At 54.9% G+C, this 136,122-nt stretch overlaps 8 protein-coding genes across 16 annotated transcripts in view; 2 read left to right on the top strand and 6 right to left on the bottom strand.

Annotated features, from left to right (window-relative positions):
* The window catches only part of Rarres2 (retinoic acid receptor responder 2), a 2,677-nt gene extending 750 nt beyond the window's left edge, over positions 1-1,927 (top strand). The window contains exons 2-6 of one of the 3 annotated variants that reach the window (XM_090333485.1): positions 210-346; positions 497-601; positions 1,248-1,343; positions 1,551-1,669; positions 1,818-1,927. In XM_090333485.1, coding sequence (XP_090189611.1) covers positions 210-346; positions 497-601; positions 1,248-1,343; positions 1,551-1,658 — 446 coding nt within the window. In that variant the 3' untranslated portion in view covers positions 1,659-1,669; positions 1,818-1,927. Of the gene's footprint in view, positions 1-145; positions 347-496; positions 602-1,247; positions 1,344-1,550; positions 1,670-1,817 lie in introns of all 3 variants that reach the window. The other 2 variants (XM_090333486.1, XM_090333487.1) reach the window with 2 other exon arrangements.
* Positions 1,928-2,107: 180 nt separating this feature from the next.
* Positions 2,108-13,609, bottom strand: Lrrc61 (leucine rich repeat containing 61). Its single transcript, XM_090333483.1, has 5 exons — positions 13,384-13,609; positions 11,870-11,955; positions 11,572-11,773; positions 11,329-11,421; positions 2,108-3,275 (listed from the first exon to the last, which is right to left on the bottom strand). Exon 5 carries the CDS (start codon positions 3,123-3,125, stop codon positions 2,346-2,348), a length of 780 nt encoding a protein of 259 aa, XP_090189609.1. The 5' UTR covers positions 3,126-3,275; positions 11,329-11,421; positions 11,572-11,773; positions 11,870-11,955; positions 13,384-13,609; the 3' UTR covers positions 2,108-2,345.
* LOC150063783 (zinc finger BED domain-containing protein 6-like) lies at positions 5,324-7,876 on the bottom strand. The gene has a single exon (XM_090333482.1). It carries the CDS (start codon positions 7,873-7,875, stop codon positions 6,340-6,342), a length of 1,536 nt encoding a protein of 511 aa, XP_090189608.1. The 5' UTR covers position 7,876; the 3' UTR covers positions 5,324-6,339.
* Positions 13,610-19,233: 5,624 nt separating the features above from the next.
* Positions 19,234-22,382, bottom strand: Atp6v0e2 (ATPase H+ transporting V0 subunit e2). The gene is made up of 3 exons (XM_090332440.1): positions 22,176-22,382; positions 21,161-21,208; positions 19,234-19,349 (listed from the first exon to the last, which is right to left on the bottom strand). The coding sequence occupies exons 1-3, from the start codon at positions 22,277-22,279 to the stop codon at positions 19,256-19,258; spliced, it is 246 nt and encodes an 81-aa protein (XP_090188566.1). The 5' UTR covers positions 22,280-22,382; the 3' UTR covers positions 19,234-19,255.
* Positions 22,383-28,750: 6,368 nt separating this feature from the next.
* Positions 28,751-34,446, bottom strand: Znf862 (zinc finger protein 862). 4 transcript variants are annotated; one of them, XM_090333514.1, is made up of 3 exons: positions 34,294-34,446; positions 33,175-33,227; positions 28,751-30,740 (listed from the first exon to the last, which is right to left on the bottom strand). In XM_090333514.1, the coding sequence occupies exon 3, from the start codon at positions 29,607-29,609 to the stop codon at positions 28,815-28,817; it is 795 nt and encodes a 264-aa protein (XP_090189640.1). In that variant the 5' UTR covers positions 29,610-30,740; positions 33,175-33,227; positions 34,294-34,446; the 3' UTR covers positions 28,751-28,814. The 4 variants fall into 4 exon arrangements, with proteins under 4 accessions (XP_090189640.1, XP_090189641.1, XP_090189643.1 ...); XM_090333515.1 differs by lacking the exon at positions 34,294-34,446 and having other exon boundaries at positions 28,751-30,507; positions 30,596-30,740; positions 33,175-33,323; XM_090333517.1 differs by lacking the exon at positions 34,294-34,446 and having other exon boundaries at positions 28,751-30,507; positions 30,643-30,740; positions 33,175-33,323.
* A 5,589-nt stretch (positions 34,447-40,035) lies between these two features.
* On the bottom strand, positions 40,036-92,674 carry LOC150063779 (SCO-spondin-like). The gene is made up of 103 exons (XM_090332262.1): positions 92,628-92,674; positions 92,245-92,427; positions 91,855-91,937; positions 91,548-91,727; positions 91,116-91,360; positions 90,932-91,031; positions 90,086-90,244; positions 89,921-90,000; positions 89,496-89,648; positions 89,054-89,225; positions 88,691-88,931; positions 88,285-88,429; positions 87,118-87,235; positions 86,358-86,533; positions 86,047-86,274; positions 85,774-85,939; positions 85,372-85,606; positions 84,722-84,914; positions 84,519-84,613; positions 84,044-84,300; positions 83,632-83,766; positions 82,411-82,607; positions 82,205-82,332; positions 82,012-82,121; positions 81,741-81,890; positions 81,532-81,625; positions 81,269-81,438; positions 80,901-81,134; positions 80,519-80,731; positions 79,606-79,842; positions 78,533-78,624; positions 78,221-78,452; positions 77,989-78,141; positions 77,687-77,827; positions 77,432-77,614; positions 77,185-77,335; positions 76,292-76,427; positions 76,148-76,202; positions 75,598-75,696; positions 75,210-75,407; positions 74,999-75,126; positions 74,246-74,393; positions 73,894-74,152; positions 73,640-73,712; positions 72,869-72,926; positions 71,287-71,436; positions 70,892-71,035; positions 69,162-69,332; positions 68,913-69,077; positions 68,241-68,420; positions 68,027-68,149; positions 67,815-67,944; positions 67,613-67,738; positions 67,374-67,465; positions 66,076-66,249; positions 65,688-65,852; positions 64,628-64,880; positions 63,352-63,398; positions 63,073-63,243; positions 62,638-62,769; positions 62,336-62,481; positions 60,744-60,838; positions 60,160-60,212; positions 59,795-60,001; positions 59,494-59,664; positions 59,330-59,409; positions 57,566-57,735; positions 57,102-57,148; positions 56,825-57,007; positions 56,532-56,702; positions 56,144-56,344; positions 55,843-55,939; positions 55,557-55,756; positions 55,152-55,312; positions 54,459-54,619; positions 54,047-54,270; positions 53,394-53,435; positions 53,133-53,288; positions 52,491-52,700; positions 52,123-52,290; positions 51,068-51,199; positions 50,603-50,849; positions 50,177-50,329; positions 50,048-50,094; positions 49,608-49,952; positions 49,146-49,313; positions 48,511-48,641; positions 48,207-48,331; positions 47,897-47,943; positions 47,162-47,440; positions 46,747-46,905; positions 46,492-46,608; positions 45,277-45,415; positions 44,953-45,155; positions 44,711-44,838; positions 44,484-44,626; positions 44,332-44,378; positions 43,496-43,713; positions 43,217-43,312; positions 43,009-43,078; positions 42,612-42,742; positions 40,887-41,037; positions 40,036-40,203 (listed from the first exon to the last, which is right to left on the bottom strand). Exons 1-103 carry the CDS (start codon positions 92,672-92,674, stop codon positions 40,181-40,183), a joined length of 15,495 nt encoding a protein of 5,164 aa, XP_090188388.1. The 3' UTR covers positions 40,036-40,180.
* A 152-nt stretch (positions 92,675-92,826) lies between these two features.
* Znf467 (zinc finger protein 467) lies at positions 92,827-102,437 on the top strand. 4 transcript variants are annotated; one of them, XM_090333501.1, is made up of 5 exons: positions 92,827-92,878; positions 96,812-96,882; positions 97,226-97,339; positions 98,048-98,161; positions 100,110-102,437. In XM_090333501.1, exons 2-5 carry the CDS (start codon positions 96,849-96,851, stop codon positions 101,615-101,617), a joined length of 1,770 nt encoding a protein of 589 aa, XP_090189627.1. In that variant the 5' UTR covers positions 92,827-92,878; positions 96,812-96,848; the 3' UTR covers positions 101,618-102,437. The 4 variants fall into 4 exon arrangements, with proteins under 4 accessions (XP_090189627.1, XP_090189625.1, XP_090189624.1 ...); XM_090333499.1 differs by lacking the exon at positions 92,827-92,878 and adding an exon at positions 94,901-94,965; XM_090333498.1 differs by lacking the exon at positions 92,827-92,878 and adding an exon at positions 95,443-95,508.
* A 13,538-nt stretch (positions 102,438-115,975) lies between these two features.
* Positions 115,976-131,133, bottom strand: Krabd3 (KRAB domain containing 3). Its single transcript, XM_090333519.1, has 17 exons — positions 130,995-131,133; positions 130,552-130,671; positions 129,773-129,922; positions 128,995-129,147; positions 127,656-127,787; positions 127,331-127,501; positions 126,519-126,680; positions 125,521-125,721; positions 124,933-125,109; positions 124,459-124,632; positions 122,448-122,600; positions 121,578-121,760; positions 120,668-120,868; positions 120,443-120,583; positions 119,931-120,029; positions 119,503-119,613; positions 115,976-117,460 (listed from the first exon to the last, which is right to left on the bottom strand). Exons 1-17 carry the CDS (start codon positions 131,131-131,133, stop codon positions 116,694-116,696), a joined length of 3,234 nt encoding a protein of 1,077 aa, XP_090189645.1. The 3' UTR covers positions 115,976-116,693.
* Positions 131,134-136,122: the final 4,989 nt, after the last annotated feature.

The raw sequence follows: 136,122 nt of genomic DNA, 5'->3' as shown, positions 1-136,122 counted from the left end.
GCCAGGAGGACACCCAGGGCTGTTCTCAGCAGGGCCATTTTCCTTGTTTCTCCACCTATGCCAAAGCACTGTGGGCATGGTCCCCAGAAGCCATGCTGGGATGGGGGTGGCCCAGGTAGCTGAGGACAACACACGCTCTCTGCAGGACAGAGTGACAGGCAAAACCATGTGGCAGCTGCTGATCCCACTGGTCCTGTGGCTGGGCACAGGACAGGCCCAGCTCTCTGAGATGCAGCTTTCGGAGACACAGCATAAGAGCCTGCAGGTGGCCATGGAGGAATTCCACAAGCACCCCCTTGTACAGTGGGCCTTTCAGAAGACCAGCATAAACAGCGTCATGGACATGGTGAGCGGCACGAGGAGGGCGGGGCCTCAGCTGGCCACCTCCAGGGCTGGGCTGTTTCAAAGTCGGGGGAGGGTGGAGCGGGGAGAGGGATGACAGCTAGGAATGTCGCATCCAGCCTGGCTACTGGCCTTTCTGCCTGTCTGTCCACAGCCCTTCCCTGCGGGCACCTTCGTGAAAATGGAATTTAACATCCAGCAGACAAACTGTCGCAAGAAGGACTGGAAGGAGTCCCACTGCAAAGTCCTGCCCAAGGGGGTGAGGAGGGGGCGTGGGCCGGAGCAGCCCTGAGGACTGGGTCCTCCCCATGAGAAGGTGCTCGGGCTGCATGCAGGGAGGCATGTTGTCTTCAGTGCGTCCTTCCCTGTCTGAGCTCCTCTCCTAGGCCACCGGTCACTCATGAAAGAAGTTCCTGGTATGGGGTTCACCCTGAATCCCCACCAGGCCATGGCTGATTCATTTAGAGTAAAGCTGCTGCTCTGGGGAGGGTTGAGCCCCAGGTTAGGGATGAAACCCCTTGGGTTCCAGTTTCTGTTCTGTGACCACCAGTTTCATGAGTTTTAGTTAGTATGGCAGTTCATACCTATAATCCCAACAACTGGGAGACTGAGGAAGATCACCAATGCCAGCAAGAGCTACACACACAGCAGTTCTGAGGAAGATCACCAATTCAATGCCAGCAAGAGCTACACACACGCACGTGCGCACACGCGCACACACACACACACACACAGCAGTTCTAGTCTGGAAACAATCCCCATTTGACTTTGAAAGTGGCCCAGCCCTAAGGTGGGATGTGCCTGAAGCCAGCTGGCCTATATGAACACTTGCCCAGCCCCCCAACAGCCAGCACACCTCCCTCACCCCTTTCCTCTGCTCTCTCCTGCCACACTGCCATGTCCAGAGGAAGCGCAAATGCCTGGCCTGCATCAAACTGGGTCCTGAGCATCACGTTCTGGGACGGATGGTCCACTGCCCTATTCAGTCGCAAGGGCATCAGGTCAGAAGGGGCAGAAAGGTTGGGGAGGACCCTAGAGGGATAGATAGAAGATGAGTCTGCAGGAGAGGCAGAGGAAGCTCGGTGGGAGGGGGAGAAGGTGAAGATGAGGCACGAAGGAGCACTCTGGATGTGACCCAGAGCATTTGGTAGAAGATACAGAGGTGAGCCCCCGCTCTGGGCACTGCCAAGAGCTGTTGATGCTGACAGGAGACCCAGAGGCACCACTGCAACAAGGTGGAACGGGCTGGTGAGGACTCCTACAGCATGTACCTCCCTGGACAATTTGCCTTCCTAAAGTCTGGGCCTTCCAAATGAGCCCCAAATTGGTAGGTGGCCTGGGGCAGGGCAGCCCCTGGGAAGCTGGACTTTTGCTGGCTGTGGGAGGCAGGGAAGGGTGGATCAAGAGTGGGCAAAAGCTACGACTGGACCAGAACAATCTCTCCCATGCAAATCTGGTTCTCTCTTCTCCACTAGAATTGTACCCCACTGAGGACAGCTGCATGCTGGACTGGATGGAAGGCCCTGCCCTCCCAGACTGAAGGTGCCAGCTTATTCTCGTCTAATAAACCTGCTGTCGGCACTTACCTACCTCCGTTGTGTTGTTCTTCTTTCTGTAGCTCAGCCTACTCAAGGCCAGCTGAAAGGGAGAGGGTGGTGTGAGGGGGTAGGGATGAGGGTGGCATGCAAGCCCCTTCCTGTTGGACCCCCAGAAGCAGCAATGGGGTGAATAGAGCCTCTGGGTTGACTTGAGTGACAGGCAGCAATGCAGATACACACAAAGCCATTTAATAAGAGCCACCGGGTAGCTGTGAATACAGGTTCAGGTGCATCTCTATGTACATGGGGGGGGCAGTGTTCTTGAGGCCCCCTCAAGGACAAAGGGGCTGTGCTTAGGACAGGGATAGACAGTCGAGTGCACAGGGCTGGCCTGGCACTAGAGAAGATCATGAAGACGAGTGCAGAGGCAGGTAAGTGCCAGACTTCCCTGGGCCTGGTGCGTACTCAGAAGACAAAGGAAGAGGTGGTGCCTGCAGGGCTGAGGGTCTGTTGGGCTCGAGCGAGGCAATCACCGGCCTGGCGGTCCAGCTCGAGGCACTCGTGCAGTGTGTCCTGGAACTGCCGGCAGGCCTCCTCCAGGATGGAGCTGCTCCGGGTGGGCCAGCTCTCCCAGTACCCAGGTTCCACCCAGGGCTGAGCCTCCAAGGATCTGGGGCCTGGGCTGGAGCTGGGGCACAGGGAGCTGTCCAGGTCTCGGCACAGCTGGTAAAACTCACTGCCACGCCCGCTCACGCGTTCCCCATCTATAGCCTTCAGGCCAGGTAGCATCTCTCGAACCACAGAATAGTAGGAGGGGCTGGTACACAGCGGGTTGCTGAGTCGTGTCAATGGGTCCTGGAGCCTCAGGTGCTGGAGGCCCTGGAGCCCGGCCAGACACTGCAGCTGTCCTGGTGTGGCCAGCAGGTTGCCTGCTACATTGAGACTCTGCAGGTTTTCGCAGGCGGCAAGTGGCTCCAGCCCCGTCAGCCGGTTGTTGGAGACATTGAGCACGGCCAGCTGGTGCAAGGAGGCCAGAGGACCCAGCTGAGAGAGGGCATTGCCCGATAAGTCCAGCCACTCCAGGGCCAGGCACTCCCCCAGGCAGCCCAGGTCCACCAGCCCTAAGTCTCGTAGCTTCAGCAACAGAATGGACTCCAAAGCAAACTCGCCCGTGCGTGACTTCAGCAGCTGGGGTGTGACGCGCAGCCCCTCGGCCTCTCCTGGTTTCTCACCAGGAGGCTCCATGATAAGGAGGTTGATAGGTGTCCAGGGGCCTGGCAGTGCCACCACAGGAACCTGGGGACCACTAGTGCTCAGATGGCTGCTCCTCCTTCAACTCCTCAGCCCAGGCCTGGGAGGCCTGTTTCTGATGCCCTGTCCTGAGGCTCAGGGACCCTAAGGAGAGACAAACAGTCAGGAAGGCCTCCCAGGGTATTTCTTGTGTCTCGTGCAATAGGACCCACTTTGTCCTGAGGCAACCATCACAGCCAGACAAGGCCTGAGCCTCCTTATTCTGACAGCAGACTAGGAGAAGAGATCACATGAACATGAGATTTAGGTCCTTCATAAGCAGTTCTGTCCACTTGTCCCATCTGGACCACGGGCAGAAATCTCATTATTTTCAGGGATACAGCCAGTTCCCATTCCACCCAGGCCCACCCCTGGCTACCCCACTCAGAGCTTTGGCTGTAGCAGGAGCTGGGCAGACAGCAGGAGGACAGAAGTGATTGTGCTGTACCAGACAGCACACTGCTGACTGCAACTATGACATCACTCTCCCGAGGCCAAGCAGGAGAGTCAAGGCAGCTGTGTGGGAGGCAGGGGACACTGATGCGATCCCGGACATGGAAGGGCACCAATGGCTGCAGGAGGCTCCTGAGCAGTGTCTGCTGGGACACAGGGGGAGGGGCACCGGTGATGCTGTCCACACAGCGTGGGTCAAGGTTCAAGCAGAGAGGAAAACAAGAGCAGACCTCTGCTCTAAGTGCAGCTTCCCAAACCTGCAGACTTTGGCCAGGTGGACGGGGAATCCCTGCAGAGATCCTCAGGGCCGTGGCTTCGGAGTATTGGTCCAGATCATTTTTTACTCCACCACTAAGGACAGTGGGCCCAGTGCAGTCCATCAGCCTGTTCTACCCACCTGGCAAGGAGTTGACCAGGCTAGAGATGGAGCTCACTATACACTCCCTATACATGCCGTCCTTGTCCTGTCCATCCCTCTCTGGCTCTCCTAGCCTGCCACACTCCAATGCATTATTTTACTTACACCTCCTATCTTTCAAAGGGATTGGCAGCACCTACTGAGTTGCACGGATATCCTCGATGCAAGCATGACCTGCTAGAGTGAGCAGGGGGATGAAGCCACTGTGAACCCAATCAGAACTGCAGGGACTAAGAGCCTCGGACCTAATCCAATGGAGCACAGAGTGGCACAGGAGGCCAGAATGAGGGCTCTAGCTAGGTGAGAAGCCCACTGGCAGACGTGATATGATAGAACAAGGCATGAGACCCCAAGGATAGGGGATGAGGATGTAGCATAGTGGCACAGCACCTGCCGAGCATTCACAAACACGAGTTTAATTCTTAGCACTGTGGGGCTGGGGGGAGGGAGTGAAGGTACAAGCATCTAGTTCCACAGCATTGGGCAGAGCTGTGTCACATTAGAATTAGGAGGCAAGATCTCTAGTCTCAAGAGACCCAGACACTGTCAGCAAGAGGTGGCCACTGGAGTAGGGCAGGATAATAAGGCCTCTTGAACTACCTGCAGGCCTTTCACCAGCAGGATCCACCAGCAAGAGTCTCATCATGAATGTGGTACAGAAGTCAAGGGCTGGACTCCTGCGGCTGCCCAAGTAAGCCTGGGAGGACACAAGAAAGGAGACAGAGAGGGAACCCTGGTGACTAAACTTAGCTACTGCTGGGTGCGATGGCATGCCTGTAATCCTAGCTACTCAGGAGGCTGAGATCTGAGGATCGTGGTTCAAAGCCAGCCTGAGCACAAAAACCGTGAAACTCTTTTTATCTCCAATAAACCACCAGAAAACTGGAAGTGGTGCTGTGGCTCAAGGGGTAGGGCAGCAGCTTTGAGCTGAATGGCTCAGGGACAGCACCCAGGCCCAGAGTTCAAGCCCCATGACCTACCCTCCCCGACCCCCCCCCCCCAAAAAAAAACCCTGATCTCAAGGCAACTTAAGGGATGTCAAATCCACAAAACTCTCTGCCCCCTTCTTGGCTCAGGGTTCTAGAAGGGAGTTGAGGACTGCAGCAGGAGGTTCAGATGCAGCCCCCTTCCCTGATAAACCTTACCTTCTATGGGGAGCTTGGAAGCATCTCCTCTTCCCACCCCACCTCCATCTACTTCCTTATCCTAGTGAAGCAGGGAACACCAAGCACTGAGCAGCGTTCAAATCACACCACTCTCATCATGGAACACATTCACAAACTGTTGTTTACAAACTGCCACTGTTTATTGTTCATCTAGAAAAGTCTGGCCACTAAATAATTCACAGGGTAGGATCTTGAGAAAGGACTAACATCAAAGCACTGACAGATTGTCCGAGTGACGGGATCAGCTTTGTCCTTCCTTGTATTTTCATTAATTTCCCAATTTCATAGGCCTCTATCTCCAACAGTGGACCTCCAAGGCTGCCACTTCAGGGAGAGGATGGCTTGTTAGGCTTCGAGCATGCACTTTGTACCTCCCAGACTGTAGCTGCCACTGTGCTCAGGGATCAGGCATTGGGCTATTCCCAACACCCTGGGCCCTGCTTTCCCTCCCGTCCAACCCCACTCCATCCCGGATCCCAGCATTCAGATTCAGGTCTTAAACAGTCCTACAGGAAATTCTGGGCTAGCCAAGAAGGGGTAGAGGTGGGAAGGTATGTGTGTGGGGGGGTAGGGGGTACATGTAATAGACCTAGTGATAAGTGTGGCATTTTAGCTTTTTGGGCTCACTAGGCAGTGTCATTCATCCGGGTTGCTCCTGGCCACACTAGGATTCCCAGACCTTGTGTGCACACATCCCCCCTGAGATGCTACCAGACTCAGGATTTCTACAGACTTTCATGTATGCCCTTGAGGGCAAAGTTAACACCCCTTCAACAGCCTGCCTTCTCTCTTCCTGGCTACATTTTGCCATGTATGTCCACACAAGAAAGCAGTATTCAAGGCCCTGAATGCCTATAATATTCCAACATAGCACTGTGGCATATAAAACTACATGCTGGAACCCACTGCATGCTGATAGATACAATTATATCTATGGGAGGGAATGGAAAATGACTTCAATTCAAAAATGAGTGCAGTAATCTATCAAGAATCACTCTCACTGAACTGGGGGCCAACTAATGAGGACACAGCCCTCTGCTCCTCAGATTCTGAGGGCAGCAGACTGGGTGCTCCTGCAAACTCTGAGGTATTTACGTGCATGTCTGAGTGCCCAGGAGGTCATGCTGATAGGCTACAGGGTCTGCTCCCTCTCAGGAAGGCCAGGACTGGAGGTGAGGGGTGGTGGAGTGTAGTGGGGGAAGCTCTCCAAGTTGGTCTTCAGAAAGAGGAGGTGCTCAACAGTCTCTACCTTGAGAGGAGGGTTTGATTCTGTGATTGTGGGGCTGTTCAGGGAGGCCAGAACCCTTTTAGAGAAGGTCCCAGTGGGTGGGCAGGACAGGTAGATGGTAGCCAGGTGGGCCAGGGCTGGCCAGGTCTCACGCTTCTTTTCCCAGTAAGCCAGCGGGTCCTCCTGGGCCCCGATGGTTTCGTTCTCCCGCAGGTACTTTCTGACGATGACACTAGCCAGGTGGTTCTCAGTGGAGAGGGAGGCCCCGTTCCTTTCAGAAGCTAACAACCCCACACTTTCCAGCCGCTCCAGCAGATTCTTCTCCCGCTGCACCAGTAGGAAAGAGCTTGAATCACCAACTCCCTGCACGGGCTCTCTTTGGCCTCTCCCTTTTGCCCCAAGGCTCCTGGATATCCTGCTCACACCCCTGGGACTTTTCAGTCTGCTGAAGGCTTGCCCGCCTTCAGATACCATAATCTCCTTCACCTTGTACACCAGGACTTGCTTCCAGTGGTCGATGTCAGCCCCCATGGGTAGAATGGCCTCCACCTTGCCCTTGAAGCGGGGATCCAACAAGGTGGCCAGCACAAACTCCTCACGATGGAAGAGCTCGTTGAGCTGACAGTCTGTGGAGAGTTGCAGGGACAGGCCCTCCGCTAGTCTCAAGGCCACAGCCACCTCCCCGCCACTCTGCTCTGTGAAGTGTCTGTGAACCTGTTCCAGGAAGATGTGGAGATAGCGCAGCTGGGGCAGCACCTGGCTTAAGGAAGCCTGTGCTGTGCTGGCCTCACGTAACACCATCTGGAAGGGCTGCAGGAGTTTAACAAGGCTGTCTGTCAGGCTCCAAAACATAGTAGACAGGGGGGTGCTGGCTTTGCCTGACTGCTGCTTCTCTGCATATGCCTGCAGGGCCTGCTTCTGCTCTGTGATCCATTCCATCAAGTGGTATGCGGAGACCCAGTGGTCTGAGAGCTCCTCAAAAGGCAGCTGCGATGGGAGGCCAAGCTGCGCCTGGATCTGGCCAAGGAGATGCCGAGCCTCTGGGGAGCCTTGGAAATGGCTGAAGATGGCCCTCGCTGTGCTCAGGATGATCTGGATACTATTATGGTGACCCAGAAAGCTGTTCACCAGGGAGTCAAGGCAGTGGGCGAAACAAGGTATGTGGATATAGCCCTCAGTCCTCACCATCTGCTCCAGGCTGGGCCAGCCACCAGCCACCAGAAAACCAGCCTTCAGGGAGCCTCTGTCAAGCCACAGGCTGATCTGCTCCAGCAGCTCCCGCTGTTGGTCCTCGCTCACTCGCTCCGCAGGCAGGCCTCGGACCCACAGCACAGCTTGCTTCCTCATGCCCTCTGATGTTACGGGTCTGCCGGGTGACCAGGTCGACACCCAGTGGGCAGAGATGGCCACATAGGTGACCGCTGAATCCTGGGCTGACATGAAGAAGGAGAAGTGGACATGGCCACCTTCAGCCCACTGCATCTCCTGAAGCACCTGCTCTCCCATGGCTTCATGAAGCAGAGGTAAGGCCTTGTCGGAGAAAAAGCCTGGAGAAGGGAGGCGGTAGCAAGGGTCCACCTGTGCCAGGAACCTCTTGAAGGGCTGGGAGGAAACAAAGGAGAGCGGCAGGGCTAAGCTACAGAGCAGCTCCGTGATACTGTGGTTCCAGGCTGGTGTGCAGGGCTGACTGGCAGCATGGGAGCCACCCTGGCTGTCTCTGACTGCTTCAAAGGAAGCAGGGAGGGATGGCAGGGCTGAGAGTGAGAACAGCTGCTCAGGATCACTCTGAGGGGCTTCCTTGTTACTGTCCTCGGAAGAGGCAATGTCTACATGCTTCTTTGCAAACAGGGAGGTCCCAGTGGGCATCAGCTGTGCCTGCTCTGCCCCTCTTGCCCATGTGCCTTGCTTCCTTTCCCACTCCAGTCCATGCTTACTGGCCAAGTGGTGGACAAGGCCTGAGACTCGGGACCACCCCGTGGTTTTGCCCTGTCTAACGCCAGTGTGACACAGGATGCAGAGGATACGGCAGGCTTTCTTCAGATCAACGATGAAGAACTGTCTGATGTCCAGGTTGGGTTTGGAATCCAGGGTGTGCAGAGGGCCTAAGGAGTGTGGGGTAGAATCTAAGCCCTGGCCCCCTGATTTTACAGCTCTGACGTGCTTCTCCAAGCGGGCAGACTCCTGGTGGCTCAGCTGGGACCCTACCTTCTCCCTCCTGCTAGGAAGCAAGTGCTTTTTCTTCAACTTCTTGAGGTGCTGTAGGTTTGAGACTAGATGGTTCCTGAGGGTGTCAGCTTGCCTCATCTCCTCTTGCTCCCTGGATTGGCTCACCTCTAATCTGTCCAATCTGTCCCTTCCAACCACCTGGGGAGCCTGGGGAACGGGCTGGCCCTGAGCTGATGCAGGGACACAGCCAATAGTGATCTTTCCTGCCTTCTCTCCTTCTCTCCATCTACATGCCTTGAGCCTGGATGCTGTTCCCCTCGCAGGCTGAACAGGGTGTTCCTGCCTAGGCACCTGTTTGTGGCCATGGGTCCCAGAGTCTCCTTTCAGCTTACTCTGCCCAGGGTTGTTTGGACACTTTGCATGGGAGGTGACAAGGTAAAAATCAGGCCTGTTCAGAGAGTGGGATTTTCTTTTCCTACTTTGGGCAGGTGAGTCAAGGGCACTTTTTGCCTGTTTCTCCAAGGAAATTTGGTTCAGGTCAGGCAAAGAGACAAATGTCTCCCTAGGTAGGGGGTAGGGGTTGCTTCTCTGCAGGGTTAAGTCCTTTTCATGCTTCTTTTGAGAGCCAAAGGGTCTAATTTTCTTCCTGTGGCAAACATCAGCCTTTTCCTCTAGGTCCACAAACTCAAGCTTGACCCCAATGTCTGGCAGACCCTCCCCAGCTGCCTGACCAAGCCGACAAAGAGTGTTGGTAGCTTTGGTGTTGCTGTCAGAATAGGGACAAGCTGGGGTGGTATCTGGGCTCTTGGGTCTAGTCCCAGGGGAGCTGGCATGCATACAGAGCTCTTGCCCAATTGATTCTGAGGGTGGCTGTTTCTTGGGAGTCTTTTTGACTTTTTCCATTCCCAACATGCTTGGAAACCTGGGGAAATGAGAAGATGGACCTGGGCTGCAAAGGCAAGATAAAAAGAGTGGCTTAAAAGTCACTTACTCTGGAACCCTAAGGGGAAAGGCCGGTCAGGAGAACAGGGGGAGAAACCCTAAGGTGGAACAAGGTGTTGAGAGATCAGCCTCAGGAAAAAAGTCCCCAGGCCCCCAAATCCTCCAGCGTCCTTACAGCCCTCAGTCACACTTCTACACACTAGTGGTTTCTGGGTCGTTCTTCACTATACTGTGTGATTTCTGACCTTCTTTCAGTGTCAGAGAATATAAGAGGCACTCGATTTTTCCTATGTCTCATGGACATAAAAGAGGCCAATGCCCTGTGTTCACTCGCTCACAATAAGCAGCCAGGCTGAGAGCACAAAGGACCCCCATTCAGGAGGTAGCCCTCCTAATGTGAGAAGCCTCAGAAGTTTCTGGGGGAGCAGTCAGCTTTTCTGGTGTGGGTGCTGGCCAGGACAGGGAAGTGTTCCCAGTCTCCACATCCTGGGCACCAGGAAGGCATCATACACATGGCTTGGTATTGGTAAATAAAGCAGCCTGTGCTATACTAAAACAGAAGTTTTGCTCATCCCTTCTGAAATGCTCTGGATAAAAGCCAGTCTCCTGTGAACAACCTTGTTTTGGGACAGCTCCCCAACACCCATAACTTCAAGTCTCTTTTATGTTCCTTCCTCTGTCACAGCCTTCACTCTTATTCCCTTCTCAACTCACTCCTTGGCTAGGCCTTGGTAGCTCATACCTGCAATCTTAACCAATCAGAAGGCTCGGATCTGAAGATCACAGCTCAAAGTCAACTTGGGCAGAAAAAAAAAATCACTCTTATTTCTACTAATCACCAAAAGCTGAAGTAGAGCTGTGGCAAAAGTGGTAAAATGCTAGCTAGCCCTGAGGACAAAAAGCTAAGGGACAGTGCCCAGGCCCTAAGTTCAAGCTCTAGTACCAGAACAAAACAACAACAACGAAATCTTACTTGGACCAGGAATGTGGTCTAGTGGTAGAGTGCTTTCCTAGCATGCATGAAGCCCTGGTTCGATTCCTCAGTACCACATATATAGAAAAATCTGGAAGTAGCACCTTGGCTCAAGTGGCAGAGTGCTAGCCTTGAGCAAGAAGTGTCCAAGGACAGTGCCAAGGCACCCAGTTCAAATCCTAGGACTGAGAAAACGGAGGCGGGGGCGGGGGGAACCCTTATTCTTCTGTGACTCTTATACAGGCCTATAATGCCCTCCTTGCCACTAATTCAAATGGGCTTCTCTTCAACATCCTTAGAAACTCCAGGTTGCTTTCCTGCTTTTGAACATTCCTTCCCTCAGCCCTAGGTCATACTTTCTTGGTTTGCTTTTTCTATGTACATGGTACTGAGGAATCGAACTCAGATCTTCATGCATGCTAGGTGAGCACTCTACCACTAGGCCACACTCCTGTAGCTCAAACTCAAGGCCTGTGCTCTTGTTCAGCTTACTTATACATGGTTGGCACTCTACAACCTGAGCCACATAAACATTAAAGATCCTAAGATGACAGTGTTGCTTCTAACTAACTAAGCTAACTGAGGTGGCTCTGAGACTGCTGGGAAGAAGCTCTTCCCAATCACAAGAATCTCAGGGTTAAGAGGTAGCAGTTTGGAATCTAATAGCTCAGAACTCACTCAGCCACCAAGACATCAAATGAATGACATGTTGTCACATGAGGTGACACAGAAGAAGAACTGGAGAAAGCAGAATCAGATGTAAGACTTAAAAAGAGAACTGCTCCCAGATGTTAGACCTGGCGGAAACTTACCTCAGCTCTTATTTCAAGACTGAAGCAACTGCAAGCCAACTTTCAGTCCAAGCTTCCAGGAGCAGAGGCCTCCAGGTACTCCAGGCTGTATCACTAACAATGAAGACACAGGACAAGAAATTAAAGACTGACCATGGTACAGAACATGGCATAAACAGTAATGCAGAAAAGGGAAAAACCTGTCTGTGGGAGCTTCAGCCTGAGCATACCCCAGAACCTTTATCTGAAGATATACCCGCTTACCTTAGGCACCAATCCTGTGGTGTTTCTCAATTACCTAACCCCAACAGGGCTCTAAATTCTGCAGACACTCCAGATGCCTTCAGTTGTTTAATACGGATTCATAAAACATCTTCTCAAGTCCAGTGCTCTACAAATTTAGGAGACAACTGTCTGTCTGGCTGGTACTTTTTGCCTAGCGAGCCAAGACTATGGGCTCAATCTTCTGCACAAAGGAGAAAAAAACAACAACTTGGAATTGAGGAATAAGCACAGAAAGGCTTCCCATAGGAGGCCTCACTTGACTTAAGGAGTTGTCTACCTTGCCTCAGGATACTTCTTGACAGCCCCGTTGGGTAGATCTTGCTCCAGTGGAGCACATCAGGACAACCTCAAATCGAGATGAATCTAACAAGGATATCCAAAAAAGAAAATCACCAACAAGTATTCTGATGTAACATATCACCACAGGTAACACAGGAGTGCAAGCACAAGCTAGTATGTAAGTCTTTCTAGGCCAAGGAGCCTTGGTGAGGAGCCTGCAGTGGTCATATGAGCAGCAGACTGGAAAGCAACTCCAGAGAAAGTGGCTAGAAGAATCACTTGGAAGGAAGCAGGAGGTAAAGGAGGACTGGAGCAGACCAAGATGGTGGCAGAGGCCACTGAAAAGCCAACCAGGGATACAATATAGTTAATTGGAATGTGGAAGAAGGGTAGAATGCAATTCCCTAGTGATCCTATTATACCTCAGAGGTCTATCTGGCCATACTGATCTTGAGGTTCTTAAGGAACAAGTCTTCAAGCATGTTTCTACAGAAAATAAACAGAGGCACCAGAAGTAGAGGACAGCTACACAGGAAATGCTTGCGAATATGAGAGAACAGATGATAAGCAAAGGTCAAAGGTGACATAGAAGCAAAGGGAAGAAACACAGAAAAACTAAAGAAGAAACTAATTTTCCTTGGGAAGCCAAGGCTAAAGAAACCAAGGGAAGAGAATTTTCAGAAGACTGGTCAACAAAGATAGTGGTGACTTCAGATGATGGCAGCTGGGCAGTATAGTGACAAGTGAGGGAGGGATTGAAAATTCCTCTAGACACCGAAACTATAGATGTGCAAGTCCCTTCTGTATAAACCAGTTAGGTCATGAGTGTAATATCTAATATCTATATTTCTGTATTATTTAGTACATGTAAATGTTTGTGAATTATTACATTACAGTGCTGAGAAAATAATAACAAGGAAAAAAAGTCTGTACAAGTTCGATTCAGTCCCTTGTCCTCTGAAAATGTGATATGATTCTTCTGATGACAGTCTCTGGTGGAGAGAGGGGAAGAAAAGCTTGGACGCGTCTCTAAACCGATCAGGTGTGTGCCACAGGAAGAGAGGTAGGTGAGGCAAAAGTCTGGGGACACTGGGGAAGAAACCTTACATTTTTCTTTCTTTTTTTTGGCGCCAGTCCTAGGGCATGAACTCAGGGCCTGTGCACTGACACTTTTTGCTCAAGGCTAGGGCTCTGCCTCTTGAGTCACAGCGCCACTTCAGGCTTTTTCTGTGGATGTGGCACCAAGGACTTGAACCAGGGCTTCGTGCCTGCTGGGTGAGCACCACTAGACTATGCTTCTGGCCCCCTCAAGCTTCTTATTTATTTTTTCCTCTCCAGGCTAGCGCTCTACCACTGGAGCCACAGCACCACCTTCTGGCCTGTTCTGTGTACAGGATACCCAGGACTGGAACCAGGGCTTCCTGCATGCTGGGCAGGCACTCTACCCCTCGGCCCCACTCTTGGGGCTTTTATTTATTTTTTTTGCTCATTCGTTGAGGATAACTCACAGACCTTCCTGCCCGCTGGCCTGGAGCCGTGATCCTCGGGTCTCACTCGTGGGTGTCTAGATGCACAGGCGGGGCCACAGGCGCCGGCTTTGTTTTATTTTTTCTTTCTCACGGAGGAGGATGGGCTTGAAAGCAGGCACCTCCTTCCCCTGGGCTGGAGAGGACACTGAGGCAGGCAGTCCCCGCGCACGCTCGGCAGGAACGCGGCCGTCCTCCCCGGTGCTCCCGCCGGGCCCGGCCCCGCTCGGTCGACGCGCCCCTCACCGCGGGCTGCCGGCCCAATCCCGGCTCTTGGCGGGGACGAAGCGGCGCCCCGGCCCCGCGCCGCGAGCTCCGGTCCCGGCTCGGCCCTGGACGGCCGCGCCCGCGCGCCCCGGGCCTCCGCCGAGCGCCGACGGCAGCGCCCCCGGGGCCGCGTCGGGCCGCGTCGGTACCGGCTCACTCCGAGCTCCCGGCGCGCGGGGAGGGAGGACGCGGGCCGGCCCGGGGCACTCCGCCTCCCAGGGGCTCCGGCCGGCCGGCGAGCAGCGCAACGCCTGGCTTACCTGAGGCCGCGTGGTGAGCCGAGCACCCGCCGAGCCGCGCACGAAACCCGGCGGGCCCGAGCGAGCAACGCCCGGCGTCCCGCAGCCCGCCGCGCGCGCCCCGCGCTCACCGCCCGCCGCGGCCGCCCGGGCCCCTCAGGACGCGCCGACCGGCGGGCAGCGGGGGCCGCTGAGGCGCGCCGTCCGTGGCGCGGGTCTCCGCGGGTTGGTACGCTCCTCCGGACGCCGGCGGCCTCGCGCACGCCCCCCCCGTTCCCCGGCGTTGGTACGTTCCTCCGGACGCCGGCGGCCTCGCGCACGCCCCCCCCCGTCCCCCGGGGTTGGTACGCTCCTCCGGACGCCGGCGGCCTCGCGCACGCCCCCCCCCGTCCCCCGGGGTTGGTACGTTCCTCCGGACGCCGGCGGCCTCGCGCACGCCCCCCCCCGTCCCCCGGGGTTGGTACGCTCCTCCGGACGCCGGCGGCCTCGCGCACGCCCCCCCCCCGTCCCCCGGGGTTGGTACGCTCCTCCGGACGCCGGCGGCCTCGCGCACGCCCCCCCCCGTCCCCCGGGATTGGTACGTTCCTCCGGACGCCGGCGGCCTCGCGCACTCCCCGCCCCCCCCCGTTCCCCGGGGTTGGTTCGTTCCTCCGGACGCCGGCGGCCTCCGCGCAGGCGCAGACGGCGCGTGCGGAGTGGGCGGGGCCAAGGCCCTCCCGCCGGAAGTCGCGGGCGCGCGGCGGCGGCCTGACTTGTTCTTGTGTGCGCGGAGCCTGGCGCTTGGGCTCGGCATCTGGGCTTGAGGAGCCTAAGTTAATTCTGAAGTTCCACCAACTTCAGTAAAAAGTTAATTTTAAGCAGGCCTCGCCACAAGGTCACTCTGACCTCGTTCTAAACCAGCAGGGAGAGCAGCTTCAAGGGTGATTGCCCACTGACTCACGGGTGAGGCTTCCCAGGGCAGAGAGGGTCCCCCAGATGGTGTTTGTCCAGGGCAGAGAGGGTCCCCCAGATGGTGGTTGTCCAGGGCAGAGAGGGTCCCCCAGATGGTGTTTGTCCAGGGCAGAGAGGGTCCCCCAGATGGTGTTTGCCCAGGGCAGGATGCCCCAGATGAGGCTTGCCCAGGGTGGAGAGTCCCCCAGATGGTGTTTGCCCAGGGCAGGATGCCCCAGGTGAGGCTTGCCCAGGGCAGAGAGGGTCCCCCAGATGGTGTTTGTCCAGGGCAGAGAGGGTCCCCCAGATGGTGTTTGCCCAGGGCAGGATGCCCCAGGTGAGGCTTGCCCAGGGTGGAGGGTCCCTCAGATGGTGTTTGCCCAGGGTAGGATGCCCCAGATGAGGCTTGCCCAGGGTGGAGGGTCCCCCAGATGGTGTTTGCCCAGGGCAGGATGCCCCAGGTGAGGCTTGCCCAGGGTGGAGGGTCCCTCAGATGGTGTTTGTCCAGGGTAGGATGCCCCAGATGAGGCTTGCCCAGGGTGGAGGGTCCCCCAGATGGTGTTTGCCCAGGGCAGGATGCCCCAGATGAGGCTTGCCCAGGGTGGAGGGTCCCTCAGATGGTGTTTGTCCAGGGTAGGATGCCCCAGATGAGGCTTGCCCAGGGTGGAGGGTCCCTCAGATGGTGTTTGCCCAGGGCAGGATGCCCCAGGTGAGGCTTGCCCAGGCAAAAGTTCCCATAGGTGAAGTTTGCCCAGGGCAGGATGACCCACAAGTGACGTTTGCCTAGGGCAGGATGTCCCTAACCAGTTTGAAGTACTCAGTCCCTTTGATTTAGCCAATAATTCTTTTTGAGTTCTTCCCCGCTTTATGATACACCAATTATGTTTTAGAGTTGTTCTGTGACCTTCCCGCAGTATGTAATGGATTGCTTCAAGATGCTATAATGTATGCAAAGTCCTTGCCTTCCCCAAAAAGTGCATAAAAAGTGCTGTAACTCTGGGTGTTTGCGGGAGCCCAGGCTCGAGCTTGCAGTAAAGACCCCTTTGCTTTTACATTGGTTCCGGTCTTTGGGTGAGGATTCTGAACCCGAGCATTACAGGCTCTGTCCCTGGGCTCCTCTCCTAAGGGCTAGTGACCTACCGCTTGAGCCACAGGTCCACCTCTGGCTTTTAAGAGGTCCACGGACTTCCCCGCCCAGCCTGGCCTTGAACCCCACGCGAAGATCGAATCTCAGCCTCCAGAGTAGCTGGGATTACAGGTGTGAGCCACCGGAGCCCGGCTCACAGGCTTCTGGCGCTCACGCCTGACTCCGGGCCAACAGTGGCAGGTCGTTCCCAGTGCCCAGTCCACTCTTGTCACTGCATGCAATAGCCTAGGTCTCATCAGCATGCAGACTGGAAGGCTTTCAGACACACCCACGATGTCTGAGACTAATGCTGGCTGCCCGGGGCTGTCCTCCCCAACCTCCAAGCCTTGCACCTGGCCCATGGACATGATCTCTGCAGACCACAATGTCTGTGGACCAAATGGATGGTGTTAACTGGGCAAGGGAGGGCTAGTCTCCTTGGTGCCAGGAGGAGACCACAACTTCGCTTCTCAGGCTACCTGCTGTTTTTCTGTCTTCCGAGTTAGGTAGTTTTCAGGTTTTTGTTTTGCTCTTTCTAGTGCTACTTTCCGAACCAAACCTATACTCCAGGCGAGCTTGGTCCTACAGATTGGGCAAATATTGGCACCACTGCAACCAGTGTATACATGTTTTCTTCTTTTAAGATTTTATTAACATTGATTTTTATATCATATTTCAAATGTCATGTTTAACAAGTATCAAGTGTAGACACTTTTGTCTTAACACTTTATGAAAGTTATTTTCAGTCTTATTTTGAGGCAGGACAGATCAAGGAAAATGAGGCATGGAAAACAGCTGCCAGAAATCCAGAGACAAACACTATTTTATGAGTAGCTTATATACAATTCCCTTTCATCTCTCTAGGGCTAGCTTCAGAGGGTCTGCCCCCCAGCCACACTGCCACTTCTGTCCTGCTCATTCACTGCCAGCCCATGGCAGTCTCATGTCATTTGTCACCAGCTGATCTGGAGTTTTGGGGGTTGGAGAAAATGAAGTAATTCTACAATCTTAGGTCACTCCTTCCCCTTGAGCCCTCTTTGTTTTCCTTTATATTCTACCCATCTGGCTTTCTTCTTGCCTTCCCATCATTCCCAGCCTTTCACACCACCGTGTAAACCCTGGCATTCCTTGGACATATATTCTGGGCCTCTCTCACAGCCCCCTGCACGACTCCCAACCCTCAGAAATCAAATTATTATTGTTATTATTATTTTCTGACTCCACTGCTCTGGCCCATGAGGCATGCACTGAATTATTTGAGATAGAAAAACAGTGGTCATGTTCCATGCCTCTTCCTCCTGCCAGGCCTGGTTTAGGCCAAATCCAGGACAATCACCAGGGACCCAGAGTTTTCTCCAGATCTGAGGAAAGTATGACAGTCAGTGACCATGTCCCAGAAGTGCAGCTCCCCAGTGTGTCAGCTGCCAGCCTCCTTTCCATTTTCCCAGATCCACACTGAAGAACTGGAAATCAGGTGGCAGACAGAAAACTTGGCAGAGGCTGGTGTTGAGTCACCAAATCACAGTCTTGCATCACCATTATTTATTAGGAATCAGGTTTTCAGTACAAGTCACACTCACCATATTCCACCCCGCAGAAGCGCTGCCAAGGTCGGGGAGAAAGGGACTGGGGGGTCCATGGAAGGCTCCAAGCTGAGCTGTGAAACTGGCAAGGCTAAGGCTGTGGAGCCTAGGTGAGACCTCATTTAACTGCAGCTGAAGACAATGCCTACTACAAGGGAAGTAGTGCCAAATAAATAGTCAATAAATAAGCAGGGCTAGCTTTTCCCCCTGTGCAGAGGCAATGTGGATGGGCTGCTGGCTAGGGACAGGAGGGGTGGGTGAGTGCTGACTTACCTCTGGGAGCTCATGCAAAAGTGCATATCCCCATTTACTTTCCTGGAGGGGTGAGGGCATGGGCTGGGTTCCTCAGACTCCCCCAGTCTATGTATAGGATTTGCACTTTTTTTTTTCCCTCACCCTCCGCAGCAAAGCTGGGTGGGTTTGGGGGCTGAGAGGAGGCCTGGCTAATGCCAATTTCAAAAGCCACAAGAGGCCCAGTACCGCGGTGCTATTGAAACATCACCTTTGTCTGTCTGTCCGTATCCCAGTTCTGGGTCACATAGATGCTACCGTGAAAGGCTCTGGCATCTACAATCCCCCCCCACCCCACAATGCAACACAAGGAGTGAAGGCCTTCTGGGACAGGAGGTCTCGCTCAGACTGACAGGCTCTGCGGAGGGGGTGGGAGCTTATTTACAGAAGGGGGCAGTCTTTTCAGGGGAGGAGGGTAGAACAGGACATTCTGAGGAGACACGCTTTCTGCACAAACTATCAAATGACTTAGATGCTACAAAGGACCTAGGTTTCAATTTGGACCCAAAACACTTGGTCAAGTTTTCAGCATAAGTGTTTCTCTATATCCAATATTTTCAGAAATGTCACGAAAATTTAAGAATATTCCAGGTCACAGCTGGAATACTGAGTTGGTAACTGGCCTCAGGCCCAGTTCCCTTCTCCACAAGGATGCCTTTCCCTCCTGGGACAGGGGCGTGTCCCGACTTCCACCCCATGTACAAAGACAGACCCCATGGCACCCGTGTCTCAGCCAGGAGCTGCTCGGGAGAGGCAGAAAGCTATGGAGCCGTGGGAGTTTCCAGGCAGGAAATCCCCTGCTCTAGTCTGCCTGAGCTCAGGGTTTTCCCCAAAGGCCCCAATGGACTAAAAGACATCTTCAAAACAGGTGGGACCTGGGGCTGTGATCCCAAGGTGCCGACAAGGGAGTACAGAGGGCCCAGGACAGCCGGGGCAGGTGGGGGTGAAGGGTTGACAAGGATGTTGAGCCAGAGCCATCCAGAGAGCAGGACACCTGAAAAGCAAATCACATTAAAAGTCACCACCTGGCTGTGGAGACCCCACCCTCCCTGGCTCTCTGGGGGCCCCATTGGCCCTGCCCCTGCCCTCACATGGTCTAGGCTTCTCTCTTGCTGCACAGGGGCTGCAGCCCCGCCCAACCTGAAGCAGATTCAGTGCTCATCACTGCGCACTGTGGCCTGGCAGTCCTGCAGCTGAGGTTGAGCATGTGCCCTGAAGGGACCCCTGAGGACAGGGACTAGCAGGCCTGGTCCTCTCCTCTGGTAGCTGCACAGTATAGGCAAGAGCACTTTGCTAAGCAAAGTCCTGAATCCAAAGAATTCTTCCTTGCTCCTGTCTCTCCTCCCCCTCTCCTTCCCCGCAGGGCCCTCAGCTCCCACACCTGCCATCTTCCAGGTACCTGGGGCCAGAAGCCATAGCTGGTCACTCCCACAGGAATCGCACGTACCAGATGGTCTCATTCTTCAGCTGGGGTCCAAACAGGGGGTTCAGCTGGGCCAGGATAGTGATGAGCCAGCTGCCAGAGGTAGCAGAGTGAGGAAGGCTGGAGTCCAAGGAACCTCCCACACATCAAGGGAGTCTTGGTCCCCCTTTTCCTTTCAGGGAGCATGTGGCAGGCCCGGGGAGGGGGGGGGCCTATGTCCTCAGGAATGAAGGGCTCGAGGAGCCAACCATCCTCGGCAGGCCCTGGGCGTTGGGTTTTGATTGGTTTGACTTGATTTTCTGTAGGTTTTGAAAGGTTACCAAATTAGGGGAGAGGTGAGTGGTCCTGGAGATTGTTTGGGATCTACTCCCGGTGTTGGTGCACACACTGATGCCCCTCCCCTCAATCTCCATATACCAGGAGCAGAGTGGGAGTCTTGGTCTAGGGGAGGTACAGCACGTGTCTGTGTTGACATGCACATGTGTACCTTTAATTAATTAATTAATGAAGAACCCAGGATCTTGTATTGGCCATAATTGCCTTTTTTTTTGGCCAGTCATGGGGCTTGAACTCAGGGCCTGAGCACTGTCATTGGGCTTTCTTGATGCTAGAGCTCTGCCACTTGAGCCACAACACTACTTCCAGTTTTTTCTCCACATGTGGTACTAAGGAATTGAACCCAGGTGTTTGTGTATGCTAGGCAACCACTAGGCCAAACTCATGTCCCTGCCCACCCCCCCCCACCCCGACCTGCCAATTGCCTTTTAAAGAATGTATAAACTTTCTAGGGGCTGGGAGTGGTAGAGCTCTAGCCTTGAGAAAGCCAAAGGATAGTGCTCAGGCCCTGAGTTCAAGCCCCAGAACTGGCCCACCCTCCCCCACCCCCCAAAAAAAGAATCTGTAAGCTTCTAGCTGGGTGCCAGTGTCTCACACCTGTAATCGTCACTGTTCAGGAGGTTGAAATCCAGAGGAGTATGCTTTTAAGCCAGCCGGGACAGAAAAGTCCTTGGAATTAGGGTTCAAGTGGTAGAGTGTCAAGCAAGAAAGCACAAAGCTCTGAGTTCAAACTCTGGTTCCATTCTGCCCTCCCCTAAATATAATGTTAACATTTAAAAGCTAAGAATCTTTTTACTTCATCTGTCCTACTTGTGTGAATTCTGATCACCCAGCTATATTTTGCTTAGCCTACCGAAATAACATAAAAGGCACAAGAAGATTGGACAGAGTACCAACGTCAAGCAACATGGTTAACAATCAGAGTCGGCCCCCAAACTAGAACTTGATTTGGCATCCAGGATGAAGCAAGACAGCACAGCAGTATTGGACAGGATGGAGGGATGTCTTCCTGTTTTGGTAAGGCAAGAATGGCTTGGGAATGACAAAGATATCGAGGACCAAGAGTTACTCCCTCACATCCTTATATCCCTTAGGATGTATGTCCAGGGTACCTTTCTCAAGATTCAAGACTGTTGTACCCACAATTTCTGATTGCCTTCTTCTGCCTTTTAGTCACCTGGGGGGCCCTTATTTAAAAAAAAAAATGAACAAGAAACAGATTCCCAGCTGCAGACCTAAACAAGGTGATGATCTGCTAGATCTACAAAGGATCCCTAAAGCTGTTTCTGAACAGTCTACTTACCAGGTGATGCCAGTGTCTAGTCAGACACGGATACCACTGAGCTGGCCCATCGTGTGCATTCACAGGTGAGTAAACACCCAGAGGCATCACAAAGCTCACACAGCTGGCAGGTGGGTGGCAGAGCCCCCTAAAAACACTCCTCGAGGCCTCTCCTCACGAGCTTCACAGATTTAGCCTTTGGAGATGTGTTCACTAGCAGGCAGGACAAGAGAGCAAGCAGGGCAAGGGGAGGGAAGGGAGGATTAGCGTGGGTGGCAGTACTTACAAGAGGTAGCAGCAGACTGCAGTGGCAATCAGCATGGTAATGATCACTCTGCCGAAGAAAGGGACGCTGGTCAGGACAGGTGGAGCCAGCATCCTTGGAAAGTGTGACTAGGGCTACAAAAGGAGCTCCTCATGGCCAGCCAGCTATGTTTCCACCCAAACATTTTTTTTTATGGTGGTACTAGGGCTTGAACCCAGGGACTGGGTGTTGTTCTTTAGCTTTTTTTTTTTTTGTGCTCGAACCACACGTCCACTTCCAGCTTTTTCCTGGTTCACTGGAGATGAGTCTCACCGTCTTTCCTGCCTGGACTGGCTTTGAACCACGATTCTCAGATCTCAGTCTCCTGAGTAGCTAGGATTACACCAATGCCTGGCAGGTGGGTTGTTAGAAAGAGAACAGAGTCTAGGTGGGTTCTTTGTGCCCACTCAGATATCAAAGACAGAGGCGTAAAACACAGTGGAAGAGACAACAGGTGACCTGAAAATGATTTACAGAGTGAAGCTACAGAATCCTTGAGCCCTGTGGGTTTTTAAGAGGACAACACCCACTTGCCCAGCTTCCAGCCAAAGCCTACAAGCTGCCACCTAAAGCACGAATAGATGGTGCTGGAGAGATTAGCACTCCCTTCTTTCAACATCGCTAAGCAGCTCGGACCAGCCCTACCTGGGCACAGGGTGGACAGAACTGAGGAAGGTGGGGAGGGCTGAGGGAAGAAAAATGACCATCCTTCCAGGCACTCCTCACAGCAGCCTGACACGGTGAGGCTTGTCAACGTGCCCATTTCACCTGCGAGGACACTGAGGCCTGGCACGGGCTCAAGATCACACTGCTGGCTAGGGCGGGAGGCCGTCCTCGCCCGCCCCCGCCCCCGCCCCGGCCCGGGGCCCGGGGTGGAAACCTCAGGAAAGGCCTCCTGCGGCGGGGCCGGCGGCCGGGCCTCGAGTCGGCGCGGGGATGGAGGGCGAGGCCGGCGGGCCACGGGGAAGGTGAGCGCCGGAGCCAGGGCCTCCCTTACCCGCGGTTAGGTCCTTTGGGCACGAACCAGGGCCCGGCGATGCCGATGAGGCCCCAGAACGTGGTGAAGATGATGACCGGGAGGGCAAAGGAATGGGCCGTCATAGCGGCGCGCGGGATGCCCGGGCGCAGCGCTGGCCGAGCCTCCGGTGCTGCACCCCGCGCCGGTCCCCGCTGAGCAGTGAGCTGGGCGCAGGCGCAGGCGCAGGGAACGCGCCCTGGCGCGGCGTCCGGCCCGGACAATCTGCGCACGCGCGCGCTTTGATCTAGCCCGGTGGGAAGGTAGGGAGTCCGGCCAGACGTCACTCAAGGGCAGGGGAGGCGGGCCTTCCGAGGATCCCATTCCTTGATTGGCTGAGTTGGGCTGCGGACCAAAGAAGTGAGCCGCTCTTCAGTCGTGCGGCTGCCAGGCTCCAGGGATTCGGTTTTGAGTCGCCGCCGCGGGCCGCGGGGTGTTTCCTTATCCTCAAAGCCCCCCGGCGCTCCGGAGCCCAGCCTGGCAGGGACTGGGCCGCCGCTGCGGCGCCCTCTCCTGGCGCCACGCTGCCGCAGAGCCAGCAGGGGCCGGGGACACAGACAGCTGCGGATTGGGTCCCCGCGCCAGGGCCGCAGCGCAGGTCTGGACGGGACCCAGGGCCAGGGCCGCAGCCCCTGTCCAGGCATCAGGGGGACCTCTGGGTCTGTGTTCTGTATAAACCCCTTCCTCGGAGGTCTGTGGCTGCAGGTGGTTATCTAGCAGCAGGTTCCTCCCCAAGGAACTGCCATCTTTTTGCCGTGACCTTGGTGATTGCACAGCCCGGGAAAGGAGGTGAAGAGCCACAGGATGCGTGGGAGACCGGGCCTGTGCCGGCTCACCCCTTCCAGCCTGCGTGTGTTCCTCTAAGCAGAGCAGTTACGATCCATCGTCTCCATTCGCCAGGACTTCCTTATTCTTCAATCTTAACTATAAAACATCACCCTAGTTTTATTATTTTTTTTTGAATTTCTAATCTACTTGGGTGAGTGATATGTGAAGAAGGCAAATAGTATATTTCTTTAGAAAGACTAAGTCAAAGCCTAACCTAAGGCATGGGTATTTACAGGGGAGGGGTGTCAAGAGGAAAAGTGTAGAAGAATAAGGGGGGGCATGAGTAGAATGCAGGCAAGGATGAACTGTATAATGCCATGGAACTGAGAAGAGTGAGGGAAGGGGCGATGGAAGAAGTGAAGATGTTGAAAGGATGACATAAAGATGCATTATATACATAAATTGCTTTGTGAAATTCAATATATAAGCTATCAATTAAGAAAAGTGGAGGAAGGCATGAGTAAGAACGTCAATAGGGGTCACATTGGTCAAGAAGCACTGTATTCATAACCTCTGATGAATGGCAACTCCATTAGGCAAATACCTAAAGAAAATTTAAAAAGAAAATTAAACTCCACAATGTTGGCCAAACTGGGCTGAAAACCTGCTCATGAGTGGGGAGTTTGGCCCAATGGTAGAGTGCCTCGTATGCATAAAGACCCGGGGTTGATTCCTCTGTACCACATACATAGAAAAAGCTTAAAGTGGTGCTGTGGCTCAAGTGATAGAGCTCTGACCTTGAGAGAGCCCAAGGACAGTGCTCAGGCCCTGAGTTTAAGCCCCAGGACTGGGAAAAACAAACAATCAAAACAACAACAACAACAACAAAAACCCTTCTGATTATAATAATCAATACCTGGGGGACCAGGACTTTGGCCTAGCGGTAGAGTGGTCACCTAGCTTGCATGAAGCTCTGAGTTCAATTCCTTGGTTACCACATACACAGAAAAAACCAGAAGCAGTGTTGTGGCTCAAGTGGTAGAGCGCTAGCCTAAAGAAAAAGAAGCTCAGGGACAGTGCCCTGACCTTGAGTTCAAGTCCCAGGACTGACAAAAAATAATAATCAATGCCTGTTTGAGAAATCAAAGGGTGGAGCGATAAGAAAGGACTCCCTAGAGACAGTGAGATTTGTTGAAGAGAATGATCAGGCCTTCCATCAACAGTGGGCACCACTGCGAGCACTGATGCAGACTAGAAATGCACAAACGGATTCTATAATTAGTCACAAAATCCCCACAAAGGCTCATCGCTCTGTAGCTCAGAAAAAAGACCTACTTGGTCCAGAAGGGTAAGGATCATTCCATGTCATCAGGAGAAGGTGAGAACATTGTCTTCGTTCAACATGCAATTCTGTATTGTTCCCACGTTTAGGGATTTTTTTTTTTTTTTTTTTTGGTCATGGGGCTTCCTTGATCCATCTGTGCTGTCCCCTCTGGCCTTTTCCACTCAGCTTCTGCTGTCCCCTGGTTCTTGCTTAAAGATTTATGGGACATACAGACACACATGTTGATATATAAGCTTTTATTCAGATATTCAAAGATTACCAGTTTGGTTTTTTTAAGTCTCATTTGCACATTGTTGAAACCTGAAGCAGTCCAGATATTCCTGGCCAGCCACCACTGGTTCCTTAACTACAAGGAGAAGGACATGTGTGAGGGAACAGGGGACCTCTCGATCCTGTCCTGGGTCACAAGTAGCACCCTAGGGATTTGTCCTTTGCAGACAAAGAAGCCAAGATGGCCTCATGGCAGTGTCAGGCAGGACAGGGGCTAGGCACTCTCACACTCTTGGGTTTTTTTGTTTTGTTTTGAGAATTGTGGTGCTTGAACTCTGGGCCTGGGCGCTGTCCCTGAGCTCTTCAGCTCAAGGCTACCGCCCTACCCCCTTGAGCCACAGAACTTCAGGTTTTCTAGTGTTTAATTGGAGACAAGAGTCTCACCATCTTTAGTGCCTAGGCTGGCTTTGAACTGCGATCCTCAGATCTCAGCCTCCTGCGTGGCTAGGATTACAAGCGGGAGCCACTGTTCCCGGCATGCCCTCATCTTTTAAGGCTCTAGAAATTGAAGTGTCAGGTACAATGCTGGTTATTGGAATGTCGGCCCCACTGGCATCAGTCATGGGGGAAGGGGGTAAGTGCCACATGCATGCTTAGAGCTGTGCTCAAGATTGCAGGTAGTGCAGGCCAGTAATCCCAGCATGTGGGAATTGGAGTTGGGAAGATCATGAGTTCCAGGCCAGCCTGGAGAAGCTCACAGTGTTTCTGTCTCACACGAACAAGGAAGTACTTTAGGTAGAGGAGTAGGTGGAGACAAAGGCCGGGACCCTGGCTCAAACAAAAGTGCTTCCTCTCCTCCTCTCATATTCTCCTCCAGCCTGCTTTCCTGACAGGCAAAAATAGGAATGTCTCCAAAGAAGTCCTGAGGGTCTGGAATGCTGCCCTGGGGTCTGAAACAGAACAAGGCTGGGGAATGAAGCTCTCAGTTAAAGGTGCTTACCACGTGTCCCCTCCAGGGTACCAAGCAAGACCATCCGCATCTTCCCTGTTCTTTGCCTGGAGCTGGCAAAGGGGCAGGAGAGCACGCCTGTGCCCCAGGAGGAGCCAGGGAGGGCCAAACACAGGGTTAAAAACTCATGTTCGGTCACCCTGCTTTGAGAATCAACTTTGTCTCCAATGAGGAAGTGTAGAGACCTCAGAGAGCCGATGTGGACAGCGGAGTGCTTGCCCACCTGGCAGGCGCCTTGGCTCTCAGGCCCGTCACAGCAGCCCGCTCCTGCCCGGCCTGCATGCCTGGTGCTGCTGAGGATGGGAGGATGGAGGATGCCATGAGGGGAGCCTGCTGGGACATCACCTCAGTCTCGGTCTGACCTGACAAACCCTTCAACCCCACAGAAACTTCCAGAGAGGGGGCCCTTGCTTCCCCTGAGCCATGTGCTCCTCAGCCCTCAGGCCCATCAGGTGTGGGGGAGGCATCTCCTTAGTACAGAGGTGGGGAGGGGCAAGGGCAGGCATGGGTGGGTGGGAGGCCGGGCACCTCCGAGGCTTCCAGTGTTGCTGGGATAAGTAGACAGGCCGCTGGGCAGCGGCTGGGCCTGGTTCTTGCAGCACAGAACAGGGGCCTGGCAGCACCAAACCCGAGACCAGGCTAGCTCTGAAGGACAAGTGCTTCACTCAGATGGAAGGGGAGATGGGCGGAAGTCAGGGGTGGGGGTAAGGAGCGTGGAACTGGGAATGGGCAGAGCTGGAGGCCTTTTGGTGCCTCAGGGACAGAGCAGCAGCCATGGAGGTAGTGAGGCGAAGCGCAGCCAGTGCAGGGGGCGGGGGGGCGGCGGTGCTTGCATGTCTCTGGGAGGGGACACAGGTGACAAGCAGCCCAGCGTTCTGGGAAAGTCCCCAGGGCAGCCTGCAGAAGGGGAGACAGCTGTCCTGAGGGTGGTACCTGGAGAGGGGCCTCTGTCCCCAACAGGGCTCAGGCAGCAAAAGTGACGCCTGTCCCACTAAAGATGAGTACTGAGGTTAGGGTGCCAGGACTCTGCCCGCCACCATCTTTGTCTCAAGGAGAAGCAGGCTCTGCCTTGCTAGTGCTATGGCGGACTGGGAGCCAGCAGGCACTTGGATCCTCTGCTGCTGTCTGAAGAGGGAAACTGAGGCACAGAAAAGGAAGGCTTTTCCACTGGCAGACCACTGCCTGCAGCAGAGCTGGGATGGATCCCCCAAGCCTCCCAACTCCAACCTTGGTCCTGCACACACCCTGGGAAGTGGCTTGGTGTGATGGCGGCCAAACACAAGGGCTGCCCCGGGCTCTTCCAGTGAAGGCGCTGTCTCCCTGTCCATTTCCTCGGGTGCTCTGTGCAAAGGGTTTTTGTCTGCTTTACTGAAGCGGTACCGTGGGAGGGAGGCAGGGAAACTCACCAGACCCATCTTCCACAATCGAAGCTCCCTGGCTTCTGCCACAGGGGCTGAGGTCCGTCTTCTGGAATGGCCACTCCTGGTGGAGTTTCCCCCAGCCAGGCCAGGGTCCCCAAAGTGACTTCCCCTCTGCAGGCCATCTCCTGAGAATGCTGCTATGGGTGAGGAAGGGTCCTGGGCTCTTTCCAGCCTCTACCAACTGCCCCCCCTCCCTGTGCAAGTGAAGGGGACTCACTCATGACAAGACTCTTTCTTGGAGCACCTTAAAGGTAGAGTTGAGATTAAAAAAAAAATCTTCCCAGGCTTATTTTGTGCTAATGGGTATCCCTGGGCTTAAAGAGGGCTCCTAAGCGATGGGTGATGTCTCCTGCCTTGTGCCTCACTGTCTCACTGCCCACTTCCTGGCCTTATGAGATATGCCTACCAAGACAGTCTAGAATCTGCACATAGCCTCTCCCCCTGACCACAGCGATGCGGCCATGTGGGGGTCCCCAAAGACTTCTTCAGGTCACCTCAGGACCCGTGGAGACCCTAGGCTGGCGGGGGACAAGTCTTGGAGGCTGAGTGTGACCTTCAGAACTCCCATGGCTCCCTGGGGCTGTGATGGGCACCTCCCGGGCCCCGGGTTTCTCCGAGTGGAGTGTTCCCACAGCCTCCTTCCTGAGCTCCGTGCCTGCACAGGAGGAGAGAGAATGACAAGTAGACAGAGCAGAGGACAAGCACCTCCCCACAGCCAGTGGTCCCCCTGCAGCCCCGATCTGTTCTGGCTTTACTTAGTCCCAGGAGACATCTGGCAATGTCCGGAGATGATCCGTCACAACTGGGAGTTGGCACTGGTATTCTAGAGGGTGACCAGAGGCCATTAGTGCCCAACAGGGGTCTTTCCACAAGGACTTATGGGGCCTGGATGGCCACAGGGCCTGCCTGGGAGGGGCATCAGATGATCTCCATGTGCTCCTCAGGGGTACCAGTCCTCTGTCCCTGTGGAGATGGTAGTGTGCCTGAGGCACACGTGGTGGCAGCTTTCCTTCTTCCCCCCACAGGCCCAGGCCCTGGCAGCAATGCCCTCAACCTGTGTTGGAGAGTGGACCCAACACCCCCTCAGCCCTCAGGGCAGAGGTTCTAGGGCCATCGGCTCAGTCAACCTGGAGACCTGCTGCCACAGCTGAGAACCATAGGTTAGGAAGGACAAGCTGAGTGGAGGCAGTGGAAGGGAGGGCCTGAGGAGACATGCAGTCTCTTACCCGCCTTAAGCTGAGAGGGTGTGAGAAGACATAAATGGCTCTGTCCCTGCTGAGCAGTCCAGCGACTGCAGAACTCTATCAGTGAGCTGCCCTTGGGTCTAACAATGCCAGCCCTGGCTCACATGCTCCATGGGGTTTCCTGGGCCTCTGCCTGTCCCCTCCCTTTCAGGTCACCCTGACTCATGCGCAGTGTGATGCTCCTGTCTGCTTGCCTCAATTTGGCAGTGGCCATCATGGCAGCACCACTGGCTCTGTGGCCAGGCTGCTCTGAGCATTCCAGGTGTCTTAACCTCAGATGAAAGCCACAGCCCTGGACCGTGACGTGTGCCACACGAGATGGGCAGCAGAGTGAGAACTGCCCCTGGAACTGGGGCCGCTAGGCTCCATACTCTGCCTGCTGCCTGATAGGGTATGCCTTCTCTCCAGCCACATGCTCCTCCAGGGGGCAACCGTGTCTTCAGGACATGTAGCTGGACACACTGAGGCAGCTCCCTAGGTCTCTGGCTCAGCATGGGACGGGGCGGCTGGTTTCCTGCTTTCTATCCCACATCAAGAGAACTGGACCCAAGAACTCACCTGCCCGGGAGCAGGCTGGCACCTGGGCGCAGGCGTGGACATGGCTGAAGCGCCGGCCTGATGAGGTCAGGTACTAATGCTGGATGGCAGCTGGGGGTCGTACTCTGTCACTGCCACCCTGGTCACAGCCGCCATCATGAGCGTGTTGAGTACCTCGCTGGAGAGCTTGGTCCTTTCATTCGTCCTGATCCTGCTCATGGCCCTGCAGCCCCGTTCACAGCAGGAGTTGGAGATGGGCACGCAGATCACGGCAGCTGTGAGCCTGCTCAGCAAGGGGAAGCGATGCTGCTGGGCCTGGGCGCTCTGACACAGCTCGGGGAACGGGAGGTTCTGAGCGGAGGCCTTCAGGCCCAGCCACTCCTCCTGCAGGGCTTCCTCGCTGTATCCGCTGTATCCGGTGGGCAGGGAGAGATCAAAATACCTGGCAAGGCTGAGGATGTCATCATTCCCAAATCGGGCCAAGTGAGCACCACCTGGCCACGCCATGGTGTCCAACACCTCCATGTGCTTGAGCGGCGGGGGGCCGTCTGTGCCCCACCTCTGCCGGAGGTACTCCAAGCCAGTCAGGATCGCCCTCTCCCTGTCTTCCTGGAACCGCTGCTCTGCCATTTCCATCCTGGCCAGCAAGATGCCATGGAGCTGCCCGTCGTGGAAACCGGCATTGAATTCTTGCTCCCTGGGCCCGGCCTGGTGCCGGAGGGTCTCCAGGGCTCCGTAGGCGTGCCCCAGCGTGGAGTCCACCTCGGTGACCAGCACCGCCTCCTTCTGGAACACCTCAGACAAGGATCTAAAGATGCTCAGGAAGTCCAGAAGGACATGGCGGAACTTGATGAAATGGAAGCCCTTCACCAGCTTCAGCATGCCCCTGGCCCTCTGCCCACTCCGGCCTCCTGCGTCAGCCACACTCTGGAGGTGCCGAGCCAGCGTGGGCCCCTCACAACAAGTGCATTCAGGGTGCGCCTCTTGCTGGCCACCCACCTGACCGCGTTCAGGTCCTTCAGACGGACGATTTCCTGCTCCAGGGGAGCCGCGCTGTCCTGCAGCTCCCTCAGCTCCCTCAGCCTCTTACTGAGGACTGATAGAACTTGAAGACGGTTCGCATGTGCCGGTCGCATTTCAGCATGGTTAAAAAAAAATGATGCCAGATGCAGTGGCTCACGCCTGTAATCCTAGGTACTCAGGAGGCTGAGATCTGAGCATCAAGGTTCAAAGCCAGACAGGGCACAAAAGGACCTGAGACTCTTCTCTCCAATTAACCTTTAGAAAATGGGAAGTGGGGCTTGGCTCAAGGGTAGGGTGGTAGTCTTGAGCTGAAGAGCTCAGGGACAATGCCCAGACCCAAAGTTCAAGCCCCACGACAGACAAAAAAAAAAATAGATGATGGGTAAATAAGTAGGGTTGACTTTGCTTCTCCCCTATGTATTTTCTTTTTTCCTCTACACATTTTAAAGGAGACATACACATATGCCAAAAAAAAACAAAATACAGGGAGCACAATGAGAATACATCAATACAATTCTGGAAAGTGAAAAGCAGATGAAAAAGTTGCAATAGGGAAGGTCCAAGAAAATCAAATCCTTTCCTTACCTGGGAGTGGGCAAAGTTGAGAACCTAATTTACACCTCTAACTCCTCAAAAGGCTCTGGATTTGGTAGCAGGGAACTGTGGCTTAAGTTGTAGACTAGCAGCACTGAGCAAAAAAGCCAAGCAAGAGTGTGTGGTTCTGAGTTCAGGCCAGATCCTGAGTTCAAGCCTGGTCCTGGCACCAAAACAAAACAACAAACAAAAAAGGAGTAAGGATGAGGGAAAAGCTGGTTTCCAACAAAGGGCTCCCCAGGGTTCTCTACCCAGAGGCTCTGAGGAGATGAGTCTCTCCTCCTCTTGTATGCAGAACCTTCATCTGGATGTTTGAGCTCCACTGGCAAACAATAACAAACTGGTACCAGGTGGCCAAGCAGAATTCTCACAGACACCATGGAAACCAAAGATGGTCTGAGGATTAAGAAAATGGAGGTAAGGCATGGAGAATCATCACTAATAACATCATAGAGGTAAGATACTGCAGCCATAAAAGTTACAAAGGAAATGGAAAAAGTCTGCAAATACTGTTTATCCCTTTCAACTATGTACCACAAATACTGACCTCTTAGTAAAAAATTGAAAAACAGATCAAATTATCAGTAAAAACATAAGTGCCACAACCAAAGAAAAATAATGTTTTTGGTAGACTATTTATTTAAAGCAGGTAAAATACTTTTTGTTTTTAAGCTTCAATAGTGAAGTTTAAAATTAAGCTAGCATCAGTGGCTCACATTGTAACCCTACCTATGAAGAGGGTGAGATCCACAATTCTAGAACAACTTAGGCAGAAAAATCCACTTATCTCCAAAAATATCAAAAAACAGAGCTGGAGGCTTGATTCAAATGGAAGACCACCAGCCAACTAAGCTTGAGACAATTACTGTTTTCTTTTTGTTGGTGGTGTTGGTGGGTTTGTTTTGGTTTGGTTTGGTTTTTGCCAGTCCTGGGCCTTGAACTCAAGGTCTGAGCACTCTCCTTGGGCTTTCTCAAAGCTAGAATTCTACTACTTGAGCCACAGCACCACTGGTTTTTTCCTATGTATGTGGTACTGAGGAATTGCATGCTAGGCAAGCACTCCACCACTAGGTCAAACTCCCAGCCCCAAAATTACTGTTAACAGTTGGTATGTAACCTAGTATTTTGTCTGTGAATATGCAAAATACACAGCTTTAAAAACAAAAATGGATGCTGGGTGTGGTGGCTCACGCCTGTCATCCTAGCTACTCAGGAGGCTGAGATCTGAGGATCAAAGTTCAAAGCCAGCCTAGGCACTAAAGTCCATGAGACTCTTATCTCCAATTAACCACTAGAAAACCAGAAGTGGGGCTGTGGATCAAGAAGTAGGGTAACAGCCTTGAGCTGAAGAGCTCAGGGACAACACCCAGGCCCAAAGTTCAAAACTGACCAAAAACAAAAAAAAAATGGAGTTACATTACAAAATGTATGCTTTAGTAACTTCTTTCTGTAATTACAGTCTTCTAAAACCCAATGTGATTGTTTTCCAAAAGCTACTGAAAAATGGGCTCCATGAAAAGGCATACACCAACAGGAATGGGCATACACAAGGACAGTCAAAAGAGCTGAGCGGGGAGGAGCGGAAGATAACCAAGATTATGTTGAAGGCAGGTTCCAGTATGAATGCTGGACCTGGGCAATCTGTTCCCTTGGTGCCAGTTACAGCAAGTGTAGCCAAGGCCAAGAAGGGCTCCTGTTCACACCTTTTCTTGAGCCAACAAGAGGGAATGAGTCTTCTGCCTTAGGTGCACAATGCATGCGGGGTGTGGCCAGGACTGAACTGGGATGACATGGAAGTATCTTCTCAGCAAGGGGTCTACCTGACAGCCCTTTCTTAACCAATATGACATGAGCCCTCAGCTTCAAGTGACTGCAACACAAAGAAAGTACAATCTGCTTGAATAAAAGGAATCTTTCCACATTAGCTAGGAGTATTTCTGGAAGTTTTCAGTACTAGCACCCACATTCCCTGTACATGATGCTTAGCCCTCCCTGTTTCGCCCCCCCCCCCCTGAAATCTTTGCTCCTGCTGCTCACTGGGTCAACTTTGCAGCAATTCCCTTTGAAACTTCGTTCAAAGTCACTCTTTATATTCCAGGCTGTTTGTTTCCTCCAGTTCCTTAGTTTAAGCACCAATCAGGAATATACTTCCAATTCCACTTCTTCCTTAACTGCGTAGGCCCCATCATTGCTTTCCTGAGCTGGGAAGTATGGGTAGCTTTTCTTTTCTTTCTTTCCACTGTCCCTGAGCTTCTTTTGTTCAAGGCCAGAACTCTGAGCCACAGTACCACTACCAGCTTTTTCATTTATGTGGGACTGAGGATTAGAACCCAGGGCTTCATGCATGCTAGGCAAGCACTCTACCACCTAGCCACCTTCCCAGACCAATACTTTATTTTCTTCACCAGTACCACTCCTCTCTCTTCTACCATGTTACACAAAGAATTTTATAGGCATTCAATTCCTTGTTTCATTGGAGATACATTTATTAAGTGTTTCTGTGTGCTTGAAGTTTGGCAATACAAAGAGAAACAAAGATTTAAAATCAAGAATAAACTCTATCACATAGTAACAGACAACTATGAAACATAAATACAATAGCAGAATAATAATGTTTAACATAAGCTTGGCATGCATTAGTTCATTTTAGGTTCTGTTGAGCTTTATTGTCTTGGGCTGGTAGGTTGGCAGGATGTTGGGTCTAGAAAGCACATCACTGTAGTTTTGGGAAGAAGAGGATGGAAAGAGGTGCTTAAAACAAGAAGCAACTAGTTTTGTGAGCCAGAGGCCTTCCTAGGGAAAATTACAGCACTAAAATATCGCCCCTTACCCTTTCTCTCTAGTGTGTGGACAACCAATTCCAGTCTGGTCCAAGTTATTGAACTGCAGAGCACAAACACTTAAGTGAACACCTTTTTAAAGAAGATATTCAATAAGCATTTGAAAATATTGGAGAATCTCCTCTATACCAACAGGAGAAACAAACTTTGAGAACTAGCTGCAAAGATTGAGCACCAGTGACTCATGCCTGTAATCCTTGCTCCTCTGGAGGCTGAGATCTGAAGATGGAGGTTTGAAAACAGCCCAGGCAGAAAAGTCTAAGACTCATATCTCTAATTAACCACCAAAAGCAATTGGTAGAGTGCCAGCCTTGAGCAAAAAAAAAAAAAAAGCCAGGGAACAGGCCCCATGCACACCCTCAAGGGATCTACAAGTACATCCAAAAAGATCTCCACGTGGCTGTGTCCCAGTTAGTGTCCACACACAATTATGCTAGTCTTTGTTGACAATGCCTTGGAACTCCAGCCATTCTGTCAAACCGTCTTAACTACTCCCAAGCACTTTCCCTCCACCTTATCTTCCGACTCAGGGCCTCCCCCGGCCCCAAGTCTCACGGACATTTGTGGAACCCTTCCAAGCTATGCCCCCATGCTCCATGAAGCAGCCTAGACGCGGGCAAGAGCTGGGCGCTGGTGTCCAGCTACTCAGGAGGCTGAAATCGGAAAGTCGATGTGCCAAGTCAGCAGAAAAGTCTCAAAGACTTATCTCCACTTCGTCACCGGGAAGCCCACGGTGGAGGTGTGGCTCAGGTCACCGGCCTTCAGCGAGAGCCTAAGGCCATCAGTGGAAACCCCAGTACTGGCACAGGAAAAGAACAGTGGGCGAGAAACGCGCCTGACGCCTCTTCTTTTCAGTCCTTCCTGGGTGAGGTGAATCTGGGCCGGGCCAGGCCCAGGCCAGGCCCTCGCCAGGCCTCGCAGTCCCCACCCTTTGGCTCCAGTCTCCACACTCGGAAAGGAGCTGGATCTCCTCAGAGCAGGCCCGGCCGGGCGGGGCAGCGCGCACCGCCGGGCACCGCCGGGCGCCCGTCCGGCCCGCCCACCTCGCCAGAGCCCCGCTCCGGGGTCCGCCGGAAGGGAGTGGGGGTCCCCGGCCCTTCCAGTCCTACCTTCCCCGACTCCCCGGGCTCCATGGCCCCCGCCCCCCGCGGCCCGGCCTGAGGATGCCGCCGTGACCCACTTGGGGACTCCCAGCTCTCGGAGCGGGGCGCCCCGGCGGGGAAGAAGGGCGCCGGGGAACTCGGCGGGGCCAGGGCGGCGGGCGGGAGCGGCCCGGAGGCGCGGAGCCGGGACGCGCGCGTCGGGCCGAGGCCTGCTTTACGGCCGGCGCCTCACCACGGGAAGTGTCGTGCGGCCTGAGCTCCTATTGGCTCCCTGCATGCGGGGGGGTTTTGATTGGTTGAGAAGCAACTCGCTCTCTGCGATTGGACGCTTCCGCGTCGTTCCCGCGTGGTTACTAGGCAACGTCTCGGGCGTCCTCCCAGCCTGACAGTGGGCGGGGCCGACGCGGAGAAGGGGGCGTCAACCTCAGCCAGGCAAGCGAGCTTCTGGGTTTCAGTTGCTCAAGGAGGATGACACTTTTTCCTGTTTTTATTTTATTTTTATTTTTGAGAAATCAGGTCTCCTTACTGTTGTAGCACTGTCTTCACATGCACAATCCCCCTGCCCCCGGAGGATTGCATGCTTTGCACAGCAGGCAGGCACCCCTTTCGGAGTGCTTAGGTTACATGCCTGCACCACCCTGGGCCTGGGCTTACAGGAATGTTTAATGGTTGCGTGCCACGTGCCAAGAACGGTGCTAGATTTTTCAGAGTATGCCATTGAATGAGGAAAAGTCCTTATCTTTAAATAACTCGTCTATTTGGGAGACAGACAAACTGAATCACAACATTAAAAGTAAGTAGGTAAGCCCAACACAGAATGAAGGCAGTCTTAGTTCCCTTCTTGGAGGTAGTGAAAGGATATGGGATAGTTCGTCAACGTTTCTCAAAGAAATAGCATCTGAATTGAATTAAAATAAGAGGTAGGAATTAGCCAGGTGAGGAGAAGCTATGGCTTCCTGCTGGTTCTTCAGTGGAAGTTATCTTTGTGATGGTATTTAGAAGTGGGTCCTTGGGAGAGAGATGTAGGAGAACCTCATGATGGGATGAGTATCCTTTTGAGAAGAGATACCAGAGAACTTGCTTTTTCTCCACTATGGGAGGTAACAGTGAGAAGGTGGCCTTTTGTAAGCTACAGAAAGAGTCCTGGCCAGAGACTAACCTATAGAACTTTGAGAACATAAGTGACTGATGTTGAAGCCACCCACCCTACAGCACTTGGTTCTGACAAAACAGATCAAGATATGAGGAAAAGAAAGATGTGACAACAAAGAGCAACCCTGTATAAGAAACTTGGTGGGTAAAGCAAGGGAGGTGACAGCGAAGTGAGTATGTAAGGCAGAAAGTGATAGGAAGCGATATTGGGGACATGTACAAGGCCACAGGAAGTGATACACACCACCTTACAGAGTTTGAAATGAATCCTAAGTGGATGAATTGCCCAGGGAAGTTTGTTGGATCAGTCAAATGCAAAATAGATGACCAATATAAAAGGAAAGGATTTGGGTGTGGGAATGTGGTGGTTTAGTACTGGAGTGCTTCTCCAGCATGTAACAGGCCCTGTGTTCAGTTCCTAGCACAGAAAGACAAAAAGTTGGGAGCAAAGACTAGAAAAAGGAAGATGTTTTAATCTGTTCTTGTTGCTATAATAAAATTCCTGACACTGGGAAATTGATAAGAAAAAAAGATTTATTTTCTTATAGTTTTAGAAGCTAGAAAGTCTAAGATCAAGGCACTGGTAAATTTGGTGCCCAGTCAGGACTGCTCTCTGTTTCTAAGATGGAGACTTTTTTTTTCCTGTCTTGGAGGTCCAATCCAAGTCTATGGAAAGAAGATAATCCCCACACTGCAGGAAGGCAGATAGATCTGTCACAAATCGAACACTAATCATTGAATTTATGAGAACTAAGGAGATGGGGAAATGTTATGTGAATGAATGTGTTTTTATGTTGGTTAGTATCAAGAGATAAGGGCAATAGTATTAAGAGGTGGGGCTTTTAGGAGTTTATTAGGTTCTTTTACAACACCCTTCTCCATTGGTCAGTGCCTTTCTGCAGGAGCTCCAGGGAATCTGATAATTTTGTGTGTCCTTGTGTCTTCTCTCTTGCCCCATATGAGGATACCCACCAGACAGGTTGCTCCAGTTTGATCTTGGATTTTTTTTGCCAGTCCTGGGCTTGAGCTCAGGGCCTGAGCACTATCCTTGGTCTTTCTCAAGGCTAGAGCTCTACCACTTGAGCCTCAGCACCACTTCCGGCTTTCTTCTATGTATGTGGTACCGAGGAATCGAACCCGGGTCTTCGTGCATGCTAGGCAAGCACTCTACCACTACATTAGGCCAAACTCCCGGCCCCCTGATTTTGGATTTTTATTTTGTACTCTCTAGCCTCCAGAACTGTGAGAAGTACATTTCTATTGCTTATAAGTTTTAGATACTTTGTCACAGCAGCACAAATGGGACAAGACAAGGACGTATATGTGTATTCTCTTCTTTTCTTTTCTTTTTTTTTTTTTTTGGTGCCAGTCCTGGGCTTGAGCTCAGAGCCTGAGCACTGTCCTTGGACTTTCTCAAGGTTAGAGCTCTACCAGTTGAGCCTCAGCACCACTTCTGGCTTTTTTCTATGTATGTAGTACCAAGGAATTGAATCCGGGTCTTCGTGCATGCTAGGCAAGCACTCTACCACTAGGCCAAACTCCCGACCCCTCTCATTTTCTTTAAAAGACATAAAAGTATGTAATCATTAAAACTGTGTAGTTTTTGCTATCTAGAGAAATGATATTTAAAACAATGTTACACAGACAACCAACAGACTGGGAGACAATCTTTACCAGTAATACATCCAACAAAGACTTATATCCAAAATACACAAGGAGCTCAAGAAATTAACCCACAAAAACTAATAAACCAATTACTAAATAGGTAAAGGAACTAAGGAGAGACTTCTCAAACGAAGAGGTAAGAAAGGTAAAGAAACACATGAGGAAATACTTAACATCCCTTGCCATAATGGAAATGCAAAGCAAAATAACTCTAAGACATTGTCTCACCCCAGTTAGGCTAGCCCATTGTGAATCCAAACAACATTATGTTGGCTAGCGATGTGAAGAAAAAGGAACTCTACTGCACTGTTGGCAGGAATGTAAACTAATATAACCACTCTGAATAGCAATCTGGAGGTTCCTCAAAAATCTAAACATAGAGCTTCCCTACAACCCAACCACACTCCTGAGCATCTACGTAAAATATCCTAAGCCAGGACTGTAAGACACGTGCACATCCATGTTTGTTGCTGTACTATTCACAAGAGTGACATTACAAAAACTGTTCAGTTGCCCTACAATAGATGAGTGGATCAAAAAATGTGGTACCTTTATGAATATAACTGTGACCCCCCTCTATGTATCACCCTGACAATAAAATAAAAAAGAAATAAAACGGTGGTACCTATACCATGGAACTTTATACAATCATTAGAAAAAAACATTATATCATTTAAAAAATTATATTATATTGATAGGATAAACTATAGAGGGGTTACAGTTACATTCATCAGGGAGTGGGTACATTATTTCTCAAAACTTAATATCCTTTCTCATGTTTTTGTCCCCTTTTCTATCCCCCCTCCTCCTCTCATTCATCTTGTTTTCCCCCTTCCCTTCCCTATTTCAAATAAACAAATAAACATTATGTCATTTTTTAGGGAAATTGGTGGGCCTAGAACAAATCATGTTAAGTGAGCTAAGCTAAGCTCAGAGACAAACAGTGCATGCATGTTTTCAGACATATGTAGAAGCTAGATCTAAAAATACCCTGGAACACGCTAAACTATATAGGACACTAGATACTCACAAACAGGAGGAGGATAGTCTTAGGGCAGGAACTCAACGGCACGATGCCTCTGTACCTCTGATCATATAAAATATTATATGTTGAATTGAAATCCAAGAAATGGAAACAAGAGGATTTCTCTTGTTGTTCTTGTTTTCTTTCCATTTTGTCCTATTTGTTCATTTATCTGTCTTTGGGAAGGTAAGGGGGACACAGAATGGAGGGACAAAGGATAAACAAATGCAGCAGTGGTATTCACTGGATGCAATGTTTAAAATGAACTATACAACTGGTGGATGGGAAAAGGAGGGAAAAATTGGGAGAGAGTGAGGGAAGGAGTGACATTGTCCAAAAGAAATGTGCTTCACCTGGCTTATATAACTGTAACCCCCCTGTATAACACCTTTAGAGTAATAATAACAATAAAATAATAGCATGAATAATGTACTGTAAAGCAAACTATTTTTACATATGTAAAATATGTAGCCCCAAGTTAAATCAGATATAGACAGTATCCATATGTCAAAGATAAAGACAACTGTTGGCAAGAATATGGAGAAACTAGAACTGTTGTATAATGCTGCTGGGAGTGCAAAGTGGTAAAGCTGCTTTAGAAAAGTTTCTTTAAAAACATGCCAGGCACAAGTGGCTTATACCTGTAAGCCTAGCCTCCTAGGACGCTGAGATTTGAGGAATGTGACTGTTCATGAGACCCTTATTTCTAACTGATCCTCAGAAAGCCAGTAGAATGCCAACCTTGAGCTAGCTAAGGGACAGTGGCCAGGCTCTGAGTTCAAGCCTCAGTACTGACACAAAGGAGAAAAAAAATGACATATAAACTTACCATACGACCAAGAAAAAAAGTCATATAGCCCAGAAATTTCACTTACAATATATGGGAAAGCAATGAAAACCGAAGCCCATACAGGTTCATGCAGAAATATTATAGATAGCTTTATTCATGATAGACGCAAAAGAAAAAGAAGTTGAACGTCTATCAACTGGTAGCTAGATAAACAATGCGTGGAATAGTTCAGCATTACTGCTGAAGCACTAAAAAAGAGGAAACTTTCATATGTTGTCGTATGAATGAGCCCTTAAATCATCAGGGCAATTGAAAGAAGCTGGACATAAAATGTCCAGAAACGGCAAATTTGTGGAGCTGGAATGCAGTCTAGTGGTTTTTGATGTGCAGGGAGTGGGAGTGGTTGGTTGCAAATGGGCAATGGAATGACGGGAATATTCTAAAACTGGATTGTGGTGGCTGTAATTCTATTCACTTTTTATAAAAGTCACTGAAGCATAAACTTAAAATGAGTTCGTTTTTTGCTATGTAAATTATACTTTAGTAAAGCTACTATAAAAAAGAGAAGGAGGGTTGGGTACACCGGGGGCTCACGCCTATAATCCTAACAACTAAGGAGGCTAAGGTCTGAGGATCACGGTTCAAAGCCAGCCCGGGGAACGAAAGTCCAGGAGATTCTTATCTCCAGTTAACCACCAGAAAACTGGAAGTGGTGCTGTGGTAGGTAGCCTTGAGCTGAAGAGCTCGGGAAAAGCACCTAGGCCCAGAGTTCAAGCCCCACAACCGACCAAAAAAAAAAAAAAACAATGGAGGAGGAGGAGGAGGAGGAGGTGGTAATGGTAATCTCAGCCTGAGCCAAGATGGTATTTGTGCTGTGTTGCAGTTGGATAGACAGATAGGACCCGGGGTACTACAGATGTCTAATGTAACAGATCTCAGACTTCATATTCAACCTTGCACTGTTCCACACAGGAAACAGGCAGTTATGGGAAGAGACTTTCCAAGGTTCACTGATCGTGGTGAGTGTCATAGTGGATCTATAGTGGATTCACAGGGGGGACACAGAGCCAAGTGAGACTAGACCCCAGAATGAAGACTACACACAGACTGGCTGCTAGTGTCACTTTATTTGGGTATGCTATGTTAATTCCAGGGCATGGATCTGCTGGGGGGTGGACAGCTGGGCCAGGGAGAAAGTTATCAGCGCCAGTGAGCCCTCTGGCCCCGAGAGGGACAGCAGTGGATGCAACCAACATAGCCTGTCAGTGCTTTGAGAAGTCTCCTCCTAAGGGACAAGTGAGAGAGAGGGAGAGAGATGGGTTAGCAAAAGAGGCCATGAGATCTGGTGGGGGAAAGCTGAAGGCCAGTGTGAAGATAAAGCTGCAAGGGAGACGCACAGAGCCAAGCCACTGCACTCCACCCAGTGGAACGGTGGCCTTTCATCTCTGACAGCCACCGGGTGTGATCTCACACGCATGCATTTTCCTCAAGTTCCCTACTTAAAAGATGAGGTCACAGGGCCGGGAGTTTGGCCTAGTGGTTAAAGTGCTTGCCTAGCATGCATGAAGACCTGGGTTCGATTCCTCGGTACCACATACATAGAAAAAAGCCGGAAGTGGTGCTGAGGCTCAAGTGGTAGAGCTCTAGTCTTGAGAAAATCCAAGGACAGTGCTCAGGCCCTGAGCTCAAGCCCAAGACTGGCAAAAAAAAAAAAAAAAAAAAAAGATGAGGTCACCAGGTCTCAGTAAGGAAACAGATGGGCTGGCACTTGAACCGGGTATGACTTAATCCAAACATCCAGGTTTACAGGTGAGGTGCTTTGTGTGTGTGTGTGTGTGTGTGTGTGTGTGTGTGTGTGTGTGTGTGTGTGTGTGTGTTCCTAAGGAGTTTTACTCCAGCCACCTTCAGAGCCCTGCCTTTGACCAAGCCCCACCCCCTCCCCAGCACCCCTCCCTCCCTTACACCCACCCTGGCAGGCACTGCACTGGCAGCTGTGAATGACAGGTAACACCACTGGCTCTGTGTGGCCACCAGGACAGTGGAGGGCCAGGATCCTCACTGGGCTGTCTGGGTCCAGGCGGTAGCTGCAGCAGTCACACTGGCTCTGTAGGTACGGCTCCTGGGTGGGCAGGCAGGGGGGGGTGCTGAACTGGAGAGGGGCCCAACTGAGTTTTCCACCCTTTCTGTGGCCTTTCCCATCCACCAGGAGGGCAACAGCCCAATCCTCGGCCAAGCCCGCCTCCTGGAGGACCCCACCTCCCCTCCCTTCCAGTCTCCATGTATACCAGCTGCAATTCAAACAAATACGGCTCACACCTGCCATCCTAGCTCCTCAGGAGCCTGAGATCGGAGGATCACCTTTCAAAGCCAGCCTGGGACATGAAAGCCCACAAGACTTTGATCTCCAACTAAAGTATCAAAGAGCCCAAAGTAGAGCTGTACCTCAATGGTAGAGTGCTGGCCTTCAGCCAAAAAAAAAAAAAAAAAAAAAAAAAAAAAAAAAGCTAAAAGGACAGTGCGTAGGCCTTGAGTTCAAGCCCCGGTACTGGCACAAAATAAATAACTGAATAAATAATTACAGCCAGAGAGTCTCCTAAGCAGACCCTCTTGCCTTGTGAGTACAGATCACTCTTCCAAGTTCCGGGAGCACTTGAGATCATTTTACCTGCGATTGTATTTATAATTCTGCTTTTGAGACAGGTATCGATTCATACCAGGCTTAAAACAATTCTATCTCCAAGTGACTTGCCTTTCCTCACTAAGCGCTTAAGAAAGCATGCCCAAGGAGGTTCAGGAGCACCCGGGAGCAGTGTGGCTGAGGATTCAGGGACAGAGCCTCCAGGGACATGCTTAGATAACTCAGGTGGGCAGATGCAGGAGAATGGCCTCTGAGGCAAAGTGAGGAGAGGTGGGGCGCTGGGAGCTTCCCACAGGTGGGTTGGTCTCCATCCAGGGAGAATGCTGGTAGCCTACACCACAGCTCTTCAGGTTCGAGGATAGAGTCAGGACCAGAGGGCCCTAAGTAGATTCTAACCGTGGGTGGGATGTGGCTTGCTTCTGGGTTTTGGGAGAGCTTGCACAGAGTCTACACCTTCTCAGGGTGGTGTGGCACCATACTGAAGACTCTATTGTAAAATGCCCATCCCAGGCACCCTTAGGCTGTCAGTGTGAGGGAATTTGACTCCAGAGTCCGTCTCCATCCTCCAGATTTTTCTTTACGGTATCCTGAGTTGTCCCCTTTCCTCCCTTCCTCCCTCCCTCCCTGTCTCCTTCTCTTCCTTCTTTTCTCACTCCCTTCCTTCCTTCTTTTTGGTGCCAGTACTGGGGCTTGAACTCACAGTCTAGCCTGTGTCCCTTAGCTTTTCCACCTAAGGCCGGCACCCTACCATTTGAACCACAGAGACAGGCCTCACAGACTTCCCTGCTCTGGACCACGGTCCTCGTATCTCAGGAGCCAGGATTCCAGGTGTGGGTCACCTGGCTTGTCTTCAGAGGCACGATGGGCAGAGGGGAGTGTGTGAGGTCAGTGTAGGGCTGGACTCCACCTTGGTGGAAGGCGCTGACCCTCCGTAGTCCCTCGGGACTGTAAGCTCTGGAGAGTGGGCCATATCGCCCATATTCTTAGGCTTTCCCAGGTCTTAAGCTGGTAGCAGGTGCCCAGAGGCTCTGGGCCTGTCCAGAAGTTCTGCTCACCTCGAGCATGACATTGGTACTGGACAGGCAGTGCCCACTGCAGTAGCTCACTTCTACCTGGTCCAGGTGGCAGGGGCCCTTGGTGAGGTTGCGAAGCTCTGTGCGGTGCTGGCAGGAGGCTGGCTGCTCCTCTGCAGGCGTAGGGACAACCAAGTGGGCAGGAGGAAGGGGCAAGGCCGAGAGAGGGACTATGACTGAGGCGGGCCTAGGTGGGGGACATGGCAGGCAGTGCCTGGGCTGCTGGAGCCGGTGCAGGAGAGGTGACCGGCCATGACATTCACCCTTCCAAGCCCCAGGCCTCGCGGAAGGCAGGCACAGGCCAGTCTGAGACAGCTAGGTGTGAGGACAGTTGGAGGGATCGAGGCCCAGGGAGAGACCCCGCAGGAGCCACCCACACCCTCCATACCCAGGGTCTTCCGGTGGCAGGTGGGACAGCAGCGCCCAGGCTCCTGGACCATCATTTCACCCTGCAGAGGAAGCCATCCACGAGCCTTACAGGGGTGGCCCCAGCGTCCTGCGCTGCCTTCCCTCACCCTAGCTCTGGTCCTCCGAGCTCAGGGAGGAGCCAGGGACAACTCAGGAGGGCTGTGTGGCCACCATGGTACCTGAGCGCAGGTGAGGCGGGGACAGCGCTGGCTGCAGATACTCCTCCCGCCAAGGCAACGGCAGTGCTCACAAGCTTCCTGCCATTCGGATCCAGGCTGGGGAGAAGGGACAGGAGAGCTTCCTCTTGGCCTCCCTTGATTTCCTATAATACCCTGATCCAAACACTGTCCCGAGAGAAAGAGCCGGCCCCCCCTCCCTCCCCCGACTGCTGTCAAGTGGAATAAGGGGGAGAGGGGTCACGGTGGGAGGCCTGAGGTGAGGAGGGGTGCAGGTCTCACCAGATAAGCATGCCCATGGTGCCAGCACTCGCAGTGCTCCGCCGGGACGCAGGGGCCTGCTCGGCTGCGGAAGTACCCTTCCTGGCACACGCAGGCCGGGACCTGTGAGGCACTGCAGTTGCTCCGAGCCTCTGTGGCATTTGTCTCTGCGCAAGTCCACTCACAGGGCCCCAGGTCACCAGGGAAGACATGCTGCCACCTTTCTCCAGGGGGGCACTCTGTGGAGAAAACCATCCACCCGCTTTTGGGTCAGCCCCCCCCACGTTCTTGTCCTCCCCCGCCGTCTGGGCTCCAGCAGCTTCAGCCACACATCTTACTCTGATCTGCCCCCGATTAGCGGGACCCAGACTAGTGTCACCCCTTAATCAATCCTATCTACCCTCACCTCTGAATTCTCAGCGCCCATGTGGCATCTTAGGGACACTGCCTGCTTGCCAGAAACTCAGAGTCACCTTTGCCAGAGGCTGGCCAGGTCACATCTGAACTCTAGCACCCAGCCTGGCAGTGGTGGGCATACAGTAGGGAAAATACCCCAGGCCTGGGGTGTGCCAGATTCTGCCCCTAGTTTCTGCTTACCATCTGCAGGAAAGAACCTTCTACTTGCTGCCTCACTGGCAGTCCTCGTTTAGTGAACAAAATCCTACTTGGCGGATGCCCCCATGAAGACATGGGCACACTGACTGCCCAGGAAGCACTGGGCAAGGAGCACTGGGCAAGGAGCATGAGGTCTCAGCCGTCGCTGAGGGAGGTTTCCTAATGGAGGTGGCTTATTCTGGGTCACAGGCGAGGTCCTACTCCCCTGGGCAAGGCCTGACCTTGACCTTGAAGTGCCTTACCCTGACAGTCAGTGGGGGCGCAGCTGAAGGCTCCACCTTGGCAGATGCTGAGAAGACAGAAGCACAGCTCAGGGGACCCCTGCCCCTCCTCCCCGCCCCTCTGTCCACAGCCCGCCCTCCATTCCCACACCTCCTCCAGCCCTGGGCCTCACCAGCGTGTGCAGTTCTGGGTGAGCACAGTCCCTGCGGGCATCTCTCGGGCCTGCTCGTCGGCAGGGAGCGTGAGGCCCCAGGGCAGAGACAGCTGGGTGCAGGGGCAGGCTTCGGGGGGCACACACGTGCCGCTGAGCAGCAGCTGAGATTGGGAGGCTGTTGTACTCCGATCACTGCCCCCTCCCCCCCACCCCCACCAGGTATCAGGACCCAACCCTGTTCTCACCTGTCCCCCAGGACAGCCACAGCCAAGCTGGCAGGGTTCCCGCACACAGGCAGTGCCTGGCTGCAAGTGTGAGCAGAGGCTCGGGCACAAGTTGGCACAGGCACTGAGCACCTGGCCAGGGGGACACGCTGTGGGAGCAGGTGGGGAGTCAGCAGTGTCCAGGGCAAACCCTGCCTCCCATCCCCAGAGCCTGCTCCCAGCAGCAAGGGAGGGGTGGGCACACGCTGGGCCCCGCCGCTCACCCGGGCAGGGCTGCAGGTTACACTCTTGCTGCTGCTCTGTGACCTGGGCTTGGCACGGTGCCCCTTCGGGACGTCCCTCGCAGCTCCGCCTGCGTTCCATGGTGCCCCTACCACAGGGGGCTGAGCATGCGCTCCAGGCTGACCAAGGCCCCAGGTCTGGGCACTCGAGGTGTGGACACACCAGTGACCCATTGATGCAGGTACTGTGCGGTGTGCAGCCAGGGCTCAGACAGCGACTGCGCACAGCGGGGTCCACCGCCCTGTCCTGCCCTGTGCCTCGCACCCCGGAAGTCCCCAGCCCCGCTTGCCCCCGTAGCAGCATACCAGTTGTGGCAGTCCAGCTGGACCACCTGGCCCGGAGCCAGCTCCGATGACGCATTGGTGTCGGGAAGGCCACAGCGGCAGGAAGAGATGGGCACACAGCGCCCCTCCTGCACCAGCTGCCCAGGGGGACAGCGGCAGCCTGGGAACGGACGTGAGAAGGATAAACAAGATTCAGGGCTCAAGCCGGGCACCGGGGGCTCGCAGCCGTACTCCTAATCTCAGGAGCTGAGGTCTGTGGTTTCACAGGAAGGTCCCTGAGACTCTTATCTCCAATGAACCACCAGAAATCCAGAAGTGGAGCTGTGGCTCGAGTGGTAGAGTGTCAGCTATGGTTGCTCAAGTTAAGAGACAGTGGCCAGGCCCGGGACTGGCACACACAAAGAAAAAGGGAAACAGATCCAGTGCTCGCAAAGAGCATGAAAGTAGAAATGGAACTATTATTAGCAAGGAGAAAGAACTTGGGGGCCATGAGAGAGGCCAAGAGGGTAAAAGGGAAGGCAGATAGGATCAAAGTACCACATATATATGTATATAGATATACGTGTATGTATACATATATATGCATGAAAACACCACACTAGAACCCATCATTGCTAGATTAAAGGATTATGCCAATGAAAGGATTTATACACCAATGAAAAGGATTCTGTACTGGGCAAGGCTTATTGTGGGGGTCCCTCTGGCAGCTGGACTGGCTCCAATGTCTGATCTCCCTTGGTGCCCTGTGTGGGAGGAACCTCTGTAGCGTGCCCTTTGTGCCCTTTGCGGCCACCATGAACACTGCTTGGACACAGCAGGTCTTGTCACCTCACTCTGTGTTCCACTCAGAGTGCTGGAAGTGACCCAAGGCCTCATTTTCCTGCATTATAACGATCTGGTGTTCGAGCCTCCCTGCTCTATCCCTGCTCTCGTCCACACCCTCTGCTCACACACCCTTCTTTTTTTTTCTTTGTCAGTCATGGGGCTTGAACTCTAGGCCTGGGCGTCGTCCCTGAACTCTTCAGCTTAAGGCTACTGCTCTCCCCCTTGAGCCACAGCACCACTTCTGGTTTTCTGGTGGTTAATTGGAGTCTTATGGACTTTAGTGCCTGGGCTGGCTTTGAACCGCGATCCTCGGATCGCGGGCATGAGCCACTGCACTGGGCTCTGCTCACACACTTTCTGGAAGCAGGAGTGAGCTCAGGGGGCCCAGCCAGGGGTGGGGTGGCCAGCTACCTGGGCTGCATGGTCCTTGCAGACATTGCACTCGGTCCCAGAGGTCAATGCAGCTGCGAGGGCACTTGTTGGCACAGTCAAGGGTGGACATGGTACCCCGAGTCTCACAGGTCTCCCCTGAGGTCCAGAAATCTGTGTAGGGGACACACCTGGTCCCCAGGACGTGCCCCTCTTCCCACCACAACGCATGTCCAGGACAGATGCCATTTCCAGGGCTCCAGCCCGGTACCCCCTGGATGATGGGATGGCGGTTACCTGGGCAGGGCCCCATATTGCAGCTCTCAGTCTGACCCCATGGCCCTTGGCAGCCTCCCCCAGGGGGGGCCCCTGCCTCTCTCCAGCGTAGCCGGAATCCTCCACTGCAGGGCGCCTGGCAGGAGCTCCAGGGCCCCCAAGGATTCCACTGACATAAGTCTGAAGAAAATAAAATGGAAGTCAGTGTCCTTCTGGCATCGCGTGTCCACCCCAGGCCTGGGGCCCCATCCCCGTAAGCTTGACTCAGTGCCCCTAGTTTCCCTTCTTTTCAGCTTCTGCTTGGCTTCTACCTCAGCCTCACCTCTGGCAACTCTCCCAGGAGCCTTTGCAGGTTGGCTGACTGCGGCCCAGCCCTCCTCACCCCCCAAAAGTTCCAGGCCCCCCTCTTGCTGGTTGCCTCGCGCCTCCCCCTTACCACGGCAGGCATCAGGGTCGGAGCAGAGGCGTCGCTGGCTGAGGGGCGCAGTGCAGAGGTGAGGGTCCCCGGCCCAGGGCATCCCTGTCTCAGGGTCCAGGCAGAGGCGATGTCGGTGTTGCTCTGAAGCCAGCAGGGGGGTCGAGGTGGGAGAGGAGTCCGCTGTGTTCAGAGTCGGGTGACCCTGCAGCCCGATCCTGGAGACGGAGGCTGGGGCACTTCGGGGTAGGCAAGGCCCACAGGGCGACCACTCAGACCAGCCACTCAGAGGCAGAAGACCTAGAAGGGTAAGGGTCTGTTCCCTTGCCAGGGATCCCTCAACCCAGATACCCCAGGAGGCAGGTGGTCAGAAGGCTTAGGTATGACCAAGATGAATGGGGAATATGGTTGGGTACCAGTGGCTCATGTCTACAATCCTAGCTACTCAGGAGGCTGAGATCTGAGGATCCCAGTGCAAAGCCAGCCACGTCTATGCAACTCTTATGTCCAACTAACCACCAGAAAACCAGAAGTGGAGCTGTAAGAGCTCAGGGACAGCGCCCAGGCCCTGAGTTTAAGCCTCACGACTGACAAAAAGACAAAAGAATAGGAAACTGGAAAGATGGGGGTGTGAGGGGCTCCGTAGGGCCCACGTTTGTCTGATGGCCCCGGTTTGAGCCCTGAAAGTTCCATGTCCTGAAGCCCCCGGCCCCAGATGAAGATGGACCACCAGTGTCCTGTCCAGAGGCCAGTTACCTTCACAGCCCCGGCTGGTACAGTGCAGCTGGCCTCGCTGGCATTCGCTGTGAGAGGAGACAGAAGGGCTGGCTCTGGGAGGCAAGGCCCAGCCCAAAGCTAGAGGACAGAGCTACGTTTAGGGGAGCCTGAGCTGAAAGCATATTGGGACAGGATGAGGGAAGAACAAAATCCGGCATCATGGGGCCATTTGTTCCTAGGCTGGGCTGAGCCCAAGGGGTTCAGCGGGGCTCTTCCAAGTCAGGCTGACCCCTGTACTCTTCCCTTGGTCTTATTCTTTTGTCCCACTCCTTTTTCTCTGATCACTCACCATTCCTTACAGCCCAGCTGCAGGTGGTCCCCGGGGGCCAGGGTCACTCCAGTCCCCTCTCCTGAGGTGTGCCAACAGTCACACTGTTCTGGAAGAATACAGCCCCCCGCCTGCTCCAGCAGCCCCTGTGAAGAAGGAGACAGATCAGGACAGCATGGGGATATGATATAAGCTGGACTGCAGCAGGACGCGTTACTCAGTGAACAGACGGGGCAGCGAAGATGGGGCTACCATGGAGAGGGGCTGTGAAGGGGGACAGAGAACCTCCTTGTCCTTGAGAGTCTCTCCAGCTCCTAGTCCTCACCTTGGGGCAGTAGCAACCAGGCTGGCAGGGTGGCAGGTCCTGGCAGAGTTGGCCACTCAGGTGTGTGGCACAGAGCCCAGCACAGGGGGAGCCACAGGCCTGGAACTCAAAGGGAGGTGGGCAGCTATCTTCTGGGACGGGAAAGAGAAGCAGGCTGGTTAGGGGACTGCCAGGACACCTTCCCTTACTTCAGCAAATGCTTCCTGGGCCTCCCCTGGTGAGAGAACACGACTGCCCCCTGCTGGCCAGCACGGGACAGACATGTGCCTGTCTTCCCTCCCCATGTGGCACCTATTCATGGAGGGAGTTAGGGGCTTGGTGGGTACTCCCAGAATTGGCAGATGGGGTGTGTGTGTGCACGTGCGTGCGTGCACGTGCTTGTGTAAGGGAAAGACAGTGGTCAGCTTCAACAGAAGCCAGGCAACACATACTGTCCCGTAGGCAGAGCCATGAGGACGAGCACTGCAAAGTGAGAAGATGGTGGTGAGCAGTATGAGAAGAATGGCTGGAATTGGGGAGTCAAGGGGGGCTGGATACTGAGGGCCAGGGTCAGGGCAGCCCGAGGTACTAGAGCTCTAGAAGCGGAACTGTCACTGGCCCTGTTCAGCTCGCTGGCTTTTGCTACTGGGCCGCACCTGAGCAGTTGCTGATGGGACAGGGCCGGAAGTGGCCATCCAGACGTGTGCAGGGGGCGCCCTCACCGGCCTGGCTGGACACTGATCTCTGGTGTCGGTAGCGCTGTTGCACCAACACCTGGCATGAACAGGGGGTCCAGCTGCTCCAGCCGCTCCACACACAGTCCTCTAGGGGCAAGGTGGGTGTCACTCAGGCTTCTCCGGGCTCCCCAGCACCTCCCTTCCTATCCCTGTTCTTGCTGGGACAAAGGTACAGAAAGGCCTGGGAACTGGACTCCTCTCACCCGGCAAGAAGGCCATCGGCTAAAGGGCGATGAAGGGAAGAGGCGGCAGACAAAAGAAAGGAACCAAGAAGCTGGGGGAATAGGTAGAGGAGTGTTTTGGGGGGAACTAGTCTGGGGGCCAGGAAACCTAGGATTCCCTGAATTTCCAAGGGAGGCGCTTTGCTTCTGGACCACTCACCCAGGCAGGGCCCCTGGTAGCAGGCCTGAGTGTCCAGAGGCAGGAAGGTGCCGTTGCATCTGGGGTCGGCCTCTGGCAGCAGGCAAGGGCATGATCCAGAGCGGGAGGCCAGGCCTGGCCCACAGGTGTGGGAACAGGGTCCCCACGGGCCCCAGGAGCAGGCCTCCCGCAGCCACAGACACGGCAGCTGCACACAGCGCTGGGTCTGGGTGTGGGGACCCCAGCAGGGTGACTCCCCATGAGGAGGGGCCGGCACCGTGCAGGCCCGGGTGCGGACTTGGTTTCCACTTCCACAGGAGACGGAGCAGTCGGACCAGGGGGACCACAGTGCCCACCCCCCCTGCACTGTGGGAGCGCAAAATAAAGTCAGTAGGGAGGGGACACAGCTAGGAGGACCTGCTGAGCACGAGGCCAGCAGGGAGGGTGGGGGGGGCACAGACCTGCACACTGCGTGTCTTCGCAGATCACGCCCTCGGGGGTGCAGGAGCTGTGGGGGGAGCCCACACTCAGAGGACTATTCCCCAGCAAGTCCCCTTCCCCTCCCCTCCCCTCCCCTCCCCTGCACCTACCACTGCCGACACTCCCCTTGCAGCCAGCTATCCCCTAGGACGCGAGGCTGGGCATCACGCAGGCACAGGGGTGGACACGGGGGCTGGGGGCATGGCTGGCTCTGTGACTGCTCCTCCTGACACTCCGGGGCCCATGAACCTGATGTGGAGGACCTGGGCAGGGCACAAGCCAGGGAGGAGAGAAACAGCTCAGGCCCTTTATCGGGCCTCTGGCTCCGGGGTGTTCCCTGGGTGTCCCCGAGGAACAGTTCAGGGTGGGCCTCGGATGGCCAAGCAGAGGCCTGAGGAGGGCCAAAGCTGCATTAGAGGATGAAGTAAAGTCACTCACTGGCGAGAGTAAGGCCTGGGATGTTCTCAGAGAGGGAGCCACACCAAGCAGAGGAAGAGAGGCGCGGGGAGGAGCCTGGGGGCCGCACAGCTCTGTACCTGAAGCGGCTCTGCTGCCCGCCAGGTCCGCAGGAACGGCTGCAGGGACTCCAGGTGGACCAGCGGCTCCAGGCACAGTAGGAAGGAGGTGGGCAGAGCTGGGTTGTGCAAGAGAGCTGTCCTGCCTGGCAGGAGCAGTTGTTGCAGCCATCCTGGTGCTGGCTCCCTGGGGCCCAGCTCTGACCCTGGGCATCGGTGCACTCACAGTGCCCAACTGGCACACAGCTCCCATCCTGCTCCAGGAACCCTGTGGAGAGGTGGCCCTCACTGGCACCTGAGCTACCATGATAGATCTAAAGGGCCTTTGACAGCCACTCACTGGGCTCACACTACATGGGAGGCTGAGATCTGAGGATGACAGTTCAAAGCCAGCTCAGGCAGGAAAGTCCATGAGACTCTTATCTCCAATTGACCACCCAAAATCCCAGTGTGCGTGTGTGGCCGGAGGTGGGGGTAGATAAGTACCTTCAGGGCAGCGGCATCCTGGCTGGCAGGGATGGCCACCACGACACACAACTCCATCCTGCAGATCTGAGCAGCGTCGAGGGCAGCGGTTGGCACAGGTAACCAGCTCCATGCCTGCTGGGCAGCCCTCCTCTGAAGGGAAGAGGAAGCCAAGGGTCAGGAGGATGCTGGCCCTTTGACCCTCTTTTTGTTTCCCTTTTGGGCCCTAAGGGCCCAATTTTGAGAGACCTTGGAAATGGGACTTTTTTTTTTTTTTTTGTCTGTCACAGGGCTTGAACTTAGGGCCTGGGAGCTGTCCCTGAGCTTTGTAACTCAAGGCTATCCCTCTACCCCTTTGAGCCACAGTTCCATTTCTGGTTTGTAGGTGGTTAACTGGAGATACGAATCTCATGGACTCTCCTGCCCAGGCTGGCTTCCAATGGGATATTCTAAGTATACAGCAAGCTCCTCTCAATCCTCCAGAGAGTCCTCAGCACCTAGCTTCATACCCCAAATATGTTAGTTGAGCTAGACTGCATTGATGAGATCCCAGAGCGCACACGGTCCCCTAGCTGCTCCAATCCTGTGCCAAGGAGACAGAAGTGGCCGTATGGATCGAGATTTCCTAAGACAGCGATCCAAGGCCCCTGGGGCCGGGGACTTCTCAAGGAGCAAAGAAAGGAAGAGCCAGAGTTGAACGGAGAGCAGGGCTCAGCTCACACCTGCAAGCAGCAGGCAGGCTTCTGACCGGGTCACCCCTATTCTCTGAGCCCCTTGGCTGGCCTGAGTTGTTCTTCAGCAGTTGGAGGGCAGAGAAAGCTAAAACAAGTTCTACTCTGGGGTGGGGAGGGCAGACAGTGGATGCCAAAGTGAGAGCCCTGGGCCCTCCTGACTTCACAGGAAGTCCCCCCCAGCATGCCAATCAAGCCGTCTCCCTCCAACTGGCCAGTGAGGTGACAACCTGTCCCACTTCGGTGTCCTGTGAGTATGTGGGGATGAAGTAGAGGTGGGAATGGAGAGAACGCTGTGGAGAAGAAGCCTCCTGAGATGGAAGGGGCCGCCATGGCCGTACGTACCACAGGCCATCGGATTACAGAGCCGGGCCTGGTGTCTCCCCCCAACACAGGGGGCACCCCCATTCTTGGGCGGAGGGCTTGAACAGCTTCTGCTCCTCAAAGACTGGCCTCCTCCACAGCTGCGGTCACACGAGGACCAGGGACTCCAGCGTGACCAGCCTCCAGGCACTGTCAGAAAGATGACCGCCCCATCAGCCAGGGGTCAGCTCGGGCAGAGGAGCCCCCCGGGCCCCCGAGGCCTGGCCTGGGCCTGGCATAATGGAGGGAGGTGGTGTGTGAGCAGAACAGGTGCTGGCAAGAAGCAAAATGCCAGGGCTTCCTTCGGAGCAAGGCTGGGGGGAGTGTGGAGAATGCAACGCCTTCCTCACCTGAGCAAGCACGCAGGCTGCAGAATCGGCGCTCCTGGTAAGCGGTTAGGATGTCTGGGCACCAGTGCCCGCCAGGCCCGGGAGGATGGTATGCTCGCAGCCGGCGCTGCTGGCCCACCCCACAGCTGCGCGTGCACGGCTCCCACGGGGCCCACGAGGTCCAGGAACAGTTCCCCGGCACACAGCCAGGGCCGGGACACCCAGGAAGCTCTGTGGGGACAAAGCCGAGCTGGAGCAGTGGGTCTTCCTCAGCTGCTCCTGCTCTGGCCCAAGCACAGACTTCCTCCGTGGAAGCCAGCTGGGACCTCACCCACACCCCTGGGGCCCCATTCTGGATCCAGTCCTCACAGTGGCTTTGCCAACCACGCCTCAGAAAGGACAGTGATGGAGTCGCAGGCTGCTGAGGGATTGGGGTGCATGCAGCCTTGTGGGGAGTGCTCGGCATATCTCTGTAAGAGCTGGGAGTCTGTTAGCAGTTGGCAAGGTGCCCTAGTGGCCAAGAGAACGAGTGATGTTGAGTCAGACAGGGGCGATGAGACCAGATGTTGGTTGGCGTGAGAAATCAATACCTGGGGTTGGGGTTGGGCCCTGACTGTAGCCAGAACGCATTGCTGGAAGGCAAGACTAAGGGTTCACATGTACCTGTGCAGGCGGGCAGGTTGCAGGGGCGCGTCTGCCAGGGGTCCCCCGCTGTGCAGTTAGCCAGGCAGAGGCGTGCGCGGCTGCGCCAGGCAGGGCTAGCAGGGTCGGTGCAGCTGTGGGAGCAGGGGGACCACAGCGACCATGGGCCCCAGCCACCTGTGGGGGGAGAGAGGGGGGGGAGGGGCTCTGATGAGTCAGCCTGGCCAACCCCCGCCCCCCGTCCACCCCCTGGGCTTGTGCTTCCCACAGGGTCAGGACTACCTGGAAGATGGGTCACTGGCTCCACTGTGGATGTTTCCGCTCCTGTGCCGAAGAAGACTCTGATCAGAAACGTTTCCAAGTCTGCCATGGGCGGGGACCGGGCACTAAGGCTGGCGGTCAGCGCTGCTGGTCGCAGCTAGCCTGCCCAGCCTCCCTGCACCTCCATCAGCTCACGTGGGCACCCTAGGCCAGGAGCTTGCTGCGTTCTCAAGGCCTCTGCTCAAGCGATTCCACACCCTGGCTTTCTTTCCCTTCCAGTGCTCAGCACAGTTCTCTTCACTCATCTACCTGCACCATACGCCCTCTTCTCCAGGAAGTCCTCCTGGATTCGTCCTCTAGGAGAAATCCCTCCACTCCCACTTTCCCACAGCACATGCACCTTCCTCCCAAGCTGAAATGAACGATCTGAGTTCCTAGATTCTGAAACCAGGGTGCCCCCCCAGAAGCATGTTGCACCTCGCAAGGTCTCCAGAAGCACTGGGTAAACATACCCAAGGAGGAGTGCAGAGCTGGAAGGAAGAGTCTAAGACAGACACAGAGCCAGACAGATCCAGGAGCAGACGGGGAGTGGCCCGAGCAACCTCGACCTGCCAGACATCTGCCCAGGGCCCCCTAACCCCAGCCCCGCCCTCCACCTTCCCCGCTGCCCTTACCAGGGCAGTCTGGGCTGGGGCAGTACTCCAAGTCCTGGAGGGGCCCGTGGCAGGCCCGGCCACCGGGAGTGGATATGGGGTGCACACAATGGCGGCTGCGGCTGCGTGAGCCCAGCCCACCACAGGACCGAGAACACGGACCCCACTGGCCCCAGGGACCGAAGCCGCTTCCAGCCATGGAGCAGTTGTCCGTGGAACAGGAGAGCTGTCCGTGTACACAGGAGCTGAGGAGAGGCCACAGTGAGAGGGGCAGGGCAGGCAGGCTGAGAAAAGGCCTCCGGCCTCCAAGGACAAGGATGACAGGTGGGCAGGGACAGCGGGCAGTCCGGGGCTCTGTCCTGTGACCCCTCCCCCAGCCCAGCCCCCCTCCCATGGGGTTTGGAGCCATTTTCACCCTTGGTGATCCCCTCACCAGTTCCGGCAGCCTATTCGAAGCATCTGACCTGAGCCCAGTTCATCTCCGGGACCGAGGGGCTGGTCCCCTTCTCCCAGAAAGGGGGGCTGCATCCCTAGCGCAGTGTGGGTCACCCCTAGCTGGTGAAGCAGCAGGGCTGTCAGAACACAGGGGCACTCCTGGAGGGAGGAAGGAGGGGACAGTGAAGGCACAGGCCAGCCGCCCACTGGGCACCAGGGTAGGAGAGGAATGGGGGCCTGTGCTCTTCGTTTTTATAAAGGAAGGACAGGGAGAGGGCACCGTGAAGACCCCTGGTGGTGGAGGGCAGGGTGAGGTGCTGGGCTGGGCTGGGGCTGGGGCAGTATGGCAGAGCCCCAGGGGCTGTCAGGAGCCTTTGCTGGCTGTCAGGAGGAGGTGGGAGGGAGAGGTGTGGAAGGCAATATGCGATTGCACTGTAGGTGCCTCTGTGGCTGAGCTGGAAGTGGGAGCTGTGAGATGAGCCTGGAGCCAGGGACAGCCTGGGAGACGGCATGGCCTCCACCACCCACGGGGTCCTCCATTCTGCCTGCTCTGATGCTGGCCACAAGGCCAGACATCCACATGGCCCGTGGACTTCCTAAGGTCAAGTAAGCATCCACAGAGCCCCCCAGGAAGAGTGCCGCTGGCAAGCGGGAGGACAGGCCCTGGGATCCTGGGTGGCTGAGCTCTGACCTGAACACAGGCTAAGTGGTGCTGGAAGGTCCCTTCAGGACAGTGGCAGCCCTCCTCGCAGCCGTCGGGGAGGCAGGCCAGCTGCCCTGTGATGTGCGCACAGGAGAAGGGGCATCCTTTGCCAGGCTGGCACTCACGGTACAAGCGGTCTGCTGGACAGCCTGCCTCTGAAGCAATACTCAAATCAGTGCCCAGTCCCCAGTGCCTGCCTCTGTGTCCACCTTTCCTGTGATCTGGAAGTCACAGTCCATGCTGCTTCCTCTTTCATTTACACATCGCTGGCCAGAGAAAGGCAGGTTTGGGGGACTGGGAGGGAAAGGTCTAAGGCACTCAGGGTTCCAGGGGAGGGCCGTGAGAGGATTCGGGGGTAAATGGGTTAAAGGAGAAGCGTCTGTCTGGGCTCACCTTCGCAGACCTGCGTGTGGCAGGTGCGGCTCTGGCGGGCCAGCCCGGGACAGGGGGGTCGGGCACAGTGCCGGGAGCGGAGCTGCTCCCCTCCCCCACAGGAAACGCTGCAGACTTCCCAGGGACCCCAGGAGCTCCACACACCAGCCCCCAGGCACCCGGGAATCTCATGGCACTGCAGGATGCCAGCCATGCAGGTGCTGAGGACAAGGAAGGGTGCTTCAGACACAGAGCCTGGTCTAATCCCTCAGGAGGCCTTCTACCCTGTGCCTCAGTCTCCCCTTACCAGTTGTCACACGGCCCAGTCACCACCTCTCCAGGTTCCAGGCTCTCCCAGGAGCTGTGCCAGGACCCTGCTGAGCGGCTCTGGTTCTGAGCAATCCCTGAAGGGTATCAAGGTGATGGCAGAGACCCACACAGCTCAGTACCCCACCCCCAAACCCACCTCCCAGCCACCCAGCCCCACAGCGCCTGTGTCCTGGAGGCAGGACACCCAACCCAGACCGCCCAGGTTACAGGTGCTGTACAGGTTCTCATTTGCAGAGGGAGCAGGCCGGGAAGCAGGCCAGGGTTTGGGAGGCACTGACCCATGGCTCCAGGCTGGTACTGGCAGCGGCACTGAGCTGGAGGCACACAGAGCCCATCCTGGGAGAGCTGACCTGCAGGGCACCCACAGCCGGGCTGGCAGCTTCCTGAGCCTGGTTGGCACACACTACCAAGGGACAGGTCCTGGCAGGAGCGTGGGCAGGGCGGTCCACAGGGCAGCAAAGTCTGACCACCCCCGCAGTCTAGGGCAGAAAGGAAGCACAGGCAGCAGGTGCTGAGGGGCCAGAGCCCTCCTGCCGTGCCCCCACCTGCCACCTGTCCAGGGTGTTGAGAGCTGGCCCATTCAGAAAGAGATTTGGAGGAGTGCATAGGGGCTCAGAGGTCAGAGCCAAGGGCTCTCCAGACCCCCAGGCCCTGCGAAGTTCTCACCTGTACATAGTGTGGCATTCTCCTGACAAGGGCGACTCTGCTCGTGACCCCCAGGGCATGGCCTGCCCCCTTCAGCGGTGGGGGGCTGGCTGCATGTCCGGCTCCTCTGGGACTGCCCCAAGCATGCGTCACAGGGAGACCATGGTCCCCAGGGGCTCCAGGCTCCATCCACTGCACCGGGAAGATACAACCCTCCTCTTCAGGAGTCTGGGGGCTCAGATGATTGGGTGGGAGTGAATGTTGGGGCTTCTGGGACTGCGTGGGGCGCTAGGGGCCCTGTGGGAGCATCACACCTGGGCAGGCCTCGGGGCGGGGGCAGGCCTCCTTCTGATGCCGGGCTCCTGTCTCTCCAGGGCATGGGGCGCCTCCATGCTGGGGAGCAGGGCACACGCAGGCCCTGGAGCGGGACCTGGTCTGGCCCACGCAGGGCTGGGTGCATGCCGTCCACTCTGACCACGAGCACCAGCCTCCAGGCACTGCACAAGAACAGTGGGAACTGAATGTTCTAGCTCCCCCCCCCCCCCGTTCCAAGTCCTGCTTTCCCTCCCCTCCCTCCAACGTGACGAGTACCTGGGCAGGGCAGGTCTGTGCAGTTCAGCTTCCCCTCCGAGCAGGTGCTGAGTTGGGGGTGCAGACCCAGGGGAAGAGTTAGTACCTCAGCTTCACCCCTACCCCACCTCTCAGGCTCTGGCCCCTCCTCCACTTTCCAGTGTCCCATCCCCTCTGGGGATGTCACAGCAAGTGTGTTCCCCTAGAGAGTGACAATGTGTCACCCCAGCCCAGTGTGAGGCTGGACAGGGAGGAGCAAATGGCTTTCTATTGTTAGTCTAGCCCAGCCCTGCTTCTCCCCAGACAGAGCTAGATGCCTCAGTTTCCCCATCATTCGATAAGGATGATGGGGCCTGTCTCCCATCTTTCTGGAAATGGAGGTGTCAAGCTTGGCATTGGCCAAGCTTGGGGCTCAGGGCACGGAGACGAGATGGGGTGACCCTCATGGCTCCCCTGCCTCCTGCCACAATCTGGCAGCTGCTCACCAGTGGTTGCAGCCATCTTGCTTTGCCAACCAAGCACCTGGACGGTGCCACTGCCCAGTCAGCAGGTCCAGGCAGTCACAGTGATCCGGCTTCACACAGACGGCTCCATCAGTACTCAGCACCTGGCCCGGAGGACAGTAGCAACCGGGCTGGCAGTGCCACACACAGTGCTGGGGGGGACAGCAAGGGAGGGCTCTGGTCAGCCGGAACCACGGCTGAGGGAAGAGGATGTCTGTGCAGGCCTCTTCAGGGATGAGGGGGGCAGGGGAGAAAAGAGGGTACCCCCTTTTTTTGGTCTTTCACGGGGCTTGAACTCTGGGCCTGGGCATTGTCCCTGAGCTTTTCAGCTCAAGGCCAGTGCTCTATCCCTTTAGTCACAACGCCACTTCTGGTTTTCTGGTGGTTGATTGGAGATGAGCCTCACAGACTTTCGTGCCTGGCTGGATTTGAACTGTGATCCTCAGATCTCAGCCTCCTGAGTAGCTAGGATTGTAGGCATGAGCACCTGCTGCAAGGGTTACCCCCTTTGTAAGCATGTTATGCCAGGAAGTTTGGTTGAGAAAGACAAGAAGAGGAACAAGCAAGCCTTAAGAGTTTTCATCCCTGAGAAGGGTGGGGAGGAGCAGTCTCGCGGAGGACAATTTCTAAGGGCTGCAGAGTCAGGAAATGACACACACACATCAATGCCTTGGGAATTTAGGGAGCAAGGTTTCCAGAAAGCTGGCTGGGTAAGGGAAGCCATTTGGGAAAGAGGTGTGGGCCTTTGGGGAGGCTGGAGCCAGGCCTGAACTCCCCAAGCTCAGGTCTCAAAACACCATCAGGAAACTAGCATCAATGGCTCACTCCCCCAATCCTAGCTACTCAGGAGGCCGAGGAGAGAGGATTGCGGTTCGCAGCCAGTCCAGGCAGGGAGGGATGAGACTTTTAGCTTGAACTAATCACCAAAAAGCCAGAAATGAAGCTGTGGCTCAGTGGATAATGCCCAGGCCCTGAGTTCTAGCCTTAGTTCCAGTATAGACACACACACACACACACACACACACACACACACACACACACACACACAGTGCCATCATAGTCTTCAGCACTCTTACGTGATCCAGTCTTTGATTTGTGCGTGTCTTTTGCTCTTGAGTATGTGGGATGATGGGACAAGGACCCTGACCCTGAGTATGTGGGATGATGGGACAAGGACCCTGACCCTGTGTCCATCTGTGTCCTTGATGCCTGGTAGGAATTCAGCCTACCTCGATTACCTCAAAGTCAAGGGTTGCACAATAAAGTGTTTATTATGTTTGAGATAATGCAACAGGATCATTTCTCTCTGGCTATGTGGTTATCATGTTTGTGATGTCAGTCTCTTAGGGCTTGAACTCAAGACCTGAGTATTATTTCTGAGGTTTGTGTGCTCAAGGCTAGCATTTTACCACTTAAGCTCCAGCTTTGATGGTAGCTGGTTACAAGAGTCTCACAGACTTTCCTACCTAGGCTGGCTTTGAACCTTGATCCTCAGATCTCGGCCCGCTGTGTAGCTAGGGTTACAGGTGTGAGCCCCTGGCTCCCAGCTTTTTGTAAACTAAAGCTTAACTTGAGAACATTTGCTGTACTGACACCAAAGGCCACCAGGTGCAGCTGGCCCTTTCCTTTGGTTATAAACCAAAGCCGAGACCTCCCCATCCCCACCAGGGCTGGATGCCCAGCACCAGCCAAGAACAAGCTATGAGCTCAAAGCCTGCCCCCTCCGTGGGGACCTGGCAGACTCACCAGGAGGTCCTCACAGGAGCGGGGACAGGGCGGCCCACAGGGGCTGTACTCGGCTCCTTCAATGGCTGTGCAGTTGGTCCCTGGGAGAGCAGTGTGGAGTCTCTGAGCTGCTTCCCAGGCTGCCCCTTGCACGCTCCCCGACACCGCCCCAGCCCCGCAGGTACCTGGGCATGGTCGAGTCTGGCAGGCCTCCCCCTGGGCCTGGGGCCCCTCACAGAAATCCCCTAGGCCCTGGGGTGGTGGCTGATCACAGGCTCGGCTCCGGCTCCGCAGGCCACCCCCACAACTTCGACTACAGCTGGACCAGGGTCCCCAAAGACCCCAGCCCCCTGCTCCTGGAGGAACAGCAGAGGGAGGCTTGGTAAAGGCCTGTGGCAGCCAGTGTAAGGCAGCAGTAACCACGGGGCCAGGGCCCCCTCCAGGGCCCCAGGGGAAGGGCAGCCCATGGCGCTGGCAGTCACTCACGGTCACACCCTGGCAGGACGCAAGGCTCCTCTTCAGCCTCTGGGCCTGGGCAGAAGACTGTAGGCAAGGCGGATGGGGGCAGGAGAGCCAGGCTAGATGGTGCCATGCTGGGGGTCTTGGCACAAAATCGGTGCCGGTGGCGTAAGGCAGGGCCACAGGAAGCTGAGCACACACTCCATGGGGTCCAGGGTGACCATGCAGGCTGGCCTTGAGGGACATGGAGGCGGCGGCGGAGGGGTGTGAGAAGCACAGGTTGGGTAGAGCAGGATGCACCAAAATGGATGCGTTGTACCCCAATTTCTCTAGAGGTGCCCCCTCCCACCACCAGCTCCACCACTGGAGGAAGAGGGGGGACCCTTTCTCACCTTCCTCACAAGGCCTGGAACTGCAGTTGACGATAAGCCCGGAGAGACAGGCGCTTCAAGGAAAGAGCGGCGGGTTGGGTTTTCTTATGGACTGGATAGTATCCCCTATACTCTTGTCTTCCGGGTCTGGCCCTCACGTCTGCACTTGTCACCTTATTTGGACACCAAGTCTTTCTAGTGGCTGCCAAGGGTCACCTCATGGTCAATCCAAGAAGACCACAGACATTCACAGAGGAATGATGGGAAGAGACGTGAGCAGACAGCATCTACGAGCCCGGAGATGCCAGACTGCTGGCAAAGCAGCAGGAGAGGAGAGACGTGTTCAAGCCCTCTAGAGTATGTGTGTGTAGGTGTGTAGGATGTGTGTTTGTGTGTGTGTGTGTGTGTGTGTTTGCTACAGAAGCCATGGAAAGTAACACTGGTGGGAGGAGAGAAGACAGTGCTGGGGATGGAACCCAGGGCCTTGAACTCACTAGACAAGTATTCTACCACCTGGCTGCTCCCCTGACCTCGGTGGACAGACAGGGATGGCCCCATATCTCCCCTCCTCCAGGTCAGTGCAGGGAGGAGGTGGAAGGACTCACCAGGTCTCACAGGGACTGTGCACAGTACTGCCAGGGGGATGGAGGCGCCCGCCGTGGGTACAGGGGCAGTCCTGGGCTGGCACACACACATTGTTCTGGGGAAAAAAATCTTTGATCAGAACCAGTCACGGTGGCTCAGGTCTGTCATCCTAGCTACTCCAGAGGCTGAGATCTGAGGATTGAGGTTCAAAGCCAACCCAGGCACTAAAGACCATGAGACTTATCTCCATTAACCACTAGAAAACTGGAAATGGTGCTGTGTCTCAAGGGATAAGGCGGTAGCCTTGAACTGAAGAGCTCAGGGACCACACCCAGGCCCAGAGTTCAAGTCCCACAACTGACCAAAAAAAAAAAGAAAGAAAAGAAAAAGTCCTTGATCATCTCTACTTCCAGCCAAAGCCAGCACAGCTTCCTCAGCTTTCCAAACACAACTCTTTCCAGCCCCCTTCTGTTATAAATGTAGAATCTCAGCTGCGGGGCACAGAGGGGCATGGATTCCTTGCCACTGGTTATTTAAAAAAAAAATCCTCAATTGCAGGACATGAGACCGAATTTTCAAATGAAATCAGCTAGGGAAATTGATATTTTTGATATCTTTTGAATGTTTGTATGACCATATGTCTTATATACAACATATGACATATAGATCATACATATGTATTTTGTATGAAATATATAATTTATAATAATGTAAAAAGAAAACAAATTTCCCTCAAGGGCCAGGCTCAGCTCTAGCTGGAACCAGCAGGTGACCTTTGATAAGTCTCCAAAGCTGGAGACTTATCAAAGGTCACCTGCTGGTTTTTTTTTTTTTTTTTTGCCAGTCCTGGGTTTGAGCTCAGGGTCTGAGCACTGTCCTTGGACTTTCTCAAGGCTAGAGCTCTACCACTTGAGCCTCAGCACCACTTCTGGCTTTTATTTCTATATATGTGGTACTGAGGAATAGAACCCGGCTCTTTGTGCATGCTAGGCAAGCACTCTACCACTAGGCCAAACTCCCGGCCCCTCCAGCTCATACATTTAATCCTTAGTAAATCATTAGGGAGTCAAGGTGCTGATGGCTCATGCCTGTAGTCCTAGTTATTCAGAAGGCTGAGATCTGAGGCTCACGGTTCAAAGCCAGACTGGGCAGAAAAATCCCCATGAGACTATTCTCTCCCATTACCCACTCAAAAACCAGAAGTGGCACTGTGGCTCAAAGTGGTTGGGCTAACCTTGAGTAAAACAGCTCAGGAAAAGAGCCCAAGCCCTACAACCAACAAAAATATTTAAATAATATAACGGGTGGTAGATAAGAGGGCAGAGCTCTTCATGACAGGTGATTGAGAAAGCCTTTCTACACCTGATCACCATTTTGCAGACCGAGCAGAGGTTCAGGGATGGAGTGCCAGGCCTGCCGGGGCCCAACCAGGGTCACTCAGGGCCACTGCTGGCTCTGACCAGAGCTGGCTATGGCCCAGTACACTTTGCTCAGATCTCCAGCCCCAGACCTTCGGCTCAGCCTCTGCCAAGGTCCAGCCTGTCCCTTCCCTGCCGCCTAGGCCCCGGCCATGAAGAGCCCGCAGGAGGCTGCAGGGAGGACAGCCACTCACCAGCAGAAGTGCCCCTGGTGGGCAGTGGCAGCCGGGCTGGCAGGTCTGGTTATTCTCTCTCAGGGAACTGAGCTCTGCACAGGAGGCTGGGCCATGGGCACAGTCCAGCCACTGCTGTCCTCTGGGACACACTCCAGCCACCGGCCCTGGGGACAGTGACAGCTGAGCCCAGCACTCAGCTCTCTCCCCAGTGCTCCCTGCCTTGGAGTGGCAGGGATGCTGAGTGGGGTGGTAGGGAGGGCTGCAGGGAGGGGCTCACAGTGCCTGGCGCTGGGAGGGCGGGTCCCCAGGGCGGAGCTCACCTGCACAGGGCTGCGGGCTGCAGGTGGAAAACTCCACGGGGCTGTGTGGGCCAGAGCCTCGGGTGCGGCTCCTGTAGCCTCCTCCACAAGGCACAGAGCATGGGGCCCAGGGACCCCACTCCCCATCAGGCCCTGGGGGTGGTACCAGGGTCATGGCAGGCCCTGACCCCACATCCGGTATACTGCCCCCACTCTCGGGGCACCCCTTTCTTCTCATTCCCTCTGGGCCCCCTCCCACTTGCCTCCTGAGGAGGAAGTTCCAGAACGGGTGGCCCCTAGGGAGGGGCTCCCTTCAGAGGTGGATGTGTAGGGTCCCTTGGGAACATCCCGTAGTAGCGCCTGTTAGGAAAGCCCCTTACCCATCTCATGGGATGCAGGGGGATTCTTGGCTCTTTTGGGCAGGTTCTTTAAGGAGGCCTCAGGGCCTGCTCTTACCTCGACAGGGCTGCAGGCTGCAGAATTCAGCCTCCATGTTAGAACCCTGGCACTCAGCACCCCCAAAGGCAGCTGGGGGTGCAGTGCCAGCTCGGAAACGCCGCCGGATGCCCACATTGCAACTGTGGCTGCAGGGACTCCACGGGGTCCAGGGGCTCCAGCCACAGGCCACTGCCAGGGTGAGGATGCGGGGTGAGGGGAGTGGGGGCATCCCAAACCCTCACTTTGCCCAGCAGTCTATCTCTGGAGGGCACGTGTGCCCACCACCGCATGAGGTACCTGGGCAGAGCTCCACGGTGCACACCATCTCACCAGAGACACAGGTGCTGCAGAGAGAGGGGCCAGAGAGGCCTAGTGCAGCCCACCCCGCCATCCCCAGCCCCTGCTCCTCCAGCGCTGGGTGCCCCTCCCAAGGGGCAAGCCTCCAGGCCCCCACTCCCCTCAAATGCATCCTCAGCAAGCTGCATCACACCCCAGACACTATTAGGCCCCATTGTCATGTTTTTTTTTTTTTTAAAGTCAGGAGGCATCTTTTGTGCATGTGTGCCTGAAACTAGGACTTGAACTCAGGTCTTTATATTGGCTTTTTCTGTTCAAGGTTGGCACTCGACCACTTGAGCTACATCTCCACTTCTAGATATTCACTGGTTGATTGGAAAGAACTGTCACTTGGCCTTTCCTGCTGGGGCTGGCTTTGAACCACTAGCCTCAGCTCTCAGCCTCCTGAGTAGCTAGGATTACGGGCATGAGCCACAGGCACCCAACTCAGGAGACGCCTTTTATACTTTTCATTCCCTTTGTATTTACTAAGCACCACTTGTAGATGACCCAAGTGACAGGGACAGGGGAGAAAAATCTAGAAAATGCTTGAGCTCTCCTAGGAGGAAGAGCTGGGTAATTTTCCTCACCATTTGCTTTCTTCAATATATTTTTTATGTCTATTTGTCAAATACTGGAGGTTCCAGAAAAATAATCTAAGAGAGAAAAAGTGGTTGGGTAGAAGAACAGTAAAAGCGATATTTAAGGGAGGAACTGGAAACTAAAAGGCAAAAGGAAGAATGAATAGGTGAAATGAGATGGAAAGGGGTGGGCAGGGGTGGTGAGCTGCATCAGAGCGCCCTCTGCTGGCACGGCCTGCTGTCAGCTGCGAGTACTGGGCATTTGCAAGGGTCTGAGCAGAAATCCAGCCAGTCCCAGGAAGGGAACTGAGTCTGCGGGGAGAGGTTTGCGTCTCCTCTGCAGTTCTGAAGTTCTATCCTGCATCACCACACCCATCTGACATTCGGATTTCTCACACGTAAATGGAGAAATCATTCTTTGCAGATTCCCAGCAGAGGCCAGGGAATACCTTGTTTGCTGAAGCTTTCCCAGGGTCCATGCCTGGCATCTACGGCTGCTGGCATGGAGGCATGATGGACCTTTGGGTTGAGTGTGTGTGTGTGTGTGTGTGTGTGTGTGTGTGTGTGTGTGTGTGTCCCTATGGCTGCACTCCTCTGGAGCCCTTCCTCCAGTAATCCCCCCAACCCATCCTTGCCTCCCTCTGCCCTTGGCTTACCAGTTGTTGCAGGCGTCCAGGCGGGCCACTGCTCCTGGTGCATAGAGCTGCCCATGCAGCTGGCAGGGGCACTGGCTGCGGGGCAGGCAGCTAGCATTGTGCAGGAAGAGGCCAGGAGGGCAGCTGCAGCTCGGGGTGCAGGAGCCTGTGCATTCCACCCCAGGATCCTGTGCCAGGCACAGCCAAGGGCACGGACCCCCCTCCTGCTGACACTGCTCTGCTGAACGGAACACCATGTCCCCTGGGCACTGGGCTGGAGAGGAAGACACAGCAGGTCTGGCAGGGGCGGAAGGGACGGGATGGGAGTCTGCATGGAGTGCTGGTGGCAGCCTGGTGGGCAGGACGGAGCTGACAAAGCCGCTCCTTCCTTTCCCTGGGTCCACTTGTGCTGGTGGTTAGGATGCCCCTGAGAAGTGCAGGGCTTGATGCAAACATTCTGTGTGTGTGTGTGTGTGTGGCACTGGGATTTGAATTCAAGGCCTCATGCTTGCTAGGCAGGCACACTACTACTTGAGACATACCCCCAGTTGTTTATTTTTTTATGGAATTACTTTTTTAGGTTGGGTCTCACATTCCACAATCCTCCTACTTAGGCCCACAGCACAGCTGGGGTGTCAGGTTAGCACCCGGTTTTGTTTTGAGGAGATGAAGTCTTACTAACTTTCTGCCTAGCTTTGACCTTGAACCTCGATCCTCCCAATCTCAACCTTCAGAGTGGCTGGGGTTAGAAGCATAGGCCACTCGAGGGCAGAACATTAGAGCATCCGTGACGGGTCGAGGGGGAGGGCTCCGAGGACCAGGGACAGAAACGGGGAGTTGGCTTCTCACGGCAAGTGAGCTCTGCTCAGCCCAGTTGGACTTTCTTGGAGGAGCCTGGGAGGGAGACCTGTCCGAGTAGAGGGCCAAAGAGCCACACGAGGTATGTGGTCTCCAGTGGGTAGAAGGAGGAGCAATCTGAGGGTGCTCAGGACATCATCCGCTGAGCCACAGGCCAGGATGAGGTAAGGCGGGGGAGTCGCCCCAGGAGCCGGGCTGGACAGGGCCCGCTGGAGTTGGGTACCTGTGCAAGGCTGAGGATTGCAGTCTCTTGTCTGACTGTGGGGTCCTGGACATGTGGAATTCCCTGAGGCTGAGCCAGAGCAGGGGCGCCCACGAGTCTGGACGCCGCCATTGCAGGGAGCTGAGCAGGAGGACCAGGAAGCCCACAGCCCCCAGCCACTGGGCGCTGTCCAGAGAAGAATCGGGTTCCAGGCCCGACAAGCCAAGTCAGTGTTGTGGGGTGTGTGGGCACCCCATCCACTCCTCCAGACACTGTTAATCACAAGCTGGCTTCCCGCCCCTGTCCCTCCCGCCCTGGACTGCAGGAACCTGCTCAAGGGCTCACTCTTCCTTGCTTCTGACCCCCCTCCCCTCCGGTTCCTGACACACCGGGACTAGTGAGGCTGTACCTGGGCACAGAGAGGGGGTGCAGGGCTCTTCCTGGGTGGCCTCTCCTGGGCAGGCGGTGTCCACGGGGCCAGGGCAGAGCCGGAAACGCCGCCGCCAGCCTGGGCTCCCTCCGGGGAGGAGGCAGCTCTGGGAGCAGGAAGACCATGACATCCAGGCCGTCCAGCCCAGCATCTCTGGAAGGGACACATGACAGGGCCTCGCCAGGAGCCATGGAAAGCTGGGGGGAGCGGGGTGGGGGTCTGGACAGGACCAAGCCAAGAGGCAAGGCAGAAAGGAGCCACAGGTGGTGACACTCGGACTGTTCTGGAGTCACCAGCCCTCTGCAGCAAGACCTCGGTCCAGAGCCCCTAGTCCTCACCACACAGCTCCATCTCCTAGACATTCTGCCCTATTGGTCTTGAGTGCCATGGCCGCAGCCCGCTCAGTGAACCTCCACAGGCACAGACACAGCCCCAGGGTTTCCAAGTCTGTGAGAACGGAAACACTTTGGCACTTTGTCTGGTTTCTGAGTGTTCTTGTGTCTGAGACTCTCTACGTGACACCCACACCCAGCCAGGCAGCCTCACCTCCTCGGGCTCTGCAGACACCTGCTTAGTCTCAATCCTGTCAGCCCGTTCAGGCATCTGACCCAGCCTTATGGGGGTTTTAGTCTCCTCCTCACCAAAGCCAACCCACCCTGGCTAATTAAGACTATCTTGCAGCTGCACGCTGGTGGCTCACTCCTGTAATCGTAGCTACGCAGGGGGCTGAGATCTGAAGATCGCAGTTCAAAGCCAACTTGGGCAGGTAAGTCTATGAAGCACCAGAAAGCTAGAAGTGATGCTATGGCTCAAAATGGAAAAGCACTAGCCTTGAGCAAAGACGTTCAGGGACAGCACCCAGGCCCTGAGTTCAAGCCCCACAACCATCACCAGCAACAAAAGACTGCCTCGATGGACACCAACGACTCATGCCTGTAATCTTAGTTAATCAGGAGGCTGAGATCTGAGGATCACAATTAAAAGCCAGCCAGGTCAGAAAAGTCCGTGAGAGTCTTAATCTCCAATGAACTAAAAAAGGCCCAGAAGTAGAGCTGTGACTCAAGTAGAAAAAGCTCAGGACTCAGGCTCTGAGTTCAAGCCCCAGTGCCAGCAAAAATAAATAAATGAAACACAATTCAATAACACAAAATAAATAGAGCTGTTTTCTCCAACTGGGAAGCCTTCATTAACCACCCGTCCACAGCGTCAAGGACCCACCCACCCCAGAGTGCTCGCAGCCTGTGTTACTGGAAGAGAGCGAGCCCCGAATACAGTACCTGTCTCACACTCTGTGTAGCAGGCCTGTAGTTCCTGTCTGTCACCCTCACATGCGGCACCCCCAAAAGCCACAGGAGGGTTGGAGGGAGACCTGGGGAGAGAGACAGCCCTGCGCACCTGCTCCCCTCCTTCCCATCCCCCTGCTGCTCTGACCTTCTTCCTGCCCTGCCCTCCCATTCAGGGCCGGCCCCTTCTGAGCCCTGCTCCTTCTCCAGCCCATTTCCTCCCTACTCCTCACCTGAACCTGGTCTGCACTCCCGAGCCACAGGAGCGATCACAGGGAGTCCAGGGAGACCAGGCTGACCAGCCACAGTCCCGGGGGCAGCCCCCTGGCTGGCACAACAGGGCACCCTTTTCACAAGTGCTGCGGGGAGGGAGAAGCTGAGCAGCCATGAGGAGTGGGGGTCCCAGCCCACCCTGCCTGGCACCCAACGCCTCACCATTGGCTACAGTTGTCCAGGAGGAAGGCAGACCCTGGCAGGTGCAGCTCTTCTCCCACCAGGCAGGGACACGCGGAGAGGGGAAGGCAGTGAGAGTCGTGCAGGAGGAGCCCAGGGGGACAGTGGCATCCTGGGGGCGAGGCGAGGAGAGCACTCAGTCCAGAGACATTAGGGTGGAAGCCTGGGGCTTGGGGAGCCTGGGGGTATCAGACCTTGCACACAATGTCCATTGCAGCTTCTGTTGGCCTCGGGGTCCAGGCAGGAGGGTGGACACGGGGGCACCAGCCCCTCCTGGCACAGCTCAGCAGTCACGTGCACACGGCCCAGCCCGCAGTCTGGGGGAAGGTGGGCAGGGTAAGGGTGTTGAGTAGAGCAGGGCACAGAGACCTGCTCGTGTGCAGCATGCTGTGACCAGCTCTCCCTTACCTCTGTCCCCTGGGCAGGGCTGTAACCCGCACGGAATGCTCTCCTGGGAGGTCCCAGGGCAGGAGTCACCACCATTCTTGGGTGGGGGGTTCACACAGCTTCTCTGTCGACTCTGGTGGCCACCCCCACAGGAGACACTGCAGGGTCCCCAGGCCCCCCAATCTGCCCAGGCCCCAGCCACTGCAGGGAAAAATAGGGGCACCAGAAGAACCCCAAAGAGACAGACCCTGTTAGAGGGGGATGGGCAGACCTGGGAGGGCAGAAGGGAGGCTGGGCCCCGGGGAATTCAGGAGTTTTGCCATGTCCTTGGCCAGTCTGTCACCCACGGGTGAGATGTCATCCACCATAGGAGAAACAATGCTAGGGACATAGGAAAGGGCTGTGTCTGCAGAACCCTGGAGTGGTGCAGTCAGTGACAGTGATGCAAGTGAGCCCCCGAGGCGGGGTGGGCACCTCCGGGTGGGACAGGATCAGGGGGAACAGGTTTCCTGACAAGGTTGTGACATCAGAGGGATGGCCTCCTCCTGGAGTCCCAGAGAAGGCTGGATGGACATTGGGGTCTCTGAGTTGTGTAGAGGCTGCTCCCTCTTGACTAAGAGCCAAGCTAGACCTTAAAGGGGCCTGAGGAGGCGCGAGGCATGAACCCCACTTCTGTCTGGGGTGCCTGGCTACCTGGGCAGGCCTGCAGGAAGCAGGGCTTGCTGTGGAGCCGCTCCACTGAGCAGCTGCCTCCAGGCAGCGCTGGCCGCAGCTGCTCCCGGCGCTGGACCGTGAGTCCCAAGCCACAGCTGCGGCTGCAGCCACTCCAGCCAGACCAGGGTGTCCACATGCAGTCCACTGCAGGGACAGGTGGGCGGGGCTCAGAAGGGGCTCGGGCAGGAACGGGTCCCGCAGGGCTGCCCTGGCCCAGCTGACGCCTACCACAGCCTTCCTCATCTGAACCATCCTGGCAGTCACGATGCAGGTTGCAGCGCTGCTCAGCGGGCAGGCATTCCCCACTGGCACAGCTCAGCTGGCTGGGTGAGCAGAGGTTTCTCGAGGATGACAGCCCAGGCAGGGCTGTGGAGGGCACGGTGAAGGGCACAGAACCCACTGCCCACCAGTGCAGGAAGAGGAGAAAGAAGAAAAATCTGGCTGGATGATAAAGTGAAGCCCTTCAATCTGGGCCAAGCCTGCAACCTGGGCGAGCTTCCTCCTCTGTGTGGGGGGGAGGTCCGCCAGGATCTTTGAGCCACCCAGATCTCACATAATCTCTGCACTGGTCAAAGATTCTGGGAGTGGAGATTTGGCTCAAGTGGTAGAGTACCAGCTTTGAATAAAAAAGCCAAGCAAGAGTTTGAAGCCCTGCATTCAAGCTCCAGTACCAGCATCAAAAACAAAGATTCCTGGAGCACCAAGAGAGAGGTCAGAGCAGCTAGAAAAGCAGCTAATTCCCTTGGTTACCTCTTCCTGAACGGGCACTCCCTGGGGTGACCCTTCCTGAGACTGGCTAACACTGATTCTCTTCAGATTGGAAGATCATGCTTGGATCAACTTTGGATGAATGGATGGATGGATGCACAGATGGATGGATGGATGGATGGATGCACAGATGGATGGATGGATGGATGGATGGATGCACAGATGGATGGATGGATGGATGGATGGATGGATGGATGCACAGATGGATGGATGGATGGATGGATGGATGGATGGATGGATGGATGGATGATGGATGGATTGATGCACAGATGGATGGATGGATGGATGGATGGATGCACAGATGGATGGATGGATGGATGGATGCACAGATGGATGGATGGATGGATGGATACACGGATGGATGGATGGATGGATGGATGGATGGATGGATGGATACACGGATGGATGGATGGATGGATGGATGGATGGATGGATGGATGCACAGATGGATGGATGGATGGATGCACAGATGGATGCACAGATGGATGGATGGATGGATGGATGGATGGATGGATGGATGGATACACAGATGGATGGATGGATGGATGGATGGATGGATGGATGGATGGATGCACAGATGGATGGATGGATGGATGGATGCACAGATGGATGGATGGGTGGATGGATGGATGGATGGATGCACAGATGGATGGATGGGTGGATGGATGGATGGATGGATGGATGCACAGATGGATGGATGGGTAGGCAGAGGGATAGACGAAGGAGGTGAATAGATGGATGAAAGGATAGATAAATATGAAATGATAGATGAATGGATGAATAGATAGATATGTGTGTTAAGTAAATGGATGATAGAGATAAATGGATGGATGGATAGATAGATAGATAGATAGATAGATAGATAGATAGATAGATAGAGCAAGTAAATGAATAGGTAGATTGATAGCTTGATGGTTGGGATGAATAGATTGATGATCGATGCATGGATCTTCTCAAAGGCCAGAGGACAGGCTTTATAACGCAAGCCAAGATGCAAGGCTTCTCCCCCTCCCTCTTCATTTGCTTGAAAAGCACTCCTGGTTGTTTTCCCACATCCAGTCCCTCGGCTCTTCTTGCTGTACCATTCTTTCCCAGGTTCTTTCCATATGGGTCAGAAACAGGGGCAGGAAATCCCCAAACCAAAAACCCTCTTGCCACCCACAGTGTGTAACGTAGGCCCACCAGCTCACCACAGTGCCACTCATCAGAACCATCGAGACAGTCTTCCCTCCCATCGCACCACTGGTCTTGCTCCACACAGCCTTGCACCTCACAGGGCACCTGGCTGGGTCCACAATGCATGGGCAGGACGGGTCTTGGGGTGAGGCCGTGACCTATGGGTGCCACCACAATCAGCTGACCAGGAACCCAGTGGTTCTTCCTTGGTCACCTTCTGGCAGTCCTTTCCTTTCATCAGCAGGGGACCCTACTGTCTGCCTCTCTTGGGATAATGGGAAAGGAAGGGACTGGGTCAGGAAAAATGACTGAGCTAAGAGACCTTCAGCAAAGGGATTTCTGCCCCTCAGGCTTCTGGCCCTTCAGAGAGAACTGACCTGCCAGGTTAGGCGTCCAGACAGAGGCTTACCAGCAGTGCTTCCCACTGGGTGTGGGGACAGCAAGGCAGCCATTTCTGGTTGCAGGTTCTCGGTCCCAGGATCATATGTGGGGGTGGTGGCTGTTGGCTGCATGGGGTGAGGAGTCGGAGAAGTTGAGGCAGGACTCACCAGACTCTTCCCTGGGGTGGGGGGGGGAGGAGATGACTGCTCAGCTCCCCTAGCTCACAGAGGAAGCGAGGTGGAGAGTGGAGCTTTGGCACCTCACCCCAGAGGGAGTTCTGATCAGGGATTTGTTTCACGAAAACTCTCAGGGTAACTTCCAAATCCAAACTCATTGTAAAAGAAGACACTTGGCTGGCATTGGTGGCTCACACCTACAATCTAAGCCAGCCCAACAAGAAAGTCCACGAGACTTTTCGTTATTGTTAACTGTGGGGCTTAACCTCAGGATCTGGGTGCTCTCGCTGAGCTCTTTTCCTCGAGGCTGGGCTCTCCCACTTTGCGCTAGGATTGCAGGTTCGAGCCACCAACACTCAACTTCTATAACACTCTTATCTCCAGTTCATCACCAAGAAGTGGAGCTGTGGCTCAGGTTGTGTTAGCCTTGAATCCCCAGGTTCTGTGTTCAAGCCCCAAGACTGGCACACGTGTATACACACACATTTAAGTCATTTAAACACAGAAATAGGCACCTGGAGTTTGGCCTAGTGGTAGAGTGCTTGTCAAGCATGCACGAAGACCCGGGTTCGACTCCTTGGTACCATATATGTAGAAAAAAGCCGGAAGTGGTGCTGAGGCTCAAGTGGTATAGCTCTAGCCTTGAGAAAGTCCAAGGACAGTGCTCAGGCCCTGAGCTCAAGCCCAGGACTGGCAAAAAAAACCCCAACAACATAGAAATAAAAGGAGCAAACACCTCCAGAGATTCAAGGTGAGCCAGTTGCTACTGATGCACAAAAAACAGCAGATAAGCAATGGCAATTTTTTTTTAAAGACTTGCTAGAAGACAGACTCATGGCTGAGTGCCCAGCTAACAAGCTTGAGTCCAAACCCGAGAACTGCCAAAAAATAAAAATCAAAAATAACCCCCCCAAACAACACCCCCCGAACTGACAACAGTGCCTCTGGATTTGAGCTCCTGGCAGCTACAGTGAAAGGGATGATGAGAGATTCCTTTTCAGGGGGGAAATGCATCTTTTTAAGTCTTAGAATGAGATTAGAATCTACAGCTCGACGTTTGACCACGCGGACCTGACCCGCTCTTCTGTGGTTAGATTACCGAATAACTTCTATCTGAGCCCCCAGGGAGGAGCCCCGTCATCTTACAGAGGCAGAAGCTGAGGCCCAGGCAGGTGGCCTGCACACCTGAGAGGAGGCGGGACAGACCCGGCTGCTCTGCAGGACACATGCAGCGTCCATGGAACTGGCCGGGGTGTCCCTCACATGCTGGTGGAGGACCTGGCCCCACCAAGGAAAGGAGCGTCTCCTGGAGCCAGTCTTGAGCCCCTCTGGGCTTTGAGACATTCAGGGCTCAGAAGATTTGACCCTCTCGTTCTGGAAGGCTGGGTGGAGGGGGTAACAGGAGTTTGGGGATGAGGGCCAGTTTGGGCATACCTGTGAGAAGCATGGACGACCCCCATTTGGAACGGCTGGGTTCAGTGTCTGTCAGACCCTGCAAGGAGAGAGGGTTCAGACACCCTACACAGCCCATCTCCAGGGGCAGCTCTGCATGCGCCCCCACCAGCCTCTTGTTCCCATACAGGATGCAGATGCACCTACCATCCCTTCACCTCTCCCCAACTCCCCTGCTTCTCTACCCTTCCCGACCTCATCTGCCTCCCAAAGCTTGGGCCAAGGATGGAGCTGACTCTTCACCAAGGCTGGGTGCCTCGGGAATGGACCCTCATCCTCAAGGAGCTCGGAGCCTGTTTTCCCCGGCCGGCCAGCCAGCGTATTCTCCTCTGTTCTGGCTCCTCCCTCCCCCAGTCCACACACGCCGGGGTCTGACCAGGTCGTTCGGCAGTGTGGAGTATCTCTCCCCTCTGCCCATCCTTCAAGCCTCATCCAGGAGCCTCTGGGAACACTAGTGCTCCTGACTCCCAGAGTCGGTGAGCTGCTACCCGCCCTGTGGGTAGAGCTTCTCCACCAAGACTCAGGACTCGCCAGGACCATGCTCTACCCTGGGCTTTTCTGCACCTCAGTCGATCCCTTCAGCCCCCAGCCCTCCTCCCTCACACAGAACTGGCCTCCAGAAGGCTCCAGGTTGAAGGCCTGACAGAGGAGGAAATGAACATGTGGGAGGGAGAAAGATACAGGTGCTGGTGCAGGGGCAGCACCAGTGAGGCCTAGTGCTCTGGCGTTTGTGCGCTAGAGCTTCCCGCTCACCTCCCTGGGTCGAGGGGAAGGCTGTCCAGGAGGGAGGGAGGAGAGGGTTGGGTTCACAGCTGTGGAAGGGATCCTGGGAAGAAGAAACACCAGGGGAGAATTAGGGGGTCCCCTAACCCCAGAAGCCCCCACCCAGGAGAGGCCAGGGGAGTCTGGACTGGGGTGGGGCACTCAAGAGGAGCAATGCCTGCTCAGGCTGGACAAGGGGTCTCAGCCTGGCCAGGTTCAAGTCCCGGGAGGGATGGCAGGCACACGTGAGCGCCCAGCCCGCAGGGCCAGGTGAGCGCTGAGAATCTGTGCATCCACGGCTGCCCTCCACCCCCGGGCTGTCCCCTCCGGGGCAGGCGGGGACCACACGCCACCTGCCGGTGTCCGCCTGCAGCCGCCCGCAAGCCTGCTCATCGGAGCCATCCTGGCAGTCCACAGCTCCGTCACACAGGGCGCCCGTCTGGACACACTCGCCACTAGCACAGAGGTGCCCAGCCTCTGGGCACAGAGGCGCTGGAGGGGAGACTATGGGAGGCACTGCTAGGAGCCTCCGCCATCTCTCCCTGCCCAGCCTCCACTCCCCTTGCTCCCACTCCCAGATCCGCCTACCTGACTCACAGCCCAGCAGCTCTGCCCAAAGGAAGGGGCTGGGATGGCCATCACTGAGAGGGGCATCACGTGGCCATATCCTAATATGCCTCGCCTGCACTATCTGGCCAAACACCCATGCTTCGGAGGCCACATCGACCAAGTTCCCAGGGAGAGCCTGCAGAAGAAGGTTCCTGCTGGCTGGGTTCTGCCACCATGGGTCCTCCCGGAGCCCCTCCCCTCCCGCTGCCTGTCCAGGTACCCCACCTCACAGCATGGGTCCTTCTGGAGCCCATGCCCACCCAGCAGTAGACACAGGATCCCCAAGGCTGTAGGGAGGCTTGGCCTCTGGTCTAAGCCCCACCCACTGGGCGGGCAGTGCCCTGAGGGCAGGGGTGAGGCTGGGTTAGGGGTCCCAGGGACCATCCCAGCCTCGGGTCCAGAGCAGAGGCTCCATAAATAGCTAAAGGCAAACCCTGCGGAGACTGGATTCTGCCCCCATGGGGACCTGTCTCCCTGGGGAGTTTCATGGGGCCCCCAAGGCCCTCCGTGAACTTGGGGTCTCCCGTTCCTCTCCTTTCCAGGCTGTCATAGTACTTACTCCAAGCACCTGAGCCAGCTGGATGTTTTCCAATGTCCCCCTGCCAAGGGAGCCCTGCCACTCACCAGGTGCCTCGTAGGCATCGGAGGCAGGGGCTGTCCCCTGAGGACACTGAAAGTCCCTTGGGGACAAAGCCTGTGAGATCCATGAAGGGGCACAGGGAGGCCTTGGGCAGTTGGTACCTTGGGTGAGGGCACGATGCCAGGCAGGATGTCATGGTAGTTGTGCCAGTGTAGACCGTCACTGCTGAACTGGAGCGAGAAGCTGGCGACGTTAGCTGGGGGGGCCCCAGCCCGCTGCACAAGGACGCCTGGGGGAAGGGCGCAGGATAAAGCCAGGGGCCAGCACAGAAAGAGCCACTCCTCCCGTCAGTGTCCACCCCTCCTCACTGACCAGTGAGGTTCTGGGGCCTCAGGAGGTCGAGCTGCAGGTAGGGTGGCCTGGTATGCCACTCGGCACCCTCTCTGAGGCTGGGCCCGTCAGTGGGAGCTCCTGAGAGGGTAGCCGAGGGGAAGCGTGCCCGCTGCCAGGATGACACTGAGGGGCTCCCCCTGAGCCGCGGGGCCAGGCCCAGAGGAGAGTAGCAGGGATCTGGATAGAGAAGAGACAGAGGGAATGAGCAGGGCAGGACAGGAGAGCGTGGGGTCTGCGAAAGAGCCCACGGGAGTGGCTATGGCTAAGACAGAAGTGGGGGGGAAGGGAGAGGGAGGAAGTGGGGGGGTGAACGACCTATGGTGCTGCTGCCCCTCCGTGCCAGCCGTGCCTGGACACGGGGCCTTACCTCCTGGTAGAGGCAGTGTGTAGGTAAGCAGAGGGGACCCCGTCTGTGAGCTGGGGGCTGGAGCAGGGGTGGGAGGGGCCGTCAGGGGCACGGTCTCCTCTGCAGTATGGAAGACCCAGGGTCAGGAGGAAGAGACCAAGAGTCCCTCGCTCACACCCCCTCCGACCCACACTCTCTTCTTGGACCCCTCCCTCCTTCGTGACTTCCCAGGAGAAGCCTGCAGTTGGGAAGGACCCCTCCTTCCCTTTGTGTGAACGGAGGGGTTTTGCTTCCACTGTATAATTAGGGGAATAGTCTGTCACTCTAAAGCAACTACAGGCAGAGGATGGCGCAGGCGCCGTTCGCAGCCCGGGCCTGCTGTCATTGGGGTGGAAGCAGCTCCTTAGCTGGCGGCCGCCCCCACCCACAGCTGCCCGTGTATTCAGCCCTGGCTCCTCAGCCCATGAGCACTAGCAAGCTGAGGAAGCCGCACCACCCCAGCTCTCTCCCAGTGGCTCCACAGATCTCCTCCCCTCTGCCACCCCATCCCCCCTGCCCCAGACTCACTCACCAGGTGGGACACAGTAGCAACATGATTCTCCCTCTCCCTGCACCAGACCCCAGCCCTGTGGGGGGGAGCACAGAAGTCGGGTCACTTGGCCTCCCCACCCCTCCAGACTCTGCCTACCCCCACCCCCAACCCCAGGCCCCTCACCTCAGGGCAGCTGCCCAGGGGGCAGTAGGGGGAGCAGCTTGTGGTACCATTATGCAGACACTGGCACACGCGACAGGGGCCCTCGCGCCAGCGATCCCCCCTCGGAGCACAGCCCTCGCATGGCTCCGTCTGGCACCTGGAAGGGAGGGATGAACAACCCCCTTTTTGCTGGATTGAGGGCATTCCTGGGGCTCAGGGCTCTCAGTGAGAAGACTGAGGGAGTCCTAACTGAATTTTCTGGTAACCCCACCCCGTCCTACACCAGAGAGATCAGAAGTGGCCCCCAAGAGGGCTGAGAAAGCAATGTATGCAACACCATCGCACTGGGACAGGCACAGGAGGCTGTGTTCTCCCTCCGCAAACCCCACCGCTGGAACTCCAGGCAATTTCTGCCCCTGCAATTGTCAGATGGGTTTGTAGCAATTCCTAGAAGATACAGATGGAAGTAGGAGAAGGCTGGGTTCCCAGGAGTCCTGTCATGTGGATGAGAGATGCAGAAGAGGATTTTTTCCTTTGGATAAATGTTACAATAAATGTTATTTTACATGATCAGAGGACATGTTTAGTGTGTGTGTGTGTGTGTATGCCTATGTGTACCTATACTGGGGCTTGAACATAGAGTCTGAGCTCTCAGCTTTCTCACTCAAGGCTAGCACTCTCCCACGTCCAGATTTTTGGTAGTGAGTTGAAGACCAGCGTCTTCTGGACTTTCCTGCCCAGGCTGGCTTTGGATCTTCATCTTCAGATCTCAACCTCTGAGCAGCTAGGATTACAGGTGGGAGCCCTGGTGCCTGGCACAAAGGAAGTCTGGATGGTGGATCTGGGTATGAAGGAGGCACCCAGGAAGCGCACTGACCAGGAGGGAGTGCTGAGGACGGGATCCTGGCAGCTACCTGCGGGCCTTGCGGTGGATGCCCCGGCACTGTCGGCCTCGACCAGAGAGGGGCGGGTTTGTGGGGCTCCGGAAGGACCACTGGATGCTCTGGCTGCCACAGGGACCCAGGCACTCTGCCCAGGGGGACCAGGAGGACCAGCCACAGTCCACTGAGAGAGGGGGAGAGGGGGGAGGAAGGCACAGAGAGCAGGAGTCAGGGGCGGGGGCCCTGCTCCTGAGAGAGGGGCCGGGGAGGAGGGGCTCACCTGCACAGTCAGGGTTGGGCCGGCAGCGTCGTGGCTGCCCATTCTGGCAGGTGCAGAGCTGGCAGTCCAACTTGATTCGCTGCCCAGACCAGTATCGGGCACCGTCCACCAGACAGGGGCACTCCCAGGGCCCCACACAGCGTCCCTCACTGCCCAGCAGCTGTCCTTCTGGGCACCAGCAGCCTAGGAAAGACCCAGTGAGTCGTCCCCACAGCCAACGTGGCTCCACAGCTCCTGGACCCAGAGCCCCATTACCTGGGCTGCCGCAGGGCCTGTCAGGTGAGCAAGGGGCCTGGCCAGAGATGTCATCGCAGGTCAAAGGGCAAGGGGCACAGCGCCAGAACACCAGCTCCCCAGAGCAGGTGGCATTAGGACAGCCCTCCTGAGTGCAGGGCTCTGAGAACAGGCCAGAACCAAGGTCAGAGGTCAGGGAGGGGCCCGCCGCAGCAGGTGCCAGCGTCCCACTGGAGCACCCAGGACACAGCGCCCACCGTTTCTTCCCCACTTCCCCAGTGCCTTGCTGCACCTACCACCCCCGCCAGCTCGCTTCCACTCACTGGTCTGCTGGTGGCTGTGGGAATCCCCAGGCAGCAGGCTACATGCCCGGCCTCCATTCTTGGGCGGGTGGCACCGGCGGTGTCGCGTCATGGTGCCCCCACACTGCTCAGAGCACACTGACCAGGGAGACCAGGGGCTCCATTCACCATCCACTGCAAGCACAGGGCCGTTGGCAGGACTAGAGGCCTTCCTCTCCGCCCTCCCCCTCCTGCCTGTGCCACAGCTCCTCACCTGGGCAGGCCGCAGTGAAGCAGGCCCGAGACTGGTGCCCAGGCCCCAGGCAGTGCTGCAGTGCTGGAAGATGGGTTGGGGAGCATTGGCGGCTCCGGCCCTGCAACCCGGGCCCACAGGTGTGGCTGCAGGGTTCCCATGGGCTCCAGGAGTCCCAGGCCCCACAGCCCTGCTCTTCTGGGGAGGGTCCTGCCTCCCCTGCCAGCTCACAGTCCGGATGCCCGTCACACACCTGGGGAGGCAGCAGCTCAGCTCCTTCTGCCCTGGTGCACAATGGCTCTGCCTGTCCCCCCAGCCCTCCCCTCCCCTCACCAGCTGGAAACCAATGCAGGTGCCATTTGGGCATGAGTATTCCGGGCATGGTGTTCCTGTCTTGTTGGTGCTTTGTGGGGCTGGCAACCCCTCTGGGGAAGAAGGGAGAACAAAGTTAGCTAAGAATGAAAGTTATCTCCTAAGCCATGCCAGCCATCTCCCCTCCCCTCCCTTAAAAAGCATCCATACTTGGGCCAGGAGTTTAGCCTAGTGGTAGAGTGCTTGCCTAGCATGCACGAAGACCCGGGTTCAATTCCTCAGTACCACATACATAGAAAAAGGCTGGAGGTGGTGCTATGGCTCAAGTGGCAGAGTTCTAGCCTTGAGAAAGTCCAAGGACAGTGCTCAGGCCCTGAGCTCAAGCCCAGGACTGGCAAAAAAAAAAAAAAAAGCATCCATACCACAGCCCAGCTCATCTTCCCCTTGGGGACATTCAGAGACTCCATCACACAGCCGCTCGGGACTCAGGCACAGCCAGGGAGCTGAGGAGCAGGGGAGGAGCCCTTGGCATGGGGGCAGCTGGGTAGAGCCTGTGGATAGGTTAAGAAATGTCCTCTCGTGCTCCCTTCCTCCCTGCAGAGGGGCTGACCAGGAGAGGAAGGCTGGGGGGAGGCGTGGGACTAGAAAAGCCTTTGCTAGGGGTCCAGGAGGGAAAGGTCTGGGTTTGGGTCTGTGGGCCTCCTGTCCTAGGAGGTGGCCCTGACTTGCAGGGGTTTGCTCTGGTTGGGGGCTGGACAGTTAGGCGGTAGGTAGACCCTGCACACGGACCCCTGCTCCTGCCCTCGGGGTCACCCTCCTCCCTCTTGTCCCTTCTTGTCAAATGTGAGCAAAGATACAATTTTATTCCTTCCCACTCTGTCCTGCGCCTGCCTGGAAGAACAAAACAAAAATATTTTACAGCTTCGTGAACGAAGATCAAAGGAGCACAAAGCTCACTTTCTACCCTCCGATGTCCTTAGGCCTTGGTCACTGTCTGTGCGCCACAGGGGCCCAGGTGGTGGGCGCTCTGGGAGAGATGTGCCCCACCTGCCTGGCCTGAGCTGCCCAGGGCGGGGGAGGGGTGCCACACTCACCACAGGTGTCTGCGTCCTCATCCCAGCCGTCAGGGCACTGTGCCAGGCCATCGCACAGCTGCCCCGGGGACACGCAGTGGGGGCTGTGGGCACAGGGCATGTGGGGCCGAGTACACAGCCCGCTGCAGCCCCGCTCATCGCTGCCATCTTCACAGTCCTCCTCCTGGTCGCACTGCCAGCCCCGTGGGGTGCATTCGCCGCTGCCACATTGGAACTCCAAGGGGCCGCAGTGGGGCGCTGCAATGGGCACTGGCGCTGGCTCTTGGCAGGAGCAGACAGGATCCCCCTGGCCAGACTTATCCCTCTATCTTGGTTAGAAGCCCCTCTCCCTGCCCAGGAGAGCCCAGCTGACCCTCACCTCAGAAAGCCATCCTCCTAGAAGCCAAGCCCTCTTGAGGTGGGCTGTTGGGGTCGGGATTTGTGTAGTTTTGTTTTTGTCAGTCATGAAGCTTCAACTCAGGGCCTGGGCGCTATCCCTGAGCTTTTTTTTTTTTTTTTGCTCAAGGCTAGCACTCTACTACTTGGAGCCCACAGCTCTACTCATGGGTGTTAGGTGGTTTGATGGAGACGACTGTCTCATGAAGTTTTCTGCCTGGGCTACCTTTGAACCACTCTCCAACCATCTCAGCCTCCAGAGTAGCCAGGATTATAGTAGGCAGTGCCTGGCTTGAGCTGTTGTTGGTTTTCTGAAAGCCTTCTAGTCTAAGAACTTCCATTAGAGTCCCCTTCAGAGAGGGGCCTTGAATGCCAGAAAATGAAGCTTGGTCCCGGAATCCCTCTCAAATACCTTTAACTCCTCATTGCAGCATCTGCAGCCTCAGCGCATGGCCAAAATACTTCCCTGTGAGAGGGTCTCTCCTATCCCTTCTAGGGGACCCTCAGCTTCTTCACCCATCTCCTCCAGGAGACTCACCAGGGCTGTCACCGCCCAAGGGACTGTCCAAAGATCCAGGGGAGGGGCTGGGCATGGTGTCTGCGGGAGGCGTGGGCAGAGAGGGCAGGAAACAGTACCCTGGTCCCTCATCGACTCCGTCTGCACAGTCCCAAACTCCATCGCACAACCGGAGGGCTTCCACGCAACTACCATCCGTGCAGGGCGCCTGCCCAGGGGTGCAGTTGACCTTCCCTGCAGTCAGAGAGAAAAGCTAGTCCCAGGATACTGCCCCTTGTTTGCACTGGTTAGGGTGCAGGTGCCAACTCGCCAAATCAGGAGCAGGGTGAGATAGGGGTTCACTGGGAGCTGGGCCTTGTGGGAAGGGTGTCTCGTGGGCGAGAGCAGGGTGCAGACAGCTTACCCGGGCAGGACTCCTCATCAGCAGCATCTGGACAGTCCGGGTGCCCATCGCACAGCAGGGTGAAGGGCAGGCAGCGCCCGTCAGCACAGGCCAGGGAGTCAGAGGGGCACGGGCAGCCCTGCTCATCTGTGCCATCTCCGCAGTCGTCCCGCCCATCGCAGAACAGGGCCAGAGGAAGGCAGTGGCCAGAGCTGCAGGACATCTGTCCCTCCCCACAGCCTGGCGTGGTGCAGCCTGGCAGGAGACGAGCGGGCAGATGCGGGGTGCTCCAGAGAAGCCCCTGGGCCCAGAAGGGCCAGAACCCCCTCCCATAGTTCCTGGCAATGGAAGCAGCTACTCAGGAAGCCACTCCAGGTAAAGGCACGCACCCTCCTCATCTGAGCCATCGCCACAGTCGTCCTGGTTGTCACAGAGCCACTCATGGGGCACACAGTGCCCACTGTCCTGGCACGGAGCCTCTCCCTCTGCACAGCCAGGCGTCGGCTCTTCACAGGTGGCACGGTTGTCCTCACAGTGCCACTGGCTCTCCAGACACGTGCTGAACACGGTGTGCCAGGGTCAGACACAGGCTGGGCTGGGCCAGTCCAGGGGCTACGCTGCCCCAGGAACCCCCCCAACCCCTGCCACTTACCAGTTCCCACAGTCCTTGTGCAGCACCGTGCCTGGCAGGAAGAAGCTACCACCCCACTCGCAGGGACAGGCGACCGGCTTCACACAGGCACCTTCTGAAGTCACAGCACAGAGAGAGCAGTGCCTCGGTGCCACCTTGGCCCTGCCACCAGGCCCTCATGGCCTCCTCCCAGTGTGTATCCTTGTTCCCCTGCCATTATGACTACCTACCGTGCAGCAGAGTCCCCTCGGGACAAAAGCAGCCTTCCACACAGGCCACAGACTGGCAGCGCCATGCAGGTCCTGGATGGTGGTCATGGCAGGTAGGGGGACAGGTGGAACCACAGGCTTCATACACCTGTCCCCCTTCACACTGCAGGGCTAAGTGGAAAGAAGAGACAGAGCCTTGGATCACTGAGGCCCCGGGGCACCCGACTGCATGGCCCCAGCCCCAGGGACCCTGGGGGACGATATGGCTGGTGGGGCGGGAGAATCCACTCACGGCAGAGCTCCTGGCTGCGCCAGCGCACAGGGTGTCCACGCCGGGCACACTGGTCTGCATAGGTGGCAATGGCTGAGCAGAGGCATTCACAGTCACCCCCAGAGTCACAGCTGCGGGAGGGAGCAGTGAGCCCAGCACCCCGTTCCTGCCCTCGGTGCACCCACAGCCCCCACCCTCGGCAGGCCGTGCTCACCCACAGGCGTCGTACACACACCACTCGTAGTACTGCTGTGGGGGCACCGCCATGTGACAAGGGGCAAAGAGCGGGAGCAGCATCACGCCACAGCGGGCCCGGGCCCAGGGCGCCCGCTGCTCATTCACCTGCAGCAGGAGGCAGGAGATGGACACCCAGCCCTCGGCTCTGGCACCCCCACCTCCCGTCCTCCCACCCTTACTCACCGTGCAGGGGTGCGGTGGATCTCCTGGCTCAGGACAGAGGGGATTGAGGCGCCAGGAGTGGGCAGCCAGCTCTGCCGTGGGCTCTAGGACACCCTGGCGGCTCCTCAGGTCGTTGGTGGCATCGTCATCGAAGTCTCCGCACAGCCCGGCCACGCGGCCACGGAAGTGGGGCGACAGCTGTATCAGCACCCGGGTGCCTAAGGACATGATTAGAACATTTCCTCTGCTGGCCTCACCCCCACCATTGGGGTGCCGGCTCCACGGGGGGAGGGGTAACTGCAGGCTCACGCCTGTAATCCTAACTACTCAGGAGACTGAGATCTCACGATCAGGATTCAAAGCCAGCCCGGCAGGAAAGTCCATGAGACTCTAATCTCCAATTAACCAGCAAAAAGCTGGGAGTGGAGATGCGGCTCAAGTAGCAGAGGACTGGCCTCAAAGGCACAAAACACCTAAGGGACAGGACCCCGAATTCAAACTCCAGAACTGGCACTAAATAAATAAACTGCTTTTAGGGAGCTGAGAATCTTCTGTCAGGCCAGATTCAGGCTGGGAAGCAAGTATGAAAATGGCTTACAGACACACACTCACACACACACTCACTCACTCACACATACACACACATATACATACACCACACACACATACATACATGCACCTACAGATATACCACACACACACACATACATATAACACATATACATATATGCCACACATACAGATACACACACACACACACACACACACACACACACACACACACACACACAGCTGGCCAGAGTCCATACAGAGTTATTTTGATTTCTCTCAATTTCTCACTAACAGTAACATTTCCAAGATGCCAACTGCTTGTGTTTGGGTGGTAGGATGTTAGGAGATCTATTTTCATGTCTTCTTTCTAAAACTTGGTATTTTCTCAATGTTTCTTGGGTGAGGTGGTATTACTTTCATAATGAAGGCAAACAGAACCACAAAAATACACTTGGGAACTCCGGGTCACTTGCTCTGGCTGTGAGACAGGAAGGGTACCGGTGTGAGGAGAGCTGTGGTGGGGGCAGGAGCACTTCAGGTCTGGCGGCCACACTGGAAATCGGCTCGGGGTGGGGGGATGTCAGGCCAGCCCTGACCTCTGGGTTTGGGCCTTGGTGGGGCTTGGGGAGAGGGTCAGCCCTGCTGTGTGGATGCTGGGCCCGCTTCCAGTGTAGGAGAGCAGGCACTGACCTCCATCCCAGAGCAGGGTAAGGCCCAGGCGTGTTGTCAGCAGCAGGAAGAGGCCAGCCTGGTGCAAGCTCAGCCCTGGGCCTGTGTAGACTTTGGGGAGTCTTATGCTCACCCCATTCACCATCACTGCCCTGCCTATGGCAGAAGAGAGAAGTCAGACACAGCCCAGACCAAAGGGTCTTCTAGGCTTCTGGGGCAGTGCAGGCGGCCTCCCCTCCCGACTCCCCTACCGGGGTCACTCTGGGAAATCATCAGGCTTCTCGAAGCTTTGATTGCTTAGAGGCCTCCAGAATTATGCTTCCTACCAGCCCACTACACTGAGGACTGCCAAGCCCCATGGGGAACCTGGGCTCCAGTCACACTGTGGTGGCCCCGCCCACCGGCAATGTCATCCTGGCATCGCCACAGCCACCTCTGAGCAAGTGGACAGCAGTGTTCTCCAGACGGACAGCCAGAGACTTGGTACAGGTGAGGCCACTGGTCCCGCAGGGCAGGTTCTGGGCAGAGACGCTGAAACGGCCTCCGACCTCTCGAATCAGCAGGTACTCACAGGCCCCGGGGAAGGTGAAGGCCAACCCATCAAACGTCACATAGTGGGGGGCACCTGATGCCTGGCACCGCCCGCTGCACCGACGGCCAGTGCAATGCCACTGCCGACCCTGGCACACGCTGTGGGCAAGGGATGGGCTCGGTTATTGTGCAGAGGTAACTCTGCACAGACCCTTGGCACGAAGGATCCTGGAGCATCCCCAAGACCCAAGCCAATCTGGGGACCCCATCTCAACTTCTAGCACCTGGGTACCTAGTCGGGGGAGGGGGCAGGCATGGTGTCTGGAGAGCCAGGGGTCCCAAGGTCAGAAGGTAAGAGGTCACAGAGATCGGCATACCAAGTGTTGCAGTCCTCCTGGATGGTGGCATTAGGGGGATACCACTGCCCACTGTGACGGCAGGGGCACAGGTCAGGAGGCACGCAGCGCTCAACCTGGCCAAAGGATAGGGCCAGAGGATAGGTTTGAGGACCCCTGGGGGAGCAGAGCACTCCTATAGAAAAGGCCTCGTGGGGCCTCGTGGGGCCTCTTCCTGGACTTACCAGTAACACAGTGCCTGGGGGACAGACGCAGCCATCTGTGCTTCCGACGGGGCAGGTGTGGTTGGCACTGAGGCCGTCACAGGTAAGGAGGCAGGCACCAGGAGCGTAGATGAGATCCCCGGGGCAGAAGACTGTCTGCTGGGGGGAGCACTGGTGATCTGTGCAATTCCAGAGGCCTCTTTCCTGGCAGACGCTGCCACAGGGTGGGAGACAGGGAGTGAGAGGCCTGGAGTGCAGGCCTCTGGTTCACCCCTGAAGCAGCCATACTAGAAAGTCATATTCCAGGAGCCCAAGTATGCTGATCTGCTCCAGGGTAGAAACCCAGCCTTCATGCCAGGGACTTGAGCGGCTCACCTCCCAACCCCTCCCTCCACCAGTGCAGGAAGCTGGGCCACCTTGGATAGACCAGAACAACTTTTCCTGCCCAGCTCCCAAGTCTAGAACCTGCCTTTGCTTCTCAGCCACTAGCTGTCTAGACTACCCAAGCCTGCTCGGTTTCCTCATCTGCCAAGTGAGAGCAAGTCTTCCATTTCCCACTTCACTGCTTTATGATCCAGATAGTCAAACTCAATGGAGACGTAAACCCGACAGTGTTCCCGGGGCCCCAGCTATGCTCCCCTCCCTCCTCATGCCACCTCTGCTTTCCTCACCAGTGGTTGCAGTCCTTCATGGTTGCACTGCCAGGGGCATAGCGGCGGGTTCCAAGCTGGCAGGAGCACAAGCTGGGGGGCACACACTGGCCCTCGGGGTCCCACAGGAGCCCCGGGGGGCAATTACAGCCTGCCACACAGCCAGGCAGCTTCTCGCAATCCTTTTGCTCCCCGCAGTGGTGACCGCATGTGGGGCCACATTCCTGGTACTCCTGGCCCCCGGGACACACAACAGCTGTGTGCAAAGACACACACACACACACACACACACACACACACACACACACCTCTGTGAGAAGCCAGCAACCCACCTCCATGAGGGGTCCCGCCCACTCCTGCTCCTTCCAGAAGGAGCCTGGGGGAGGGAAGGAAAGGGGTCTCAGGGAGAGCTGAGGGACTCACGGCACAGAGTCTGGCTCCTCCAGCGCAGAGGGACGCCCTCTTGGGCACAGCGGTGGGCATAGGAAGACAGCACAGCACACAGGCAGTCCCTGCCAGGGTCACAGCCACACACGGCCGCCAAGCACCGCAGCCTGAATGGCTCCCTGTCTACCAGCCCGTGGCACTCCTGGGCAGAGAGGAAGTGGGTCAGCCCTTCCTCCGTGTACCCCCCATGCTCTGGGGTGACCGTGGCTGCCTGCCCTTGATCTCACAGATATGGGAGGACCCGGCTACCTGGAAGGCTGGGCCGTGAAGGATGGCACAGGCTGCCTCTGCAAACGCGAGGTGCTGGGAGTTTGTGTCGCAGGGAGACAGCAGGGTGCTGTCCACGGAGGGGCATCTTCCGCCACTGGACACCTGGAACTTGCTAGCAAAGGCAGGGATGCTGGTCTCCACGTCCCCGGCTGGTGTCAGGAAGTCATCTTGCTGGTTCCAGGTGAAGGTGCCACACAGCCCCAGCACCTAGGCCGTGCAGGACATGAGGGAAGAGTTCAATCCATTGCCACCACAGCCACACCCAGCCCCTGATCTGCTTCCTGACGCACCTGGTGGGCATGGCGGGGGTCTAGGGTGATGTAGACTGCAGGGCTGGCTACTCCCCAGAGGACCTGAGCTCCGGGCCAGTGCAGTAGCAGGAAGGCGGAGGAGGCACGGGAGGCATGGAGCTTCCCAGCACCAGACCAGGGCAAGTCTACATCCTGCCCATTCACCAGCACTGCGCCTGCAAGCGGAGTTTGGTGATGGAGTGGGGGCAATTGTCAGGGAGGGGGAGGCCACAAGGAGCTGGGACTTGGGTCTCGCGTTGGTTGTGGGGACAGATGGAGTGACCCCCCCCCAAGTGGTCACTATGGGGATGTCTCCAGTGACATCCCAAAAGACACCCTGCCAGCTTGTCGTCACCCATTCTTGCATGTGCTTTGTGTGGCCCCTCCATGGCCAGCGTATGGGAGGAAACAGACAAGACACCAGCTGCCATCTCAGGTGTGAGGTGCATGGAAGGGACAGGGGCTGAGAGGAGCTGGTCTGGCTGCTCTTGCTTTCAGACTGTCATAACTGCATGATGGGTATCCCCACCTCACCCCCAAAGGGCAGAAGATGGCTTGGAGAATGTCCTCAGAATGGTGTATCTGACCCAGGGTTTGGGCCATGGCATGTTGACTTGAGCTGCTGGAGTCTGGAGGGGGGAGATGTTGGCGGGCCCCGAAGCATGAAGGAGTATGAGGGGCAGGTGTAGAGTCTGCAGGGCATGGAAAGGGGGCAGTGGGCTTGGTTGGCACTCCAAGGAGAAAGAGCTGAGGCTACTACCTGAGTCCCGGAGCTGGATATGAGTGCTACCCAGGGAGACAGAAAGGGCCTGGAGGCAATTCCCAGAGTCACAGGCCCCATGCTCCAGCACGATCAGCAGCTGGCCTTGTGAAGAGCCCTAGGGGACAGAGGATGCAGGGATGGGGCACATCCTCGGGGCTCAGGAGGCCCCTGAAGCCCCTGCCCTGCCCCTCACCACACTGCAGCACCCTGACTGTGAAGTAAGGGTGTATATGGATGTCTCTGTGTATGGGGATGTGTGTGCACACGTGTGTGTATGTCTGTGCACCCTGACTGTGAAGTAAGGGTGTATGTGGATGTCTCTGTGTATGGGGATGTGTGTGCACACGTGTGTGTATGTCTGTGCACCCTGACTGTGAAGTAAGGGTGTATGTGGATGTCTCTGTGTATGGGGATGTGTGTGCACACGTGTGTGTATGTCTGTGCACCCTGACTGTGAAGTAAGGGTGTATGTGGATGTCTCTGTGTATGGGGATGTGTGTGCACACGTGTGTGTATGTCTGTGCACCCTGACTGTGAAGTAAGGGTGTATGTGGATGTCTCTGTGTATGGGGATGTGTGTGCACACGTGTGTGTATGTCTGTGCACCCTGACTGTGAAGTAAGGGTGTATGTGGATGTCTCTGTGTATGGGGATGTGTGTGCACACGTGTGTGTATGTCTGTGCACCCTGACTGTGAAGTAAGAGTGTATATGGATGTCTCTGGATGTGTGTGCACACGTATGTGTATGTCTGTGCACCCGTTCGTGCGTGCAAGTGTGTCTGTGCACGTAAGCCTGGGTGTGCCTGGGGGTGGGCTGTGGAATTTGGGAAGTGCTCCAACTTGGTGGGGAGGGCGATGTGGCAGGAGGGCCCTCCTTTCTTCCCCCGGGCTGCCTTGTGGAAGAGGCCCGAGACTGTGAGACGAGTTTAGCTCCAGGGCCCTGGGCTGAGGTGGGGATGGCAGGAAGTCACTCCTGCAGCCTCTGCAGGGTGGAAATGAAAGAGATGCCAGATGTGTGGCCACTCCCTGCCCAGTGCCGCGCCCGCCGGGCTTCCTTCCTGGGCCCTGTGTCCTTACTTACTCATCTTGCCTGGACTGTCCCCCAGGAGTATCTGGATCCTGACACCCCCCCCCACCTTTCCCAGAGCTCAGCCTCGGCCTACCTGCACCAGGCTGTAGTGACAGCCTGGGCCACCGCGGAAGGAGAAGCTCCGGCCATCAAAGGTGAAGTAGTGCCCATCCCCACCCACGGCACACTCGGCAGGGCACAGAGCCTGGCTGCAGTGCCAGTGCCCGTCCTGGCACACACTGTGGACACACGGGGGTGAGAGGGGGACAATGATCCTGCATACCCTAGTTCTCCTCCCCTGTACCCCTCAGTTCCCAGAAGGCGTTGGGGCCAGCTGGCCAAGGGCTGTTAATCTCACCAAGGGAGGCCACAGGCCACAGGTCAGTGTGAAGGAGGCCTGGGGTAGGATGTCAGGTTAGGGGATGCAGGGCTGGAGACAGCATAGGGAAGAGGTCAAGGGAAGCCATGGGGCCTTGACTCCAACCAGCCGGAGGACCCACCATGGGTTGCATAGCTGATGTACAATGTCACCAGGGTCAAAGCGCTGGCGCCGGTGGTAGCAAGGGCAGCGGGCAGCAGGCACGCAGAGGGCACCGTCCCAGAAGAGGCCAGGCGGGCACACACAGCCACTCACACATTCTTCCCCACAGGACCCCTCTTCGCCCAGCTCCACTGCAGAGCAGCTGGGTGGGCAGGCTGGGACGCAGTCAGAGTAGAGCTGGCCTCCTGGGCACAGGTGTTCTGTGGGCACAGGAATGGGCCGTGAGACGCTTGAGAAGCTGAGGCTCTGGGAACCAGCTGGGAGAGCCCTCATGTGGCAATGCCCTGGGGCAGTGCCATGGGCAGGGCAGGCGGCACAGTACCACAGAAGCCAGACGTTCTCCAGTCCATGTAGATACGCCGTCTGGCACAGGCTTGGGCATAGTTGGCAAAGGTGTCACAAACAGCCAACCCCCGTGTCTCTCGGTCACTGCCTGCTATGGCTCCGGCACAGTAAGCAAAGAGGCAGGCCTCGTGGTACTCATGCGGTGAAACCTGCCAAGAAGGAAGCCCTCCACCAGTGAATGCCTTTTGTCACCAGCAGCACCTCCCACCCTACTTCCTTCATACCCTGACTTAGAATCAAACAGAATGAGACCAGAGAATGCTTAGAATACACAGTGGTACCACTCTGTTCCCACAAAGATGCCACTTGGTGCCTAAACAGGGAGGCGATGGCTTGACTGATTCTTCAATGGACCTGGCAAGCCCAGCTCACCCGCTGGGCCCTCTCCCCTCTGGAGCTCGTCACAACCTCCCCTGTACCTGGGCATGGCACTGCCTGAATGGATCCTCCAGTAGTCGGTGGCACACATCCTGGGCTTCAGCCTGCAGCTGGCCCACTTCCATGCCTGCCTCTGCGCCCTCCGCAGGGCCCTCACATGCCTGGGCCACTTCCACTGCATCCAGACACTCGGGCTGGGGACACGTGGAGCCGAAACAGGAGGCAGTGATAAGGGACACTTGCTAGACATCAGAAAAATCACTGCTACCCTTCTAGTTGCTTCAAGACCCCACCACCTTGTCCACTAGCCCACATCCTGGGCTGTTAAGGCAAGCAACTGGCCAGTCTACAGGGGGACAGAGGAGCCAGAGCCACAGGCAGGAGCTACACAATTAGCTAATGTGCCAAAGCTGGTCAACAACCTGTGCGTGCGTGCGTGTGTGCGTGCCCAGAACAGAGGTCTTACCTCAGATCCAGGAAGCCTCCAGGAATTCCCAAAAGTAGCAGCTAGCATGGCCAAGCCCCCATCGGGTTCCCGAAAGTCATCTGAGGAAGGGTGAGGCAAGTGCTGGGCCTGGGGTCCTGTCTCCCCTTCCTCCCAATACCAGTCACCAGGCCACGTGCCACCTACCTTCAGGCTGGCCATTGTAGAGCCCACAGAGGCCCTGCGTCTGTCCTGAGAGTTCATAGTCCACAAAGATGGAGACAGAACTGCTCCTGTCCAGCCGCACGACGACCCCCAGCCCCCCAGACAGCACCAGCCAGTCTCCCTGCCACTGCAGACTGAGTCCTGGGGGGAGAAGCCACCACTGACCTCCCATAGCCACATTCCCGCCACATCACCACAGGGAAGGAAAAGGCAGGGAGGGAGTCCTCACAGCTCTATGTTCTCTTGTGAACACTCTGATGAGGACAAACCTTACAAAACCCACAGCATGCCCCCCCCACATACACACCACATAAATATATCATATATGTGTCATGTGTAAGCATAGAGTGCATGCGTGATGCATCACACCCACACAGACCACACATACATACATAAATAACACCACACATGCTACACATGCATGCAGTCATTTATACATAACACATAACATACATGTACATACGCAACACCATATATACACATACATGACACACAAAGCATATCTATTCTATGTGCATACCCAACATCTACACCTAACACATTCACAGCTCATTACACACACAAACCATATACACGTCCAATATGTATGCACTCATTCTGTCCCAAATATGATGACACTGCCAGGAGGCAGTTGGGAAGTGAGGCTCGGGAGGCCAGGCCAAGGAATGTTTCTGAGTCACACACGGAGGGGTGGGGATCGGAAGGCCAGGCCCACATCCTCCTGGGTCCTCAGTTCCAAAGCTCTGCTGACAGCAACCAAGGGGAGGCAGCTGCCCTTGGAACCCGAGAGGGAGGGTGGATTGTCCCAGAGGAGGACCCAGCCCTCACCATGGAGCAATCGAGGCTCTCCACGGGGTACTGGCTGCCTGTTCACAGACACATTTCCAGCCTGGACCAGCACCTCATCGGAACCCATTGTCACCTGGACCTGGAGAGATGGGCCAAGGATGGGGTCAGATGCTACTGTCTCTGTGTTCTGCCCTCCCTGAGGCTATCTCATGGCCCCCCTCACCAGCTGACAGGACCCAGGCTGGGGGCAGTGGCTCCCAGGCCTGAGGTGGACGGTCCAGGAGGAATCCACAGCGCCTGCCAGCAGGTAGGTGCAGTGGCCCAGGAAGTGGTAGTGACGCCCATCAAAAGTGCGATAGTGGAAGCCGGACCAGGTGGCACAGGTGGCAGAGGGATGCTGGTACTGGCTCCAGAGCTGGCCCGCAGCCCCTGCCGGGGGCTGTAGCAGAGCTACAGAGGAAGTGTTGCCTGGGAAAGAGATAACAGGTGTGAGAGGGCAGGGCTGGGGGAGAGGATGAGGCTCCTGGGAGAGAGGAAGGCACCAGGAAAGAGCACAGTCCCCGCGGGAGCTGGCAGGGCAGGCAGGGCCCTGCAGAAAGGCCAGAGCCTGAGGGTCAAGAGGGGCCTGTCTTGTGGCTGCGATCCACAGACCCACCTGGAAGGTGCCGGCTGGAACAGTTGAGGCAAGCCTGGGCACCCCTGTCCCACCAGCTGTGACCCCAGGAATGGGCACAACACTCTTCCAGGCTTCCTGCCGAAGCATTCACTGAGCCGGCCAGAGGCTGACATTGCCATGTGGCAAAGCAGTGGCTGTCATTCCTGGTTTCAGAAAGGGCTGTGGCGGGTGAGGAGAGAAGGGGTGTACCCGGCTGGTCAGCATAGGGGACAGCATGAAGCACTCATCTGCCCGCCTCCCCGCCACACAGATGGGCTCCCTAGATGGCCACCTCTGGAGTACCTACCGTCCGTGCAGTGGGCACCTCCCCAGCCCGGGCAGCACACCCTCACCGTTCGGGTCCATGTGGCAGGCCGGGTTTCAGGGGGCCTGCATCCACCCAGCAGAGCAAAACAAGGGGAAGACTAAATATTCAGTCCAGTCCCCGCCTGACCCTTCTCTCTTCCCGTGCAAGGTGAGGATGCTGCTGGACCAGGAAGCCTCGTGCCTTTCCTCACTCTGCCCACCATGATGCCCTCTCCTCCCCCTACCCCAACCCTCACTCTCCACCCTTCCCCGAGCCACCCAGGACCTACTTCTCTAGGGCCTGCTCAGGCCAGGCCCTCCCCCTCCCTCAGGATGTCCGGCTCGCACTCCTTTCCTGCTCAGCTCACAGCTCAGACTGGGTCTCACTCACTTGTAGATGGTGCAGAGCCCAGACACGGGGGGCCTGGTGAGCCCTGATCGGCTACTCCCGGGCAGGCCCAGCCTCCAGCCGAGGCGGCTGTAATAGTAGAGGCTGGTACAGGGCACCACGTCCTCCTGACGAGGCACTACTTCCTCTTCCACGTGGATGGTCTCTGTCCGTTCACACCACCGCCTGTCCAAGGACAGGAAGCCACAGCTGCTGCCACTGTCCCCTCTGTTACCAGGTAGCCCTGTCCTGTGACTCTAGTCCTTTAGAAGCTAACACCCAAGGGAGATCCCTGAAGCAAGGAGAACAGGAAGGACACCGAGGGCAGGGCATCCCTGGCTTCACAGAAGGGTCTTCGCCAAGAGCGATCTGGGTAGGTTACTTACCCATCAGCCAGTGCCCACAACATGCCAAAGAGGGCAGGGAGGAGCATGATGCCCACTCCCAAGTCACCTTGGGCTTGGGCAGTGCTCTGGACACCTCCACCCACCCACCCGCTGCCTACTGTGGCCGCAGGCCCCTCTACTGGACAGGCTTTATTCCACTCTCTGCCCCCTGGTACCAGCTGCCCATAACCGGATTGGACCAGCCTGCACTTTCCCCTCTGAGGTCCATTCTTCCTGGAAACAGACCCCTGGTGAGTGTCAACCGGGGCCACAACCAGACACTTCGACCCAACCACAATCTGACAGTGATCTTGGGGCAAGCCATTCTTCCTTTCTGAGCCTCTTCTTTACGGGTAAAAACTTCAGGGACTTCCCACAGAATGTGCTTGGGGCTTAGGGACTCCATGAGCTCTTGAAAATTACATGTACACAGTTCTGTTACTTCAGTTCTTGGATGGGGTGTGGTCCAGCTGAAAAGTTCACTGAGACTATGGGGGTCTTCTAGCCCCTAAAAGGCTTATCCACATTCTCTCTATTGTGTTCCTGCCTTCTTCGGTTCCATTGCAGGCCGGTGCCTCTGTACCCTTTTCTTTTTGGTGTCTGACTTCTGAGCGTGATTGTGTGTATCTGTATGGGGTCACATGACCTCCTGCAAAGTTCTCCAGGGGTCCTAGGGTGCCCAAGGACTGCAAGAACCAGGAGAGAGTGGCTGGGTGGGAAGAGGGAGCAGGACTGGGAGCCTGCTGCCCCCAGCTCCAGGGCAGAGCTGAACCGGATGCAATAATCGCAGTGTCCGGTTGAGAGGGGGCAGCTCCAGACTCCACAGGGACATCCTGGTGACATCCTGGTCACCAGCAGAGCTCCAGGGACACCATCAGTGGAATGTCTGTACCCCTCATCTCCTAAGCTTGATGTCCCACTGGGCATCCTGCCTGGTTATTCCCACCTGAGACAAGCCAGGACCCAACTGGGCAATTCCTTCTCCTGAGCCTACCACTGGGTGTGGACCAAAAGGGTTCAGTGGAAGCCCCACCGGGGGCTCACCAATGACTAGAGTTGGCCCCCAGAGTAAGCAGCCTGGGGGAAACCTGGATCTAGCATGGGTACAGTGCCCTTCTAGCCCCTCTCTCATACCCACACATGTACACATCCGACAGACTGTCCTGGGCTAGCCTCACGCCAAGGTCTACAAGACAGCAGCCCCACATGCCCTGCTCCCGGGTCACCTGAAGCCTCGGGAACCACCAGGACACCGCGGGGCTCCCCACACCCTGCCATTCGTGGTGAGGGTCGCCGTCGTGTGTGCAGGGCGCTGGTCTAGGGCAAGGCTCTAGCCCCGGGTCACCGCGCTGACTCCGCAGGAGTCGCCATCCCCGGGATGGGGTCTGGTCTTGGCCTATTCACAGAGCCATGCCCAGCTCCTGGAGCCTCCCTGCCAGCTCTGGTTCCAGCGCGGCTGGGAAGACAGGCTCGACCCGGGAAGAGACCTACGCGCTGCCCCCCCTCCTCCCCGAAGGGACAGAGGGAAGGAGCCAGAGCCCAGGGGGGTGACACCCGACAGCCCCGCCCCGGGGAGCTGCGGGGAGCGCGCGGTGCGGGGCTGGGCCGGCCCGGGGGGTCTGGATGCCCGCCTGGGGCGCAGCTCCCCGCGGGGGACCCCCGCCCGCCCGCCGGCTCCCGGCGCGGACTCTCCCAGTCTCCTCCCCACCTCCACTCGGAGGGGCCCCGCGCCCTTCCGTCCCGCCCCCACCCCTCCCGCGCCTCCGGGGGTGGGAGGGAGCCCTCGACGACTCGGGCCCGGGTGGATCCGGATGGGATCGGGGCGGGGGGGGGGGAGCGGAGCCCGCCGAGCTTCCTGACCCCCGCCCGTCCTCCCGAGCGCCGCGCCCGGGTGGCACCGGCTCCCCGCCCCGAGCACGCCCCCTCCCCTCCCTCCCCGGCGTCCCCTCCCTCCCCTCCCTCCCTCCCTTCCCGCGTTCCAGCTCCCTCTTCCCACCTCCTCCTCCTCCTCCTCCTCCTCCTCCTCCTCCTCCGGGCGTCCGGCCGGCCAGCCGCCACCTGCGCGCCACCCCCTCCCCAGCCCGCCGCCCTCCCTCCCTCCCCCTCCCCCTCCCCTCCCCCTCCCCGCGAAGTTTGGGAGCTGTCAGTCTGTCGGGCTTTCGGGCATCCCGCACCCGAGCTGCAGGCTGCAGGCGCCATTGTGCGCGGACGGAGCCGCCCGGGGGCCGAGGCCGGGGCGCCCGGGGCCCCGCCGCGGCGGCGGGCGGCCAGGTCGGGGCGGGGAGGCCGAGCGCGCCCGCCCCGCCGCCGCCCCCTCCCGGCGCTCCCAGCCGTGCAGGTGACAGCGGGCCGCAGGGCCGTGGGGCGGGGGTCAGGGGAGGGCGGGTCCGACGGGAGGGGAGCGGGCGCCGGGGCGGGGGCGGCCCGGGCAGGTGAGCGCCGCGGGGCGGCCGGTGGGCCGGGGCCGACGGGGGAGGCCGGGGCGGGCCGGGGACTCTTCGCGGGCGCGCACCGGGACGCGGGCGGAAGAAAAGGGGTCGGGGCGAGGCGGCGGGGAGGGGCCGAGAGCCTCGAAGGCCCGGGCGCGGGGTGCGGAGGGGGAGGGGGAGGGAGGAGCGGGGGAGGGAGGAGCGGGGGGAGGGGGCCGCGGAGGGGAGGGAGAGCGGCTGCGGGAGGGAGGGGGAGGGAACCGAGGTGCCGGGAGGAAAGGAGAAGGAAGAGAAACCGGAGTGGGGGAGGAGAGCGGGAGGGGAGGGGCGAGCCAGCCGGGTGAGCGAGACCGGTGGGGGGGGGAGGGCGGGGGAGGGGAGAGGAAGGAAAAGAGGAGGGGAAAGGAAGCAGGGGAGGGTGCAGAAGGGCCAGGGGACCGCGGCTGCACGGGGTGAGCGGGGAGCTGGGGGGGAGGGGAGGGGACGGGGAGGGAGGGGGAGGGCCGCCCGGAGCTGGGGGTCAGTGGAGGCAGTGGCTGGGGGGACGGACGGGGGAGGGGGAGGGGGAGGGCCGCCCAGAGCTGAGGGGCTTTGGAGGCAGTGGGGGGAGGCGGGGGAAGGGAGCGGGGAGGGAGGGAGGAGAAGGCAGGGGGAGGGCCGCCCAGAGCTGGGGGCAGTGGAGGCAGTGGCTGGGGGGGGGAGGGGGAGGGGGAGGGCCGCCCAGAGCTGGGGGTCCGTGGAGGCAGTGGCTGGGGGGAGGGGGAGGGCCGCCCAGAGCTGGGGGCAGTGGAGGCAGTGGCTGGGGGGGAGGGGGAGGGCCGCCCAGAGCTGGGGGTCCGTGGAGGCAGTGGCTGGGGGGGAGGGGGAGGGCCGCCCAGAGCTGGGGGTCCGTGGAGGCAGTGGCTGGGGGGCGGGGGAGGGGGAGGGCCGCCCAGAGCTGGGGGTCCGTGGAGGCTGTGGCAGGGGGGCGGGGGAGGGTAGGGAAGGAGCCGGAGGGGCGGGGCGGGGGCGGAGCCTCCGCGGGCTGCTGGAGTTGGTGGGGAGAGAGGGCGGAAACCAGAGGGAGCAGTGAGGGGAGGGAACGGGAGGGGGGGAGGCGAGGGAAAGGCTGCTGGGGACGGGGAGGGGACTCCCAGGAGGAGGAATGGAGCAGGGGAGGGGGCCTGGCAGGCAGGGCGGGCGTGTGTGTGTGTGTGTGTGTGTGTGTGTGTGTACACACACGCGTGTACCAGCCCTGGGACGCACCATGGGGGGGGTGGTTTTGCCATAGGTTTAGGGACATGAAGCCCCTAGCCATTTACTGCCTTAAATGAAGACCCACCTCTGAAGGCCTCTCCCAAGGAGCCTGGTGACAGCTCTGCACAGGGACTGGCTCACAGCTGTCGCTGCCCACCCTGGTCTCCCACCCTCTCCTCAGCAGAGCCTGGGTTTCCCAGGGTATGCTGAGGGGTTGGAGCTGCCTCTGAGTCCTGCCAGAGGAGCAGTGCAGCCAGTTTCCAGAACTGGCAGAAATGGTTTCCAGACTTTCTTGAACCCCTCACCTTGGTCTTGCCCCAGTGGGTAGGGAAGGAGCTGGAGGGGCAGGACTGGGGGTGGAGCCTCAGTAGGCTGCTCCAATTGGTGGGGAGAGAGGGGTCCTTATCCATCCCCCTCACCTGTACCGTAGCCTCACCTGGTAGGGAAAGACTGGGTAGAACGGAGACTCCGCCAGAAAGTGCCAGGAAGAATCTGGACACCGCTGTCTTTTCTCCTTAGGGTCGCCTGATCCCCAAGGGAGCTACATCTGGCTGTCATGAGAGAGACCCTGGAGGCTCTGAGCTCCCTGGGTAAGTGGGAGAACAGAAGGAATCTGGGAGGAGGTGGGCTCTGAGCACACATTCCCGGAAGGCTGCAGTCTAGAGCTGCTGGGGGTGTGGAGGGCACTGGGCTGTTTGAATGCTTCTCACAAAGACGTTGTGCTAGGATATGAATGCGTGGGGAGTCACTGAACACTGGGGTTTCAATGTATTTCATCTCTTTGGTCCTCAGTCCTTCTGGACTTGACAGAGAGGCTACGACTGACATCTGTTCAGGTTGCTGGGGAGCCTGGTCTGCCCCTTGTCTGTGCTAACACCTCTGATCTCCAGTGCTGTCCTGGAAGCTTTAGGCCTGTCCTTCTGCCCATAACAGGATTCTCCGTGGGACAGTCTGAGATGACGCCACAAAGCGAGCCCCGGGATGGGTCCCGTGATGCCCAGGGGAAGGCATCCTCCGGGGAAGACAGTCTGCTGGGCGCATGCTCAGGTAAGACATGGACTCCCTGTGGAGGGAGGCTCAGGGAAGAGACCGCCTTCTGCTCCTTCTTTCCACCAAGTGTTTATTGACCCCCTACTGTGTGTTACCTGCTCGTCTAGACATCTGGAACACTTTAGTGAGTCAGCCATGAATGAAAACACAGTTATAAACTAGCTCAGAAGATGAGTGCTATGAGGGAGGTGATAAAGTACATGGAGAGGGACCTGGATAGCTGACCGGGGAGAGGGGGGGACACGTTGTAGGGTGCAGGTGGGTGGTAAAGAGTAGAACCTAGGTTGGGAGAAGTAGGGGCATGGCTCAGAGACTGAGGGAGACTCGCTCCTCAGGCAGGGCAGTTGGGAGCCAGTGCCTAAGGCAGGAACCAGACTAGACTTTTGCCATCCTAATTCTCCACTATCATTTGCCTTGGAACTGAGCTTCTAAAAGCCTCAAAGGCTCTGCTCAGAGGCCGTTTCGTGCTCTGCCACCTCAAACACATGTTCAGAAACTCCTCATCTCTGTGGTTCCTGAAACCTGTATACCTTAGCGGCTGCTCTGCCTGAAGGAGTCTGAGGTTGTTCCTCAGGTTTGATGTAGGGTGGAGTCTGGCGACAGGGCTGGGATTGGGGCTTCAGCTGCTCCTGCTTTCTGGCACCAGTGGGCCCGTCTTCCATGGGTGATGCTTCCTGGATACCTGAGGCATCTCTTCCCTACCAGGCCACAAGGCCCCTGGCCAGGAGGAAGGTGCGCAGATGGAACAAGCTGAGGCCCCATGCAGAGGAGGCCAGGCCTGCATCCCACAGAAGACTGAGCCTGCGGGCTCCTGCTCTGGTGAGTCATGACAGAGGGTGCAGGGACCTACTGTGCTCCAGGGCTGGAAAGAGTGGCTGCAGGCCTTTCCAGTCAGGTGAGTGCAGGCCCCAGTCCCTTTCATCAGTCTTGCACCAGCATCTGCGGGCAGTTCTGTGTATGTGGATGGTGGGAGAAGAGAGGTTGGTCACCTCAACCCCTTTCTAGAAGTTCTAAGCTTCGCCTTTTCCTTCTCCCTCCCCCACCCATGTCACATACATGCGGTCAGTCACCTGAATCATAATTACTACAAAGATGAAGTGTGCTGCTTAGCCTTTTAACTTCATGCTTCCTCTCCTAAACGTCCACTGACCTGGGGGACACCAGTGTGCCCAGTAGGTTTCCATGAGCGCATCTCTCCATCACCCTGGGCTCCTAGCCATCATTCCCTTCCACTGCCACCTCTTATCTGGCTGGCATCACTTACCTAAAGGGTTTTATTTAGTGCCTACTGTGCATAGGCTGTGTTGAGTGTGGTGAAGAGATGGACACAGACCCAGGCTGTGTCCTTGCTCCATGTTTACCAGCTGAGTGGCTTCCTTCTGTCCAGGAGCTTTGGCTGTGAACACTTCTCTAGAGGTGTTATGGCAGTGTGTGCACACTCACACTGGTTGACCCTCCATAAATGGTGGTGGTGGTCCTCATTTTTATTTAAAAACATTTTATTATTAGGCACAACGTCAGAACGTGTCTGTCTCCCAGAAGCTAAAAATCAAAAGAGGATGATACTAATGCAAACGAAGACAGATAATTAAAAGGACAATATAAAAATCACGTATAAGTATAGAAGCATTAATAGTGAATGTTACAGGAGTTTATGACGAGAGATCCTTATTGCTGTATCTGTCAAAACTGTTGCTTCCTAATGCATTCTGAGAGAGGCGTGGACGGGTACAGGTGAGGATGGACTTGAAAGAGGACAGGTGAGGTGAGGAGACTGAAGAAGAACATCTCACCTTTGGAAGACGGTTGGACAGTTGGGGTGAGCTGCAGGTGCAGCTGGAAGCCATTGGTAATCCTGGAGTAAGTGGTACAGCGAAAATAGAGGTGATAACAGATTAAGACGAATAGTGGTTTGGAGCCAGTGGACTGAGAGAAGAAACTGGGAATAGATCAGCCACTTGTGTGTAATAAAATCAAGACTCCGAATGTGACAGGCTTTCCATGGTTAGACAGGAACCTGGGTATCTGGTTCAATGGCTCCCCAACAAGACTCAGTTTGGAAGCTTTAAATAAAGAGATGGCCAGGTGCTGTGGCTTCTGTAATCCTAGCTACTTGCAGCTTCTTCTCTCTCACTGATTTCCCTGAGTGCCTCTGGGACAAGGTGGGGTTAGCATCTGTATTTGAAACCACTGGAGTCCAGGTGCCCTGGTACTCCGAGGCCACAGGGGAAGTAGAGAGCAGATGTCACAGAGGTTCTAAGGTTCCCGGATGCTAATACTGTTCCGCTCTGGCCAGAGAGGGCTGCTCCAGCCCTAAGGCCCGAGGCCTCCCTTTGCACACAGAAGGAAGGTCAGGTGTTTGAGGTCTGACTTGCTGAGCTGCTGCCAGTTTGCAGGCACTGGGAATTGACTGGGGTTCCCTGCTCCTCCATTGGATATTAGGAGACCGGTTCAGAAAGGAGCCTGCCTCTCCTAGGCAGCCTTGGCAGGGAAGAGAAGACAGAAGGAACCTGAGGGCCAGGCTTGATACTGGGGAGCAGGAGGAAGGGGCGGCTGCAGAGAAGAGCTCCTGGGAGGGGCAGTGCCCTCCTCCCCTTGTGGACTAGAGAGCGGGAATGGAAAGGAGTTTCAGGTGTAGTTATTCCAGAAACTTGGTCAGCTCTGCAGAGGGCAGCAGCCAGCGCCGCAGGGCCCCCCAGGAGTGGGGTCCAGTCGCCAGGGGGACAGTGGCCGCGCGTGGGCTTCATTCTTGTGTTTGACGCTTCAGGGGACGAGTGGATGATTCGGAAGGTGAAGGTGGAAGAGGAGGAGGATCCGGAGGCGGAAGCGGAGGTCGAATGGCCGCAGCATCTCTCCTTACTTCCCGGCCCCTTTCCGGCCCCGGATCTGGGACACCTGGCGGCCGCGTATAAGCTGGAACCGGGGACCGCGGGGCCGCTGGGTGGGCTGGCGCTGTCCGGGTGGACCCCGATCGCCGTGGCGGAGAAGCCGTACGGCTGCGGGGAGTGCGAGCGGCGCTTCCGGGACCAGCTGACGCTGCGGCTGCACCAGCGGCTGCATCGGGGCGAGGGCCCGTGCGCCTGCCCGGACTGCGGCCGCAGCTTCTCGCAGCGCGCGCACATGCTGCTGCACCAGCGCAGCCACCGCGGCGAGCGGCCCTTCCCGTGCTCCGAGTGCGACAAGCGCTTCAGCAAGAAGGCCCACCTGACCCGCCACCTGCGCACGCACACCGGCGAGCGGCCCTACCCGTGCGCCGAGTGCGGCAAGCGCTTCAGCCAGAAGATCCACCTGGGCTCCCATCAGAAGACCCACACCGGCGAGCGGCCCTTCCCCTGCGCCGAGTGCGAGAAGCGCTTCCGCAAGAAGACGCACCTGATCCGCCACCAGCGCATCCACACCGGCGAGCGGCCCTACCAGTGCGCCCAGTGCGCGCGCAGCTTCACGCACAAGCAGCACCTGGTGCGCCACCAGCGCGTGCACGAGGCCGCCAGCCGGGCCCTGCCCTCCCCGGAGGCGCCCGCCTCGCCCCCGGCCGCCACCTCGCCCCCGGGCCCCAGGCCTTTCGCCTGCTCCCACTGCGGCCTGAGCTTCGGCTGGAAGAAGAACCTGGCCACGCACCAGCGTCTGCACCGCGGCGACGGGTCTCCGTTTGGATGCGACGAGTGTGCCGCCGTGGACCCCGCCGCGGCCGGCCCCGCCGCCGAGCCCTCGGCCTGTGGCCCCGGATCGAGCCCGCAGGAGCCCCCGGGCGCCTCCGGCGAGCGATCCTTCTTCTGCCCCGAATGCGGCCGCGGCTTCGCCCACGGCCAGCACCTGTCGCGGCACCGGCGCGTGCACACCGGGGAGCGGCCCTTCGCCTGCGCGCAGTGCGGCCGCCGCTTCGGCTCCAGACCCAATCTGGTGGCCCACGCCAGGGCCCACAGCGGTGCCAGGCCTTTTGCCTGCGCCCAGTGCGGCCGCCGCTTCAGCCGAAAGTCCCACCTGGGCCGCCACCAGGCCGTGCACACGGGCAGCCGCCCCCACGCCTGCGCCGTCTGCGCCCGCAGCTTCAGCTCCAAAACCAACCTGGTCCGCCACCAGGCCATCCACACCGGCTCCCGCCCCTTCTCCTGCCCACAGTGCACCAAGAGCTTCAGTCGCAAGACCCACCTCGTGCGGCACCAGCGCATCCACAGCCAGGCTGCCGTCCAGGCGGCCTCCGAAGCGGACCTCTCTGCCCCCGCCTGGCCCAACCCCACCGAGGTGGCGCCGCCGCCGCCCCCACTCTTCTTCTGAGCTCAGTTCTCACCAGGATCCTTTGCACACAGATTCCAGAGATCGCCCTGGAGACCTCCGGGCCCTTGGTACAAAGCACTTAGGCTGCTGCCAGAAAGGCCCGGGTGCTGTGATTTGTCCCCTCAGCGTCTGGAAAGGTGTGCCCAGTGCTGCGCCAACAGCAGAGAGAGTCCTTACATCCGTCAGGATGTAGGGTCCAAAGTTGTGGGGATGTTAACTGAGCCGCGATTCGGTCAGCCTAACTGTTCAACCCCCTGCCCCATCAACAGCCACCGCCAGGGCCCACTCCCTTCCTTCCCTGAGCAGGTCGAACATCACTTGCTGATAACCAAACCCCTATCCTTCCAGCTTTCCTCTTAGATGTTTGGCAAGGAAGAGACACTGGTGAACACTCTCCTTGGGCCAGGTGTTGAAGGGAAGGGAGGAAGGCAGAGCTGGGTCAGAACCTTTGGTCTCCCCCATGAGGTAATGTGCACCAGCCCTGGGCTTCTGCCTGTGCGCAGTTCCCTCGGGGTGCATGGAACAACAGCCTCACCCACTGTCTGGAGGGAGGAAGGAAGTGGAACGGTCAACTCAGAGCGTTGCTTCCATGTCACAATTTCTACCAGGTGCTTTTCTGATGAGGGATGCTGGGTCCGGAGGCGCTGCGGGTCACCTGTGGGGCTCAGGCAGCGGTGAGGGGAGAAGCAGGGTATGTGTGGGTACATACTGGGCCTTGAGGGGGAATTCTTGGTTTTGTCTCCTCCCCTGGGACTTGGAACACAACATCTGTCTCTCTCCACCCCAGTTTTCTCATTAAAATGAAAGTTGATGTTAACAACTTTCCCATTCGACATCTCTAGCACCCAAAACAACTGTTTGTCAGTTGCCTACTGTGTGCCAAGCTCTGTGCTAGGCACAAGAAAGAATAGGAAGAAAGAGGAGTGAGGACCCCTTCTTCCCAGCCTATGCTCAGCACAAAACGTAGCCTCACAGAGTACGTCCAAGAAGGGCTTCTAAATGTGAAGTACTGACATCTGAAAGTCTCAGAGCAGCCAAGGGATACCGGCAGGCTGAGGCCTGAAGGAAGAAGGAGCGGACCCAAGGGGGACAGGGTTGCAGGTCAGAAAAGAGAGTGCATGCACAGTCCTAAGGCCAGTGCACTGAGGAGGAGCCAGAGATGGGGCCTGACAGCTGGAAGGACCATTAGTGCACGTGCAAGAAAATACAGATGGCATCCAGGGATGGCAGGGTTTAGGCAGGGCAGGAACGTGGCAACATTTTAATTGCCACATTGAGAAAGACATCTGGCCTTGGGGTGTAAGAATGGCTGTCAGCACCTCCTCAATCATCCACGTGCCAAGTCATAGTTACCTTCAGACACCGCCAGGTCAGAAGAGATGGAGAAGTGACCACGTAGGACTTGAGAAGCCGGGGGAGGGGGGGGAAATGGAGTCAGCCTGGTTTCTGACTAGATGATAGTGACTGCTGAGCTAGGATGGTGCAAAAGGAACAGACTGCCTGAGAGCAGGAGAGGGTTGGGCTGGAGGCAGGAGGTCTGCTGACTAGTGGCTGATTTTGGAGCGGGGGTGAGTAGGGTATACCTTCTGGAGGAAGTGAGGGTGGGACAGGATCCTTAAGAGCCCTTGGGTGCACTAACATTAGGGCATGGAATTGAGTTCAGAAGCCTGGGAAGAACGCTGGGAGAATGGAAGATGCCAGAGAATGGAAGAAAGACCCCAATACCGGGAGTGGGCGGTGGCTGGGTGACTTCACACGTCACAGTCGAATCCCAAAAGGAAGGTCCAGAGCAGGCAGGAGAAAGGGAGACCTGCTGAGAGGTAAGAATAGTGTTAGATTGGAGGCCTCTTTCACTATAAGGCAAATGAGCTTTGCCTTCGTTTATGGGCTAAGCATGAGTAGATGACCCCTGATTTGCTGTGACCATAAAACCTTCCTCATAATATTTTAAATATGGAAGCTTCACATACCAGTCTGGATTTCAGCTTTTTTGGGGAAAGCCAGGATGATAATTAGAGCTAGGCGAAAGCTGGCCATTTTAGACCAAGGCATCGGAATCCTTAACCACTCATTCCCTGTGGTCCTAAAACCAGCTTGACTTCTCTCTGTCTGTCTATCTAGCCTTAGGCACCCAGCTTGTGAGTTTGGCTGGAAAATCATTTCCTGGAAATTTTCAACTCAAACACATGAACACAATGTTTATGTCAGTTATACCAATATTTTCCCTTCTTTAAACATTCTGGAATTCTTGTGTAAGAACAGCTTTTAGATCACACAGCATATTTGCTAAGACCTACCGTGCACCAGCCAGTTCCAGGTTTTCATATTCTCTAGAAGACTCTCTTAAGGAGGACACATCTTTGTTCTTTGCTCTTGTTTGCAGATTGTCAGAAGTTATTTAGTATCAAGACTAGTGATAATTAAAACAGAAGATGTATGCTCGAAAATGCACATGAAAATCTGGGATTTTCAAAGGCTGTTCAGAGAAGTTTTGTTCTCAAAGTCAGTGGTGGGCTCACTGAAATTAATATGTACCCACAGGCTGCCCCAGTTATGAATACCTTGGCAAAGCATCTATTTTTTTTACTTCAGAACCACATAACTATGCAAAACTGCTCTGAGAAGTAATATGCAATTTTTTCTTTATATAGGAATGTTTTAGTAGTTAACTAAAATGTATTTACTTTTATCCAGTCTTGTTCCAAAGAAAGACTTGCTATAGCTAACAAGTATAGGACAACTAGTGTGTGTCTAGAATATGATACAGGGATACTAACACAACCACCTGTCCATACGGAACAGACAGGTGGCTTCATCCAGCCTAGGCTCAAGCCTAAACCATAGCATTCTGAGAATGGTCTGAAATTATCCCTGTCATGCCCCTGCTTGCCTAGTCCCTGTCCCTGTCACAAAGAAGAAGCAGTGTCTCATGGCCCATTCTATGCATTCCTTTTTTTTTTTTTTTTGCCAGTCCTGGGCTTGAGCTCAGGGCCTGAGCACTGTCCTTGGACTTTCTCAAGGCTAGAGCTCTACCACTTGAGCCTCAGCACCACTTCCGGCTTTTTGCTATGTATGTGGTACCGAGGAATTGAACCCAGGTCTTCGTGAATGCAAGGCAAGCACTCTACCACTAGGCCAAACTCTCAGCCCCATTACTTCTTCACAGCACAGACAGTGCATGGCTTAAATAACAATCTCTCCTGTCACCACGCTAGGGACAGAACTCAGAATCATTAGCCTGGTTCACACCTGTTGGGGGGCTCCTTTTCCTGATTTAGAGCCCAAACTAACAATGGCTACTTAGTTATTTTTTTTGCAAAAAAAAAAAAAAAACAAAAACCACTTCCAAATAAGGTAATTCGGCAGGTAAAGATGGGGTTAAGATTTGAGCCCATCTTTTTTTGGGAGTGAAGACACCACATCAGAGTTGGAGAAGTGAAATGAAGGCTCTTGATGCTGAGGGGGGAGCTGGGGTTGTGCCAGCTCAGGTCAGTTACCAGCAGAAGCAGACCTGGAACAGAGAGCTTCCGCCCCAGGAGCTCTTGCATTTACACTGGGATATGCTGAAAAATGGAATTTGGAGATGGCATCATATCATTCCAAACTCTGCCAAAAGCTGCAACATATTGCTTTGAGTAGCTTTTGAATGTACATTTTCTTCAGGAAGCATAAAATAGAGTTGACGTGACATTACTACCTTTTGGGAGATTACAGGAGCCATGAGCTCTGTGATTTTTATGACAAGCATGAACATTTTGTTTAGTGTTTTAGAAAACAGAGAGCGAGCGAGCGAGGGAGCGCAAATGCACTCATGTTCCAGGATCTCTGTGAAGAGTTCTAAGAGAAGATGGAAGATATGTAGGGGTGATGTCATCCCCGAGGGTTTGAGGAGAGATGAGAATGTGGTGGCACTTAGAGCGATTGCTGGGACAAGCTCTTTACCCTGTGTAGACAGAAAGGGCCAGGGGGAATGGGCTGGGGTGATCTGCTCAGAGAATGTGAGACCTCTAGTAGGGGAGGGTTTTCCTGCCCCAGACTTTGGGAAACTCTTCTGAAACTGTGAGGACTTCAAGGGCCAAAGTCTCCCTGTGTTTGGGAGAACAAACCATTCTGTTCATTGATTGATCCTTGACGGGTCTGTATGTCACAGCGAATCAGATCTGGGAAGAAGATGGCGACCACAATTCTTTCCTGTGCTTTCCTGTCAGTGACCTGGAGAGAGGCCTCCCAAGGCCTGGCGCTGTGGCGGGGGCAGCCTGGCAGAGGAGGGAAGGGGTCCCCAAGGACGGAAGCAGCTGGAGCTCCCACCAGGTTGACTGAAGGCTTAGGAAGCAGATTTAACCGACTCGCAACAAAGGATGGAGCCTTCGGGCATGGGATCAGATCCGCCTGGGGGCTGGCAACCTTCTTGGTCAGTGTCCGGCCTTTGATTTATGTAATGGGCTTACGTAATGTCATTATGTAACATTATTAGGGCCTTGCAAATTGGATTCTGCGTCAGACTGCACAGAAGCCAGCCCAGGGATCCCCTCCAGCCCCACACGATTCCCAGGGGCTCACAGCCCCTTTCTCTGTGGGGATTTCTTCTTTTAAGATTTCACTGGAACAATCTCAGGAGTCCTCTGAGTCTCTGTGCTTGTAGCCCCAGGGTCTTCAGAGGGGCTGGATCCACTAGCCACAGTGGGTTTTGTCCTTGTGATGTTTCCTCTCCGGAGAGTAGACCTCACTTGCTAATTTTTCTAACCCACCTATTCTTCATCCTCATTCCTGTATATTCTCCCTCTCTCCCTCCCTCCCTCCCTTCCTCCCTCCCTCCCTCTCTCTCTCTCTCTCTCCCTCTCTCTCTCTCTCTGTCACTTATTCAGGACCTTGAAATTTTCTAGATCAATGGTTCATAATCTTTTATGGGTCACCAAGCACTTTAAATTTTTATTAACAGGTATTATTAATGGCTTTCACACATGCATGCAATGTGTACTGATTTACACACACACACACACACACACACACACACACACACACACACACACACACACACACACACACACACACACACACACACCCTTCCCAGCTTCATTAACTACTATTGGATGCCCAGGTTGGCTTTTATTGGTTTCCATATATAAAAAAGCATGCAATATTTGTCTACTAGCGTCTGTGAACATATTGTTCTACAGTTGAGTTCATGATAGAATTCCCTTCTTTATATGGCTGGATAATAGTCATTGAATGTATACATCATATTTTGTTTCTTCATTGATACACACCTAGGCTAATGGGAATGGTGTCATGATACATACAGATGCTCCTCTCACATTCATGTGTATTAAAACAATAGCTTGCATCATGTGATTTCAGATAATATATACACTTCCCCTCAGTCAATCCACAGATCCTGACAGCTCCCAGGGCAGCTGTAAAACCTCTGCTCCCAACTCGCATTGGCATTTATGTCTAGGCTGGCTTGGAACAGCAGACCTCCTGGTCTCAGCCCCTGGGGCAGCATGAGCTCCATAGCACGAGCCTATCCTCTTTCATATTTCCTATAATGATGTATTGATCAGTATGGAGACGTACAGAAAGTATTCAAGCTGGCATATGCAGTTGTATTATCGTCGGGTAACCATTGTGTAGTGACTCAGAACAGCACACCTATCTAGAAGTTTCTGTGAATCAGGCCCAGTCATGGATTAGCACAGCCTCCTTCCAGGGCCTCGGAGGCCGCCCATCACGGAGTCAGCTGAGCTGACTTCATAGTTTGTGCAGACAGCCTTGCTGGGACAGACCCTTCTATGATAGAACACGCGGGTGTCACATTCCCTTCATCAGATCTCACCAATCCACAGCCCGTTCACAGTGCTGCTCTCTCAGCAGAGCTTCCCCAGGGAGGGAGAGCCCGGGAGGGGGCTCCATGGGGCACCTCAGAGTCCGTCCCCCAGGTTAGGGGTTGATCTTTGCTGAGATAAATGCCAGAGTCCTGAACACATGCTCTCTCTCACCCTCCTTTCCTTCGTCTCATTGTTTCTGTCTCTGTCCTTCTGTAGGGTTAGAGAGGACAAGTCCTTATAACGAGGCTAAGATTGGGAAAGTAGATGCTCTTTACAAGCTAGAAATTGTACAGAAGCGTTAGTAGCAGTTTTTATTTCTGTCTTAAACACTAATGGGCATCACCTTGCATGTTGCTGGCCAGAACAGAGGACAAGCCTGGTTCATGACTCTTCTAGAACATTCTGTCCCACTTACTGGGACTGCTAGATGAAGAAGAGTCAAGCAAAGGTGGAAAGCCCCAACTTAGGCTCCACGGTGCTGACAGAATGAGGCAGGACTGAAGATGAGCTAGAGGGTTTATACCAACAACATGCATGGGTTTTGGGAACACTACTTCTGTGAGATGTTGATGACTCCACAGTCTAGGTGGGGATCTGGTCTCATTGCTTCCAGCTGGCTTTGACAAGACTACCAGAGCTCTAGTAAGTCCACCTCTGCTCATAGGAAGCAGTGATAGAATGTGGAGTCCAACTCTCCAAGGAGGTCATATTTTAATTGTGTAAAATGTAATCAAGTTTGGAAAGCTTCAGTTAGGTCACTGTCAGCTCCCAGAGGCCTCAACCCCAGGAGAGCAAGCTGGCTTCCCGGGAGGCCAGGCCAGTGCAGAGGAGACCAGCCTCTATGGAAAAAACAAAACAAAACAACAAAACCATGGGCACAAAGGTATTCACTGCCAGCCAAATGTTAAACAGGTGAAAAGGCATAGATCAAGTATAATGCCTCAACTGCATGCAACATTGCCAGGAACTGGAATTATAATGTGAAAAGTGGCCATGGCAAGGGAAGGAGGCCAAAGTAACTTCAGGGGCCAGCAGACTGTGGACCTAGATGGAATGGAACTGGGATTCTAACCTGTGTGTGACACTTCTTACATTTGTGCTTTGGGACAAGCCACTGAACTGCTTGAATGGTCTGGGTTTGAGCCTATAAAATGAGGACAACAAATTAGCCCTCATAATATTGCTGAGGCTTTGATGTGTATTATGCTCCAGTGCCTGTACTAGGGCTTGAACTCAGGCCCTAGGTTTGGTCCCTTACCTTTTTTTGCTCAAAGCTGGAAGTCACTCCATCACTTGAGTCCTAGTTCCACTTCTGGCTTTTTTGGTGGTTAATTCGAGGTAAGGGTCTCATGACACTTTCTTGTCCAGGCTGACTTCTAACCGTGATCCTCAGATCTCAGATTCTTGAGTAGCTAGAACTACAGGTGTCAACCACCAGTGGCTTTGATGTTTTTTTAAGTCTTTTTCCCCATTCTTGGGATGCTTTTAAATATGTTTTTTAAATACACAAATGCTTTTTAAAAAATTCAGTACTATGGGCCAGGAGTTTGGCCTAGTGGTAGAGTGCTTGCCTAGCATGCACAAAGACCTGGGTTCAATTCCTCAGTACCACATATCTAGAAAAAAACAGAAGTAGTGCTGTGGCTCAAGTAGTAGAGTGCTAGCCTTGAGAAAGTCCAAGGACAGTGCTCAGGCCCTGCATTCAAGCCCCAGGACTGGCAAAAAAATTATCAGTACTATCAGTACCATTTGTTAGCACTTCTGACTGCAGCCTGGAGCTGGTAACAGAGTTGGGATTTGACAAATAACACGGGGTAGTTGCAGGTGGTTATTTCTGCCAAGGGAAGTCAAGGAAGAGTGTGTGGGCTCTGGAAAGCATAAGGTATTAGTAGTTCCAGCTGGCAAAGGGCAAGTTCTGCATGAGGTGGTTTGACAAAGTAGAAGCCAGCTGGTGGAAGGCTTTGAGTACCAGTGTGAAGCACTGACTTGATTCTTCAGCCAATGTGTGTGTGTGTGTGTGTGTGTGTGTGTGTGTGTGTGTGACATGCTGCCCTGCTTTCATTGCTCTCCTCACCCCAGCAAGGTAGCAGTAAGATCAAGCTTTGCTTGGGGAAGAAACACCTGGCAGTGGGAACTGCATGTGTGATGGGGGGGCTGGATAGGGAACTCGGGTTTGGCTGATGATAAGGAACCATGTAATAGTTTGCTGACATGGACAGAACAACTGGTGACACACAGCAGGTCTTGTTGACCTGCAGCCTTTGAAGCCCACAGGAAATAGCACCAGTCTGACAGCCCAAGACCACCTCACCCCCACTGCTTGACTCGTGGAAGAGGTGGTGACACATAGCCCAGTCTTTGAGAGTTAGTGACACATAACCCAGTTTTTCTGGGACCAACGACTCCTACCTCTAGAGACCCAGATAGAAGCTTGAGGGGCTGGACCCCACCTTTCTGCTGGAGGATGTGCTGCTGCTTTGTTCCTTTTCTGTTCACAACACCCTGAAAGTCAATTGGAAGTTTACGGTAAAATGCAGACACTTCCTAGAAGAGTCCTAGTAGAATGGATTAGTTTCCTAGTTGAACATTTTCAAGGAACTCAGACTTAAATCATTATAGCGGTAAGGGGAGTGGGGGCAGGGTGGGAAGAAGGCCTTGGACAGGATGGATAGGATGGACAGGATGGACAGGATGGGGACATTGACAGCAGACTCCAGGGGCCTTCAACACACCATTCCTGTCCCACAAGCCTATCTGGGGACTGGCCACTATGCCATGGCCCTGCCATAGGATGGGTATGGCACTCTGAACCCTTCAGAAATGAAGCAAACAGGACAGGGTGCCTGCTTCCATGTACATTTTTTGAACCAGGTCAGTCAGTGATTTTCTTCTCATGGAAAGCCCTTCTTGAGTTTTGGTTCCAAGATTGCACTAGTCTCATACAATGAGTGAAATAATTCTGTGGGTCTGTTTCTCGGAAGTAAGGTGTTTCTGGAATAATTTCCTCTATCTATAGGAAATGGAATTTTCCCAAAACCTCTGGGCATAGGGTTTCTTTTGTGGAAAGATATCTCATGACTGATATAATTTTTTCAACAGTATAGGTCTGTTCAGGTTTTCCATAATTTTTTTGTCAGTTTCAAGTTGTATTATTCATCCTGGAAGAAGATGGTGGCGTGCTTAATGGGAAAGTGATACAGAGAAAAAGGAGCAAACAGCTCCAACACCAGCTCCCTGGCCGGGGGGAGGTGGGGGGTGTTCAGAAGCTGACGCTCACAATGTAAACCAGCCCTGCGGAACCAGTAAGTACAAGCATCCTCAGCTATCAGAGAAGTGCGAACCAAGACGACGTCGAGATTCCATTTCACCCATCCCAATGCTACCAAGAAAAAAACAGATGCTGGTAAGGACTGAGGTGTCTGGGTTTCAAGAAACCTTCACATGCAGTTGGTGAGAATGTAAATTAGTACAGCTAATATGGAGGTCAGTATGGAGGCTCCTAAAATAATAAGCCCAGCAAAGACAAAGGCTGGGAGGATGACGGAGGCAGCCTAGGTAAAAAGTTAGTGAGACTATCTGAGCAAAGAAGCGAGGTGAGGTGTGATGCACCAGAAATCCCAACTGCTTGTTAAGGCACATGTAGGAGGATGTGATCTGAGGATGGCCCACTGCAAAAACAAAGCCATAACCAAAAGATAACTGAAGTAAAAAAAAAAAGGCTGGTGGCTTGGATCAAGAGGCAAAGTACCTGCCCAGCAAGTATGAGGCCCTGAATTCAAATCCAGTACCACCACCACCACCACCAAAACCTACTATAATACCTTGCTGTAACATTTCTAGGTATATACCTGGAAGAATTACAGGCCAACATACAATAGAGACACCTGTACACCCATGTTTATTGTGGTTAGATTCACAACAGCCAAGTTATGGAATCAGCCTTGTGCCCGTCAACGGGCAATGGGTAAAGATGATGATATATATACACACCATGGAATGTTATTCAGCCATAAAGAAATTACGCCATTGGAAGGCAGATGGATGGAACGCCATGAACATGTGGGTGAAGTGAAATCAGCCAGACTCGGGGAGACAAACATGTTTTTTCTGATACACACAATATAAATTTAAAGGAAAAGAATGGAATGAAGATAGCTGGTAACTGGGAAAGGGTTCAGCCCTGGGCAGGTAAATATGATCAAAGCACATTATATGCATGTGTGAAAATAAGAAAATCCATTGCTCTGTGCAATAAATCTAAGTGTGACTAATGTATAAAATATTCCTGTGGAAGTTTTATATTTAAATTTTTAAGTCTGGAGCAAAAAAATTCCTTGTTGCCTTTCTATTGCCTGCAGCTTGAGTGATAGCCCCTTTCATTCCTGAGACTAGTCATTTGTGCTTGTTTTTTTCCTTGATGGACTTTTGTCCCGAGCTGGTCAATTCTTATTTCGGTAAAGAAAAGGGTTTTGGCTCTTGATGCTGTTGGGCTAGATTCTTGTTCTATCTACAATTCCTTGTGAGTTCTCAGCCTCCCCTTTTGTCTTCCCTCCTCCCAAGGGCTGATACACCTGTGTCCTGCAAGTTTTCACATATGGCTCTTTCTTATAGTTCAAAATATTTCTAATGCTCATTTGGCTTCATTCACATATACACTATCTTAGCAGTAATTTTCATTTCTTGAACATTTAACATTTCTGGGTGCGGTGTTAATTTTACCTTTAAAGATAACATATATATTGGGGAGGCAGAGATCTGGAGGATCATGGCTGAGGCCAGGCTGGCCAAAAAGTTCTTGAGACTTCATCTCAACCAATGGCTGCCATCCCCAGCCTCAGGGAAAGCACTTGGCCAGGCACAGTGAGGCTCTCTTGTGACACAAGAAAGTACAAATAGAATCAAACTAGGATGGGCATAGAGTGAGATGCCATCTGAAAAACTAACCAACATAAAGAGGAGCTGGCAGGGTACCTGAGGAGATAGAGTGCCCCAAACCACCAGACAGGCATTAGGTGGAGGTAAAAGTCAGGGAAGAGATACCATGTAAGTCTGCTCGATTTTTCCCTACCACTTAGGTCACTCACTGTTCATAGTTATGTTGAGAAGAGAATCTTGTTCTATACTTTCTTCTGCCAGAGCAAGTTCCATTGACTTGTTCAAATTTTCTAGGCCTTTCCTGTCTTGTTTCCATCAATTGAGACAAGTAAGCTAAAAATCTCCCAAATATGATTGTAAACTTGGATGTTTCTCCTTTTAGCCTTCTAAATTTTGAGGCTAGAAGGGGGAAAAATGTGTAAATAAAAAACAAGCTCCTGCTGGGCGCAGTGGCTCACACCTGCGATCCTAGCTACTCAGGAGCTGAGATCTGAGAATCACCATTCAAGCCAGCCTGAGCACTAAAAAGTCCATGACTCATCTCCAGTTAACCACCAGAAAACCGGAAGTGGCACTACAGCTCAAGGGATAGGACAATAGACTTGAGCTGAGGGACAATGCCCAAGCCCAGGGTTCAAATCCCACGACCACAGGAAAAAAAAAAAAACTCACTCCAAAACACTGTCAATACGTAAGGCAGAAAAAAGAAAAAAAAATAACCCCAACCCACAAAACAAACAACCCTGAGCAGGTGAAACAAACACAAAGCACAAAGTAAGATATGTTTGTTCATATCAATAATCATGTCATTTTTTTTTTCTTGGCCAATCATGGTGCTAAAGTCAGGTGCTGTCCCTGAGAACTATTTTCCTCAAAGCTAGCACACTAACATTTTGAGCCATAGCATCACTTCCAGTGTTTGAGTGGTTACACGGACAGGAACTTTTCTGCCCTTTGACTTTAAACCATAATGAGGATGTCAGTCTCCTGAGTAGCTAGGATTATAGGAATGAGCCACCAGAGGCTGACCTAATCATGATAAATGCTTCAAGAACATAATCTGCTAGATGTGTTAAGAGAGCATTCCAACTGCAGGCATTTAGAGGAGCAATGGCTAAAATACAAAGACAACAGAAGGTCAAGAGTCTCACGAACTGAAGATGAGACTCAAGAGCATTTGCCCAGCAAGCATGGGGCTGGGTCCAAAATCCAGAGAGGGCCGGGAGTTTGGCCTAGTGGTAGAGTGTTTGCCTAGCATGTAGGAAGACCTGGGCTCGAGTCCTGTGCAATACACGCATAGAAAAAAACTGGAAGTAGTGCTGTGGCTCAAGGGTAGAGCTGTAGCCTTGAGAATCAAGTCCAAGGACAGTGTTCAGGCCCTGAGTTCAAGCCCCGCAACTGGCAAAAAAAAAAAACAAACCAAAACCAAAAAAACTCCAGAGAAGAATAGAAGAATGAATGAGAGCGAGCGAGGGAGACAGGGGGAGGGAGGAGAGAAGCAAGCCTTGCCCAGGCCTACCTCATCTAGGAATTAGAAGTCATTTGATGCTACTTAGTTCCTGCCCCAATCCCTGCCAGAACTCAGTGGTGGCTGGGGACAATCGGGCTGCGCACTCCATGTCAGAGGCAGGATTTGAATGGGCTCACGTTCTCCGTCTCATGGGGGCTCAGGCTGGCAGACGGCAAGTGGGATTGGTGGTGGACTTCCTAGGTGGTGGACAAGCTAGGTAGGGATAGATGGAGATTGGCATTCGGGTCTGGCCTATGACCACTTTTTAGGATAGTGGCAGGAAGACCCAGAACCTTCTAGGCTCCCCAGTTCTAGGCCTCTCAATTTACAAAGTTCCCCCACAAAGGCAGAATGAATAGGTGCCTCTGGTCACAGAAAACATTTATTCAAATGAACTCCACGAAATGTAAATGAGGTTTTTGTTGCTGTTTTGTCTTAATCTGTCTTTGGGAGGGTGAGGGGGCATAGAAATGGAGGGACAAAGGTGAACAAATGCAGCAGTGGTACTCACTAGATACCAAGTGAAATCTAAACCATATAACTTGTGGGTGGGGATGGGAACAAAAAAACTGGGAGAGCACGAAGGATGACATTGTTAAAAAATAAATGTATTCTAGATCTATGTAGCTGTAACCCCTGTATACATCACCTTTACAATATCAAATTTTAAAATTCAAAGGCATGAATACTTCAAGGCATGAATACTTCAAGAATTAAATGCTAAAAAATGGAATTCAAAAGAAAAAACTGCTCCCCAATCAAAGCAGCCTTACCTCCTCTTCAAAACACTATACAGGAGCTACTGTCCAAAGCATTACACTGTACTTTTCACCAAGTCAGGGACCTCACAAGGCTTTTCTGTGAACAGTTGGGATACCAGAGGGACTAGAGCATGGATGAGGCAGACCACGGAACTTACCACTGATGTACTCAAGACCCGTCTTGAACTTCGTGAACGGACTACCCAGTCACCCAGGCTGGGCGATGGATGAGCCACGCCACCTGCACGCAGCCCTGAAGGAGTCTGGCTACTTCCTAACTGCCAGCTAGAAGCTGTGAAGGATGGGCTTGTTGGTTCACTTGTATCAGCAAACGCCCGCCATCTATGAAGCCCACAGCATGACCACTTCGCCATACAAGTGGAGAACCCAGCCATGGCTATCTATACCCTGAGTCTTCCTACAGACATGGAAGAAAACGAACACTGCCTCCTGCTCCTCTGGAAAAGGAGCTGGATCTGCTCAAGGCTCCCAGGCTTTGGCAATTTGGCCTTCTGTTCTTTGTCACCAGCCAGCTTCAGACCAGGCCATTTGCTTCAGTTCCTGCCATACAATTGTAAATATTCATAAGCAGAGGTGTGGCTCATGTGGTAGAACGCCAGCTCTGCATGAAACCATCAAGGGAGAGTGTACCAGCATGTGTGTGTGTATACACACACACACACACAAATCATGAGTATCCATTTCCAGGCAGTCGAGGGCCCTGCTCTCTGCTCTAGTCCTCAAAACACGCCCAGGCCCTAGGGAGGCACCCAGCCCTCACCTACCAAGGCCTGACTGTCTCGTGACTGATTTGGAGGCAGCACTGGGCAAAGCAGACACAGGAGCTGCTTTGTGGTCCTGGTAGAGGCCCGCGATGCCCTGCATCGGTACTGGCACCCCAGGGTCCTGATGGCGAAGCTCTCCATCTCTCCATGCCAATGCACAGCAGGCCAGGCCTTCTCAGGTACCCTACGGACAGGTACAGTTCAGAGAATTCCTGATAAACAGGGAATGCAATCACTCCAATAGGTTGAACTCTGGCTCTGGTAGGACAAGTGAGTAAACAGGCAGATAAGCCATATGCACACCGAGCATGGACGATGAGGCCGGGGGCAGGCATGGCTGCCATCAGGCATCATTACATGAAAGGTGCCCGGCGTGTTGATAGCCCAAAGCCTTTGCCCTGGTGCTTCTAAGTGGGGAGGGGCAGGGGAGGGGGTTTCACCTTGACATGGTTTAAAGGAGCTTACCAGTGGGCCCTATCCAATCAAACCAGTGTCCTGTTACAAGGGGGGGTTGGGAGACAAGTGTGAATATGAAGCTAGCCATCGATGGGCAGAGGCATGGGATAGATCACTCCCCATAGCCCACGGAGAAGACCCTGAAAGTACCTTCATTTGGGGTTTCTAGTTTAAGCCAACCATGTTGGTTAAGTCTATAGCACTTTATACACAACCCTAGGAGATGATTACAATGTGAGGGACTCCATGCCAGCGAGTCCCAGACTCACTGCATTGCTGCATCCTCTGGAGGGCGTGTGTGTATGTGTGTGTGTGTGTGCGCGTAGCACACACTGCCTTGTTCCCACTGTACTGGTGACACAATCCCGTCAGCCACACCCCGTGTGGGCCCTGCTAAATACTTTTGGATGGGAGCCAAGAGCCTTTCTTTAGCAGCTCATGTTCTAGATGCATGTGGGTAAATCCGGTTTAGACTAGACTGGTTCTTCCAAAAGGAGATCTGTGCAGTGTTTACTCCAAGAGGGCGAGGCCAGCCCTCCACGGGGCTCAGATCAGGAGGGGCTGGTGGAGAGAGAGGCATCTCTCGGCCACTCCGCACATGCCCTCCACCCACAATGGGGATGGCTCTGGTGAGGACAGGGCAGCATCTGGTTGAACCTGAGCCAAGAAACCCTGAGGTGTGGCTAGAAACATCTCCACGGGATCTTACGAGCAGACGCCACTGGGGGTCTGTGCTTCTAAGAGCAGAGGTGAGGGCTCCAGCTGTGCACGGGCCAGCAGAGCAGGGGAGCAGGACATAGGAGCCAAAAGAGAGAGTGGGCAGGGGCGGGCAGGTCTGGAAGACAAGCTGGTGGGGCGTAGTTAGTGGGCCCCCCACCGTGGGTCCCTGTGTTCGCTGCCCCACAGGTCCTCCCGGAGGCCTCCCCCCACAAGGCTACTGGGCTCCTTCGGCCTGTTTGGGACCCTGATCTGTGACACCCCTGCAGTCAGCAGTTCTGTGTCTGAACTGGTTGCAGGGGAGGCCACCAGAGGAGACAAGGCCGCAGGTACTAACGGTGGGGGAGGGCTCTGGTGACGCCCAGTATGTCCGAGGAGGGGGTGCCCAGTCAGCACAGTGTGGCAGCTGGGTAAAGAGGGCGGCTGCTGGGCTGGGCTGCAGCTGGGCCTGGAAGGTTCTGCCAGAGGAGCACCTGGAGGCACCAGGTAGGCTTTCCCTCTGGAGAGTCCCTGGAGGTCACCGGCCCGGCCACCTTCTGCCTGGGCCCGCAAGATCTTTGGTTTAGGCCTGGTGGGGCCCTTCTGCCTCCAGTAGGGCAGGTGTCTGTGACCCAGACCACTGGCCCAACGAGGTCCCCGAGGGAGGGCCCAGGGCTTTGGCCCGGGGCCCCGGGGCCGCCTCCCCAGCCGATCCACCTGGGTCCTCATGGTGGCCACTTCCTGAGTCAGGCCTGCCAGGGTCGCAGCAAGCCGGTCCAGCTTCGCCTCAAGAGCAGCACCGAGGCTGTGCAACTCCTGCTGCAAGGTTCCCCCACAGGGACACGGCAACCGGGGCGGGACAGCCGTGGGAGGGGGAGACTTGCTGGGAGGCTCCTGCGGGTCCTTGGAGAGCAGCTTCTCTTGGGATGGTCCTGAAACCAGAGCAAGGGCCAGTGAAAGTGCTTAGGCTACAAGGACTTCTTTCTCTCCCGCCCTGCAAGACGACCCCTCAACCAGTGTGGTGAGTGCCCCGTCACTGCAAGCCTGTTTCTACAGAAGCAGGGGAAGGAAGCGACACACACTTAACAATGCTGCTGCCAGCCCTTGTGACACCAAAGCTGGCTGGCTCTCCTGGTTTCCACACCAATGGGCTCCTCGACCAGAGGAGATTTCCAGGGGCCCAGCTATCTTTCCCAAGATGGTGGCTTCCTACCTTCCAGGGAAGGAACAAATGAGTTCCTTGTTGTAGCATGGAAATGAACAGCCTGCAGACAGAGTATCTGCCCAGAGCAGATGCCCAGGGGTACAAGGCCCAGGCTGGGTACTTAGGTGACAAGCCATCATTGGTTTCCTTGGGGGCCACCATTCTTGGCTAGTCAATAGGGTTCTGCGTCTCCTGCTTCCCTCTCCCTCTCATTCACTTTATAGCTCAGGTTGTTCTCAAAAATCTCAACCCTCTTGCTTCAGCTTTCCGAGTGTTGGCCTACATGCCTGACCTGATTCAGATATGTAAGTTACTTTAAAGTAATCACCTCTTTACCCCCAAGTCTCTTAGACCTGGTCTCACTACCATGAGAGCCACCCAGGAAGGCCTTGGTCCCTGCCAATCTCAGCTCACAGATCCAAGACAGTTCCTAGAAGTGGCGTGGAGGCCCAAAGGCAGGGCGGGGGTCTTGAGCTGATAAGCTAAGCCCTAGCCCAGACTCACAGCCAAGGGGGAAAAAGGAAAAAGAAAAAAAAAAAGAAATCTGTGTTCCCATTTCCCTGAGCCCAGAGGAGTTCTGCCCTTGTCTAATTTACTAACACCTCGGAATACAGATGGGGAAGGAAAGGTAATGGCCTGAGTGGTCCAGGGACCCAGCTGTGTGGCCAATGTCTCTAATTAATCAAGGATCTGAAGCTGATACAGAGAATCATGAGTTCAAAGTCAGCCTGAGCGAATACAGAAAGACTTTCTCTCCAAAAGAAATAAAAAGGATCTGGGGTTTTGGTCTAGTAGTAGAGTGCTTGTCTAGCATGCATGAAGACTGGGATTCAATTCCTTGGTACTACATATATAAAAAAGCCAGAAGTGGTGCTGTGGCTCAAGTGGTAGAGCTCTAGCCTTGAGAAAGCCCAAGGACAATGCTAAGGCCCAGAGCTCAAGCCCTAGGACTGGCAAAAAAAAAGAAAAGAAAAGCCAAAATATAAAATAAAGCACCTAAGGAGCAAGGCTCACCCTGGGTTACAACTCTTAACAGAAGCCTGAAGCTTAAGGGGAACCAAAGCTCCTACAGGCAAGGGACTACATACATACATACATACATACAGACAGACAGACAGACAGACACACAGACACAGACACACACACACACAGAGTCCCTATTGTTGAGGCGTGGCGCTGAGAGCACAAGGCCTTGCCCCCTTCCTGTTTCCATGGTGGCACCATAGGAAAAGGTGTGACATGGAACCAAAGTGTTCTGGATCACCTTGGCCAGGTCACTCCACAGTGCTGGGGTTTGAGTCCCTTATATTTCTCATTAAGCGTGTGAGTGTGTGTGTGTATGTGTGCATGCTGGTCCTGGGGCTTAAACTCAGGCCTGGGCACTGTCTCTGAGCTTCCTTTAATAGCTTCAAGGCTAGCTAGCACTCTATCTCTTGAGCCACCACTCCATTTGTAGCTTTTTGGTAGTTTATTAGAGACAGGAGTCTCAAGAACTTTCCAGACTGGCTTCAAACTCTAATCCACAGATCTCAGCCTCCTGAATAGCTAGGATTACATGCATGAGATACCATTTGTTTTCTAAATAAACCTCAAACCTGGATTGGGAGAAATCCAGGTTGGAGATTTCTGTGACACGTACTAAGGTAAAACATGTACCCAAGCAGTGTCACTGATTTCCTGCCATGACCCAAACAATGAACTTGAAGGGGTGTCCTTCTACCCTGGGACCCCGGCCTGGCTCTGCGCAGTGGGTGGGGCAGTCCCAGCTACCTGTAATGCTGGATCTCCCGTGTCCTGGGTCCAAGCTCTTGGGTTCTTCCTTGTCCCTGGGCACAGGATGGTCCTCTAGCCGTGGGGCAGGACTTGGATGCCCTGTGGCCTCTGTGGAAGGAGAGGAGTCTGAGACAAGGATATATACTGCTTTGCAGGGCCCCCTGACATGAGGATGCTCTTAACCTGGCCTAAAAATGATATTTATCTTTACATTTTTAAGCAATGATTAAATGAGATACAAAATACAGGCAGCCTAACTGCTCTGGTGGAACAGTCGACTGGGCTAAGGGTGCCACGTGTACACCATTTTCCACTAGGTCCAGAGGGCAAGGAGGAGCATGGCACAGCCTAGGGTCAAAGCCTGTGAGTGGAGCCATCCTCCCTCGACCATTTCCCTGGCCCCTACCTACTTCTCCACCACTCACCACTCAACAGAGGGCCAGGGCGGCCAGGGCTCTCTGCATGCAGATCTTCTCTCCTGGGTGACAGGGACCTGACTTTCATTGTCCCCTCTTCTGTTTTTCCTATTGGGAAAAAAATCCTGGATCACAGCCTGATAGAGAAACAGCAGGCCGTAGGCAGTAGGCCGTAGCCAGTGGTGTTGAGGAGTAAATACCCTGAGCCCGTGCATGCCAGACAAGGGCTCTGGCACTGAGAATTCAGCAATAATGCACACACACACACACACACACACACATTAATAAGCACATACGGTGTATATATTAGGTGGACTCCTCCATATAGACACTAATAAGCCCTGTTCTGAGCCCGTCACTCAGGGACCAGGCTTCTGGCTCAACTGCCTTACAGGAAACGAAAGCAGAATGGCTGGAGAATGCTTTCTGGTGAAAGCCAGGCGGTGGGGCTGAGAGAACTCTCTGGACTTGCTGCCCCCTGGGGCTATGCAGCTGCCTGTCCAGGAAGACCCCGGGTTCACCTGCACTGAGGCTGCTGCAGTCCTTGGGCCGTGGTCGTTCAGGGTGTTCTCTGGCAAGGCTGCCGCCGCCACCTCTGGGAGATCCGCCAGGGGCAGGGGACAGAGAGAGGGGACGCTTGCAGCTGGGAAGGTGGTCTCTGTCTGCATCACAAATAAGCTGGGATCAGTGTGCTAACCAGGGCTCTAAGAAGAGCTCACCACTCCCACCCCTTCCAGCAGGCTTACCCTGGAGGGGTGACGGCCAGAGCTCAGGCTCCAGCCTTAGGTCTTCTCCATCAGAGCTGCTGAGACTCAAACTAGAGCAGGGGCTGGGGCTGGGGCCAAGGCCGGGGCCAGCCAAGCAGGTAAAGCGCAAGGGCTTCACAGGCAAGATCCCCTTCAGAGAGCTCTCCAGGCAGTGCAGCGGGGAGGGCACTGTGGCTGTCCCTATGTCAATGACAAGAGCCCCTGTCCATCACCCAAGGGCCACCATCGCTCCCCAGCAGCCATCGCCCCATGGCAGCCAGGAGGACTTTCAACTTTTGGCTCAGCCATGGCCCATTCAGGTTCTGGTAGGCCCCAACAGTTCACTTTCTGGCCACACAGAGAGAAAAGTCAGAGCCTGGCCAAGCCCCTGCTGCTCTGGAAAATAAGCTGAGGAACTTTCTGGAGGTCTCAAGGACCCAGTTAGAGGTCAAGTTAGTGGCCAAGTTCTAGTCAAATCTTGATCTTCTAGGCAAAGCACCCACCCCCAAAGTGCCCTCTACCCCTTTTCCAGCAGCTCCCTCTACCTATGCCACTCTCCCTTGCCACAGGCCCACCCGGTGCCCAGAATCATGCAGGAAGCAGCAGCCTGTAGGAGAGCTAGAAACACTGGATCAGCGATGCTGTGTTCCATCCCCTGCAAGGACCAGGAGAGGCAAATAGCTAGAGCTGTCTATAACCATGGTGGTCAGGGTCTCCTCTGGAGAGAGCCAATGGAGAGGGGCTCTTCCTGCCCCTTCTTGTCTGACTACACTCCTTTTAACCTCCCCTGGCTTATCTGGTTCCCTGCTTCTATCTTCTCTGCAAGTAATGTGAGACAGGGAAGGGGCAGAGGCAGCTGGAGAAGGAAAAGGAGGAAAGAAGTGCCACTAAATCCCAAGGGGCAGCTCACCATCTTGCAGCCACCTCCATGGTGCCGGCCTGGTGGCCCCTGGATCTTTGGGCCTTCGCTGGTGGCAGGTGGTCACACAGTTGGAGGTGAAGGCCTGTGGGCTGGCTAGATGGAGGCTCCTTGTGGGCACTTCTCCCCCGCCCTGTCTGAGGCGGGCTGGCTCACAGGCCTCACCTCTCAGTCCTGTTTTATGAGATACCAAGAGGGCCCTTAGCCCTGCGGGGCTGGGTGGGGAGAACGATGGACTCAGAATCCTGCCACTCTTCACTCGTTAGTGGCTCGAGAGTTTCAGGCATGGGACTGCCTTGCACTGCGGTCCAAGTCCTCCAGGATCTCTATGTCAGTGTCTGTTTTTTTTTTATTTTTTTTTATTTTTTTAGCACTGTCCTTGGGCTTTCTCCAGGATAGAGCTCTACCACTGGAGCCACAGCACCACTTCTGGCTTTCTTTTTTTCTATGTATGTGGTACCAAAGACTTGAACCCAGGTCTTTGTGCATGCTAGGCAAGAACTCTACCACTAGGCCAAACTCCCAGCTCTATGTCAGTGTCTAAGGTCTCGCACAAGGGACGGAGACAAGCAGGATGACAAGGTTCTATCCCAGGGCCGTGTGGTGGAGAGCAGATGGCGGTGCTAGAGAGTCTGCATCCTGGGCTTTGCCTACACTTACTTGCCAGTGAGTCTAAACGTGAACAGTCTATCTGGCTTTTTGGCCTCAGTAAAACTCTCTGGCCAATGCCATTTCTAGAGCACCTTCTTGGCTCATACGTATAGATCAAGCCCATGGGATGCTGGAAGCTCAGCAGGGCTTAGGGTGCAGAACAGGAACCACCCAGTCCAATCACAGGTCTCTATGGCCTCACTGAGTTACCTTCCTTGTCTGCTGTCCAGCTCCTGGGCTCCGTTCTCCTCAGCCCCCGGTCCACAGCAGACGAGCAGGACCAGGCAGGCTGCAGCTTGGGCATAGGGATCTCTCTGAGACAGTTTTCCAGGCTCTGGAGTGGGGAGCTTCCTGGCAGGTATCCTGTGAAGATCAAACATGGTAGTTATGGAAGGCTGCAGCTCAGGCTGTGTATACTTGGCCAGATTCAGCAAGAGGAGGCAGAACCCTGGACATGTCACAGTAGCTCAGGGATGCAGATGGAAAACTGGCCTCAAACACCTGTCAGCTCTGACTCTGAAGCGGCTTTCCTCCAGCTAGACAGGAAGAAGAGGGACCTATGTCAGCCACCTACAGAAATCTGCCTGGAGTTAGAATACGGGGCCTTGCCATGGCTGGGGGTTTCCAGGCTACCTCAGACATCCAACTGCCACCATGGTACAGGTGACACGGCTTGTCTAGCAAGCAGACATGCCTGCCACAGAGCACAGCACGACAGGAGTCTGCATCCCCAGGAAGACATTAAGGCTGCCAGCTAGAAAAAAAGAAACTCACGCCATAAATTGTATTTCCACTGATGAAACACAGAGCAAGCAATAGGAACAGGCTGAGCTGAACTTCTGGAGGGCACCGCTCTTCCCAAGGAGCAGACCACACAGGCCACATTCCTTCCTGGGGTATCTGCTGACAACTCGGAGCCAGGCAGAGGCTGGAGGCCAGAGACTGACACAGGGAGCTGGCAGGGTCTAGGGCAACAGAGAGTTCTGGGGGCCCACCTGAGAGCTTCTAAAGGCAGTGTGAGTCTCCTGTAGTCTGAGTCACTTGGAACACCAAGCCCGTCCACAGAGGCCTCGTGAAAGGAAGTAGGCCTCACTACACTGCATTACACTGTGGCAGTACTGGCCAGGATGCTGGTGGCCAAGGGCTATGAGGACAAAATGTAGAAAGATATCGGGGACAAAGCTTTACGACAGTGAGGTGGGATGTGTCTGATGCGTCCCCATCTGCGAGGAGACAGGGCCTGACCACAGGCAGGTGTCTCCAGAAGGAGATGAACTCGAGACCAGAGGCTGGTGCAGGAGAGAGGTCAGGGCTGTAGGTAGGGGAAGGAAGGAGACTTCACACAACCTTTTGTAGCTTTTGAAACAAGGTCACGTGATTATATTACTTATTAAAAGCTAAAAATTAGAGTCTCATGCCAACAATTCTAGCTACTTCAGGAGGTTGAGATCTGGAGGATTTCAATTCAAGGCCAGCCTAGACAGAAAAGTTCCAAAATGACAGCAAAAAGTAGGCCTGGAGATATGACTTAAGGGACAGAATATCAAAGATAGCAAGCAGAAGGCTCTAAGGTTCAAACTCTGATACTTCTAACCCTCTCCTCCCCAAACTAAAAGATGTATCGGTTGTATTTTTTTCCTCCCTGTCAGGAAGAATCAGGCAGGAAGAAGCCTTGAGGCTGGCTCTCTGAAACCCCTGGCCTAACCAGTGTGCTGGCTGCTGCCCCAGTCTTTACAGGCTAATGGATATGCCAGGACACAAATGAAAGTAGGGGTGCAGGTGAGATAAGATGAGCCAGATTGTTCTGGTGGGGAAGAAAGATCAAAGGGGAGGCCAAAAAGTCCTATGAGGCCCCAAGATCCCAGGAACAGCTCTCCCTGGTAGGATCCAACGGTCCAAGTCACCAGGCACACTGCTGAGGGTGGTCTGTGAACCTTACCACAGAGGTAAGTTCTCTCTAGGTCAGAGGTCAGTTCTGTACCCCAGGCACTTCCTATGGCTGGGACAGTGCAAAAGGAAATGTTGAAAGACCTCAGATGCTGTCCCTTCTGAGCCAAGTCACCCAGCCCAAGACAAATCCTGCATCTGTTCTGCCTCAGTATCCCTACTCTACCTCTAGCTATAGGCATGGCAACCTACCTGAATTGGACCAGAGATAATGGTAGACAAGGCCTCCCAACCTATCCCAGAGGGACTCCATCCTCAGGTCAGCCCAGCTTACCTTTTCCAAACTGCTGTCCCTGGCTGCACCCAGGGCTCCCAAAGTCCAGGTCACCGTCAATGCTGCTGGTGGAGGAGAAGCTGGTAGGAGTGCCCTGGGGGCCTGGAGGTTGGCTGGGGCCCTCTCTCACACAGCCCCGCAGGCCCAGCGGTGGAAAGGGCTCCCTCGTGGCCTCTGCAGGGAGCAGCAGAGCTGTGTCACAGAAAGCCCATTGGAGAAGAGGTCCTTGGGGTCCCAGAGTGGATGGCACCAGGACACTCAGCCCCAAAGTACTGGGGTTCTCCATGCCACTGATGAAAACTCCCAAGCTCCCATGATTTGTCTCAGGACTCTAGAGATCTTAGAGAAGGGTAAAGGGTGGGTACACTTCAACTGCCTTCATCAAACTCGGGGAGCCACTTGGGGGAAGAAGAGTACACATCCCAGGACACCCAGCCTTTCCACTGCCTGCACAAAGACCCCCGGCTCATATACCTTCACTGTGTGATCCTTGAGGCTGCAGCTCAGGCTTATGACACCCAGCATCTCCTGGCTGGGGGCTTCGGGACCAAGAAGTAGCAGCCACCAGTTGGGAAGGTGATGGGCCAGCTGAGGGAATGCCCTTCAGGCAGGCCTCCAGGGCTTCCAGGGGTGAGCTTGAGGCCCTGCTGGCTGGTATGGGAAAAGTTGCCCTGTTACCCTCTTTTGCAGGACCCTGACTGGCTGATCAGGGGCCAGCTTGACCCCTGGTTGGCTGGCTGGACACAGCTTGCCTTCTACAGAGGTGCTGAGTCCTGCATTAAGCCAGCAGGGACCCGTCAGGCAAGAGATCCTCTGGGAGGACTTTTGATCTGTTCAATGCCACTTCAGAAGGATCAAAGAGAGCTGTCCCCAGATCCAAGGGAAGGGCTGGAAGAGACGTGTACATGCAGAGGCCAGCTCCCTCAGCTAGCACCTCAAGGCAAATGAAGGTCCTCACGCTGGAGGCTGCCTGGGCCATGGCCAGGCAGGAGCTGCTTCTCTGTAGATATAGAGACCTAGGGCCTGATTCCCACAGGCGAGGACAAACAATCCAGAACTTACCTTGACTTGTGGGGCCCCACAGGGGTGCTCGACCCCTTCTGGTGTCTGCAGTGGTGGAAGAACTGTAGCCTGGCCTGCCGAGCTGGCATGATACAGGCCCCAAGGGGTTCTGGGTGCAGCTGTCCTCGACCTTCACCACAGTGAGCGCGCTGCCAGCTCCAGGACCAGGACGGGGAGGAGGGGTATGGAGGCGTCTGTGACCTATGGGAAGTCAGCCCTCGGGAACTGGGAAGCCCAGATTGCAGGCCCGGGGGCTGTTCTTGTGTTTGGAGGGCCTTTCAGGGTCCCTCTGCCTCTACAGTAGTCATCAACTTTGGGCCCCATTATTTCTGTCACCCCACTCTTCCTTCTACACAAGGGGTACTCCAGAGCTTTCTGAGAACGTTAATTAGCCCTCTACCTGCCAGCCACTCAAGTACACTGTTTCAGATGTTCTGAGAAGCTCAGTACCTTGGGAACCGACAGTAATGGAAATGAACACATGTGCTGGGAACCCAAGTCCTAGTGACCCCATCCAGTCCCCACACACGCGCGGGGGACCCCACATCACAGTTAGGGCTGAAGGGCCAGTGGGGCTATAATTTTCTTCTACTGCTTATTTTTAATTTTTATTGTCGGGGTAATTTATAGAGGGGTTAGTTACATTCACCAGGTAGTAGGTGCATTACCTCTCACACATTGATACCCCTTTCTCAGGTTTTTGTCCCCATTTCCCTCCCCCGACCCCCTTTATTCTGTTTCTTGGTGTTTTCCCTCTCTAATATCCTTTCCTTCCTTCCAGAGCTTTCACCACCTACTCTAAGAGCCACTCTGGAAAATCATGCGGCACATGGCTTTCCTTCATGTACAGAGCAATCCTCTCCAACCCTTGGCTCCTCTGGCCCATACACATAGTCAGGGCTATGAGTTCTGTCACAAAGGGTCACTGACAGCCCTGCTTGAAGCAGAGAAACCAAACATGATATCTGGGTCCTCTTGGCCCAGAAAATGACCTTTACCTCCAGAATTCCTCTTCCAGGCGCCTGCATCCTCGGGTGGCCATGGGTCCACCACTCCTGAGGGGCTGGGACGCCGATCCGGGGCTTCTGGGATCTCTTTCAGGCAGTTGAGCAGCCCCTTGAGGGGACAGTCCTCCAACGTGGAGGCTGCCTCGGTCTTCACTATGGGAAGAGGCACACATTTCCCGCTGCCGCACGCAGGGACAAGGACCACCCTGCCTGCAGTTAGGAGTGGACAGGGCCAGAAATCCAGACTTGTGAGCCTCCCCACACCCATTCAGCCTCGTGTGAGCCACCGTCTTGCTCAGTGTTTGGCTTCAAAATGCCTTCCGTGCTCTTCCTAGAACCCAGTAGCAAAGGGGTAGGGCACAAAGTGCACTTGCAGCACGTGTGGGCATCACCTGAGGGGTGGGGGACGGGCTGGCACCATTGCCCTGCATAGCTCCCTGGTCCTCAGCACCTTCCAGGAGGGTCTGGTCCCACCATATACCCTAACTCTGAATAGGGATCAGCTTTCCCCTCCACAGATGCTGGGAAAATGACTCACAGCTTCAGCAGGCTTGAGCTCCTGCCCTGCTGTGTGCCACTCTCACACTTCACCCAAAGTCAACAGGCAATGACACTTGAATGCCAAGTCCCATATTGGGAAGAGTAAAAAACACAGAGGAAACCAAGGTGCAGTCTTTGCAAGAGTCACCAGAGCAGAGGGGTGTAAACAGTCCCCATGGGAGGCAGTGAGGAGCACCGAAGTTGCCACATTCCCAAGGGCTTCTGGCCTTCGCCTTGAGGAGGACATGTGCTCAGGAACTCACCTGGCCAGGGAGGGTACCCAGGCACCTCCACCTGTGTGTGCTTCGAAGCACTCCGGGGAGGGAGAGAAGGCTGCAAACTCAGCGTTGCCTCTGTGCGCTGGGGTGCAGGCACGAGGATTTCTTTCAGGCAGTTGACGAGGCCTTGCAAGGGGCTGTTTCTGGGAGAGATTCCTGTGCAGGCAAGGCCACGGAAGTCAGGGGAGTCCTAGGGAACAGCCCAAGCAGCCCAATGGCTGGCTACTTGGTTGTCGGGGGTTTGGATCGACAGCGATGTGTCCTTGCATGAACTACCCTCCTCCCTCCCCTATTGCAGCCCCCAGCTCACCTGACCCCGAGGGCCCCCTCTCCGGTCTCTGATGGCCCTTCAGATGGCTAGGGCTACAGGTGGGAGGGCTGGGCTCCTCACCTGGGGCTCCCAGGCCTTCCTTTCCAGGAGGCTGCAGTTTATCAGCAGTTCCTATTGTAGAAGACAAGGAAAGCCTGTCAGCCAGGCATTAGTGCCTCATGCCTATAATCTTAGCTATTCGGGAGCCTGAGATCTGAGGATCATGCTTCAAAGTCAACTTGGGCAGGAAGTCCATGAGCCTCTTATCTCCAGTTAGCTACCAAAAAAAAATCAGAAGGGGAGCCATGGCTCAAGCAGTAGAATGTCATCCTTGAGCAAAAAAGCTATAGAACAGGCTCTGAATTTAAGTCCCAGGACCAGTACCAAAAAAAAAAGGCCTTTCTAGCCTGGGTTTTAGACTCTGATCACCTCAGATCTGGTCTATGAAAATGGACCTATCTGGTATCACAACTTCTTCAGGTGAAGCCCAGTCTGGGGAACTTGGGTCTGTGTGAGGCTGCGTGCAGAGACAGCTCAGGGTGGGCTGTGTCCATCCAGTTTAACGGCAGACACCAAGATGGTGCCTTTAGCTCAGCAAGCGATATCTGTGGTCTCAACCACAATCATACACTTCTCAAACCAGTATATGCAGAGCCCCAAGCATATGGACAAGACGACGTGAAGACACAGGCTAAGGAGGGCCGGTTTTGGGGGATACCAATTTTAGTCCACATGGTACAGTTTGAACACCTGTCCTTGAACTTGCTAGGCTGGTGCCCTACCACTTAAGCCATATCTCCAACCCTTTTAGCTATAGGTTATTTTTCAGATAGGCCTCTGAACCCAGGCTGCCTTCACAGCCTAGCACTGAAGGCATGGGATACTATAGCCAGTCTAGGTTTAGTGGGTCGCTCTATGAACCACAATCCCCTCAGTCTCCACCTCGCAGGTAGCTAGGATTACAGGTATGAGCCACCATGCCCAGCTCAAAATATTTGTAATAAAAATATATTTAGACAAATTTGCAAGAATTTTTCAAGATAAAATGAAACCCTATGGCTTGGATGAGACGTTCTAAGGATAGGGCCATGTGCACACAAGTACGTTACCTTCCGGGCCTGCATGTCAGAAATCACCCAGCACTCCCTGAGCGAGTGCACGCGGACCTCAGCAGTCAGGGCTGTGTGAGAGGAGGCCCCCTGAGGACTAGGCACCATGACCAGAGGCCAGCTTACTGTCTCATCCCAGAGACCAAGTATTAGAAAGCAAACTCAGAGGGCACAAAGTTCATGACTCCCCCTGTCCCCCGCCCCCGACCTGTTCAATGAGTCAGACTCACTGATAGGGAGGGGGCTTCCCAGTCCCCGTTCTCGTGGAGGGCCACTGGAGGAAGAGCTGCCCGGGGGTATGGGGGCAAGGCTCACTTGGCTCAGGGGGCTCTCTGGAAGGCAGGTGAGCACACTTGGAGGACAGGCCTCTGCCGCCACAGCTGCTGTTGGGAGAGGAAGACACCGACTGGTGAGATATTGGGCACTGCCGTGGACTAGGCCCTTTCCTCACATGCCCCACCCACAGGGACTGGACTAGTCCCTATGGGTGTCACCACTGAGCTCCAAAGCCACATTCCCCCCTTCCTCTTTTATTCACTGTCCAGGGGGTCAAAGGGCAGATTCCAGGGGGAGATGGGATCTTGGCAAGTGGGGACTAGGAAGGGCATCCAGCTTGTGAGGTGGGAAGACTGTGTGATGGATGGAGGCGTCAGGGTCTCCCTGGCCACTCAGACCAAGTCTGGCCTCCCCACTTCCGTTCTCTGCACAACAGTGACCTTCACGCTGCTCACCTTCCGTGCAGAGCATAAGGTGACAGGGGAAGGAGTGCAGGATGACTGTTCTATGCAGAAACCACCATGAGAAAGCCGTGCTGCTCCTTCCTCCCAGCCCCAGGAGCAAAGAGGGTAGGCACATTACCTGGCATTAGGAGCCATTAGCAACAGCCTCCCTTCCTGGGGGTGGGGGCTCCCAGCTTATGCTGCATATGGTGCTATGGGCCTGACTTCACCTTAGGGGAGGAGGGAGGAGGAGTGGGAGGCCTACAGGACTCCGGCATGTCTGACTTACCCTTGGGGCTCTCTCTCTCCCCATCCAGGCTGGCTCCCCGGCTCTCAGGGCTGTCTTCTGTGCCCTTGACTTCCCTGAACAAGAACTCTGGGATCTCCTTCACCAGCTGCACCAGGGCAGTGAGATGCAGGCTGTGCTGGGGCTGTCCTCCTGTAGAAGAGCCACAGCGAACCCTTGCCCTACATCAGCTTGGCTCATACACTTTAGTTTGTGTGTATGTGCGGTCAGATGGAGGCTTCCAGGCAACCCTCCCAGCCACAGGAGGCACAGCCAAGAACGACCCACATCCTGGAACATCCAGAGGATTTGGGCTCTGGCCAGGTGATCTGTCCAAGGGCAAGCCTGCATGGTCTGGGCAGAGGTAATGGGTTCACCCACGTGGCACCATTAGTTCTTACTCTGGTCTCCTTTCTTTCAAAGGCAGAGGGGCTATCTCTACCACCTGGCCATTGACCTTGCCTGGGACTTCCTTTTAATTCCCACCTTGCCAGGGCTGGTCCCCTGGACCAGGAGTGGCAGGCTGATTGTGCAAGGTGGCTGAGATGAGGCTTCAAAGGGAGACCTGGAGTAGGGATTCTCTCTAGAGTTACCTCAGCTTCTTCTGCAGAGCTCATTGAGAAACTGACATGCTACAGGCCCACAGGCCAGAGTCAGGCTTATGTGGGGATGAGAGTCAGAGGGAAGGGATGGAGAAGGCTTGCTGAGCAGTTAAAGAGTGGGGCCTGGGAGCTGAGGACAGGGACTGGGATGGACTCCCAAAGCCTGCCAAGAGGACCTACCATGGAGGCCAGCCCCTGCAGGAGGCCCCTGGCCCTGCCCAGCGCAGCTCTCTGTCCCTGTGGCTCTCGCAGGCTCTGTAGGTGACAGGAAAGCAGAGAGGGGAAGCAGCTCTGCTGTCCCTAGGAAGAAACAGAACACAAGTTACTCTGGAATTTGCCCTCCCACAGACAGATGGTGGCCCAGGTTCTATGCACATTCATTGGGTTACTCAACTTGGGGTCCTGAAAGGCCTCTACAGCACCCCCAACAACCCATCCCTAGAACCCTGCTCTGGATCATACAAATAGTACCAAAAAGAACGCAAGGCTGGGGCCAGGCTTGACCACTCCAAATGCTCCAGAAACTATTCCTTCACAAATACAGCCGAGACCAAAACCCCAAGGGTGGGCTCCAGCCTCAGCTCCCTCCTGCCACCTGCACCCTGGAGGCCTGGATCACTTACCCACAGAGACCAGTGTCTCGTAGTTTTCCCGCATAACGTCTCGGTAGAACTCCCTCTCTCCCTCCTGCAGAAGCCGCCACTCCTCCTCCGAGAACCGCACAGCTAGGTCCTTAAAGCTGATGGGCACCTGTGGGCACATCCTGTGGAGGTGAGCTGATTCCATGCCAGCAAGGGCCAGCCCAGCTGCCCCTCAGCTCAGCAACCCACACATTTCTCCCTGGGGGAGTAGGTGAGACCTTGGCACGGGATACAGCAGGAATCAGCTAGAGACAAGGCTGGGATCACCAGGAAGACATGTGAAAGCCCTAACCCCTAGCACCTGTGAATATGACCTTTGGAAAACAGGGTCACTGCAGATGTGAGTAGATAGGGATATATTCTTATGAAGGTACTGTTGTTAATAAATTCAGATGATTAGTGTCCTTATAAGAAGAGACATAGAACCAGATGCAGTGGCTCACGCCTGTAATCCTAGCTATTCAGGGGTTGAGATCTGAAGATTGAAGTTCAAAGCTGGTTTGAGCAATAAAGTCTGTGAGACTCTTACCTCCAATTAATCACTAAAAAACCCGAAGTGGAGCTGTGGCTCAAGGGGTAGGGTGGTAGCCTTGAGCTGAAGAGCTCAGGGACAAAAAAAAAAAAAAAAGGAAAGAAAAGAAGAGACACAGATACAGACACAGACAGACTAGAGCAGACGGCCATGTGAAAATAGAGTACTTAGAGTGATGTCACCACAAGCCAAGGAAAGCTTGGGAACACCAGAAACTGGAAGAGACAGGAAGGTTCCTGCTCTCGATCCTTCAGTGGCAATATGGCCTGTTGATACCTTGTTTGGGCTTCTGGCCTCCAGAACTGTGAGAGGAAACTTTCTGTTTCATTAAGTCTCTGGTTTGTAGTCCCATGTTGCAGCTGATTGAAGACAGTTTCATGCCTCCAACCACGGGGCTGAGCCAAAGTCAAACCTCGGGCAGAAACCCCAACCAGCCCTAAATTTACCATTTTAGATTCATTTAGTTCCTAAGCAAATGTCCCAGTAAATGTGCAGGAACCTAGAATCCTAGCACCATGGCATTAAAAAAAAAAAGAGTTTACTAACCGGGTACGGTGGCTCACACTGTAATCCTAGCTACTCAGGAGGCTGAGATTTGAGTTCAAAGCCAGCCCAGGCACTCAAGTCCTTCCAATTAACTATTAGAAAAATGGAAGTGGTGCTGTGACTCAAGGGGTAGGGTGGTAGTCTTGAGCTGAAGAGCTCAGGGACAGCGCCCAGGCCGAGTTCAAGTCCCATGACTTACTAAGAAAATCACAAATTAGTTAGCATGGCTAAGTATCTCTCACCCAAATTCTTAGGACCACAAGTATTTTGGATTTCTGATTTGGAACTGTGTGCATACATCAGTTATTTGGGAAATGGGACCTAGGTCTAAACACTAAATTCACGTATATTTCATATTATTTATACATAGCACTTTTAGTGCAACTGCCTTTAACTGAGACTTCTCACATGTTTTCTAGACAGTATTACGATGTTCCAAAGTAAAAACCAGTCTACATTTTTAAAAAATCAGGGTTAATGTAACAACAAAGAATTTAGTAAGTAAAACTTGTATGTTGTTGCTCTAAACATGACAAAAAGAAGAGGGGAAGGGGAATGCAGTTTCCACACAGTCCTGTAAGTCCACCTTCACCAAGCTGCTGGCTGGCTCTCAGAAGGTAGACCAGAACTCACAGGCATGGCCTGTGGTCTGAGCTTAGTCCTTGATCTTCAGACTCCCATCTTACAGCCAAGCACTTCCCAGGTCCTCCTCTGGCTTGTCAGGGTAGACTCCAATTTCAGTTTTCTGGTCCTACCTGCCACTTAAGCGCCCACCTCTCTACTGCCGCTCCCCACAAGTCAGCCCCGGTCATCTCCACACGGTGAGCTGTGGCACCATCATCAGGCCCATTTTCAGGACCATTTACAGCACATGGACATTAAGCCTGGCAGAAGGTGACTGCCATAAAGCTCTTCTAAGCTGCTATCCCCCACTCTGCCATGATTCCTAGCTGGCCCCTCCCTGGCTTCTACCACCCATACCTCAGAACCACAAAGCAGCCATATGCCGAACAATTCTTAGACCTGATCATACATAGCTGAGAAACCTGAGGGAGCTTTGGGGAACAGTTCAACTCCATACTTTTGCTTTTATCTTCTATGCCCACACACCCTGTCCCCAGTGGATCCTTTTTTTTGCCAGGACCAGGGCTTAAACTCAGGACCTGAGCACTGTCCTTGGGCTTTCCTCAAGGCTAGCACTCTACCACTTGAGCCACAGCACCACTTCTGACTTTTCTTTTTCTATGTATGTGGTACTGAGGAATCGAACCCAGGTCTTCATGCATGCTAGGAAAGCACTCTACCACTATGTCAAACTCCCAGCCTGCAACCCTTTTTTAAGACAAAAGCAGTATTTCTTTAAAAATCATTATTCAGTAAGTTTTAAAACAACCATGAAATCCTAGAAAATGACCAACATCAGACAGGCATGAATTTAAAATTATGACATAAATTAATTTTGTGTGAATGAAGCAAATAGAATACAAATTATGAGAAAGATTCCTCTGAATTAAAAGCAAATTCTAATTATTTTAATAAAGAATTATAAGAAAAAATAAAGACATTTCTAATAAAGCAAGGACAGGCTGCTTTGTTTCTTCTTTGCAGCCAGTGATTTTAAAAATCATCACTATGCCAACAGCTGGTGGCTCATACCTGTAATCTTAGCTATTCAGGAGGCTGAGATCTGCAAATTGAGGTTCGAAGCCACCCTGGGCATGAAAGTCTGTGAATCTCTTACCTCTAATTAACCAGCAAAAAAGTTGGAAGGTGTGGTTCAAGTGGTAGAGCACCAACCTTGAGTGAAAACACTAAGGGACGACACAGGCCCTGAGATCAAGGCCCAGTACTGGTCTATACACGGATGCTCAGATACACACACATACACACACACACACACACACACAACACTGCTACTGCTAGCCTTGAAATGCACACATGCTGTTCTCTTAGCCTGTCACCTCTGACAGCTGGCAGCCAGCCCCATGAGAACACCCAAAGCACCCTGCTGATTTTAAGGAGTTGCTCCATCCACACTCCTGGCTAGGTCAGCTTCTAGTGGTGGGTGACTGTCCAGCAGTCTGAGGCCCCAGGTGTCGGAGCCTTTGCCTCATGGCCATACGTCTGTAGCCACCTTTATAGCCTGGTGAATGGCCAGCAGCCTGAGCTCTGGCCCTGTGTTGGCATTCTTCAGGAATGTCCCAGACACCCTGGAGACATTCACTGAGAGCCATATCCATCTCTTCCTGGGCCTTCTGAACAGATAAAACATGTCCAACCTCAGCACCCATGCCTAAGGGCTAACAAAACAGGTCTCTTTGCGGAGGTTTCCTGCCAGTCTCTAAATAACTAGAGTGTTCCAGGAAGAGATGTGTGAACAGTACAGTACAACTGCCATACAGGTTTCCTTGAATTATGGTGTGTACAGGCAGATAGTGTCTGTGACAGACAGGCTCCAGGTAGCAGCCCTAGTGCTGAGTTCTAGCCATCTCACATGGAGCGCTGAACTTTACAATGGGGACATAAATGTGTCCAGAGTGAGAGGATGGCCCCAGTTTCCCAAAGCCTTGCCCCAGGGGAGCCCCAATCTTGGATCACAGAGGTGATCCAAGCCCCCCTGGGAGGCCTGCACTGCACCTGAGGACCTTGACACAGACCCATTACACTAGGCCACCATATCCCCAGCCACGTTTGGCCCTTCACTCTCCAGCCTCCTTCTAAGTTTCACTCTACCATGACTCTGTCCTCTGGTCCTCTCTGCTGCTCCTGCTGTGCCTTTCTTCTCTCTTTCAGACTTTGTACTCCAGCCAAGACCTAAAAACCATGGGGACTGGCAGAATGGAAAGTGGCCTGGGGTCATGAAGGCTAGTAAGACTCCATCTGTGATCTTAAACTTCAGACCCTGTGCCCAGGGTTCAAATGGGCACAGGTGCCACCCATGGACTGAACATGCATGTTTCACTTACATACTTCGATTGCTCTGTTTAAACGTGCATGGATGCTGTGTGATTAACATGCATGTCCTTTGGTCATACAAAGTTACTTTAAAATATATGAAAAAACTGCAACCCAAAACACTAAGAAGATAACTGCATGGAGATTAGGAAGGATGGTCACAGAGCCAAAGGCCAGAAGATCCCACAGAGCGTCTAGCTGGCTCAGTGCTCTGCCTGAAGGAATACGGGAATAATCAGCCACCCAAAGAATAACCAGAAGACGGCAGAACGCCATTTGCATACATGTACCTCTCAGGGACAAGAGGAATCCGAAAACCTACAACCAATTTCACTCTACCATATCCTGCCCAGAGACATATGCCACAGCCAAGGTAAACAAAGGGGACCCAGAGAGCAAGGACTGGTCTAGGTGTCCCTAGCCTTGATCAGGTGACATAGTGCCCTACTCGCAATCACAGAGCTATTCCTGGTTCAGGCCACCTTCATTCCATGCCGCCAGATGTCAAGCTCCTCCAGCAAACCTCTCAACATATGACTCTCCAGGCAGATTCCAGTTTAGGTAGTGAGGTTGTGTGTTCATGAGCTGGAAACTCAATTCCCAGAGAAACACACAGCATTGAAAGGGTGATTCGGTCATGATGATATTAATGCCACTACTGAGGGAGTAGCTCATTATCTTGGGAGTGGTCCCCTGATAAAAAGGAAGGGTTCACCTCCCTTCCTCTTGGAGAGATGATACCCTAACTACATGCTGTCTACTCAGCCTTGGACTTCTCAGCTTCCAAAATTGTAAGAAATACATCCATCCTTTGTAAGCTACCAGTCTCAGATATTCTGATGTAAAAACACAAACAAGGCAGGGGGCCAAAGAATTAGCCACTGAAAATTTCCAGACTGTCACTCTACCTTCACTGTGAAAGAAGGAATTGGAGTTTGGCAGTACTGGCTCATATCTGTAATTCTAACTACTCAGGAGACTAAGATCTGAGAATTGCCATTCGATGCCAACCCAGGTAGGAAAGTCTATCAGACTCTGATCTCCACTAAACTACAACAAACAAACAAACAAACAAAC

This window comes from Megascapheus bottae, chromosome 5 (genome assembly GCF_031878675.1).
Source record: "Megascapheus bottae isolate mThoBot1 chromosome 5, mThoBot2.hap1, whole genome shotgun sequence".
Taxonomy (NCBI): domain Eukaryota; kingdom Metazoa; phylum Chordata; class Mammalia; order Rodentia; family Geomyidae; genus Megascapheus; species Megascapheus bottae.
This window is presented reverse-complemented; position numbering and strand designations above follow the sequence as displayed.

What these genes read in the sequence shown, in the direction of transcription:
- Lrrc61 (XM_090333483.1), bottom strand. Translation starts at nt 3,125, where the DNA reads ATGGAGCCTCCTGGTGAGAAACCAGGAGAGGCCGAGGGGCTGCGCGTC.
- LOC150063783 (XM_090333482.1), bottom strand. Translation starts at nt 7,875, where the DNA reads ATGTCAGCCCAGGATTCAGCGGTCACCTATGTGGCCATCTCTGCCCAC.
- Atp6v0e2 (XM_090332440.1), bottom strand. Translation starts at nt 22,279, where the DNA reads ATGACGGCCCATTCCTTTGCCCTCCCGGTCATCATCTTCACCACGTTC. An exon ending in CCCAAAGGACCTAACCGCGG is followed by an intron (nt 21,209 to 22,175) that starts GTAAGGGAGGCC and finishes TTTCTTCGGCAG; the next exon opens with AGTGATCATTACCATGCTGA. An exon ending in GCAGTCTGCTGCTACCTCTT is followed by an intron (nt 19,350 to 21,160) that starts GTAAGTACTGCC and finishes TACCTCTGGCAG; the next exon opens with CTGGCTCATCACTATCCTGG.
- Znf862 (XM_090333514.1), bottom strand. Translation starts at nt 29,609, where the DNA reads ATGCTGAAGCTGGTGAAGGGCTTCCATTTCATCAAGTTCCGCCATGTC.
- LOC150063779 (XM_090332262.1), bottom strand. Translation starts at nt 92,674, where the DNA reads ATGCTCCTCCCTGCCCTCTTTGGCATGTTGTGGGCACTGGCTGATGG. An exon ending in CAGGCCCTGCGGCAGCCCAG is followed by an intron (nt 77,615 to 77,686) that starts GTAATGGGGCTC and finishes GGTCTTTCCTAG; the next exon opens with GCTGCTGGTGCCCAGAAGGA. An exon ending in CTGGACGCCTGCAACAACTG is followed by an intron (nt 63,399 to 64,627) that starts GTAAGCCAAGGG and finishes CTCTCTCTGCAG; the next exon opens with CACCTGTGTCTCTGGTGAGA.
- Znf467 (XM_090333501.1), top strand. Translation starts at nt 96,849, where the DNA reads ATGAGAGAGACCCTGGAGGCTCTGAGCTCCCTGG. An exon ending in GGAGGCTCTGAGCTCCCTGG is followed by an intron (nt 96,883 to 97,225) that starts GTAAGTGGGAGA and finishes TGCCCATAACAG; the next exon opens with GATTCTCCGTGGGACAGTCT. An exon ending in TCTGCTGGGCGCATGCTCAG is followed by an intron (nt 97,340 to 98,047) that starts GTAAGACATGGA and finishes CTTCCCTACCAG; the next exon opens with GCCACAAGGCCCCTGGCCAG.
- Krabd3 (XM_090333519.1), bottom strand. Translation starts at nt 131,133, where the DNA reads ATGTGCCCACAGGTGCCCATCAGCTTTAAGGACCTAGCTGTGCGGTTC. An exon ending in CGAGACACTGGTCTCTGTGG is followed by an intron (nt 130,672 to 130,994) that starts GTAAGTGATCCA and finishes GTTTCTTCCTAG; the next exon opens with GGACAGCAGAGCTGCTTCCC. An exon ending in GGGAAGCCCCCTCCCTATCA is followed by an intron (nt 127,788 to 128,994) that starts GTGAGTCTGACT and finishes CTTCTACAATAG; the next exon opens with GAACTGCTGATAAACTGCAG.